The following is a 144,179-nucleotide window of genomic DNA, read 5'->3' as shown; positions in this document are numbered from 1 at the left end:
AGAATTGTGATTGAGCCACCAGAATTCACTCTCCCTTTCCTTTGTTACTCTAGAATTCCAGTCGGGTACATGGGGTGTCTAGCTGACCTACTTTCCCAGCCTGCCATGCAGTTAGGTATGGGAACACTGGGTGATAGTGGAATGGGAGTGGAAGAATGAGGGCCAATTCTTGGCCAGCACCTTATGACAGTGGCTATGTCTTCTGCATGTCCTTTCTGTTCACATTCAACTGTCACCTGGTCATAGCAGTGACCCTGTTTCAGCTCTGCAGTAGATGATAATACCCTGGTGGATGATGAAGCAATGATGATGGAAGGAACCTGGTTCCCTGAATGACCACATGGAACAGAGCCACTTACCATCTTAGAACACTCACCTGGGACTGTTACATAGGAGAGAAGCAAGCTTCTTTGTTCTTTAAGCCACTGAGTCAATAGATCTCATTGTATCAACAGCCTAGATTGTATGCTAATTAAAACAGGTCCTCTTCAAGTGTTCCCGAGAAATGAGTGCAATAATCAGGTGGTGGTGTGGTTTCACTAGAGCAGAACACATCTCTATTGCCAGATACTATTGTGTTTTATAAATAGAATTCAAGACTAACTATTCTTATGTCATCACATCATATTGACTGTAAAATAAGCTAAAACCTTAAAACTTTTTTTCCTGTGTTGTTGCTAAACCACATAGCCTCCAACATATACTTGTGGAAGCAGTTTTCAAATGCAAATGAAATTCCTCTTACTTATCATCCTTATTAAACCTCAATTTGATAGATAGAATCCATAAGTCCAGTTTGCCAACATCCTTTTGTTTTCTGTTTGTCATCCACTCTCTTGGTTACTCCTCTCAACTTCTGGTGCTCCATATTTTGGGGTGTCATGCCAGCTATAGCTTTCATTTAGTTTAATTTCATCTTTTGAATCTTGTGTTAAAGAATAAAATACCTTATATATTGTTTTCCCTGCTAAGATGAACCTAAAGTTCTCAGTGTGCATGCTTAACAGTATGCTTATGATCCCCTACAGTGCAAGTAATATTTATAGGTTTACCCCCGATACTGGTGCAATGCAACAAACAGTGCAGAAATGGCAGTGAGCATCCCTATGCTGGGAACTGTACTTAGGCCAGCGCTTCTCTTCCCTATCCTGCAGCAGGTGTCAGAACCTTCTCTACCCTCAGGAGTGTGTACTGCTTGTCTCTAAATGGAAAAAGTGTCCAGCTCTTCTGCTTCTTGGCAGATGAGTTCCCTTTGTTCCTTTTCATTTGTAGACATACATCTGCAGACACAAACATATTAAAAAGTGTGTTACTGTTTTAATTATCTGTCTTCTGTAAATAGACACAGCACTGTAGCAGACTAATTAAAAATTAACAACATGGCATCACTCTGAAGCTAAAAGCCAAATTTTAGCTTCTAGTAACTGTTTAAGATTACAGTTACAGAATAGAAATAGTTTGATTCTGATTAATTTAGTAGAATTGAGGGGGCTTATCATACTTGCTAGATATAGCTGGAATCAGAGCTTCAAATTGCCTTACATTTCTGTATGTTTCTGTTGCCAAACATAACACCAGTACTGAATGAACCCGGGTGGGAGGCGAGTCTTGGACTGGGACCTGTTCAGAGGCCCCTGCTGTGTTCTGTGCTGCTGCAGTATCCCTGCTTCCCACACCTTGGCCCCCACCATCCCCTCTTGAATCCCCAGGATTATTAGAAAATTTCCAGCCAGATGTGCCCAGTACTCCAATTCTATGCCAACGTAAGCCAGTGGGCTTTAGAAGGAAGGTGAGATACATACTTACAGGATCAGAAACACACCAAGACATCAAGGACATGATGGCCTGTAATTTGAGTGCTGTTTGGAGTGAGTTCAGCATCCCCGACTTTGAGAAGTAGAACGAACTCCAGAAATCCTGGAGGAATTTGGTATGTGCCCACAAAACAAGAACCTCATCAACCATGCCTGGAGCAGTGCTGATGTTCTGGAGAGCCGACCTCTGAACACCTCTGAAGCTGTTATCCGTTAGAGTCTTCTGGTTTCTCTGCCTGCTTAGCCTCCGAGACATTTTTAAATTGATCAATAATTAATACTTTGGGAAGTTCATGCCATCTTAGTTCATGCCACCTCTCCCACATTTCTCTGCATAGCTTCTTCATGTGCTTTATTCTGTAGTCTGAATAAAATTGCATGGAAAATAGTAACTACCTGTGGCTTCCACTGAAGCTGCGTCTTTTCTCATTAGCCCAGCTTTTCTCCATCTTGTTTTTGCTCCCAGGTCCTGCACATTCCTCTTTCGACAGGGCAGACCCTCCATGGTTCCTTCTCAGCATGAAGAAAAATGTTTCATCTTTAACAAGTTTTTCCTTTGCTTGCTGTATGTATCCAGGATCTAATCTGGTCCTCCTCCTATGTTCTCTGTCTTAATCAATGGCACTATTATGAGTTTTTAGCTCAGAGATGATTTTTTTCAGCCATGTCCAGGCTACCAGTAAGCCCATCAAAAGCACTCTTCATTTCTGTTACAGTGTTTTTTATCTCTAGCTTTCCTTTTTGCATCTTTTGTAGGATTTCCATCTCTCTGCTTACATTGCCCATCTGTTCTTGCATGCTGTCTCCTTTCTCCGTCAGAGCCTTAGCATATTAATCAGAGTTGTTTTAAATTTCCTGTCTGATAATTCCAACATCCCTGCCATGTCTACTGCTGATGCTTGCTCTGTCTGTTCAAACTGTGTTTTTGGCTTATAATTTTCCCTTGATGGGTGGACATGGTGTACCGGGTAAAAGAAGCTGTTGTAAATAAGCTCTAGTCATGTGGTGATGATGTGTGTGCGGCGGGGCCAGGGGGGATGTTCTGCAGCCCTGGGATTAGGTCTCTGTCTTTCAGAGCCTGTACTTCTGGACTGTGAACTTCACAAGTGTTTTCTCAGTTTTTTTTCTTCCCCCTTGGGTGGGACAGGAAGGCGAGAGTGGACTGGAGCTGGGTATTTCTCTTCCCCCAGGTCAGTTAGGCTCTGATAAAACCCCAGCAGGGTAGGTGGTTAACTAGTCACCCCCGAGGGTAGGCTTTGTTAAGAATAGGGTGCGCTGGCGTATTTCCCAACAGTCCTTTTCCTCCTCCTCCTGCTGGAAGCATGAGGGGATTTTTCTCTCTGATATTTACTGTGGGAATCTGGTCGAGCTCCTAGAGGTAAATCTCACAATATAAGGGGCCCCCCTGTGACTGGACTGGCCTGGGGTTTTGAACTCTCAGCGTTGTTTACACCACACCTCCAGCAACTCAGCCCTCACACTTCAGGCTTTCCTGCCCTGCCGCTGGCTTCCACTTAGTTTCTGCTCAGGAGTCTCTGGTCCCATAAGCCAAACTCCCTGTCTTTGTCTGTCTCTCCAGTCTTGGAGCAGGACTTTGTCCCCTGTCTTTCCTCTCTTCTGGATCCAAGAAGAGTTGTTGATTTTTTGGTCTTTTCAGCTTGTTCCTTGTTTTTAGGATGGAGTAGCAGATTCCAAGCTCCTTACAGGCAGAGCTGGAAACACAAAGTCCTCCTGTTACGAGTTTTTAATGAGTTTGGGAATCTATCTAGCTGTGTGTTTCAGACTGGAATCTCACCCCGACGTCACTCGCTGAGTCTGTTGACCACTCATCTCTTAAGTATCTCTTGACTCTGTTCGCTTCACTTCCTTTGTCGTCTCCATGCTGGTCCAAGCCACCTTCACCTCCTAACTGCTCTCACCACCCCCTGCAGGACCTCCTGTAACTGTTCCACACACTGGAGCCAGAGTGATATTTCCAGAACAAAAATCCCTATATTACTCACCCTCTTTCGAAACCCTGGTGGCTAAACAACAGCGAGGCCTTCCTTGCCAATGGAAAGCCCCTAAGTGGACACAGAATTCCCAGGTTCCGCAACGAAGACACAGAGAAGTCTTAAATTTAATCCAGCAAGAGTTTCATCACTCAGGACCGGGACTTCAGGCCTGGGTAATGGGGACTCCAGAGTGGGCAGAAGTGTTGCCTTACGTGAGCAGGCAAATAAACACTGGAAACCCTGTAGTTCAGGGCCTTTCACACTTAAAAGCTGGCCTGTCTGATAGGCTGCGGGCCACAGCTGACACCCTGAGATGCATGGGAAGCAGAGGTGGACCCGGGAGGTGTCTTTTGTCCATGTTCTTCTTCTGTCCCCCGGGATGCTTCAAAGAGCTTGTGAGAGGACTGATTGATACCCAGACATTTCACATTCCCCATTTGCAAGCCCAGCCCTAGTCTGCTCATTCCAGGGCCTAAGAGACCTTTCAGTGACTTTTTGTGTTTCTTGTAAGTGTGGCCCTTGGCTGGGTTTTCAGGCTCCTGCCCTGCTTCCCCTCACACTCTCTGTCCAGACACAGCCACTTTCCGGTTCTTGTATTTGCCACCAACACTCCCTCCCACCCCAGAGCACTTCTCTTAGCCTGGGGTGCTCTTTTCTTCTCTTCTTAGCTGTGTCTTCATAATCTCCGCTCAGGTACCATTTCTTCAGAGAAGACGTTCCTGACCTGTCTAGCTGACCAAATCCCATGAATGTAGGTTTTTATAGCATTTTATATCTCTTCCTAACATTGATCACCATTGCAGTTTGCATATCTGTGTAATTATCTGATCAGTATCTCTTGCTCCAGGAAAGCAGGGACAATGCCTTATTTTACTTAACTCTTGTCTGCCCTGTGCCTAGCCTGGTGCTTGGCTGTGGTAGGCACTCAATAAACATTATGAGGGAATGAATGTATGCTCTGGTATTGGTTATAAGGAGGAATCATTGCATAACTGACACTTTCTTTTCTTTTTGGATGGGGTTTGGTAGTTCGTCAGCAATTATTTATTAAGCTTGTATGAGGCAGAGAGTATTGCTGTTTGTTTTTACGTTTTTAAATAGCCCATCCCATGGTATGTGAAATACAAATACTGTGCTGTGAGTCTAAGATAAATACGGTATGAAAAAGAGACTGATTGTCTTCATCTTCCTTATAAAATATGCCAGAGTAAGATCGGTAACCAGAGACCAACAAGCAAGGAATGAAATCACTTTCAAAAATCACACAGAAGACAAGTTAGTGATGGAGCTCAGAAAGATGGAAGGAAAGTTGTCAACTGCTTCCTCTTCCTTCAGCCGCTTTGTGCATTTTTGTTAAGAATTTCTCTGTTCTAGACAAGTGCAGTCTGACCTGGTGACTCACCACAGGTAGGATGGAGTAAGTGTTACATAATACATCCCAGGAAGCTGGTGTAAGCCAGTGTAAGTTTCTGTCTCCAGGAGAGGAGAGAAGCCATTCTGCATGAAGGCTCTGGAGAGGGTCGACGTCTGCAGGCCTGTGGCCCAGGATGAAGGAAGCAAGAGTCTTATCCCCCTTCCGCTGACGGATGCTGGTTTAGAGACATGCCCTGTTTTCACCACTCATCTGTGTGGACTGCATTTCCTTAACCAAGAGGTTGTGTAACAGGAAAAGTGATTCAGGGGGAATTTAAAGTAGCAGGCTTGTTTACCAAATGTTAACTTTGGTCTGGGCACCAAGTCACTGATGTGTGCCATGTGCAACAACAGGATTTCATTGGGCATGGCAGCCACTGTGCAGATTACCCTCCGGGAGGACTCTGGGAAGAGAGGTCTGGCTGCTGCAGAAGAGCCAGGAATGAAATGCTGAGACTGAAGCCCTCCCCGACGGGCAGTGGAGCAACAGTGAAGTAAGGACTCCTTTTGTAAATAACTGATGCCTTTTGAATGGTATGTGTGTCTTACTGGAGGAATACCATGCATCTTAACAGCATTTTGGTGGAGAACATGCTGTTTTGTTGACTGTTAAACCAGAAGCTTAAGAAAACACACACACACACTCCTATTTTTCCCAGATGTCTACTGGAAACTCAGTGTACTAACTGGGGAGCCTATTTAATGCCTAGAAAGGTAATGTCTCATTTGGACTTGATTTATAAGGATGGTAAAGAGACTCTATATCTTCACACTTTATGTTCATTAAATATTTTGCAGATTATGAAATTAATTTTTAAAATAGTTTAAAAAACCCAATTCATTGATAATTCAGACCAAGATTAACACTCTTTTGAAATATGTGGATTAAGAGGTGAACCAAGGTAAGAGGGAGTTTGTGAAGTACAACAGAAATATGGAGTTGTGAGAATTTTAATATCAAACGGATTGTCATGGGTTTAAAAATTTTTTTAATAGACTTTATTTTGTAGACTAGTTTTAGGTTCACAGAAAACTGAGCATAAGGTACAGATTTTCCCTGTCTACCTCACACATGCACAGCCACCCTCACTGTCGATCAGTCATGGATTTTGAAACACAAGATAATGGGTAGAAATTGGTCATTTATTGCTTTTGGCTGTCCAACATCAACACCCTTTCAGAGCATCCTGATTTCATTGGAGGGAGCTGCCCTTCCCTAATGTGCATTGTCCCGATGGTGTAGAGAACACATGCCTTCCTCTAAGGGAACCTGAAAGGAAGCCATCCTCCCTCTCCCTGGGGGATGGCACATGATCTGGGCTCACCCAGTCAGACTCACTGTCTCAGGAATTGGAATCTAGAGCAAATGCTGGAAGGAAACTGGCCAGCATAGCAGGAACCAGGGGTGGCGGCTGATCAACCCACCATGTTGCATGGCTCTGGCTTTTTTTGCACCTGGTCCTCTGGGTTCCCTTGGTTTTTGCCAGTTTTAATGATTTAATGCTTCCAGCCTCCTGTTGATTCCCTGAGCCCTTATGTCCTTCCAGCAACTTCCTTTGGCTTAAGATTGTCAGAATTAGTGACTCATATGCAAATGGTAAATTAGTATAAAGAATGCTGCTGAGATGGTATGATGTTAAAAAAACTATTCAAGGGCATATGTTCAGGAAAAGGCAGGGCTGGGGAAATTCAAGGCCAGAGTTGGAGGGTGTTTCTGAGTCAGGATTCCATGAGGCTGAGAGAAATGAGAGGTGTGAAATTTATCAGGTTCCAAGATAGGCTTCTGAATCAGAAAAGAGCTACCTTACCTCCCCAACTGAATAATCAAGAGAAAAACAGCATTACTGTGGCAGCAAGACAGAAGGGGCTCAAGTTTGTTTTATAATGGGTTAAATATGGAAAATAAGATACATTGTGTTAAGAATAATTCAAAAAGTGAACAGGGGAAGTTGAGGCAACACAGAGATAAGCAAACATAGGAAGCAGCAACCTCCCGCTGCTGACTAGTGGGGCAGAGGAAGAAAGTGGTAGAACTATGGTGGCAGCTGGGTGGGAGCTGTGTGTGTGGTGGGGGTTCTCGCTCTGTGGAGGCCAAGACTTTGGCGGGAGCAGGAGTTGTGGAGGAGATGCATTGACTCCTGGAGGTACCATTTCCACAGCACAGAGAGAGGGTAGAAAGTGCACAGGCTCCCCCCTCCATCCTGCTCTGCAGTCTTCTAATGCCTCCCATTGGCTGGACCCTCCTGGAAACCGGGTGATCAGAGTTTGGAAAGTGCAGCTTGCAGGGGAATGCATACGAGAGCAAATAAGCAATGACCCCACTAAGTGGAGACAGGGACAGTCTAGCCAGGACGGGCAATGTGATGTTCAATGGCAAAATCTGGAGAGGGGTCCAACAGCATGACTGAAACCATAGCTGTCCGGAAGAGACTGGTCCTGTTAATTTCCTAATACTGCTTTCACAAATTATCCTGAATGTATTGGCTGGAAACAACGCAAATTTATTCTCTTATATTTTTGGGAGTTGGAAGTCTAAAATTGGCTTCTCTGGACTGAAGTCAGAGTGTCATCAGGGCTGGTTTGTTCTGGAGGCTTCAGAGGAGAATCTATTTCTTTGCCCTTTTCAGATTCTAGTGGCTGCCTGCATCCCTTGGCTTGTGACCCCTTCCTCTAATCACTCCAATCTCTTGCTGCCATCATCATATCTCCTTCTCTGACCTTCCTCTTCTGCCTGCCTCTTATGAGGACTCTCTGCAATTCTTTGAGCATATCTGGATAATTCAGGATCATCCCTCCATCTCGAGATCCTCAGTGTAATCACGTCTGCAAAGTCCTTGTTGCCGCATCAAGTAACGCATGCACCGCTTCCAAGATTAGGAAATGAACATCTTTAGGGGCCATTATTCAGCCTCCCACATGTGAATACTTGCAACCGAGTCAAACTACCTGGCCTTGCTTAGGACCGGGAATAGGCAACTATTTTACAGCTTGAGTCCTGAGACCGTGCTCATCATAGTAAAATAGGGCACCTGTGCTCTCCTGCTGTGGAATCGGCAACGCAGAAGAGAAGGATGTTTGAATGGGACTCTCAGGGGGAGGTTTTATGGATTAAACATTCCCTTTGGTCTGTCTAGGCTAAGTCACCCCAGTCCAGCATCAGGGAAAGAATCCACACCCAAGCCCACCCCCTTTGCTACATTTCCTCATGTCTCAAGATCAGCTTTAGAGTTGTAAACATACAGCTTGAAGAAGGTGTGAGAGGAATGCAGACTCCAATGGGATCTCATTAAAAAGCCAGAAAGTGTGGTCCACAGACACGAATAGTAAGAAAAGAATCTAAAATTCAATGAGGTACAAAAGAAAATAGCTTAGCCTGGGTAAGGGTTTGAAAACTTGAGATTGTCACATGAAAGAATTATGTCAATATAACTTTAAACCAGGAGCAACTACTTCATCTGAAGGATATAGACTTTGACACCTATTATTGTCACAGAGGCTATCCCCCAAAGGCTCAGTTTGTATTTCAATGACTCAGAAAGAATCCTTTTGGATTTATTCATCCCTCAGGCCTGCCTACTAGCCTCAGATCTCTGATCAATAAGCAATCTCAGGCTGCCTGAGGTGATGGTCTTGTTGTGGTCATTGTCAAGGCAAAACCCTCAATTCACTGTATGAAACTATAAGACAAGAAGAACTGAATACAGAGGTGACAAACCCATGTATTTTTTTTTGAAAGTTTTGGCATTTTATTTGTTCATTTTTAAACATTTTTTATTGATTTATAATAATTTTGCAATGTTGTGTCAAATCCATGTATTAATACATATGTATTAAGTAGAGGACTGTTTCATCAACACTTGATAGTAAAAGTATCTTAGAGGCTTTAGTATATTACAGAAACTGACAGATTAGTCTTATGCATTTGATTTAAAGTGGGTAATTGGTTTAAGACTTTTCATTTAAGCAAAAAGGCATAAGAAAGATGGACTTAGCCTGTAAACAGGCCAAGTAAACTGAAAATTTTAATTCATTAGATTGACAAAAGTTTCTAAGTACTTGAAGGAAGTGTTACTTCTTCTGGTTGTAAGCCCTCCCATTTAGGCATCTGAAGGGCTTAAAAAGAAATCGGATACAGTATTTTTATTAATGAGGTTTTAAGGTTAAAAAGGATCTGATTAAGTTTATAAATGAGATTCATCGTTACAGATGCTTAGAATGTTCAACATGAGTGGATTGGGTACCAAGCAAAGGCTTTCTTGTTTTTATTTTACAAAATTTACCGAATTTATAAATAGCCTAATAAGATTTTTAAGTTAAATCTCAAGGCTTAAAGTAAACAACATTTTAAATGTGTCATTTAACCAACTAGTTTAAGTTTAAACCCAAGGACGATAAATAATATTTTCTGGGCACAACTGCCCCTCTGATATCAGGACACTGACAACTCACAAACCTGTATATGAAAGCTCAGGGCTGGTTTAGCCTGGAGTCCCCAGCAGAAAGAAGTTACATAGGTGGAGGTTTAGAGAAGGCTGCCTAATGCGTAACTTTTCACACTGGAGATTTTTGACATGCTGCAAATCCTGTATCTGCTCCTTAGTGTGGCCTTTATCCTTACCATTATCACCTCTGCATCAAGTCACTCCATAGCTATCTCTTCTGAATTGATTTGTTTGCTTGGTTTTCCGGCCACTCCCAAAACTTGGTTCTAAAATTCTCCTCCTTCCCATTGATGAACCTCATCATTCTGCCCCTTTGTGGGTTTGGCATGACTGTTGTTTTGCTTTTCAGTTTTCCTCTGAACTCTGTAGTACAGAGATTGATTCAGTTTCACATCTGCTTTCCAATTTTCAGCTTGCTTATGGCTTCCTTCTTTGCATCTGTTAGATTGTTGTCTTTTCCCCTCATCCTACTGTCCAATTCTTGACATTTTGCTTTGTTTTGGAATCAATCTCTCAGGAAGTACTTTGTGAGATTATGTGTTGATGACATTAGGTAAACGTGAACTGCATTTTGTGTTGCAGAGCAAAGGGGTTTGCATGTGTGTATTTTGGAGTAGTGCAGGGGCAGCGAGCTTCTGTATGATTGCAGGGCGAAAGTGACAGGATCTGTTCTAATTTTTAAGGCAGGAGGGAAAACAAATCTGGACTGAAATCAGCAGAATGGAGCTGAAAGGCATCCTATTACCTGAGCATTAGGGCAGAGAACTAATCAATCTCAGACAGCCCCGCCAGATCACATTTTCCAGGTCATCTGTCTTAACACTCCATTGTGTAACTCAGGACAATTTATAGCCTGCCTGTGATTGCTTTGTGTTTATATTTTTCAGAGGGTGTGCTGAAAAGCTCGCATTCAGCCCACTTAGCTGAGTTCCTCCTGTGTGCATTTGTCTTTTCTCTTTTTTTGCCTTGGTTATTTTGCAATAGGGAATTTACTCTGACTTTAGAGTCCTGGAATAGGCAGGTTATAGTCTGCAACCTCACTTGAAATTGATACAAGATATGCAGATATCGAATGAATGATGAAGTCTTCGGTGTGTTTGCTTCTTCCTACTTCTCCATCTGGGAAAATTGATGCATATTATTTCCACTCTAAAATAGTCTCACATATATTATAGGACAGCCCAAAATGAACTGCTCGTGTTTACATGTGGGGCGTAAATAGTTCAGGAGCCATGCTAACAAAATGATCACTCCAGGTACCTAGGAGAATGTATTTTGGGGGAAATACATGGGAAATTTGGGAGGGAAATATATGAGAAAACCACATATTTTTGGTTAAAAAATTTAAAATTATAACCTGTAAATAATTTACTGTCTTAAAAATAATTTGCAGACAGTAAAGGAAATCTGTATTTTAAAAAATTCTTCTCAAATCTAAAAATTTCCTCCAACCTCTTGTTGTTAGCTGTGACAAAAACTGGTTAACTTTTCACTAAAATTCACATTCTTTTCTCCCTTGGCTATATTTCCTAGCTTCTTGGTATCTAGGTGGGGCTGTATGACTAGTGGCATTTGAGGGAAGTGATAGTGTCACCTCCAGACCACGAAGTTAAGAGTTGGGGTGCCTTTGCTGTACAGTCTTCTCTTCAACAGCAGGCTAACTGCAGGGGATCCAGTGGTGGACATCAAAGCTCTCCTAGATGACAGAACCACTAATTCAAAGGAGCCTGGGTCCCTGAATGGCTGTGTGGAACAGAGCTCCCTGCTGCACTCACTGGAGTGGGACGTGAACTATAAAAACACCTATTGTGTAAAGCCACTAAGTTTTGGGGGTCATTACTGCAGTTAGTCTGCCCTGCTTAAAACATTGGATAAGTATTAGCACCTGCTCAGAAGAATGATTGTGAATGCTGATTAACTGGCTGACACTTCCAGGCATCCTTAAAGGTTTCAGTATTTTTTTCTTCTTTCTTCTGTTTTGTCCTATAACAAAGACTACAAGTCAGTGCATCAGTGTTTAAGACTTCATGGAAGAAGCTATCCAGAGATATAGGTACAATGAGTTTCTTAATTTATTGTGTAATTAAAAATGTTCTCTTTGTGACCAATAAGCACAAGAAAAGATGCTCAACCTCACTAATCATTAGAGGAATGCAAATCAAAACCACAATGAGATACCACTTCATACCCATTAGGATGGTTATTATAAAAATCAAAACAAAACAGAAAATAAGAAGTGTTGGTGAAGATGTACAGAAAATTGGAACCCTTGTACATTGCTGGTGGGAATGTAAAATAGTATAGCCACTCTTGATAGCAGTATGTAGGGGCCTCAAAAAATTAAATATAGAATTACCATGTGACTCATCAATTCCACTTCTGGGTATACACTCAAAAGAATTGAAATCTGACACTTGAACTGATATTTGTACACCAATGTTCATAGCAGCATTATTCACAATAGCTAAAAGGTGGAAACAATGCAAGTGTCTATCAATGGGAGAATAGATAAACAAATTGTATAAACATGCAATGGAATATATTCAGCTTTTAAAAGGAGGGAAATTTTGATACAGGGTAAAACATGGACGAACCTTGAAGACACTATGCTAAGTAAAATAAGCCAGACACAGAAGGACAAATATTGTGTGATTCTACTCATATGAGGTATCTAACGTAGTGAAATTCACAGGGACAGGAAGCAGAATGGTGGTTGCCGGCGACTAGGGGGAGAAGAAATAAGAAGTTATTGTTGAACAGGTATGGAGTTTGTGAGGATGAAAAGAATTCTGGATGGTGATGATGGTTGCAGAATGTGAATGTACCTAACACCGCTGAACTGTACACTTAAAAATAGTTAAAATGGTAAATTTTATATTACATATATTTACCACATAAAAAAGGTCTCTTCTTCGATACAGGCCTTCCTCAAAAAATAAGAACAATCTCAAATAAACAATCTAACCCACCAGCTAAAAGAACTAGAAAAAGAAGAACAAAAAACCCCAAAAGTCAGCAGAAGGAAGGAAATAATAAAGATCAGGGAGGAAATAAATAAAACAGAGATTTAAAAAAAATAGAAAAAAATCAATCAAACCAAAAGCTGGTTTTTTGAAAGAGTAAATAAAATAGACAAACTTCTGGCCAGACTCACAAAGAAGAAAAAAGAGAGCACAAATAAGCAAAATAAGAAAGGAAATTGGAGAAATTACAACAAATAACATAAAAATACAGAATATCATATAAGAATATTATGAAAAACTATATGGAACCAAAATGGATAACCTAGAGGAGATGGACAAGTTTCTGGAAACATACAGTCCATCAAGACTGAATCAAGAAGAAACTGACCTCTTGAACAAACCGATCACTAGAAATGAAATCAAATTAGCAATAAAAAGCCTCTCTACAAATAAAAGTCCAGGACCGGACAGCTTCACAGGGGAATTCTACCAAACATACGAAGAAGAACTCATAGCAGTCCTTCTCAAACTCTTCCAGAAGACTGAAAAGGAGGGAATACTCCCAAACTCATTCTATGAAGCCACCATCACACTGATACCAAAACCAGACAAAGACACAACCAAAAAAGAGAATTACAGACCAATATCACTGATGAACATAGATGCAAAAATCCTTACCAAAATATTAGCAAATAGAATCCAACAGCCCATAAAAAAGATTATACATCATGATCAAGTGGGGTTCATCCCAGGGACACAAGGGTGGTTCAACATACGCAAATCAATTAGTGTAATACATCACATCAACAAGAGAAAGGACAAAAACCATGTGATCATCTCAATAGATGCAGAAAAAGCATTTGATAAAATTCAACACCCATTTATGATAAAAACTCTCACCAAAGTGGGTATAGAAGGAACATATCTCAACGTAATAAAAGCTATATATGACATACCTACAGCCAGCATAGTACTTAACGGTGAAAAACTCAAAAGCTTCCCACTAAAATCTGGGACAAGACAAGGCTGCCCACTATCACCACTCCTATTCAACATAGTCTTGGAAGTCCTAGCCACAGCAATCAGACAAGAGAGAGAAATAAAAGGAATCCAAGTTGGAAAAGAAGAGGTAAAAGTGTCACTATATGCAGATGACATGTTACTATATATAGAAAACCCTAAAAGGTCCACACAAAAACTACTAGAAATAATTGAAGAATTCAGCATGGTAGCAGGTTACAAGATTAATGTTCAAAAATCAGTGGTATTTCTTTACACTAATGATGAATCAACAGAAAAGAAAGTAAAGAAACAATCCCCTTTAAAATAGCACCCAAAGTAATAAAATACCTAGGAATAATTCTAACCAAGGAGGTGAAAGACTTATACATGGGAAACTATAAAACACTGGTTAAGGAAATTAAAGAAGACTTAAAATAATGGAAAGATTTCTCATGCTCCTGGATTGGAAGAATTAGTATTGTTAAAATGGTCATACTGCCCAAGGAATCTACAGATTTAATGCAATCCCTATCCAATTACCCAGGACATATTTCATAGAACTAGAACAAATCATGATAAAATTTGTATAGGAACCACAAAAGACCTAGAATTGCCAAAGCATTACTGAAGAAAAAGAAAGAGGCTGGAGGAATAACTCTCCCAGACTTCAGACAATACTATAGAGCTACAGTAATCAAAACAGCATGGTACTGGTACAAAAACAGACATATGGACCAATGGAACAGAATAGAGAACCCAGAAATGAACCCACAAATTTTGGTCAACTAATCTTCAACAAAGGAGGCAAGAATATACAATGGAATCAAGACAGTCTCTTCAGCAAATGATGTTGGGAAAACTGGACAGCAGCATGTAAAACAATGAAGCTAGAACACTCCCTTATACCGTACACAAAAATAAACTCAAAATGGGTCAAAGACTTAAACAAGACAAGATACAATAAACCTCCTAGAAGAAAATACAGGCAAAACATTATCTCACATACATCTCAAAAATGTTCTCCTCGGGCAGTCTACCCAAGCAATAGAAATAAAAGCAAGAATAAACAAATGGGACCTAATGAAACTTACAAGCTTCTGCACAGCAAAGGAAACCGTAAGTAAAACAAAACGACAACCTACAGAATGGTAGAAAATTTTTGCAAATGAAGCTGACAAAGCCTTGATCTCCAGAATGTGTAAGCAGCTCATACAACTTAATAAGAAAAAAACAAACAACCCAATCCAAAAATGGGCAGAAGACCTAAACAAGCAATTCTCCAAGGAAGACATACAAATGATCAATAGGCATATGAAAAAATGCTCAGTATCACTAATTATCAGAGAAATGCAAATCAAAACCACAATGAGGTTTCACCTCATGCCAGTCAGAATGGCCATCTTTCAAAAGTCCACAAATGACAAATGCTGGAGAGGCTGGTGGGAATGCAGTTTGGTGCAGCCACTGTGGAAGACAGTATGGAGATTCCTCAGAAGACTAGGAATAGACTTACCATATGACCCAGGAATCCCGCTCCTGGGCATATATCCAGAAGGGATCCCTACTTCAGGATGACACCTGCACCCCAATGTTCATAGCAGCACTATTTACAACAGCCAAGACATGAAAACAGCCTAAATGTCCATCAACAGATGACTGGATAAAGAAGAGGTGGTATATTTATACAATGGAATACTATTCAGCTATAAAAACCAACAACATAACGCCATTTGCAGCAATATGGATGTTCTTGGAGAATGTCATTCTAAGTGAAGTAAGCCAGAGAGAAAGAAAAATACCATATGAGATCACTCATATGTGGAATCTAAAAAAACAAACAAACAAAACATAAATACAAAACAGAAACAGACTCATAGACATAGAATACAAATTTGTGGTTCCCAAGGGGTGGGAGATGGAAAGGTATAGACTGGGAGTTCAAAATTTGTAGATGCTGACAGACATATGTAGAATAGATAAACAAGATTATACGGTATAGCACAGGGAAATGTATACAAGATCTTATTGTAGCTCACAGCAAAAAAAAAAATGTGGCAATGAATATATGTATGTTCATGTATGACTAAAAAATTGTGCTCTTCACTGGAATTTGACACAACGTTGTAAAATGACTATAACTCAATAAAAAATGTTTTAAAAAAAGGCCTCTTAATTTGCTCAAAGCAAGTTTTCTACTGAATATTGATAAATAGATAGCATGGGAAAAAAGAACATAAGATCAACTTAATTTTTCTTTTTGACATAAGATGAATATTGGGGGAAGTAGAATAGAAACCATCATTCAATTGATATAACTAAGACTCAGTTTAATATCAGTTGCCAAGAGTTGAGTTGATTGCGCTTTTCTGTTCATGATGCCCTGAAGCTGACATGTACCCCCAATATGATGTGATAAGAAGTGTACTTCCCTTCTGTGGTATTCTTTCCCAAAACCTATAACCACAGTTTTATCATTAGAAAAGCAACAGACTAACCCGGATTGGGCACATGCTACAAAATACCTGACTAGTACTCCTCAAAACTGACAAGGTCAAGGTGATGGAAAAAACATGGGAAAACTGAGAAACTCTCACTAGAAGACAAGAGACGATCTCAGATCTATGGCTCCATGATTTGAAAAATAGTTTTTAAGCTCAGGGTCATGTCTGCTTGTGAAAAATCAATGACCGTACAGGGCTTTCCCACTGAGCTTTTCATTTTCACATTCTTAGGTCAAGCTGGTGACTGTAACACTCAGAATAATGACAGACTGCCCTGCTCAGAAGCATGGGAAATTCTAGGAGCACTGTGGTGCATGTTCCCTCGCGTGGCTGCCTCTCTGGACTTGGGCCTGGCCTACGACACTTCTGCCAACCTGTAAGGGCCTCGCCATCCATTGATGTGAAACGGGTTCTGAATATGTTCTTTGGTGTCGTCACTCTTGGCCACATGCAGCCTGTTATAAAGAGCAGGAGCAGACTTTCAGGGAGGCAGAGAGGTCTCCTTATAAAACAGGCCCTCTGCTGAGTCTCACGAGCATCCTTTCCCTGGGGAAGGGACATCATTTCTAAATCACAGCCTCTGAGATTTTTTGCATCCATCGTATACAAGCAAGAATTTTTCTGGTAGCTTATTTCCCTGGTATATTTTCTGGGAAAGTGAAGAAACTCTCTTATCACCTCAGCTTATATAATATTTCTTTTATATACATGCTGCTCCTGGGAAAATGACATAGCTTTGGTTCCTGCAGATGCAGAAGCCCCTGGACAAGACTGGGGCGTTCCTGGTAGGGGCAGATGTGTTTTTATGTAGTAGCTGTGTCAGACTGACCGGGGCGTTGTGGCTGGAAGTGACACAAGCTGACTATTGTGTTACTGCACTGAGATCTCCTCTCCTGCCGAAACAGCATCCCCTGGGTATTACAGAAGTTAGAAAACCAGGATGAGCCTCGCTCAAGGCCCATGCCAGGGACTCAGCAGAGCTTGAACCTCGGCCAGGTCAGGGGGAGCTAAGCCCCACACTGGAGTACTGTTATCCGTTAAAAAAACAAAACAAAACAAAACAAAAACCAGCTGTTAGGATCTTCTAGATACGGATTATAAGTGAGGATAGTTCTGGGAGACACCAGCATATGGACAGGATGAGCAGATTCCAGTGTGTTGGAGTACTCTCAGTGCTGAACTCTGCATGGACATGTGTGACATTTGCAGCAGTGTCCAGGGAGGGCAGGGGGCTAAAGCTCTACCTTTAATAATATCCTGATGGTGGGGGGAGCATTTAGGAGGTGAAAATAGTAGGGTCAGCAAGCTGAGTTGCTTCAACATCCTCCAACTTGGAAGAGGAGTTTGGGTTCAGGCTCACCATGGCTTTTTTTTTTTTTTTAATGAAGGAACTGGGGATTGAACCCAGGAACTCGTGCATGCTAAGCATGTGCTCTACCACTGAGCTCTACCCACCCCACCCCATGGCTGTTAAAAAGCAAACAAAGTGGAAGCTAAAATCACCATCTACCTCCCATCACCGCATCTGTGATTCATAGAACCGTGCTCACAGAGTAGACGAGAGCAGTGATGTACATCAATCACTTAAATAGAGGATCGCATTTCGGTGTTTTGCTTCATCTCTGAATTTCTCTCCACCCTCCTCCCCACCCCTACTTCCAGATGATACTCTTGCCCTTGTCTCGCCTGTGACCTTCTCTGCAGTGTCTGAGATGATACTCAGTAAGTTGAGTAAGATTGCTCCTCCATGAGAAAAGACATGTTTTTAAGATACAACTGTAGAATTCACACTCTTGAAGTAAATGGAACAAAATATCAATACAAGATATTGACCACTGAATTCAGGGACCACTTAATTTGGCGAGATGGAAGCCATGGGTGGCCTTGCCAAGAATAGTCTCAGTGGTAGGGTGGGGAGAAGATCCCAGCTGAATTGATTGGAGGATTGCAAGTGTAGAGAGGAAGTGGAGACACTGCCCCTAGGCCTAAGTCTAGTAAGCAGTTTTTTGTTATGAAAGAGAATGAAGTCAAGGGAGGGTTTAAGATAGAAGCTGTGAAAGCATATCTAGATGCTGGTATTGACGCTGTTTGCTGATCCGGGAAGAAAGAGAGAATTGGTGAAACCCATTCGTCTCTTTTTCTTACTCTTAAGAGCAGAGTCCTCTGAGAGTGATTCAGTTTTGCTTTATGGCCTTTTTCTTTTCTACTAGTTTATTACTGTTTCAGGGTGGAAATCGTATCTGACCCATATTTGCATTACAGAAAAATGCTTTGATGTAAGGTCCACAGGCACGGGGATCAGGACGGCCTTCACCCTGGTTGCATCCAGAGTAGCCAGCATGGTTCTTGGAGCATAGTAGGTGCTCAATAAAACAGTTGTGGGATTGAGTCATTGCTTACACAGTGAGTGCACGAGCATAGGAATGAGTGAACCCAATTATCTCTTTTTTGGAGTTTCTGTTGGAAAATTTGAATCATGAGCTGTTTTCCCTCCTCTGCCCTTTCCAATTCTAAAAAAAAATCTGCTCTTAAAAAATGCAGAAGCACACTCAAGAAACATTAAATTTAATAAACACCTAGAAAAACAGATTTGTTGCAAAGGAACCTACCTGTGTGTTTCACGTTCCCAGTAGGAGTGACTTGGAGTGGGTGGTGGGGTGTTCCTCCATTTTGGAATATCTTTTAATTATAGTTTTCTTTAGAACTATAAAGTGCTTTCTTAACTGTCATGTCATCCTTTTAGCAGTCCTGAAGGGAAGTTAGAGTAGAATTATCATTCCCATTTTAGGGATGTGGAAACAGAGGCCCAGAGGAGTTCAGTTTACTCAAGGTCACACAGCCGATTGGTGCAGAGCAGGACCTTGACCTCAAATATTCTTGCTGTCAGTTCAATGAATTAGTATTTCAGTTCTCAATTTAGTAAGAGCTCTTCGCCCACATCCTGTGACTCAGAGGATCCACTCCTGTTTTTATTCCACTTGTTTCATTTCTGTGCAAAGCAATAACAAATCTGTATTTCTCCAGGGCAGGCCATGGTTCATTAAGCTTCTGCAAAGTTTTAACCTTTTCTAAGACTCAAGGCAGATGGAACAGGCTGTAATGAGGTTGCCTTTGCTAAGTGGGAATTGTTGGGCTGGACCTGGTACAGAGCATCCAGCCTGGAGGCTGAATCCTCAAGTGTCATTTAGGCTTTTGTGATATGCATATGGGCTTCTGCTTCAGCGGAGCAGGGGATGAAACCTTATTGTTTACCAAATCAAAGTAGATGTCCTACTCTTTGAAAGGTGAGGTGGAGGTCCCTCCCTCCTGAAAAAATATTGTTGAAACTGAGTCTGCTTTAAAATGTGTTGACCTGGGAAATGTTGGCTACAGACACAGAGACCTTGTGTCCTATGTTATGAGACAACCTTGACAAACAGAGGACATTGTTCCCAAATCAACAACAGACACAGGAGCCTATTATATCTCCTGGTAAAAGAAATAAACATAAGGATAAACTGAAGACTTAATGCATTATCACAGATGCTAAATTTAGACTCACTAATACATGTGTCTAGGACGTACTTCCGGTCAAGTGCTGGATGTTTGGCAGGGCTGCCATATGAGCATGGCAAATTCAGTTGCATAAACCATCCAGTGTTTACAGACCAGCAGATCAATGAAAAGACTCGAATGTGAACAATGGCTTATATTACCATACTACAGCAACTCCTAGAGGGATATGTAGTTCTGTTTCTTTTCTTTTTAATTTCAGTTTTACTGAAGTATAATTGACAAAACTGTAAGATGTGCATAGTGTACAGAGTGGTGATTTGATATTCATACACATTGCATTGCTGCTTAATCTTAAATCTACCATAAGACAGAGTAAGCTTGAATACTTGGCATTATCAGGAGTTGACTTTCAGTGAAATAATGGTATGTATAAAAATAAACATATATTTCTTTCTACATTTTGTCTTTTCATACTCATGAGGGAGTTTAATGGAAGAGCTGATTATTACTGAGTTTTGATCGACTTATTTCCTCCTTTCCACCTTTTACCCTCTCACTGAGCACATACTTGGTGTTAGACCCTTCTCTAGGTATCAGAGATATAGTAGTGAACACGGCAGACATGGTCCTTGGCCTTATGGAGCCTACAATTGAGATAGGGGAGACTGTGGGGGATGGGGTGATTGGGAAGAGCAAGCCACTAATTATGCAGATAATTAATTATAATGTTTACGAGTACTGCATAGAAATACAAGGTGCTTGAGCAGGGAAGACAGAGAGAAATGGTTATATTCAAGACATTTAGTAAGCTGAATCAACAGGCCTGGTGATTTGTTAGATTTGAGCAGGGGTGGTAGTGAGGGTGAGTGAGGAGTCAGGGACATGGCTGAATGATTAGCTTGATGGACAGTAACCTATCTGGTGGGGGAAGAGGGAGGAGGAACAGGTTAGTAAGAAAAAATTAAGGGACATCGGATTTCTTCTGGGTGAAGATATCATATACTGATCTCTCTCTCTCTCTCCCCCTTGTCTCTTCTTCCCCACCTCCCCTCAAAGAAAAGACAATTTCTGAAAGTCCTTCTTTGGTTCCCCAAAAGAAAATTATCCTCTTAATGAGCCATGCAGACAGGTCCAGAAAAAGCCTGTTGTGTAGGCTTTTCCACTCCTGGTTGTAAAGGGCATTCTAATCACACCTTTGGAACCATGATGGAGATCTACTTTGACATTTAATGGCCTGCAGTTTGTATGCTTGTCTTTCCCTTGTTATATATCATATTGTGTGCTTTCTGAGGGTAAAGGTAGCATTCATTTTTTTAGTCTCCCTCAGTCTCATTAGCTCATGGCATTTAGTAGGTAACAATAATTATTTGCGGAATCAAATTATCAGACAATTGTATGAATGCTGGCTATATAACTTGTGTTCTTTTATATTTTACATAATCTTTCCAAACAGTATGTATTTCTGTGTGTGGCTCCTTTTAGGGAAGGAGTGTGTTTATCTTGCCGACCACTGCATCTGCAGTCCTGATACATGGTTATGTTCAAAAACACTTGTTCAAGTGTGGTGGTTGCCAGAGGGGAGGGGAGTTGGTGAGTGGGTAAAACAAGTGAAGGGAGTACAGATTTCCAGTTATGAAATAAGTAAGTCATGGGGAGATAAATTACATCATGGTGACTACAGTCAGTAATATTATGGAGCATACCTGGAAGTTGCCAAGAGAGTAAACCCTAAAAGTTAACTTTGTATGGTGACAGGTGGTAACTAGACTTATTCTGGTGATCGTTTCACAATATAAACAAGTTTTTGTACCCCTGAAACCAATATAACATTAGGTGTCAATTATACCTCAATAAACTTGTTTTTTAAAGATTACTTGTTCAGTTTTTGAGAGGAGGAGGGCAAAAGTTATTCAAAATCTCTGAAAGCATTCTGTATATTCCACAGGTAAGGGAACAAAGGAAAATACACCCTGTGATAAACCTGAAGAGCCTTGGAAATGTTGCTTAGGTTGATTAACAGAGTAGAGCATTCTTACCCACAAGCTGATGACCTTTAGATTAGCCAAGTTTGATTCAGATATTAGGTCCTAAATTAATTTTCATAGTTGACAAAATTAGACAAGGTTGACCCTTTGATACTCCAACTTGAAAGATGACTTTTCTTCACTGGTTTTCAACAGTGTTCCAAGAACCCTTTGGGGTTTCATGGAAACCTTGAGCAAGCTGATTGGATGGGGTTCTGACCTGTACTTCTGCCTTCATCCAGTACAGCCTATCTCTATTTGTTTTATTTACATGCCTGTAAAATTTCCTTTGAAGAACAAGTTCCATGACTTAAAAGAAAAAAAAAAACTTCAAAAACTAGTGTCAGATAGCAACCTAAAACTTCTCAAATAATTATAATATTCTTACATGTAAAATTCCTACCTGAGAGTAGGTAGTGGCATCTGGTTATCTTTGGGAAACAACAACTTGATCTCCTAGAAAGTACATAAATCTTTACCAACTCAAATGTCAGAAAGCTACAGATGTGTTTGTAAAATACACAGCACATTTCTAGTCATTGCATTTATTCCTCTTTTTTATTAAACTGCCTGTTTTCTTTTGTATATTTCCCAATGAAGTTGTGCAGTTTTTTTTTTTTTCTATTGAGTTTAGCACAGTGCCTAGCCCAGTAAAGTTATATTGAATGAATAAACGGATGGATGGGTGGCTTTGACTGTTAGAAGAAGGACTGCTAATACCTGGGACTTGGTAATTGTTTTCTAATCCTGTCTTAGCAATTCTGTTTTTGTAAGACCCTGAATAAATTAATTTTGTATCTCACTATGCTAAATATAAAATTAAAAAATAGAGTGTGTTTTGCAAATTATGGATAATGAGTCACTGTTTCTTGGGAATAGAGGGTACATGAGCAAATTAATTACAAAGGCTTATGTTATTATAATTACAATATTAATTATAATACATAGCTACTGTTGATGAAACTAGCCTAGAAAAGGAATGTAATAGGAGTGGTCGGTTCAAATTTTGTAATAACATTCTGGTAGACAAAATTATTATTTATTATTTAGAGGACCTTACACCAAAGTTTGATAGAATATAGGCTGTGCAGGGTTTCTGCAGATTCAGTAGCAGCAGTGACCTAGAAGTCAAAGGTGACACTGAAAACGAAGACAAATTTGAGAGGAAGAAGAAACACAGTTGTAAAAGGTAAAGGTTTCTACCTCTTACTGACTGCCATATTGGATGAACATCTGCATGATTAAATTTAGTAGAATTTATTAAGTTGCTTTTCTGTGCAAGATCTGGTGATGAAGGAAATTAGAGATGAGTTAATCAAGGGAGATGAGACATAAACATCTCACAAAGAAAGTATTAAGGACCACAAGAGAAATCGTGTTCAATGGTATGAGAATTCATGAGGAGAAGAATAATCTTCCTCTAAATATTGCTTATTACTTGGATTACTTATGCCTTGGTTTTCAAATAAAATAAAACCTTTCATCTTCTCAACAGAGCCTTTAGCATAAATAAATATGTAGAGAGTGTTCCTGGCAAAGGTATGCATTCCCCAAAGAAGGAAGCCGTTTCCATAAACAGACTTCATTTCTTTGTTTGGGATCATCAGCTCCATTTTGTTTCCATCCTGTGGCATGAAGGCACTTGAAGTTGGGAAGCTGTCTCTGGTTCTGGGCCAAAGTTGAATCATCAGATTGACTGACCTCACCACACCATGTGTTTTGTATTAAAAAATTTGTGTGTGTGTGTGTGTGTGTGTGTGTGTGTGTGTGTGTTTTAGCAAATGAAAATGAGGACTCCCCAGGCCCTACATTCTTTGTTATTCCTACATTTACCAGTGTTTTCACGATTCTGTGAAAACAATGTATCTGTTATATTCAGAGTACATCATTTTTACAAGGCAGGATATTAATATAACCCAGAAAGACCAAGAATAAATTGGTATGCATACCTCCCCCTAAAAAACAACAACTTTTGACCTTCATGTAAATCTTTAAATTTGAATGGATTAGTTCAATTTTCCAAAAAAAATTAATAAATAAAAAGATGATAGTTCTAAAAGAAAGTCTGAGGAAAAAAGACATACATAATGTTGTCCTAACATAATACACAACTTTTTATTTTCATGTATTTCCTTCCAGTTATTCATGTCATTACCTTCCACTCATCCCTAATCCACCCTCCTCTGGACTTTACCCACACCATGCCACCAAACTTGCTCTTGTTCAAGTCACCAGTGACCTCAGTGGATTCCTTTCAGTCCTTTGTTTGCCTGGCCTACCAGTGACCTTCAACACAGCCAAGGCTCCAGCTCTCTCCTCCTTATTCTCCATGATCCAGACACTATGGGTTGACTGACTTGGGGTCCACACTACATTCTTTCCCTCCTTGGGACCTTTTGCACGTTCTGTACCTCTTCCTTGGAAGGCTTTTCCCAGTTCCTCTTGCCCCTTCACCCAGTTAACCTCTTCTTCCAAAGCTCAACATAAATGTCACAGAGTTAGATTAGATCACTGGAATTCTGCTTGAAAATAGTCATCAGACATGTAACTACACGTTTCCCCCACCCCCTCATCCTCTAAGTTCCTGGATGGCAGAAGCCATAATTGTCTTCACCATTGAAACTTCAGTGCCTAGATCATTGCCAGGCACATGGAGATGGTAAAAAATTTTGTTGTGGTTGAAGGGATTTATGGATAGTTGCAGTCATGGTATACAACCAATTTTATATCCTCTTTTTTCATACCAAATGCATATCTCCATGCATTCCATTCTGATTTTTTACTTTTATCAAAATTATACATGCATACATGTACAAGAATGCTCAAACTGGAAATAACCCAAAGGTCCATCAATGAGAATAGATAAATAAATTGTGGTATTCTCATTAAGTGGAATATTACACAGCAATATTGTAAGTCTTGCTACACATAAGAACATGGATGAATCTTACAAACATACTAGTACATGAAGCCATAAACAAAAGAGTACTTACACATGATTCCATTTACAGAAATTCCAAAAGCAGGGAATACTGATTAATGATGTCACAAGTCAGGATCCTGGTTAGCCTTGGTAGGATGTTGGTGACTGGGAGGAAGCACAAAGGGGGCCTTCTGGGTGCTGGAAAAGTTCCATTTCTTGATTTAGGTGCTGTTATAAACATGTTCACATGGTGAAAATGCATTGAATTTATGATTTGTATACTTTTCTCTATTTAGATAATACTTCAGAATGTTTACTTGAAAATAAAAAGTTAATGAATTTTATATGCACATCTTTTAAACAGTCAAATAGTTCTACAGAGTTTTAAAACAGCATTTCTCTGTTTCCTACTCCATCACCCTCACCCTGCAATGTCCAGCTCTCCACAGACAACCTCTTTCAACTTTTTAAAGTTGACTCTTGCTTTTGACCTCCATAGCTCTAAATAACATGCTTGATTGCACTTCTTAATTTTTCAGTTTTATGCATTACCTATTAACTTCTCATCTGAGATGTAGCTCTTTTTCTTTCACTCACTTCCTATACTTAGTACATCCTTCCCACCTCTACATGCTCCTAATGTGGATTATTTATCATTTTGGTTTGATTAATATTCAGTGTTTATGACATTTTCTATTGAAGTGCTATTGCAGCCAAGCCATGTAGTAAACTGTGATCACGTCTGTCTTGCTGCACTTCTTGTTATCTTGGCTTTGTTTGCTTGCTTCGTTTTCAGAGAATTTCAATCCCAAATACTCCACCACTTGTTTAAATCTTCCATCAAGACAATCAGACTTATTTGTTAAACTTTAATTTCATCTGGAAGAAATCTCTTCTAGACTCTTTGCTTTGCTCTGTTCTGGGCTGGTTGCCCTGTATATTTGGTTCACACCTCTTATCCTGAGATTTCCCTTCAAAATTATTCTGGGGATTTACTTTACCTTCTTCTGTGTTTGTTTTCTGTTTCCTGCTTTTGTGTAGTCTTCTTTTTCTTGGTTTATTTCCTTAGTTTTAAGGAGATCACCTTTCAGTAGTTTTCTGAGAAAAGGGTACATGTGACATAAAAATGTTAAGACTCTGCATGCATGGAAGTGTTCTATTCTACTCTCACACTTGATTGATGGCTTGACTTGGTATAGAATTCTATGCCCTAAATAATCCTTTCAGAATTTTGAAGACATTCTCCATTGTCTTAGAACTTTCCATGCTGATATTCAGAAGTCTGTGATCATTCTTCCTTCTTTTTTAAATTTGTGAGCTGTTTTTTCTCTCTTGTAGGAGCTTCCCTTTGTACCTAATGATCTGAAATTTCAAACTGTTGTGTCTTGCTATGTGTGAATCTAATTTCACCTAATATTCTTGTCACAAAGTGGGTCCTTTTTAATCTGAAAATTCAAGTCTTTCTACTCTGGAAAATGTTCTTAAATTTTTTAGTGATGATTTCTCTCCTCTGTATTCTCTGTTCTCTCTTACTTAGAACTCCTATTAGATATCTTGGATTAATTCTCTAATTTATTTATGTTTAATGTCCAATTTTCTGTTCCTTTTCATGGTTGTGATATTCTCATATCTCCCTGAGGATATCAATGATTTTTTTTTCCTTCTCCAAGCATAGTCATTGTTTTATCCAAGTTACCTTTTAACTGAGTATTTATTTTGGTCTCAGTCTTGCAAGCTAATGACTGCCCAGATGTGTGTTAATCTAGATATTTTAGTAAGTTTGTTTATAGCTGAGAAATTGGGAGCTCTGAGCATGTGGGTGGTACTTACTGATGACCAACCACCATGATTTGCCTGGAAGTAAGCCAGTTTTAACACTGAAAGTCCTATGGACCAAGAAAACCCCCAGTCCTAGCTAACATCACCCTAGTTGTGATCTCTCTAGGGTGAGCTGTCTGGAAACGTTCCTTGGGAACCCAATTTCAGTGTCTTCAGTTCTTTTCCCCTGAGCTGGCAGATTCCCCAAAAAGTGCTGCTCCAATTTCCTGCATGGAGGTCAAAGACCTGCCTTTGAACATTCTTGGGCCCTGGTTGGGGGATTGTCAGCTTCCAATATGAAAGTATCCTCTTAATCTCATTTCTGCTGTGTCTGGTTTTTCCTATTCACTATTTACTTAGTGCTTGACATGTGTCAGGCAGTGTTTTAAGCACTGGGGAGGCTGCAGGAAATAAAACATAAGAAAATTCTGCTTCTGTGATGCATGTAGGAAGGCAGGCAATCAATCAGTCAATTAATTTTTTTAAAATTTTGATTTGTCAAAGAGTGATAAGTGCCATGAATAAAAGTGAAGCAGGAGAGAAGGAAAGATAGAGCTATGGAAATAGGTTATTTTCAGACTCTTCTAAATAGGGTGATCAGAGAAGACCTTATGGAGAAGATGACATTGGATAAAGACCTGAAGGATATCAGGTTATCATTCAGGTAGATATTTGGAGGAAAAGCTTCCCAAACAAAGGGAACAAGCAAGATTCCTGAGGCCGAAGTGTGCCTGATACCTTTGGAGAGTGCAAGAAGGAAATGGCTGTAGCATAGTGAGCTAGTGTGTAAGGAGGAGACTAGTCATTCTAATTGCTATGTGGAAAACAGACCATAGGGCTCAAGGAAAGAAGCAGGAAGTCCAGTTAGGGAGCTATTGTATCAGTCCAGTCAAGTCATGGTGGTGCCTTGGACCAGGGTTGTAGCCAAAATGGTGCTGAGAAATTATGAGATTCTGGATATGTTTTCTGGATTCATTAATGGTTTGGTTATGAGATAGCAGAGAAAGGGACTCAAGGATGACTCCCAGGATTTTGGTCTGAGGATCTGGAAGAATAGAATTCCCATTTACTGAGACGGGGAGGATATGAAGAAGCAGGTTTTGGAAAGACATCATGAGTTAGATTTTACAGAGGTTACATTTGAGACACCTATGGAATGTTATGTGTAGAGTAATAGGTGGGCATATGAGTCTGGTGTTATTTGGGTTCCTCACCCAATTCCAATGTGTGGAGGGGGAGTTTTCCCCCCACCCCACCAAGGAATGCTGGGGGCATCAGCTGGGTTTCCTATAATTCAACTCAATTCTGACACTATTCACCCAGAGATGGCATCAGATTCCACAGGCAAAGGGCTCAATCCCACCTTCCACTTCAGATGCCAGTTGCAAGCCCAGGTTGTTACCTATGCTTCTGACCAACTGGTCATAAATGAGAGGTTCCCATGACCCCCCCCCCCCACTTCCTTGGGCTCAATTAATTTGCTAGAGAAGCTCACAGAACTCAGGAAACCTGTTTACTCACTAGGTTACCTGTTTATTACAAAGGATATTAAGGGATACGAGTCGATAGCCAGAAGAAGAGATACGTAGGCTGAGATCCTGAACAAAGGAGCTTCTGTTCTCATGGAGTTTGGGCCCAGCATATTGGGGTGTGCAAGCGTTGTTTCCCCAATCTGGAAGCTCTCAGAACCCCTTCCTTGTTTTTTTATGGAGGCTTCATTATATGGGCATGATTAATTAAATCACTGGCCTCTGGTGATTGATTCTACCTCCAGCCCCTCTCCCATCCCTGCAAATTAGTCCCAATCCTCTGTTCCGGGTTGGTTCCCTGGGCAACCAGCCTCCATTCTTAGGTGCTTTCCAGAAGTCATCCTCATTAACATAAACCCAGTTGTGACTGGAAAATCCTTGTCATATGAATAATAAGACACCCATTTCACCTTTATGGCTCTGCAGTGTTTTCAGGAACTGAGCACAAGAGACCAAATATAACAAAAGACGCTCTCATTGCTCTTATGGCTCAGGAAATTCCAAGAGTTTGGGGAGCTATGAGCCAGGAACTGTGGATAAACACCAAATATATATGAAAAACATATTTTGGTCATCTGAATAACCAAATATAAATTTCTTGTAAATCACAGTGTCACAGGTGTTCAAGGAAGAGGCTGGAGGCATAAATTCTGGAAATGGTATTTAAGGTCGTGTGGTTGGGTGGAATTGCCTAGGGAATAATGTAGATTGAGAAGTGGACCAAGATAAAATCCTGCAGAATGTCAACAGTTAGAGGTTGAGGCGATGAGAAGGAACTCGTAAAGGAGACTGAGAAGGAGGGTCCAGACAAGAAGATAGAGAATCAAGACAGAGACTTATCTGGAAGTCAATGGAAGAAATGTTTCAATAAAGAGAGAATGATGAACTGAATCAGGTGCTGCTGAAAAGTCTAGTTCAGAAACACCTTGATCCATCTAGTCCGGAAAGCTTCTGTGGTATCCTCTCCAGGAGCATATCTCCAACCATTTGCCAGGGTTGGAGGAGGGATAGTTTCCTGGTTGTGCAGAATAGGAGAGGAGAAAATGGGAAATGGGATGTCAATGTGCTTCTTAGACTGTCAACCCTTCCTCCTTATTTCAGTGGCCCCCTCCCTTCATTCCACTTTTAAGTGGATGCCACCAATTTCTGAGCCTCTAAAGAATTCTCTGATGTAAATTACATTGATTGATACTTTGCCCTCATTCCCTGTTTAGGAGTCCACTTTCTCTAATGTGCTAAGTCATTTACTTCTTGATAATCTACTACTTTCAGGCTTTGTAAGTAAAATTGCTATTATCTTTTTAATGGTGTAAAGTTGTCAACCATCTGGATGTACATCATTTACTTAAGTGTTCCCCATGTTTGGACATTTGGGTTGCTTCCAATGACATATGATATTATGCAATGAATCTTTCTTGCATATAACATTGTTCATGATAAGGAATTTTTTTTTTTTTTGCTCTGGATTGATTCCCAGAAATGTAATAACTAGGTTGAGAGATACTAGAATTTGATACAGTAAAAGGCACTATAATTAATAGCTCAGAGCATAGTCTCTGGAGTATAAGTCAGAGTGCTTTTGTTTAGATTCTTGATCTGCCATTTGCTAGCTGTGTGATCTTGGGCAAGTTTCTTAAACATCCTGTGTATCAGTTTCCTCATATGTCAAATAGGGATAACAAGAGTAGTATTACTGAGGGGAGAGGGGTAAGTTAATATATGTAATTTACTTGCACGGTGACTAATGCACAATAAATTAACAGTCAATAAATAGACTCATTACCGTCATTGTGATCACCATCATGATTCTTGATAAATCTTGCCAAGCTGCTCTTCAAAAGGGGATCCACTTCATTGCCGTCAGCAATGTATAAGGGTGCCCATGCAAACACTTCTTTGCCAGCCAGACTCAGTCATTATTTTAAAAGGCTCTTAAACAAAGCTCTATTAAATTCCTCTGTAGTTTTGTTAATGTTCCAGCCTATAAAAGGAAAATTTATGCAAATCATTAGCAAATTCTAATATAAGGGCTTCAAATGAAGGAAGTCACATCATACTTGATTTCAACTTAAGCAAAATCAATTATACCCCTGGAAGAGGGGAGGAGAGAGAAAGAGAAAAAAAAAATTTTTTTTTAAACCTATAGTGATTTTTTTCTGTCCATTCCTCTCAATGAATGTATGTGAGTTTGAGACAGAAAGTCCTTTTCCTCAGTTGGTCTGAGTTTTAATGTCCCTCTTCTGGTGTGAACATCTCATTCATGCAGAGTGTGATTCTAGAGTTTTAGAGAGATTTTCATACCACGTGCCTCCCAGAGCCAAGTCAACACTGTTGGCCATTTTGGGAGTTGTACTATTATTCTTAAGTGATGTTTGAGAAGGACTTTGAACCTGTGTGAGACTGCTTCCATATCCAAAAGTTTGTGCACAAAAATGACCACCTTATGTTGGTCTTGAATAAATAGTATCATCCAGTATTTTTTTTTGTTTGAGGCTTTTGATTTTGCTACTAGCTAGGTGACTTTTACTGATGCTATACACGCTGCTCCTTCTGATCAGGACACCCTTCCCTTGTTTCTTTGTCTGGCAAATTTAGACCTATCCTTCAAGGCTCCACTCAAGCCTGAAGCCTCCCCAGGTTCCTGTTGGCACATGAGGCCATTGTGTCCAGACCACTGCATATGAACCTCTAGTATAGCAGTTACCATGTGTTGAGTGAAATTGTCTGTATGTCTTTCTCCCCACAGTCTGTGAGCTTCTCAAGGATAGGAACTGTGTATTAGTCATTTTTGTAACCCCAGTGTCTATGTGTCTACTGACACATAGTAGACATTTAATAAATATTGTTGAGTGAGTGAATGAGAAATGGAAACTGAAAATTTTTTGAACGCTTTCCTTGGATATTGACATCTCTCTACCATGGTTCTAGATGGTAAAGAGGTGTCATAATATCCAAGGAAAGTGTTTAAAAGTGAAAACTCATCAATAAGGAGTAATAGCTACGAGTTATCAAAGACTCTCTGTATTCCAACAGCTCTGTATGCATTATAATCTGTCTTGGAAATCACCATACTTAAACATTAGCCTCAGAAATTGAGTAACTTGTCCAGAGTCCCATGACTAGGAACATGGAAGTAAGTATTTGAATCCAGTTTGTGTATTTCCATTACTCTCTCCTGCTTCCCCGCTTCAACCCTGTCAGAGTTAGAAGAGAAACCAAGTGGGATGCTTAGAAAGCATCCGCTGAATTTGGCAATTAGGAGGTTACTGGGACCCTTACTGATTTCACAGGGTATACCACTTTGTGTCCAACTTTACTTCTGACCCTGGTAATGAACTTCTGTATCACAAAGTATGGTGTCAGAACACATCTCTTCATTAAGAGAAGTGCCACTGAGTATCCTTCGAAAGACCATCATGTCCCCAAAAGGAAACACATGTTTGCTATGGAGATATGGGTCATGATGCTATTCAGGGGGCCCGGGCCCAGGACTTATTGTTGGAGACATTTAGGACACATGTGAACCAGGTTCCTGAACAGAACATTCTGGAGAGGAGCAAGGATGGAAGAGGAATATGTGTGTGTGTGTGTGTGTGTGTGTGTGTGTGTGTGTGTGTGTTGGTGCATGTGTGTGTTGGTGCAGTGGGGGGCAGGGATGTGTGTCATCCTTGAGATGCACTTCCAAGAATTGATGACAGCAGGAAAAGCTGATCTCTGAGCTAGTGATTACGCATCTATTTACGTAGCATTGGGACAATGACTATAGTCCACTTGCTTGTTGGATTAAAATATTATGCTGATGCAGTGCTAAATGGAGGCTCGCTAAGCGTGAGTCATGATGACAAACCACTGTACCAAGATACATCGAAATCCTCACCCTCCCATACTCAAAGTCATTGTTGGCTGTGGCGGTTCCAAAATTTAAAATCTCTCCAATTTACTTATTTGTAACTTTCCTAAATCAAATGTAGCAGGGTGGTCTTGGCCAAACCTCTGTGGCAGTTGACCTGTGGAAACAGAGAATGCCTTCCCTTGGACCCCTAACTAGCCACAAGTGATGGGGATGAAGACTTCCTTTTTGGCTGAAGGGAAAAAGGAGAGGTTGGGGACATGGGGAGAAAGATGGAGGAAAGTGAATCGGTGGTCAGTCCCCAGCCCAGCCCACACCAGGTGCCACATTTGACCCTCTGAAAGATGGTCTGCAGGCAGAAACCAAGGAAACTTGGGCAAAGAAATTTTGTGAGTTGTGAGAATTCTGCTTTGGAGTCTAGATGACAAAGCACAATGCAGAGCTGGGGAGACGGGCACCCATGCCATGAGGCAGTTGGCATGCAGGCAGCTCAAAGGTCACATGAAGCTGCGTGCATGTGTGTGTGCATGTGCCTGTGCTAGTGCATGTGTGCACGTTGGCTGCTGTGGACCCCTCCCCACCACTCTGGTATCTGAGGGGATTCCTGGGTTCACACTGGAGATACTGATTATCACTTTTCCAGCTTCCCTTGCACCTAGGGACTGGGTGTGTGACCCAGGCTTCACCAGTCAGATGCACCCATCTTGGAGTCATGGGAATCAAAAGGAATTCTCTTTGGTAGCAGAGGAGCAGCAGCATTTGCAGGAGAATCAAGCTCCTAGGGTGGTGGTGGCAGTGGTGATACTGGCAGCATCTAGTGGAGGGGCCAGAGTGCTGAGGACACAAACACCAGGATTTTGTGCGCAGCAGCACTGCCAGTGTGAACTTGCAGGACCTCTTCCGGGCATGATTTGGAGTATTCTTGACTGGGTAGTCCTGAATCTGATTTTCCGACCCTCAATGCAAGTTAGAGAGTTGAGGAATAAAGTTTTAAGAAATCATTTTCTGCTTAAATTAGCTAGAATTTTGTTGGCAATCAAGACTCTGAATGAGCCAAAGATCTTACTGGGAATGGAATACTTACTTCCCATGGTCCGAACATCTTAAAACTAGAAAACAACAAGCTCTAATCCTGATCTTCAGTTCATGCCTTGAGCCAAGGATTCAGTCAACTAAAAAAACCCCAGAAAACCAACTGGATACACAACAGACAAAAATCCCTCAAAGTTTGACATGGAAGGGCTTTTTAATTAGAATGCCACTGAAAGTCACACTTTCACCAGGCCCCATATAAGAATCCACGCATCATTTAGGAAAGAATGGAACCCTGAAAACTGGAATGAAGATATTGAGGAGCACATTGTGAATGAGGACATGCCCACACATTTAGAGTTCCTTCAAACCCAAGCCCCATGGAGCCTCCCTAGTCAACTGAAGCAGTGCCTCTTTACTCTCTTGTAAGGCTATTCCTATTTTGCTTGAAGACTTTAAAATGACCTAATCTAAGGTATTTACCTCAAAAGGGTCAGGCAAGTCTCCTCAAACCCCATCTTCCCTACTCCTCATTATCTGCAGACTTAAAACCTGGGTCAGGATCCAGCCTGCACCAGGGATCCAATTACAAAGTCAACGCCAGAGGGAAGAGTTTCGCACTGAACAATTGCAAAATTTTCCAGTTTATATCGGCAAATATTTTGAATATTTGTGGAAACGGATGCTGAAGTTACTAGACCAAGGAGTAAAGAATCTAACTTTAGATCAAGCTGAATTTATCCATAGGTATCACTTAGCACACTCTGGATTCAGTTGACTACTTTAAACAGCAGGGAGTATTTCTAAATGTTTGCTTCATTGGTTGACTAAAACATCATTTTGTATATATATATTTTTATTGAAGTATAGTCAGTTTACAATATTGTGTCAATTTCTGGTGTACAGTACAATGCTTCAGTCATACATGAACATACAAATACTCATTTTCATATTTTTTCACTGTAAGTTATAAGATATCAAATATAGTTTCCTGCACTATACAGCATGAATTTTTTGTTTATCTAGTCTGTATATATCAGTTAGTTAGTATCTGCAGATCTCTCCCAATTTATCCCCCCGCTGGTAACCACAAGTTTTTCTGTACGTCTGAGAGTCTGTTTGTTTTGCAAATAAGTTCGTTTGTCTTTTTTTTTTTAATTCCACATATAAGTGATATCATATGGTATTTTTCTTTCTCTTTCTGGCTTATTTCTCTTAGAATGACAATCTCCAGGTCCATCCATGATGTTGCAAATGGTATTATTTTATTCTTTTTAATGGCTTAGTAGTATTCCATTGTATAAATATCCAGTCATCTGTCAATGGACATTTAGGTTGCTAAAACATCATTTTAATGGTGATCTGCATTTACTGCACTTGAGAGGCTAGCAATTCTTTGATATAATATAAAGTGAGGAAGGCAAAGGCTTTGGAATGAGGCATGTTGGTGGGGATTTACAGCCTGTGACCTGCTTACCCACACTCAGCATCCCTCCAAGAGGTCCCAGAAAGTATCTCCATGAAGGCTTTGGGAAATATATTGCTTGGTGAGAAGAATGTCATCACATTTGAAAAGTACTGTAGGGGCTATTACTGTAGACCAGGGAGTCTAATGACAAATATTGCAATTAAAATGAAATCCTGTTTTACAAGAGGCCACCAGGAAACTAGGATGGCAGAGGCCAAGTAACACTACTTAACTATCAGAGGCAAGGCAAGAATGGCTACCATTATAGGTATCAAAATCAGTATGTAAATCAGGATAAACAACAAGCATCAATCTTTATATGTGACTACTTCATTGGTCACTTATAAAGATTGCTACTTTTGTGTATACCAGAATTCCCTGGAAGGCTCGTTAAACCACAGATAGATGGCCGGGCCCAATCCCCAAAGTTTCTGATTCAGTAAGTAGGGATGGGGGTCCAAGAATTTGCATTTCTAACTAATAACTTCCCAGGTTATATCAATGTTGTTGATCCAGGGACACTTTGAGAACCGTTGATCTAATTGCTCTTGAGTCCTGAGAACCAATATAGATAAGCAACTAAATTTGTAAACAAAACAAAACAAAAACAAAAAGCAAACTTCAAGAGGTGAATAAAGGTTTTACTTGAGCTACCACAGAAGAGTCACTCTCTCCCACCCTATTCGCAGGTTGAGTGAATTTACAGACTAGAGTTCCTTGAATCTTGGTAGTCTAGGACCATTTACGGAAGGACCATCCAATCATCCAACATGTACTTTATTGGATATCTTCCTGCAGCTTCTCCAAAGGGTCCTGTGGTCACTTACTAGGAAAAGAAGAAGTACCTAGTCTATTCAGGATATTAGTATCTCGAAGCAACACTAATTTCCAAGGACCCAGAATTCCATTCTTATCTACAGAGTAGAGGCTTATCACAGTGTTGTGATAAATGGAGACTCAACCTGAGTTCACCTCTCCATAGGCTCAGTGAGACCCTGTAGTTGTTGCCCTAGTTTCTTATAGTATTGTTGGCATAGATTTACCCAGCAGTCCTCAAAATACCCTCATTGAGTCCTTGACCCATGGAATAGAACTATTCTAGTTGAAAGGGTCAGTTAGAAACCCCCGGGTTCAGTAAAGCAAAAGCAACGCCTCATCCTTGGTAAAATCGAAGACATAAATGCCATTATTATAGACCTAAAAAGATAAAGGAGTGGGATTATTTTTACATCCTAATTTGATTGCCCTTTGGGAAGTATTTTTTAAAAATGATAGATTTTGGGTAATGACAGCAATTTGTTGTAAGCTTAATCAGGGAATAATGATAATTGTAACTACTCTTCTAGATGTGATCCCTGTACTAAAGCAAATATATCCATCCTGTGGAATCAGAATGCAGCTGTTGGTCTCTATCCCCCAAAACAGAAAATACCCAAAGTAGTCTGCTTTCACCTCTTGAGGAGGGCATTATACCTTCAGTATACTGCCTCAGGGACACATCAACTTCCTGTCCTCATGTCACACAAGTCAGTCTTCATGGACCTGGATTATCTCATCATCTCACAGAAGATCATGCTTTTCCACTGTATCAGTGAGATAGATTCCTGGGAGCAAAAAGTTGCTGGAGCTTGATATGCATTGCAGTGGACTGAGGATGCCAGAGGTTGAGGATAAACATTAAAGCCAAAAACTTGATTCTGCATCTTGTCACCCCTACCACAAAGGAAAAAGAAAATGCTTAGTGGGAATATTTGGATCTCATAGAAAACATTTACCACATTTCTGTATTCTGCGTCTACCCATGACCTGTTGAAAAACAAGCGGCTTTGAGTAGAACTGGGAGCAAGAGAATTCTCTCTAGCTGGTCAAGGTTGTAGTGGCAGAGCAACAATGCTGCAAGTGTTTGTTGCAGATTATGATGTTGAATGAAGCCTGTAGAAAGTCTCAGTGAATCCCGCTGAGATTCACAGAGGAGCTCCCTAAGGCTTTAGGGCAAGTAAAGGAATTATTCACTTTTGAAAAATATCCCCTGGTTGCTGGTTGATCCTGTTAGAGACTGATGGTGGGACAGCAGGTAACCTCAGCTCTTCAGAGTTATATTTTCTTTCCATGTTTTCTTCCTTGTAGTGTCATGTGTCTATGTTAACTGTTTTTCCTCTTTTCGCTCTCTTTCCCCCATTATTTGGTACAGAATGAGTTGGTGGTAGATCCCTTGACTACTATCATGTCTTTACTCCTTTAATATCTAGTTCATAGGGCATTACAGATATTATAGAATATCAATACAGATACTCCTCTTCTAGAAATAGAAAAGGCCCACTCAGAGATCCAGGACATGAGCTGTATGCAGTACCTGATGAGATCTGGTGTTGTTATCTTTTTGAGAAAGGAATGAGAAATTGTATGATTGTATGAGGGATGGTTACATTTTGTTAAGCAAGAGCATTTGGGATGAAGAAGAGAGTCTGTTAATGTTGGACAGCCAAAGAGGTGGACAGTGGTAGGCATTTGTTACTCCTACTACTGCATCTCAGGCTCCTTAGTGCTTCTCAGTGCAAAGTGCAGTACCTGATGTTCACTGGCGAAGGCAGAATGTCTTCTCCATACCAGGTCTGAGGCATGATTTGGAGCCTTGCCCTTGGCTGAGTACCTGAACTTGATTCTACAATCATGATTCCAAATATTATCCAATATAATTTTAATAAATTCCTTTTGTACTTAAATCCATTTACACAGTCATTTTATACTGCATCTAACTGAGAACCATAACCAATCTTTTCATTAAAACAACCTTCTGGCCACCATAATAAAGGAAAGGGATTCCTCGGGTAGTAGATACAAACATTCCTGTCACTGTAAAGGTGACATTCCAGTTCAAATGTTGATCTCTTGTAAGTTTGGTTAGCATTAGTCCATCCCTCTGAGCCTAGTCTCCTCTGGGTACACTAATAAAATCTAGTAACTTTGTGAAAGCCAACTATGAGGTTCTGGCTTAGTGGCTACCACTGATCCCTATGATCTCTATCTCTTTCACTCTTGATTCAAAAATCCTGCCATCATCCACCTCCTAGAGCTCACATCTCTAGGGTATGTTCACATGCATTTCCTCATTTATTCCCCTACAACAAGGCAGGCAGGCATTTTTATCTACAACCTAGAGCTAAATAATTAAAGTTAAAAGATGCATTCAACCAGCTAGAGATAAAAGAATTAAAGTGAGAAGATATATTCAACCAACTAATAAGATGCAGATCAGAACCCAGAACTTGGGTCTTTGGGCTCCTAGACCAGCCTACTGCACAGAATGCTCTGCTTCATTTATCTAATCCGAAGTGGGCACAATGATGGAGGGATGCCCATGTATGGTGCCAGCACCATCCATGCCCAACCTGTGGAGATCGCGAGAGAGACCTGAGTGAATGCAATTTATTTCTAGGTGGCTTGAGGGTTTCCATACCTTGCATCTTCCGCCGGTTTTGTTTTGTTTGTATTTGCATTGTTTTGAGTTCCTAAGTTGTCTTTGCCCTGGTGTCTGGTATCTTCAGTTCTCTTTCTCATGTAATTTTAAAGTTGCCCTTGCCTTAGCCAGATTCATGCAAAAGTGAATGTCGTGTTCACCAGGGCCCTGGGATTGACGCACTAAGCCCACAGGTGATGTGGGAGATTTGACTCTTTCCAGAACAGTAGAACGGTGAAGCACAGAGGCAAACAGGTTCAGAGAGGTTCTGCGTCATCTGGTGAGAGACTTTCATCTCTTCACAGATGGTTTAGTGCCAAGTAGATATTAGCAAGTTATGCAGATCACCACAGGAACAGAATTCTCATGAAAATAAATCTTTCCTTGAAAGTCTCCTTTTCTGAGAGTCCACAGAAAGGGAGCCTAAACCTTCGAGGCTGTTCAGTTGCATGCTGTGCATATGTACGGTTTCATCCCTTTTAAGTTTGCTTTTAACTCCCGCTATATGACTTTATTCTAGGACCCACCTCAGTCCTTTAAACTGAAATTGTCACTTAATTTACACTGCCACCACATCTGAAATTTACCAACAGACCTTACTTCCTACCCTTTCAGAAATTTAGAAGCCTCAAATATTTCATTTCTTATTTTGCTCTTTGCATAGCAGATCATTTCCAAGGTTGTTTATATTGTTGATACTTCAAAACCAACAAAAGTAGGCTTCTATGGTGCATAAACCATATTGTTCATCCTCTGAAAAGGACCAATCAAGGTATTCTAACAGCTCTTTACCCTTGCTGCGCCCTTTCAGTGACAATGTTATTCATTCGTTCACTCATTCACTCAATTGGTATATATTAATCTTCTGTTAAGAATTCAGCCCTTTATAGATGCCATTAATTGTGTCTCAAAAGTAGACAACATGACCCCTTCTAATCAGGAGTGTACCACCTAGTTGGGTTGTGAGATGCAGGTAGAGATTACGTAGACTATAACATAATCATGTAAACCTGTCTCTCTGCGTGCAGAGGAACACAAGTTGCCTTTGCATGCTGCTACATAATATATGGGGCTCATCCTTTTAATCTGGGGGAAGAGGAATTTCCTCACTTGGAAGAATTCTTGAAGATCTTGAACAGGCTTAATTTTTTGAGCTGCATACTGATCACTGATAACACGTTATCCTGTGTTAGCCCTGAGCACTCTGTCAACAGCCTGAGGGGCTCAGGACTTCCTAACTCCACTGGTGGTCTCCCCACATTCCTGATAAATGCTCTGACTCACTTCCTTCCAACTAGCACTAGGAAGCTTCCCAATCATGTGGCAGAAGATGGCAGCAGGAAAGCCAACAATGGGACCTCATCTCCATGAAATGGAGCAAGACCATATGGGCGTCTTTTTTCCAATCAGAGGGGAGTAACTTTCTTTTTTCTAAAGAGGAAAGGAGTCATCTTTGTGGGGGAATCTATTAAGAATCTTTTTTTCTGGTATCTTCTGGATGAATTTCTTTTCCAGTTCTACATGAAATGCTAGCATTTCTCTTAGCAAAAGTCACAGCCTGCAGTTTAGACAAACTGGCTTCTGGTGCACACTAAGAATTTGAGGTCTCTGAAATTGACATGGGTGGCAGTGGAAAAGGCTACATATTCACATTTGAGGATTTTAACCTCAAGCTTTAGACACAGAATTTATTCATTTAAATAGGGTTTGGAAGGGCCCTCGTACACTTTCCTCCAATAGTATGGGATATCTGTTTCTTTTATTTCTGACCTCACCAATGCATCTTCTTTCCCCGCCCCAAAGTTCAAGTCAAACCAAGGGGCATATAAATGGGTTACGGTTGACCACGTGGGCCTGTGTTTCTTTCCTCGGGTTGACTCATCTAGCAAGACTAAGTCAGTTCAGATCTGGAATCTACTTTTCTCATCCTAGAAAGTCTGTTTATTTTTATAGTCTTCCTGAAAATGCTGACCAAATTCAGAGAGGGCCCTCTGCTGTTAGATTTTCCTTGCAAATGACCTCAACTGTTGGAGACTGGTGTAGTCCACCTCAGACAACCCACAGCACATGCTACAATTCCAATAAAGCTCAAGTCAGTCTGTCTGCCTAGCTGTCTGTCCATCCATTTTTCCATCCTTCATTCAAACATGTATTAATCACTTACCAAACCATGCCAAGCATATGCTGGACACAAAAACACACCGATGAACAACATGAAAACAGAGGTAGTAGTGTACTAGTGGAGATAGACAGGAAAACAGACTAATTATAATACAGTGTCGGCCTCTGTTTTTAACTGTGTTTTCACCCTTATATTTTGGTGCCTAGAACAGAGTAGGCATTCAAATCCTGATTGACCAAATTGGAGGATGAGTCACAGGGACCAGTATAGTTGGAGCAAGTGAGTGAGAGGAAGAGCTGTGGGTGAGGGTGGAGAGCATTCAGGGTGAGGTTGAGTGGGTGGGGTGTGGATGGTGAGAGGTCCTGTAAGAACTAATAGCTTTTACTCTGAGAAAGATAGGAAGCCACAGAAGAGTTTGGGTGGAGGAGTGTCATGATCTGAATTAAATTAAATTTGCCGTTGGGGGGAATGGACTGTGGGGACCATAGGCAGAAGCAGCACAAACAGGAGGCCACTGTGATAATCCAGATGAGAGATGATGAGGCTGGAACCAGAGGGGTGGGCTGTGAGCAGTGGTCATATCTGGATGTATTTTGAAGGTCTAGCTGATGGATTTGATGTGGACTGTGAAAGGGAGAGTGGAAAGAGTCAGGATGATACTAAGCCTGAGAACCCAGAAGGATGATGTCCCCCACCCCCAGTATCTCCCAGCTGGCTCCTTACTTTCTTGTAAAGTTTTCTGCTGAAATGTCCCTTTATCGTCAGAGAGTCCTTCCCTGACTATGTGTAACAATCATAAGGGCTGTTCACATATGCTCAGTTCTCTCTTCTTACGAAGATGGTAGGGTTGATTGCTTTTCCATGTCCTGTTGAACTCAGGTGTGACCATGTGACTCATTTGGGCCAATGAAATGTGAGCAGATGGGACTTGTGCCATTTTCAGGTGAACCCCTTAGCAGCTGGCGTGTGCTTCCTCTCCTTTTCTTCAGCGTCTGCCAAAGCAATTAGAAACATTTGCTTGGGCCTATCTTCAGAGTGAGGAATATGGAGTTAAGCCCCAGCTGACCTTCAGTAATCATGCAGCATAAGTTAGAAGCAAATCTTTGTCATAAAACTAAGATTTTAGGGTGGCTGTTTTTTTATTACAACGTAACAGCCTATCCTGACTGATACATTGCCCTAAATAAAACAGAATTCTCAACCCCTTCCACCATCCCCTCACTTTTACCACCTCCTAATATAGTATACATTGATTTTTCTTTCTTTTGGTTTTAATTCTCTGCCCTCTTATTTGAATGAATGCTCCTGAGGACAGAGACCTGGTCTGATGTGTTCATGGCTTTTGTCCAGCTCTTAGAACAGTGTCTGGTTCATAGTGGGTTGTTAGGCTGCATCCCGCAGGCCTCAAGACCGAAGAAAGAGCATGGTGTCAGTGACAGAGACATCAGTGGTTTAATGGATAAGGGGCTCTTACATGTATGAAGCAAGGTACTGGAGGGACACCCCACCATGTGCAGCACATGGTAGGCAGGACAAGGCAGCAATCTTCACTACCAGGGCAAGAGGGAGATTACCAGTGATAGGGGAAACTGATGTCAGGTTGGCTCATCGGTTGCCAAGGAAACCAGCACTGCCCCTTTAATAAAGTATCATAGTAGGGAGAGCTCTGATCTAAAGATTAAAACAACCACTAGTTGGGGCCAGGGGCAAGTACGTAGTAATTTAGTGACTAGGCTCCATGCTTAAGAGGGAATGTTGTTTAGGTGAGTAAGGCACAGGCAAGACAGGGACAGGTTGAGCAGGGGATGTACAGAGAGCAAGAGAACAGCCATCCTGGGTGGCCTGACCTTACACAGGTGCTAAGGAAACACTTGTTCTGTGAATGAATAAATGCCTGGGACATCAGAGATCACTTTCCAAAACTGAAAGCATTGAAGTTGTATCTCCACGGATGCATAGGAGTGTGCCAAAGGGAGAAAATAGCCTATGGAAAGATCAGGATATCCAGGGGACTCTAAGGAGTTCAGCATTATTAGAAATAGGGTGAGTAAAGACAGCTGTGGAAGGACTTAGAGTTTGGGGAGACGGAAGATGAGACTAGAGAGATTTGTTGGATCCGGCTTCTGAAAGACTTTCTGTGCCCTACTAATACACTTGGACTTTATTTTTTGAGCAGTAAAGAGCCAATAGAGTTTTTAAATCAGGAAGTGACAAGATCGGTTTTGATTCTGCCCAAACAAATTACATTCAGGGAGCAACCTCTGCTCAGCTAAGATTCTCATTTCTCTTTGCCTACTGCAGCTATATCACCCTTCATCAAATCATTCTTTCATTTTTTCCCCAACAAATGTTTATCACTTGTTATGAGCAGTGTACTAGGTAAGGGGCATGGAGAACAACCAGGAGCAAAACCCATACCTTGCCTTAAATGAGCTTCTGTAATCTGGGGTTCATAAAGGGTGACTGTAAAAGCCACATGAGCAAAATCTTGCACTGGGGTCTCTGGCTTCTGTGAACCTTTCTTTCCAGCAACACAGCCACTCCTCTTCCATATATGAAATTCTCTAAAGTTCCCGGCACGACTTCACGCCTCCCTTGTCCAAGAGAAACGATCATCACCATCACCATCACCATCACTGTCACATCATCATCTTCATCATCATCACATCTTCATCCCAAAACAGAAGAAGTTAACATTTATCAAACACTTCACAGTTTACAGATCACTTTGACATACATAACCTCATTTAATCCCTCCAAGAACCCTATGAAGTATTATTACTATCTCTACCTTACAAATGGAAAACCAAAACAAAACACTAGGTTCTGAAAAGTTGTAACTTGTCCAAAGTCATGTACTCAGAAAGGTCTGGAATCCAGGTCATGTCAAACAGAGAAATGGTCCATGCCCTGCCTGCAGATTTTCTAGCCTCTACTTTCCACATTGTCTGTTTCTCCCCCTGGACAACAAATATTTTCTGAGCATCTATGATGTTGCAGACACACCCTTGGGACTGCAGACAGAATGGTGAAGAAAACACAGTCTCTGCTTTCTTGGAATTTAGCAGAGCTTACAGTCTAGCTTGGTGGTGGTGGTGGATGGTGTTGGTGGGGTCTTTCCCTTTTTCTGCCACTCCAGATAAATTAGTGAGGGATGCCTTCCTCTCAGTTGGTCCAAGGACAGAATGGGCACCCCACCACATTTCTCTACCTCTGCAGAGACACCCCTCCTTAGCTGGTCTGTTTGTTTCCTCCTGATTGAGCACAAATGTGTTGGGTCCTGCTGTTCCTGCCCTGGTCCTGCTTCACTAGCTACTAGATAGTTGCGCTCTCTCACTGGCGTCGTGAAGCTGCCTGACCCTCAGATGTCCTGACTGTTCTAGGCAACAGGCAGAAGCTCTCAGAAAGTCTGTGTCACTTATCCCTTTCCTTACCACACCTGCCTCTCTGTGACCTGAGCTACTGGAGTCTTGGCCACCTCCCAGGGCTATGACATAGCCAAGGGGCGGAGCCCAGTCACCAATGCGTGGATCTCAGACTGGAAATAGTACAGTCAACAGGCTTATCATTCTGCACTGGGACCGCATCCCCCTCCCCTCAAAGCATTTTGCAATTTTCCCCTTACAAATGCCTCCTGGTCAGCAAGCTCTCTGACCCTGCTATCTCTTGCCCTTTAGTGTGCCTGTCCTCCTGCTCTTCCTCCAGGGCTGGGCTGCCCAGGGGGCGCTACATTCTGTAGGTTCCCAGTAAATAATTCCTTATCACTGACATTCCCTGGTCTCCCTGGAGATGTCTGCAGGTGACAACATAGCCTTCTGACTCCAGCCTTCCAGAGGCTAACTCTCCTGCTATGAAGATACCATCTAAAATAGGAATAAAGTATTTCTAACCACAGACTAGACCTTTGATCTGAAAGGTCACATTAACTGATGGCCAACCAGACCTGAATTACCAGACTCTGATAGGTCTGGCCTGGTGACCTGAAACCACAATAGCTGAAGGGGGTCTGTGCGTAATAGGGGATCTGTGGGTGTCCTTCGTTGGGGGGCATTCTCATAGTCAGTCACGGCTCATACTCTCTCCCTTCCTGTTTGATCAATTCACTGACTGTCCTCACTAACTGGCTTCTTTTTGGAGGGAGTGGGTGAGGAGGTAATTAAGTTTATCTATTCATTTTTAGAGTAGGTACTGAACCCAGGACCTCATGCATGCTAAGCATGTGCTCTACCATTGAGCTATACCCCCCCCCCCCCCCCCCGCCACTGGCTTCTGAAGCTGGGAACTGGGACCTCAACTGGATGGCCCTGGACAGCTCCTGACAGGGATGTGGGGGTTCCAATTGTGTTTCTGACTAGTTCTGCTCCAAGTTCTCCCTCCCTCCGCCTATCCATGGCCTTTGCCCATGGGGTTAATCTTGAGAACCTGAAAATTCTCCATCCATAAATCCTAAAAGTCTGCTCTTCCCCTGGTGCAGGGGTGAGGAGTGGGAATGGGGCTGCTGCCAACAGAAATAAAATGATTTCAGGTATGGAAAGCGAGATGAACAGGCAGAGCAATGTGTCCCTGTCTGGAAAAGGCACATGGGAAAGAGATGAAACTCCATGCCACAGACAACAAGAATGATGGAAGACTGGGCGATGAGCAAGGACATTCAAATGTGTTCCTTTTTTAAAAATGCAGATTACTGTATTTCTGATTTTTACTATAAGCTCACTGTGAAAAATCTGGAAAATGCAAGAGGAAAGCACAAAGAAAATACCCATAGTATTTGTATGTAACATTTTGAAATGTTGCTTTTGACTTTTTTCTCAGTCCATAAATACATAAATAAAACTCCTCTCCTGTTCTTGACCATGTAAAATATTTTCAATTTTACGATTATGAGTAACTTGGTGATGAACATGACCAAACAGCTCTCTAAATTATTTCATCGTGGTGCCTTTCTTTGTGACAGAGGGTGAAGACATCTCAAGAGGAGGTGAGAGTGGGCCTTTCAGGAAGTTGGATGGAGGAGGGACACCCTGGGAGGAGGACAGAAATGTCAGAGGTCAGAGATGGTCAAGAACTTATGTGCACTTTTTTCTCTTTTGTGCTTATATGATTGCAGTTTCAGAGTAGAGTTGACCTCTTGGGGTAAGAAATCGTATGAGAATCCATGTGATTCACACTTCCATTCTTTTCACTTGAGCTTGATTTTATTTGGCCATTGGCCAAGGCCTCCATTGCCCGGAATATGATTATGTGTATTGACAAGCCCACATGCTGCCCAGCCCTTTTCTATCACATCAGGGGGAGGCAGGAAGCTAAAACTGACATTTCCCACACTTGCTGATACTTACGCTTCAGGATGTGGTTTGCAGGCTGCCAGTCAGGCACGCTCGTGGCAGACTGGGGTTTGGAACTGAACCAGGAGGCAGAGGGTGAGAAAAGGAGGAAGCGGGCATCCACTGGCATTACAAATAAGGCTCAGGTTCCATCCCACCCCACCCTGGGGGGAACCAGTCTTATCAGACTGCTGTGCTCCCTCCCTCCAAATATACCTATAGACATATACTCTATTGTTGTTTTGATTCTCCAATTTTTTTGTAATTGTGGTAAAATACACATATCATAAAATTGGCTACCTGAACCATTTTAAGTGTACTGTTCAATGGTATTAAATACATTCATAATGTTGTGCATCCATCTCAAGAACTCTTTCACAAGCTGAAACTCCATACCTGTTAAACATTAACTCCTCCGTTCCCCACTCGCCGCAGCTCCTGGCAACCACCATTCTACTCTCCATCTCTGTTGATTTGGACTATCCCGAATACGTCATCTAAGTGGACTCAAAGAGTGTTTGTCTTTTTTGTGGCTGGCTTATTTCACTTAGCATAATGTGCTGAAGGTTCATCCACACTGTAGCTTGTGTCAATTTCCTTCTTTTTTAAAGAGGGGTAATGTTCCATTGTATGTATTTACCACATTTTGCTTAGCTGTTCATCCATCGGTGGACACTGGGAGCACTTCCGTGTTTCAGCTGTTGTGAATATTGCTGCTATGAACACGGGTGTATAAAAGTCTTCAAGACCCTGCTCGCAGGATATCAGTGAGCTGAGGCCTGCAACACTTAGCATGTCTCTGGCACATCGTAAGTGATGACGTGGCGTGGCTCTTACTACCCCACCCCTCTAAGCTTATCTACAGGTGGGGTAATTCCACTACTGTCCTTGGGGGGCTGAGACCATTTTGTTATTATTACTGCAGGATGTGTCTTCTTTTGAGAGATGTCAACACACTCTGTGCTGGGTTTCTAAACTGGTCTTTTGAAAGAAGCCCACTGTAACGTGGGCTCCTAGTTCAGAAGACCACTCGATGCTTTTAATTTAACATGCTGAATATGTATGTATATGAGTCGGGATAAGTTTTTTCCTGAAAGAACCACTTTTTCTGTGTACTTGAGGACACCTACACTTTTCAAAGGTTTTACATATAAGAGGCTAAAATTAAGTTAATATCTTCCAAACGGCAATTTTCAAGTGAAGTGAATTGCTCTCATTAGCACATTCTATTTAAGGAAAAAGAATATATAGTTCCATTTTAAAAGAGGCTTTTAGAGTAACTCAGGCTGTCGTGGAGTAGAGAGAGAATATGACTGGCACATTATTAGCAGTGAAAGACCCTTAATATTTCTGAGCCTCACTGTTCTTGTATTTATATCTACCTCATAGGGTTGTTAAGAAGATTTAATAAGATCATGTATAGAAATGCTGCACACACAAGACATCCTTAAATCATGTTCATTCTTGTCTCCCTTCTAGCATCATTCTGAATTCACCGTTTCTTGAGCACCAGCACTGTGCCAGCAGGCACGCTGATAGGCTGCAGAGCAAAAGGGCACATCAGAGGGGCAGTCCCACTTTCGGAGGGTTTTTAAACTAGTGAGAAAGGCAGGTCACGGCTAAATGAACTCAAGAGAATACAGCCAATACTAACATTACAACCAGGACTCGTGTGTCCCAGCTGAGGAAATAAGACGGACCTTCACAGAGCTGTCGCTTGAGCTGGGTCTTGAAGGATGAGAGTGAGTTCACTAGGCAGGTAAGCAGCGCAGGGGTGAAAGTGTGGAAGTGTGGTGTGTTCCAAAACTGATGAACATTTCTCTTTCTTCTAGAGAATACCTGGCCCAGAATTCTCACAGTCTCTCCTTTGGCTGGTGTCTGTTCAAACCTCTGGGCACTGCATTCAACAGAGAAGCCAGGGATTATTCCTGTCCACCGCAGGCTGGCCCCTGGGGCTCTATAAACCAGCCCCAGCCTCCAAGTCTTCCTGGAAAAGGCTTAGCTGGTACTTTTCTCTCTGTTACTTTTTCTTGGGGAGAACTAAGTCCATCTCAGTGGTGGTGCCTGGCAGTCCTGCCTGTCACAGTTGATCTGGAGAGAGTTTTCTCTCTGGAATCAAATCATTTAATCTCATTTCTAGAAGTAGTGGTCAGGTTTTGGGTGTGTGGATACTGCTAATAATAACACATGATCAATGATTCTTCCAGCAAAAATAGGAGGAAGTCACCTAGTGGACAGAAAAGTATGTTTCTCCAGGTTTACTTAATAAAGAAAACTACAGAGCATGAATCAATTTGTCATAAAAAATAGCCATTCCCAAATACAGTTCTTATGTCCCTTTGCTCTTTGATAAACCACTGGCATCTGCCAGCTGCTGCTGCCGAGTCGGGGATGTTTATATCCAGGGAGGAGGACAAAAACATGGTAGAAAATGAGCAGGCTGAAACCAGTGAGAAATACTGGAAGAAAAAAAAAATGCACAATCAACTTTTGCTGCGTATTTTAAAAGAAATTCCAGTTCAGTTGTAGCTGACAGATGACTCATCCTGTCTACAGAAGCACAAAGAGGAATGAGGGAGGAGGGATGGACAAAAACAAGATTCTGTTTTACATAATTCTCATTTTCATGCAAAGAGCTCTTCGAACAGCTCATGAAATTAGCCAGCAATTTAACTACCTCATTATTTAGAGTGTCAGGCAAAGTGCACGAGATTTTTCTAGATAAGGATTATGACAGCTGGTCAGTAAGAAGACTGTCATAGACCATATCCTACTATCTAGAGCATCCGGGAAGTGGCAAATCTTCTTACAAAGATAGGGACAAGTGATGCATACAGATCTTTTGGTTCCAGCAGAGACCCACTCAAATGACCTCAGAAAAGGGAGCGCAGGAAGGTAACAGTGATTCTCAAACTTGGCTACACATTCATCTCACCTGAGGAGCTTTTAAAAAGACTGAAATCTGGGTCTCACCGCAGAGATTCTCGTTTATTCAGCGTGGCATGTGACTTGGGGATCAGGACTCTTCGGGTAATTCTAATATACAGCAGAATTTGAGAACCACTGATAGAGATACACAACAACTGAAACGGAACAGAGAGATGCCAGGAAGCAAAACAATCACCACTACCGCGTTGCACAGCTTTGGGGAGCATCAGTCAACAGGCGTTCTGTGTGAATGGCGACCCCTAGAGCGTAACTCCAGGTGTGTAAGCCTGTGGTCTGTCGACGATCCCTCCACTCCTTTACCTGGGGGGGCCAACAGATTGTTCCTAGTTACTTGAACGCTGCCTCATGCTCTCTACTCGTCCTTCCTAATAGCTATGTTCCTAATCACTCAAGTCTCTCCATTTCCCACTTTCAAATTCCTAAGAAAGGAATTTAATATACCCAGCTCATCTTTCTGAGACAGATGACAAAAATCGCCTGCTTCTGACTAGCCTATGAATGGGGTACACCTGAGCCATGTGGCCACCCCGGTCCATCATGAGCAGGGAAACACGTGATGCTAGCCATTAAGGGACCAGAGCTCTGGGCACAGCATCTTCCCTCAGGGAGTGTGAGTAGGAAGGTGATGACTGGTGTCTTAAACACAGTGAGCTGGGCAGAGGCTGATAGATTTTATCAACTAGGGTTGAACCTTGGGTGACGGTAGAATCAACTGGCCAAATTAGGAAACTTTGAGAGTGAAAGGGTGCTATTGATAATAACATTGAGACAGTAGGTAGAAAGTGCAACAGTTCCAGGCACAGTGGCACATATGGCCACCCTAGTTTAGTTTAAATTTTGATAGAAGGGGAGAAAAAAAAAAGAGCTAGGTAAAATTTCAGGATATGGAAATGGAAAGTAATCATGTGTAATAGATACAGATGGAAGACCCATAGTGAAGAAGGGGCTGTGAAGAAATATACTGGGGCCACCTCTCCTACATTGGATAGAAATTCATGGAGTTGAGGGTTCCCTCATTCTGATGGTTCTGGTATGCAAATTGCCCAGCTAAGGTGTATTCACTTCCTAGGGCTATCATTAACAAAATACCACAAACTTGATGGCCTCAAACAATAGGCATTTATTCTGTCACAGTTCTGGAGGCTAGAAGTCTGAAATTAAAGTGTCCCTGGGCACAAGTGTTGAAGACTCTAGGGGAGACTCCCTCCCTGCCTCTTGCAGCTTCTGGTGGCTCCAGACATTCATCGGCTTAGGGATGCACTGGCTTCTGCCTTCACATGGCCTTCCCCTCTTTTCTGTCCATGTTGTATCCTCTTCTGTCTCTTATAAAGACACTTGTCATTGGATTTAGGGTCCACCCAGTTAATTCAGTATATCTCATTTTGACATTCTTAATTTAAATACATCAGCAAAGACCCTTTTTCCAAATTAGGTCACATTCACAAGTTCCAGGTGGACATATCTGTTGGGGGCACAACGTTCAACCTACATGACAGGTATGGCCCTTAGAGTCAGCATCACTTAGAACAGTATGGTCTGAAGAAGAGGAAGTGCTCAAGAATCCATTTGCGGACACTATGTGTAAGATTCTAGGTCGCCAAGTAGCAGGAAACCCATCTAAAACTGATCTAGACAATAAAGTGACTTTATGGGCTCATGAAAAATCAAGATATAGGGTTAGCTTCAGGTGAGGCTTGAACCAGCAGCTCAATCATGTTTCATTCCACACCTCCAGTTTGCCCTCCATAAAGTTACTGCCTCATAAAGGCAGCTTCACTTGTGATCCGACAATGGCAGCCTGTAGCTCCTAGGGTTGCAAATATTCTTGTCCAGGATCTCCAGGAAAGGAGAATCCACTTTTCAATAACGCAGACTGAACTGCTGGAATGAAACCTTGTTGGCTTTCATTGGTCTGACTTGGCTTAAGGTGATGGGATACTCTGATTTGCTTAGGTCAATTGGGTGTCACCTCAAGAGTCGGGATGGGTTCAAGCCAACCCAAATCACATGGCTGAGACTTAAGATATTATTTAAAAGAAGAAAGTAATGAGGATGCTGGAGATAAAACCATCATCACAGACCCACTACAGGTATCATCAAATAACAAAAAAAGACACCAAACTAATAACTAGATGTAACAGTTTCTGAGTGCTCATCATGCACAATGCACTACATGTGAATTATACCATATGTTTGCAACAGCTATAAGAGGTACTCTATCTCCAGTTTACAGATCAGGAAGAAAAGATGTGAGATGTTAAGTAGATTACTGGTAGTCACACAGCTAGTAAGTGAATTATTCTGAAGGCACCAAGGACTGTCATGATCAGATTTATTTTAGAAATATTCTGCCTGGGACCATGGAGAAAGAATTGGAAGGACAAGAGGAGCTGCTGGGAACCCAGTCATCCAGATAAGCAGCAGTGATGACCTGAACCAGGGCATGGCAGCAGGGAAGGGGAGAAGTAACCCGTGTGAGAAATATCAAAGCAGTAGAATCAGTGGACTTGGTAACTGTGTGTGAAGGGACAATATAGGAATCACTGATGAGCCCCAGGTCTCCAACTTGAATGACTCAGCTTATTCATTGCCATTAACTGAAGTGGGATAATAGCTTACATTTATAGACTGCTTACTTTGTACCCAGCACTTCGCAGGGACGTGCTCATTTCATCTTCACAATAGTCTTCTAATGCTACATGACAACCAGCCACAACATCTCAGTAGCACTCATCAGTAAGCATTTAGTTAGCCAGTGTGCATCTGTGAGTGGGAGATGGATCAGCTAAGGCCCAGCTGAGGAAGTCTGGCTCTGCCTTACCTGTCTCTCTCCCCCCTCTTGGGACCAGCAGGTGAAAGATTCCTCCCTTACCAGATAACAACACTTACTGCAAAGACGTTATCCAGTCCAAGATAGTGTGATGCTAGCTTAGGGATAGGTCAATAAGCCAAGGGAAATTTTCCCAAAAAAAGAGTTGGTGAGGGCATGAAGACGTAGAAATTTTGTCATTGTTATTGGCAATATAAATCAATACAACCATTTTAAGAACAATTTGGCAATATCTAGTAAAGTTAAAGATGCCTACAACCTATGACCCACCACTTCCACTCTTGAGTGGAAAGAGCAGAATGCTAGTACATGGAAACCTGAGATATGACAGAGGTGACATTAAGAATCGGTGGGGAAAGGATGGACTTTTTGGTAAATGGCATGTGATACATAAAAAGCTGAAATTAGATCCCTATCATACACAAACACAAAAATAGTTTTCAGGTGGATAGACGATCTAAAATTATCTTTATCTTTATGAGACTGTCTTACGAACTTGAGATGGAAAAAGACTTCTTACATAGTCACAAATCGTTAAGGGAAGGATTGATGTATTTGAATATTGAAATTAAAAACCTCTTTTCAACAACCTAGCCAAGCACCACAGCTAACATTGCCTTTAACTGACAATCACTTAGTTTCCAGGATGTATCTAGAACTTTTATAAATCCGTGAAAAATGGTAAACTACATAGTACTGAAACAGGCAAAAGATATTAAGGAGAAAATCTTTTTGGTATTTGAATTGCCAGTATGCGTATGAAAATTTTCTCAACTGCACTTGGAATTAAGGAAAAACAAATTAAAATCACAATGGGATATTTCACCCCTATCAGTTTGACAAAGATTGAGAAATCTGACATTATCAAGAGTTGGCAAGGAGAAAACAATGTCAATGTTGTGGAATATTTTTTTTTTTAACCTGGTGACTTTTTCTAGATTAAAAGGGGTTAAAAAAGACTAAAGATACATGACAATTAAATACAATATTAATCCCTGGTTAGATTCTGGGCTTTTATGAACTAGAGGAAAATTATAAATCATTATCATTATTAGTTCAGTGGAGAAATTTGAATCTGGACCATATGATAGGTAATAGAATTTTATCAATGTGTATTTTCCTGAGTATAATATTGCATTATGTTATGTAGGAGAATGTCCTTGTTCTAGGATATATACCTATATATTTTAAAATCTTATTTATATTTATTATATGTATGTATGTATATATGCATATATTGAAATATATGTATACATGCAGAAATACAGAATAAAAAGGGCCAAGAAATTTTGAAGCAAGAGAAAAGGAAAGCAAATGTAGCAAAATGTTAATAACTGTTAAAATGAAGTATATACAAGTGTTCATTGTACCGTTTTGGCAACTTTTCATGTTAATTTGAAATTTTTCTCATAAAGAGAAGTCTTGGACATGAAAAAAGGAAACTTTGTAATTATTATTGGCCATATAAATTGACACAACCACTTTAGAGAACCATTTGGCAGTATCTAGCAAAGTCAACGCCATCGTATCCTATACACATCAACTCTACTCTTGAGACGTTTTCTCAAATTGCACAAGTAGATGTGTATAAGACAGTTCATTGCAGTATTGTTTTTCAGGAAGAAAATGGAGAATAACTAAATGTTCACAAACAACAAAAAAAATTAAACATCTATTCCTACAATTCAGTAGTCAGAGTGAATGAGCTAGTCCTGCGTGTATCAATATTTTAAAATCTCAAAAATAATATTTTTGAGTGAAAAAGCAATTTACAGAAGGACCAGTACAATAGTATATCATTTTTATACTGCAAAAATAGTTCAAAACAGCACTAAATCTTATTTATGGATTCATACATATGCAGTCAGTGTTTAAAAATATTGGAAATGATAAACATTAAAATTCAAGATAGTGAAGAGAGATGAATGTGATGGTGGAGTCCTCCTCCCCCAAGGAATCTTCAACCATATCTGTAATTTATTTCTTAAAATAATTTGGGAACAATACAGCAAACTGTTAACATGTGACAAAGCTGGGTGATAAAGGACAGATGTTTGTTATATTAGTCTCTCTACTTTACCATAAACATAAAATATTCACTCTGTATTTTTGAGATCTTTGGCAAAACAGGACCAGGAAATATGCAATTTTATTTTGCCTTTACAGAATGTGCGCTAGAAATTTGCTCTAAGCTGAGGAGATGGCCCTCTCAGGAGAAGCAGATTTCAGAAGGTATTTCTTGTGAGACAGCAAGCTTGCTGCAGTGGTTTGTGCCCATGGAAAGCATTAAATTGACACTGTGAGCACCTCATTGGCATCGGGTCTCTGCAGTTTAAAAATGCGCACATCTGTGTCTGCAAGGGATCGAGGACAGTGGGTGCCAACTACAGCCAGGTAGCTCCACACGGCTAAAGCAAGACAAACGGCCTGAAAGTTGATTGTGGATAAAACCAACCTGCTGACAGCTGGGTTCCTTGCAGGAAGCACCCCCAGCTGTTACTGAGAACCAGAGGGAACATCAAGATGGGGGCCAGAGACACTGCTGCTGACTCCTTGCTACAAATGGTGATCTCCAGTCACGCACCCACAGGCTTGTAAAGGAGCCATATAAATTGAGAGAACCACTTTAGAGAACCATTTGGCAGTATCTAGTAAAGTAAAAGCCATCGTATCCTATATCCCATCAACTCCAGATGTCCCTTTGACAGCCCCAGCGATCTCCAGTGCATCTCAGACTCTCGCCCAGTCCTGGAACATAACTGAAACCAGGAGCCAAGAACTGGGATTGTGCAGAGCCCTCTCCTGCTCTTAAATACCAACCAGTTGTGTGGCCTAAAGTGTCCCACTCCTGGACCTGAGAACAAGCAGGATAATTAAGGTTTCATTCACTTGGTAAACATTCAGAATGATGAGTGCCTCTTTTGTGCCAGGTCCAGGACTGGACTCCACAGTCAAGGATGAACCAGAGCAAGCTGGGCCCTCAGGGAGCCCATCATCTAGCATGGGAGGCAGACAGACGGGTAAAACGCAGTAAGAGAAATGTTCCCGGGACAGCTGTGACAGCCCCCACTGGGAGCAGAGAGGAGAGTGCACAGAACACTGATGGTGGTCGTTGCGGTTCCGCAGAGGAAGCAACGTCTGAGCTTATGACAAGGGGCCAGAGGGCAGGTGCAACCTCAAGGGACATCTCAGCTCCTGGAATGTCCAGCCAGTCAGGTTGTTCACCCAGAGGTCTGGGTGTACCTGGGAGAAGAGCAGGCCGGAAAGAACCTTCCAGAGCATTCAGGAGTCCTGCCAGCCGTCTCAGACTTCCTGTGAGCTATGGAGTCAGAACGCTGAGACTTGATGCTGCCTCTGGATTCTAGCTGTGTGCCTGGAGACATTATTTAACCTCTCTGAGCCTTCGTTTTCTTATTTGTCAAGTGGAAATATTAATAATGCCCACCACATGGGTGTTGTAAGGACAAAACTGGATAAAACATGTGAGGCGGATGGCACTGTGAATATTAAGTACTTAATAAAAGTTAATTATCATTATTGTTAATATTGTGTACATGTTTCTGATATCTTTTTAAAAAATCTGTGCCCTTTCAGTGCTTTTTCATGCCATCTTTTGCATTATAGCCTCTAGACAGACCCCATCAAGCTTTGCTTCCCTAGTTTGTATTATGAAAAGAGTAGGCATGTTGGATGTTCTTTCTCAAACCAGGGCTGCTCCCCTGGAGATCCTGAGGCCAGTGTCCCGCCTCCACCCCCACCATGGTTGAGAAACCCCTATGAGGTCACTGTAGGCTTTCAAACTTTGAAGACACACAACTAGATGAGGCTGCCTGCATTATCACTTAATTATCTTGGGATCAAATTTATAACATGTCTAAAATAGTTTATAAGCTCTTGTGTCTTCATTTGTCAACTGCCTGAATTTTTTATTTTCTGGGGAGATTACACTCAGGCTTCCCGTGTCTGTTGTACTACTTAGGGGCCAAGGATGTTATAACTTACACACTGTTGAAATAAGCCCTTGTCATTTTCTGGGCTAACACTCTCTGCATGAGTCAGATGTTCGCCTCTAAGCGCTGCCGCCCCTGTGAGCCCTTTAAGGGTCAGGCCACTCTGCTCTCCGAGGGTCCCCAGCTCGCCTGCCACCTAACGGCCAGTTCTGTGAGTGAAAAATGGCTCTTGAGAAACACTTCAAATGCGCCCTTGGAAATGAGACCCTCTGTTGCTGTGAGTCATCCCAGATGACAGCGTGATAGATTTTTACTCATCTTTGTACAGGATGATGAATTGGCTTCTGGCTGATTGGAGGCTGTCTTAGAAAAACAAGCCAGTTTTGTTTTCTTCAGATATGAATTTAAGGATTTTTTCTAAATGAAGGATTTTTCTTTCCCCACCCTAGTAGAGGAAAGACTGGGCAGTACTAGGGGAGGGGAGAATGTATTGCTGTTTATCAAGAATGTGCCGAGTTCAGTTGAAAATGCTCAGTTAATCCTTATTTCAATCCTGAGGTAGGGAGGGTAATAAAAACAGAGGTAGTAATTGCTATTTATGGTCATGGTTTGGTTGTTATTCTATAATTGAGGGAATTAAGGTTTAGGGGGCTCTAAGATCACTTAGTAAGTGGCAGGTCAGGAATTCTAACCCAGTCCATCTGATGTTGGTAGCTGCACTCCTGACCATCCCACTCCTGAATGATGCCTTCACTTTGGCACACCTGCTAGCTTCCAACATCTGCTCATCTTGCAAATATTTGTCAAGGCCTAAAATGTGCACTCTGTTGAATATCAGTTATCAGCTCTGATCCAGACACAGAACTCTTCTCTCATGAGCTTAGAGTCTAATGGGAGAAAAGAGAAGATGCACTATAGCCCAATAAATGCTATAGTGAGGTGAGCACAGGATGATGCTACAGGGCCATATCTGCGAGTGGCTTATGCTATAACCTGGAGGCAGTCAGGATAGACTTCCTAGAGGAGGTGACCAAGGTAATTCCTATGAGATGAAGGGGAATCAGGCAGGCCCAAGGAAGGAGAATGTTGGAGAAGAATATTTCAGGCAAAATAAGCCGCAGCATGAGTGACCAGAGGTCCTAGGTGCGTACTGAGTATTGGGAAGATACTCTCATGATCGGCGAGTTTCAGGGAAGGACCAAGGAGTTGGCTTATTTGGGTGCTGACTTTTGTTTTCTGTGTCTGGCAGGATGCTGGCAGTCTTGTTCTGAAAAGAACACTGCTTTGCAAAGGCAAAGCTCTGAGAGACAGGTAAGAAGAAAGCCTTTTCTTCCCCCTTGTGGCCTGAAAATTATGTATGAGTGTTGCCCTGGACCTCCCTGGAAGCTCTGAGAAGCCTGATAAGGATGCCCGGTTATAAAGCTCCAGGGTCAGCCGTGGTGGACCTGGTGGACCGGCAGGTGTTGTGTGGTCCATGCAGCACAGCGCCGCATGTTACAGCCAGTGCAATCCCAAAGCCAAAGCTTGGGAGGATGAATCTTGTTTCCTATTAAACATAACTGCAGAGAAGAAGGAAACCACCATGATAGAATAAACCAAAGAGGAGGCTCTCTGTTGTATGCTGCTAGAACCTTCCACGGATGGTGAGAAAGAACTCCAGGCTCTTCTCTAGAGGGTAGGGCTGTGGGGAGACCACTTTCCTACTGTTTCTCCATGGTACTGCCCCACATGGTCTTCAGCATAACTCTTAGATGCTTAATGGGCAAAGCCGTTTTACCAAATTATGAATAAACCATCAAGAAGATAATTTACAGGTGTGCAGTGTATTTAGTCAACCACATTTGGCTTCACACAATGATTGGGTTGTTGCCTGATCAATTTGTCTGTTCTGTTTACCACCTGCCTAGTTGGGTCACTTCATCTGAATCCTTGGTGACACTTTGGACCATCTTGTGAGACTTTCCAGTTGTAACTCATTGGTTCAGGGTTTTGGGGTTTTTTTTTTTTTTTTTTTTTTGGTAATTCTTTGGTTCAGGTTTAAATGGTTCTTCCATATCCCCCTGAATCCCAGCTTTTTGTTTCTTTCACATTGTGCTGTGTCTTTTAACCAAATCTCCCCTCCCAGGCCCTTTCTCTCCTCATGGAGCTATTCTCTCTTGGTGATTGCATTCCTTTACTTAAGTCTCTGTAGCAGTGATAGGAATCTCCCAGTGTCAGTGGCAGTGACAGGGGCCATGTTGCAAGTTCAAAGCCAGGAAATTTGCTCTGGTGCCTTAATATGGAATAGGGAGGACTGGGCACCGATTTTTCTATTTCTGACTCATATTTAGCATTCTGTAAAACTGCTTTCATAGTGTGGGTGGTTAAGAACATTGACTTAAGTTCTGCCTTGAATAGTCTTGGACAGTTTATTTCACTTCTTGTGCCTTACTTTCTTCATCTGTAAACTGGCATCACAATGGTACTTCATTTGTGGGGTTGTCCCAAGGATGAACAAGCCACGAGTGCACAGCACTGAGGACAGTGCCTGGTCCAGAGTAAGCGCCACTGAGTCTTTGCTTTCTTCTGATCGGCTGCTCTTCTCTTTTCTGACTACTTCCTGTGGTCCCTCCAACCATGATCAAATCATCATTTAATTCCCCCATATCTTATTTAGATAACATCTGTAGCTAAGGAGTTCACAATGTCCAAGTACAGGGTTCGTAGGTTGAAAACTGCAAAACATTGATGAAAGAAATCAAGGAATATCTAAATAAATGGAAAGACAAACCATGTTCATAGATGGAAGACTCAGTTTAATAAAGATGTCAGTTCTCCCCAAACTGATGTATAGGTTTAATATAATTCCTATCAAAATCCCAACAAGACTTTTTAATAGATGTATAGACAAGTTTATCTTAAAATTTATATGGAAAGACAAAAGAATTGGAATAGCTAAAACAATTTGAAAAAGAATCAAGTGAAGGAGTCACTCTACCCAATTTTAAGACTTATTATGTACTATAGTACTCAAGAAAATGTGGTATTGGCAAAAGGCTATAAACATAGGTCAGTGGAACAGAATAAATAATTAAGAAAGAGAACCACACAAATATGCTCAAGTGACTTTTTTTTAACAAAGATGCAAAAGCAATTCAATGGAGAAAGGATAGTCTTTTCAACAAGTGGTACTGGAGCAATTAGATATCCATGGACAAGAGAAAGAAACAAACAAATAAACAACAAAAAAACCCCACCCCCAAAACAAAAAACCTTGAACTAGACCTCACACTTTAAATAAAAAATTAAACTCAGGATAGATTATAGATTAAAATATAAGACAGATATAGGATCCTTCAGGGGTCAGAATGAGAAATTCCTACACGTGACACCAAAAGAATGATTCATTAAAAAAATCAGTAACATGGACTTCATCAAAATGCAAATTTTTCACACTGCAAAAGACTATAAAAATGATAAAAAGACAAGATCCAGACTGGAAGAAAATATTTGCAAACCTGTTTCATCCTTTCTTAACCTTGAGTCCGAAGTCAGACTATGATGAAACCACAGAAAACTGGATATGAAGTGATTAACACCGGTGCCAATGAGCTGCCGCTTCCTGGGAATTATTTAAACACTGTGTCTCAGGACGTGTCATGGTTCGGCCAGAAGGGGCCCATATCCGTCCAGACTGAGAAGCGACATCCAGTTCACAGAGCACTGGCAAGGGAATCAAAGGCTTTTGCAGATATCAATTCAATAAAGATGCAGGACTTAAAAACAACACCTTCAGCAATTGTGTAAACAAAGCTAAGGAGTCAGCATCATCAGCTCTGAAGCAGGAAGTGAGTATTTCTGCAAAGGCAATGAGGGAAAATCCGACTTAAGTCACAAGAGGATCCCTGGAATTTGCCTGTGCCACACAGCGGCAGTGTCCCGGTCCCAAGTGAGGACAAACAGGAGTTTGACGCCAGAATCCAGTAGGGGTCACCACAAAGCAGCCTCTGAATACTGTTCTCATTAACACATGTAGGCTCAGCCATCTTTATCAACTCCTCTCTTCATCTTCATAAATTCTCGAGTTAAAGAACACATCTGGGTGGACTCTCTGAACAGGGTGGACCTGAGTGACTCTTAAGAGTGGGCAGAGCCCTTCTTCACCCCATGCACTTTTGCCTTTGTGTCTGTTACCGAAAAATGCCCGACTCCAAACGCAGGCACGAGGAAGCAAGGCAGAAGGGGAAACGGGAGAACTGACATTTACCCAACTCTTGCTCTGTACCAGGTTCTTAGCCGTTTCATTAACGTTATCTGCAATTCTGACAGGTGGAAATTAACTTCATTATACAAATAAGGACACTGACGCTTGCAGAGAAGGGGCCAGCAGAGAAGGGGCCGACTTGGCCAGAGTCACAGCTGGGAGGCTCTGCAGCTGGACCCCACCCATCTCGGAGCTGGCGCTGCGCCACCGCCTGTAATTCAGTTTCTGACATTTGCAGCCGCGCAGGCTCCCCGCTCCACGCTGTCGGAGCCTGCAGAACCGGAGCTGTTCCTCCGATGGGCAAAGTCGCTTCTCAACACAAACAACAGCCCTTTCGTGGAAGGTAGCTTCACGGGGAAGAGGTTTGGAAACTCCTGCAGGAAATGACACATGTATCAACGGAGCACAAGCCCTTCGGAAGGCAGCACGGGGAAGTGTGTGGCCCTGGCAGTCCCTGGTTATGGTCCAGAGCGTCCCTCAGAGAAGGGGCAAGGGAATCTCGAGTCCCTGGAAGAGTGCATGTAACAATAGCTTCCTTGTTCTGTCTTGCGACCCCTCCCTATCCCCGACCCCCATTATCTAATTTAATCCTTGTTTTCCAAAAAAGGAAGCAGAGTCTCCGAGAGTGTAAGGAAATTGCCCAGGCCACACCGCTCCTAAAGAGCAGAGCCTCTCAGACTCAAGTTTTGTCTCTAGGACTCACGATTTCTCTGCTCTGCTCAGACCCAGCTCTTCCCAGAAGAGCCTGTTTGTCCTCCCAGAGTTGAGGTTGTGCCACCAGCAGCCTAGGGGCTGGCCACCTCTGAAGTGTGACTTTCAGAGACACTAAGGGGGCTGCCTACTGACCCCTAGACTCTCCCTTACACTTAGTTCCTGAGGCTTGCATTTTTTTTTAACAGGGAGCAGATCCTTTCATTCCATAACCAGAGAAGTTGCAAAATGTGAATGCTGATACAAAAGGTAGTGGCATTGATTTAAAGTTGCACTCAAGGGAAAATAGGGAGCAGAGCCAAAAGTGAAGAGCCTGGGCTTTGGAGTCAGAACTGAATTCAAACCTGGATCTACCAGATGTGAGCTGTGTGTCCTTGGGCTTGTTGATTCACCTCTCTGAGCCTCAGATTCCTCATCTATAAAGTGAAACTTATGCTACTTACCTCTAAGGGTGAGCATCAAGATTACATGAGAAGTGCATGGAAGTGCCCAGTTCAGGGCCTGGCATACAGTATATGCTGAATCAATGAAAATCATTCTTTCTATGACCATCACAACTTCTCAGTACTTTTGAGTTCCTCTCAAGGTGTGATCATACAGAAGAAAGAGCAAATGTGATTAGCTGACTTCAGCACCACCGTTCAGGAGCTCTGTAATCTTGGGCACATCACTTACCCTCTTAGCCTTAGACCCCTTGCTATAAAACCAGACTATTGTGAGGATGAAGTGAAATAACGTATTTGAAAGTGCTTTGTAACACAGGCAAGTCTGGCAGTACACAGGTGGGGTGTGTATTTGAACGTGCAGGGTGAGTACAGAGTGGCTTTAGTTTAAGATTATCACATTATTAATCAGAGTACTAATCACAGGTCATAGAATGTTGATAGCAGATTCTTGCTGGAGCTGTGAAGAAGTTTCTTCTTAATGCTATGTACCTCTATTAGAGTGTGTGTGTGTGTGTGTGTGTGTGTGTGTGTGTTGTGTGTGTGTGAAGACACACATACATTTCCCAGACGTGTGTAATAATATGTTGTATGATTATATCAGTCTGATTACGCATCAGAGAAATCCAGCGGTAGGTTTTGAAGCACTTTCTAGCACTCCCCTCAGGCCAGTCTGGGGACAAGTGCTGCTGTACATGCTGACTCACAGAAATAAAACATGACACTGCAGGCTGGGCCACCAGACACCCAGGTGGAGCTCTGAGGACATAGGTGGCTCTGAAGGCAGCGTGTCCCTGAACGGGAGATCTAAAGCAGCCAGGTTGGGTATGAAAACATTCACAGACACGGGCTGTCAGAAACCAAATCTGAAAAAGCCGTTGGAAAACTTCCCCAGACAAAGAAGTTCAGGAATAGGCTTCACAGAGTGGGATGCGCCTTTGAAGTTGTCTGCAGGCAGAGCTGGGGCTGCGCTTCTGCTCTGGGGTCCTGCAGCCCAGCCTTCAGGATCCTCCCAGAGGCTGAAGGAAAAGCAGTGTCTCCCTTCTACTCTCTTCCACTGGCTAAAGCAATGCTCTCAGTGTTCATCTGTTGGCCTCAAGTCCTTGAGCTGTGTTTTACTAGCGGATGCTCTTCCTTCCAGAGAATTTGCCGGTACGGCCTGGCATAGCGAGCAGTTTTACTCTGGAGGAGTAAATACAACTTTGTAGGATGCAAAGAAATGCAAGAAGGGAAAAACGCAGATTGTTTTCTGGAGTTATTGGCCAAGGGGATTTAGTTAGCAGCTATCAAGCTCTTAAAAATATGAAAATTAATTAAATTCAATTTGATGAATGAGAATAATCATTTCAACAGGCTACCATGAGAAGGAGCCCCCTACAGAAGGAAAACAAGCATTTCAACGCTACAGGTGCCTTATTTAGAGGAGTGCTGAAACGTAAAAAACATTCAGGTTTTGAAGTGAATGGTACTGATGGTAGTGAAGTGAGCCCTGAAGTTCCTGTAACAGAGCAGGATCCTGTGAGGCCTTCCTAGGAAAGAACCCACCACCACTGCCGCCATGTCCTTCGCCTGCCTCTTTACATTAAAAAAAAAAAATTAGCAAAGAATAAATTTAATCAGAGAAGTAAGAAAATGCAGAAGCAAAGGAAAATAGTGAAACACAACAAAATAATAGTTTAGCCAGTAAACAAAATCAAGGACCTTTAGTTCCTCCTCAAGGACCATAAATAATATTCTGAGCCATGTTCTTTGAGCTCTTTTACAGACACTGAAACCCCCACCAAGTGGAACAAGGTAACCGCATGATGACCAGACTGTAGCCATGACAAAAGCTGCTCCATCTTGCACAATTCTGAGAACTAACCTCAAGGAAGTGGGAACAAACGGACCCTGAAGTTGAAGGTTAACTTACTTAAAACAATCAAGATGATGCTGATCAGACCACCGTATGACCGACTTCAAGATGACCGTCGGAGCTGGCTGTTCTGTTCTGCACGCAGCCCCCTCCCTCTGCCTTCCCCCCCTTGAAACTCCCCTTTAAAAGCTCTTGCCCCCAGTCAACAACAGTGAGTTGGTTCTTTGGGACATGAGCCCCCACTTCTCCCCAGGATTGCCAGTTTATTCAGTAAAGCCCTCTTTCCTTCTACCCAACACTTGTCTCTCAGTATTGGATTCTTGAGGGATGAGCAGCTGAACCTGAGTTTGGGAACAGTCCTCCCTGCAGCAGGGCCTCCTGCTCCACACCATTGGGTCGGTTCTTACATTCCACCAACTGGGAGAGCTCTGATCCCCAGAGGTTTATCCTTCTCCAGGTTCTCACTTCCTCTTACTGCTGTAACAAATCACCGTGACCCTGGTAGCTTCAAACAACACGAGTTTGTTCTCTTTCAGGTCTGTAGGAGCAGAAGTCTTGATGTGGGTCTCATTGGACTAAAATCGAGGAGTCAGCAGGGCTGTGTTCCTTTTGGAGACTCTAGGAGAGAATCTATTTTGTAGCTTTTTCCAGCTTCTAGAAGCCACGCCCATTTCTGGCGAACAGCCCCCTCCCCCATCTTCAAGGCCAGCAGTGGAGCAGCTTCAGAGCCCTCTTTCACGCTGACCCCTACTTTCAGGTCAGCACACGTGCATTTAGCGTACATAAATTCGTCCAAACCCGTGGAATGTACAGCACCAAGAGCGCACCCTCAGGTAAACTATGGACTTGCGATAATAATGATGTGTCCATGTAGGTTCTGCCATTGTCACAAATGTACCATCTGGTGGGGGAGGCTATGGATATCTGGGGAAAGGGGGCATATGGGATATTTCTGCACTTTCTGCTCGGTATTGCTGTGAAGCTAAAACTGCTTTAAAAAAATAAAATCTTTAAAAAAAATTCTCTTAAGGGACAAATAATCTGTGTAACATTTGTGAAAATGTTAGAAACTACTGCACTCAACTCACCCCATTTCAACTTTATATCCTGAGAGCTGCATAAAGTCCTGCCCCTGGAGGGAGCTGAATCCACAGCTGAAGACAGGAAGGAGATCAGGGTGAGGTTTCCTGCACTTCATGGTCACCCTCTGTGACAGCTCAGAGCAGAAGTGGGGAACCGGAAACCAGCACCATTCAGCCCTGTGCCAAGTACGTCTGTACTGTCCCACTTCAGACTCACAGTGACTCTACGAGGGAAATACTAACATTTCTGTTTTTAAAATGAGAAGAGTAGGGCTCAGAAAGATTGAGTAACTTGCCAAGCTACAGATCGAAGGGTCTGGATTCAAGCCGAGGTTTGTGTGGGTCCAAAGCTCATGCCAGACTTCTTTGCCAAGTCACAAGTGTGGAGAAGGTGGTTCTTTGTGGGTGTTCTGAACTCTGGGTGTGCAAAACAGGCAGAGAAATGGACCTCTGCAAAGCAAGAGCAGTCTCAAGGGAAGTTCACTGGTGAGAGAGGCCTCTCACACTTATAAAGGATTGGTTGCCACTAGAGGAATTCCCGACTCTTGTAAGATCCCAGTGGTCCCTGTAGGCTCTGCGGGGAAAGGCCACCAGACCCAACCAAGCAATGCTGGAGCTGGGATGGGCCAGCAGAGGGCGCTGTGCAGACGTGGTTGGCCCCGATCTCACCGTAGGACCCTTCCCCCTGGAGACCCAGCAAGTGCCCAGGGCTAAGCCAGGGATGGAGAAAGGTCACTTTTGAAATAAGTTTGTTTCTTATTTTTCTGAATATTTTTCAGACAACTTTGGAGAGTGAAGTTTGCCTCTTGCAAAATCACTAATTGCTGTGGTTTTCTTTCTCTTAACATAGAACTTCCTTTCACCACAAATGGTGTCAGGAGACACTGCCGAAAAGTGGAAGGAATAGAGAAAGTGGGCGTGTGCAACCCCAGATCTGACTCTTGTTAGAGGTAGGAGTTCTCTCTGAACTTCTTTGTGTCTTCTGTAGCCTGGAGATCAAAGGCTTTATCTCACAGGTCTGTTCTGAAGACTAAAGAGACAGTATAGAAAAGGTAAGTATATGATCTCACTCAGTTTGCAGTCATTTGGTCTTATGACCCCTTTAAAAATTATTGAGTCTTAAACATTGTTGAAAACTCAAAGAGTTTTTGTTTACATAGGTTGTATCAATCTTTACTACATTAAAAAGTAGAATTTACTTTTCAATTAAATTGCTCATTCAAATATTTATTTCATTAGAAAAAGTACTAATTAGCAAGAAAAGATTGTAAAGCAACTATACTTCAATAAGAAAAAAGAATAACCAAAAAATATATATATATATCAATTACACACTAACCTTAAAATATTTTTTGTGAAAAGTTACTATTTTCAAAATAAAAAAATTTTGATTAGAAGAGTGACCATGTTTTACATTTTTGCAAATCTCTGTAATGTCTAACATTCCCCTGGATATTCGACATTCACACATGAGTAGCCTCTATTGTGATATCACACATGAGTAGCCTCTAGAAAACACTGTTGTACACTCATGAAAGGATGGGAGTGAAAAATGCAGATAACATCCTAGTGTTCTATGAAGATAGGGTTTTGATCCATTCATTCAATAAGTGATAGTGATTACATTGTTCCCCAAGAGAGTTCATCCCCATTTCTGGGTGGCTACTCTGGCCTGTGACATAGGACACTGTGTGCGCAGGAGGTGAGCTGGTCCTTGGAGAAAGTGTCTGACAGGGGGGTTATGAGAAGTTTTACTCAGCAGGCAGAGAACCTGATGAGAAGTCAAGTCATCAGTGAGATGACTCAGACCTTGCACAGTTGGAACCAGCCTGAGCTCACAGCCCTTCCAGTGAATGCCAAGGTGATGTCTATCTTGAACATAGGAAGTCCAGAAGTCATAAAAAAGAACAAAAGTCTGCCATTTGCAGCAATGTGGATGGACCTAGAGAATATTACACTTAGTGAAATAGGTCAGACAGAAAAAAGATATATACTAAAAGTAGAATTACCACTTGATAGGGCAATTCCACTCCTGCTATATATCTGGAAAAAATGAAATCACTAATTTCAAAAGGTACATGTACCTCAATGTTCATAGCAGCACTATTTACAATAGCCAAGACATGGAAGCAACTCAAGTGCCCATCAAAGGACAAATGGATCAAGAAGATGTGGTATATATACCACAATGGAATATTACTCAGTCATAAAAAAGAATGAAATACAACCATTTGCAGCAATGTAGATGGATCTAGAGAATATTATGCTTAGTGAAATAAATCACACAGTGTTTACTGTGTGATATCACTGTATGTGCAATCTAAAGAATAATAGAAATGAAAAGACATGCAAAACAGAAATAGACTCACAGATACAGAAAATAAACTAGTGGTTAGAAAAGGGGAAAGGAAAAGAAGGAGGGGGAAATTAGGGATAGGGGTTTAAGAGATACAAACTACTATGTATAAAATAGATTACAAACAAGAATATATTGTACAGCACAGGGAATTATAGCCATTATCTTGCAATAACTTCATGGAGCATAATTTGTAAAAATACTGAATCCTTCTGTATACCTGAAATTAATATATACTGTAAATCAACTATGCTTCAATTAAAAAAGGGGGCAGTGGGTGGGAAGGGACATACTGGGATTTCAAAATGTAGCATAGATAAACAAGATTATACTGTATAGCACAGGGAAATATATACAAGATCTTGTGGTAGCTCACAGCGAAAAAAAAAGTGACAATGAATATATGTATGTTCAAATATAACTGAAAAATTGTGCTCTACACTGGAATTTGACACAACATTGTAAAATGACTATAACTCAATAAAAAATGTTTAAAATTTTTTTTAAAAATCACTGAAATCACTCAGAGAGCAATTGGTTAACCAAATGTTTTATTTCAAATTAACGTAAAATCTGCCTTTGAGTGACTTCCAAAATGTTTCATTTTCTTCCTGCTTGGGCATTTACTATGTTTCCATCTCCTCCCCAGCAGGCTCTGAGCCAGGTGAGTCATGTGTTAACAAAATTCTGCCTCCTGCTGAGACCGGCACCACTTCTGAGGACCCAAGTTGCCCTGCGTCTGCCCAGGTGGGCACAAAGGCTTCCCTGGGTGGCATTCCACAGAGGAAGAACCTACCAGCACCTCAGTTGGGGCGCTGGTGGCTGTATCCCTGGGTCTCGGTCAAGGTCTTTATTACCTCGGTTCATCGCCAGATTCCCCCCCCAACTCCTGCTCACTCCCAGTCATCCCGTTACAAAGCCCCCTCTCCTTGACCTTTGTCCCCTCGGTTCCTCTGTCCGCCCAGCCTGGATCCTCTCTGCCGACACGGCTCTGTCTCTGTCCCGTCCCGTCTTTCCCTTTAGGCCCTTCTTCCTACCTCCTCCCTCCTCTTTGCCTTGCAGTAGAACACCCTGCATGTTCCAGGCTCTTGCCTATAATTAAGATGCAATCGACCCAGTCAGTCACATTTGTACCAATTTTCCAGACGAGAAAAATAAGGCACAAAGGAATTGAGTATCTTGCCCAGGTTCCCATGGCCAGTTACCGCTGGGACCAGGCTGTGACCCTTCGTCTCCAGACTCTCCATCTCATCACTGATGCCTCTTTTAAGTGGCATCTTCATTTGGAGGCTGTCTGTCTTCCGTGTCCTTCCCATGTTCTACCTGTGATAGGTCTCACCCCATGCACTCCTACCATGTGCTCTCTAAATGCATCTTCTGATAGGTTACAAATTGACCAAGGTTCTGTGCTGGATCCGGGCAGGCCTCATCTCACGGAGCTTCCAGTCTCTTCCTTTGCGCTCTGACAATTGGGTTCATTCAAGCCCTTTTACCTCATCAGCTGTCTCCTGCCTTTAGCCCAGAAACACTTTTATCTTGGGCAGATATGGACTGGACAAGGTTTTGCTTTGTGCTGTATATGTCTTTAGCAAAGTCCTCCCAGCCTCTCCTCTTTCAAGGCTGCTCTGCCTGCTGTTTCTGAATTTAGTTCCCAGCCTTTAAGCTGGCCCTGAGCCAGCTACGGTCTCCCTGAGATGCCAGAGCTCGGTGAGGCCAAGGGCAGGCCAGGGCCCCGGAGGGCTGGACCTGAGTGAGGAAGAGCCAAGTCAGGGAAAAGGAAACTGAGGTTAAGTGCTTCCTTCCTTCATTCAAAATATGGATTCAGTGCCTTCTTGGTTTCAGGGACTATTCTAGGCCTGGGCTGCCTCGATGAGCAGAACCAACAAATCCACTTTTGTGAAGTTTGCAACATATTGGGAAAGACAAACTGTAAACAAATACATATATACAATTGTGTCAGCCAAACCATGGGTAGCCAAGACTAGCTTTCCGGTCATCAACAGCAATCAAAATTCTTTGTAAACAACTTATGCAAGAATTTCCTTTTGTCTTTAAAATCCCCTGATGATACCTCCCTACTGGGATACTATTTCTGTTGCTACTCAAATCTGTGTACCCGGAGTTGCAATTCTTTGATCCCAGATAAACACTTTGATTGATCATTGCCTCCTGAGAATTTAAAGTTGACACCAGCAGCCGACCCTGATGGCGCCTTGATCTTGGAGTGTTAGGCTCCAAAACTGTGAGAAAATAAATGTCTGGTGGAAGCTACCCAGTTTGTGGAATTCTGTTAGGGTAGCCTGGGCTGACTAACACACATTCCAACGAGTTCCTTCTGTATTTCGGGGTTTTTGTTTTGTTTTTTTCAGGGGGAGGTAATTAAGTTTATTTATTTCTTTACCTTTAGAGGAGGAACTGGGGATTGAACCCAGGACCCTGTGCATTCTAAATGGCTCTCTACCACTTGAGCTATGCACGCACTGTTTGAGCTATGCCCTCCCCACCTTGTATTCTGTTCATTATGCATCACTGGACCTCTGGCAGGGCTGGCAACAGCCTCCCTCCCAATTGGAGGGAAGGGCTCCCTCTGACTTCTAGAAAGGGCAGTTTTGCTTGCAGGAGGATTGAACAACGGGTAGTTTGGAATCCAGGATGCCTTAACTTGTTTGTGTCTCTGTTTCTTCATCTATAAAATGGGGAAGATAATACTAGTGCCTTGAGGAAAGTTCTAAATATAAAATTCAACTGAATAAATAGCTGTTGACATCATTTATGCATAAGGTGTTATGCTGGGGAGAATGTAGAGGCAAATATGTAGAAGTAAATTTCCCTTGAGGGAAATTTTTCTCAAAAATAATGTATGTGTGTATAATAACTATGAAAGCATTTTGGGAGTGTGACATTTTTAAATGAGGAGTTTTTTAAAATAATATTAACAATCTTGTTACTTGTTTAATGTAAAAGTGCTGGTTTTGTAACCATTATAATAGTCTAAATGTGGTCTCTTAAAGTGTTAAAGTATTTACAAGAGTGATGTATTTGTGAATTTAATTGAACATTTAGAACTATTGGATTAGGTTTGCAGTGTTTAACTATTTTGGAAAATTTACTTTATTAAATTTATATATTTCAATTTATTAGTTATATAAGTAGTTTGAGAATATTGAGAGGATTGTTGATTAATGTTCAAGGAAATGCTAATCATTTAATAAATGTATGTGTAAGATTACTACGTATCACCCCAAGGTAACCAAAAATTGGGGAGAAGTAGAGGCTGTTAAGAATGCAGAGTTGGGGTGATGCAGAGAGACTCTGGAGCAGCTACCTGATGTTTTAGAGGTAATGATAGAAGGATGGGGAAAAATGCTACATGCGAAGAAAACAAATCCACTTGGGCATTTTCTGGAAGGGATGTAACAAAGACCCTAAGTGCTTAATTATGCTTTCGTTGCCAGGCTGTGTTTCTTTGAAGGTGACCCCATGCTATGACTGGGCCATAAAAATCCCTGACTTTTAGAAGTCAATTTAGAGGTACAGGAGTAAATGTGCAAATTTAATGCACAGAATTATTAAAATGAAGCAGCTGTCTCTGCAGTATCATCCAAGTCAACCCCAAGACTTTCCTTCTGGAAAGTACAAATGGATTAAACTTAAAATTCCTGCAAAATGACTGTGTCCAAGTTGGTTTATAGGTAGAGGATGATGGTATTTAGGTCAGAGCATCTCAGGAAAACTGCCAAGACTGGAAATTTCACCCAATGCTCAAAATGTTTCCATTTTGACCTACCAATGATGTCACACACAGACAGACACAGAAACACATGCTAAGCTGGGATGTTTTTTGGTTCCCTCTCTCATTACTAATTTGTATTATTATAATATTTCAAGTTTTCAGACTCTATAGTTTGACAGAGTTCAGGACACACTATCTCAAAATATTGTTATCAAGCAGGACCCTGTGGGAGTCTTCCAGGGTCAGATGTCTCCCCCATAAACTCTACTGCAGCTCCTCTCTTAAGTACTCAGATAATAGTGTCTCATGTATAGTTCCTGAGTTTTTCAGGTGCTAAAAATCACTATCAAAGGGAAGAAATTAACTACTTGATTGAAAGCACATGGTCCCCCAGACCTTCTGGCGCCTAGGGGTTGAGCATGTGGACCGCCCTGTTACTGCAACATCAAGTCCATCAGAGAACTGTGCATCAGCTGATCACATGCCTTGTGACCTGTGGCCCCGCCCCCCATAGCTTGGCCTTTATGCTTTGCTGAAACTATTTGGGGAGTTTGGGTTTTTCTTGGGCATGAACCGCCCTGGCCTCCTTACTCGGCCCTGCAGTAAAACTTTCTCTGCTCCAAACTCTGACATTTCAGTTTGTTTGGCCTCAGTGTGCGGCAGGTACATGAACTTGCCTTCGTTAACAATTTTGGCCAGCCTAGGAGCCTGTGCCCACGGAGGGCTGACCCCAACCCTTGGCAGCCCCTTCCCTGGGTCCCAGCAGCTGCCAGAGCTCACTTTGCTCCAGGGAACCAGGAAGGACTCTCTCTGACAGGCACTGGCCGACCCTCAGCACCAGGCTGTTTGGACCCAAGAAATGTCCAGAGCTACAGTCCACATTTGGTGTCTCCTGGGGGTGAGTGGCTCCTGCTCACGCAGGCTGGGAAGTTCTTTCCATTCCATCTGGGCTCATTCCCACTGGGAAGGGAGCCGCTGTGGGCTCATTGCAAGCCACTCAGGGTGTGTCTCTTTCAAGAGCTGGGCCCATCTGTTTGGAAGCCTTTGTCTGGGAGTGGAAGTAGAATTTTTGGACTACACTTCCTCTAATTGTCTGCGCAACCATAGCTTATTTGTTGTGTTTTTGTGTGTATGGTTTTGGGGTGAGCCACTCAGGCTTGTGCAGGATGGGAAAATTCTACCCGCTCCATCTGAGCTCCTTCCCTTGAAGGGAGTGAGCCACTCTGGGCTCACTGGGAACAACTCTAAGTCCATTCTCTTTAGAGAGCTGGGCCAGTCTGTTTGGAGGCCTCCGTCTGGGACCGGAAGTAGACTTTTGGGGCCACACCTCTTGTTTGTGGGACCATGTGTATTGTTTATATGTGTGTGCATCGGTACTTGCATTGGTCGGTTGAGACGTCTGAGTATTGGGGCTCATGTCTGATGACACCAGGGCCCCCTTCCCTATTGCCGTGGCCTCACCTGTGGGGAGCGTGGTTGCGGTTTTCCCTTTCTAGCCTTGGTCTTTCATTCAGTTTTATCTCTGGGGCACTAGCTGGGGTCCCCCCTTTTGGATTGATGGGGCACTGGTTAGGAATCTCCCTTTTGTGGCTAGGGAGCTGTGACCCTGAGACATGGTTTTGAATTGTTGTTTGCTTGATATTTGATAACATTGGCCATGAATAATTAAGCATGGATGATCAGAGTTCTGCTCCGTCTTATACATAGAGTATATTTTGCAAAACTGGGAGCTCTTCAGCTATGTTCCCATAAATGAAAGAAAATGATATTTTTACTGTAACTCTGTGACCTCAGTGCTCCCTGAGATCTGGAGGACAATGGCCCTACTGTCTCTGCTGTTACAGTAAAGTGGCTCTTTTGCAATCTGGCTTTTATCTTGGGTGTGTGTGTGTACGTGTCTTGGTACCTGAGTCCAAATCCTATTCTCTCTTCCTAGTTTTGTTGAAAGTGAGGCACCTGAGTGTCAGTGAGTGATACATATATATTATTGTCTATTACTGTTATTTCTTTAAATTGAAGTGGATATTTGGGAACTGGGAAAAAAAAAAAACCCTGAAAATAACCAAGATGATTGGGTTTTGTATAAACCAGTATAGGGGGAATTCACATTTCTCTTCCCGTGCCTTTGAGATGTAAATGAACTACCTGGCTCTCAAGGAAAAAGATTTTTTTAAACTCAGGCAGAAAAACTGTGAGGTCTCTGGTTCTGTATTTAGGTAAAAATTAATGCAAAAGAGCTCTATTTAATTGACTTAAAAGTAAGCACTTGCAGATTAAATACTTCTAAGTATAAAAGAAGCTAGACAACAAATTTTAGGTTCATGTGATCTAGGAAATATTCAGTATTAAATTAATATCTGATATTAAAGCTAGCTTAAGCTTGTTGGTATAATAAACACAGACATGTCTTTTATTGTACCTGGGTTTACTGAAAGTCAACAGGGTCATGTTGCTTCTGCTGCAGTTAGTCAGAAAGAAAAAAAAAATTCATTTAACTTGATATGACAAAATTCTTATAAGTAAATTAAACGCAAGTGACATAAGAGCTTTTGGGTGAACTCTTTAGAAATAATTCTGTTTCAGGAATTCTACCTAACATTGACCTCTCCAGATACTTGGTAACTTGAAATTTTAGAGTTGTTTTAACCTAAGATAAATTATGGAAATTTGTTGAATAGCTGGGTCATTCCCAAGCAAGGTTAAGATACTGGAACATTATTTACTGAACATTGGCTTCTCTTTGCAGAGAAACTAAAGTTGTTTAGGACTATTAAATATGTTTGGTGCCACACTGAGATATTTTCTATTAAAAGCGCATTTTTTAGAAATCATTATTGGCATTTGTGTTTGCTAATCTACAGAATGCTAATGTAAAAGACAGTTCATATTTGCTTACTTAGTTTTCACTAGAAATGAACATTTTTATGAGTTGAGGATCCTAATTTATATGTCACCAAAGCTACTAAAAATAATAAAGGAACCATTTCAGTATACAGTAGGAAAGTAGGTTATATGCTTTAAGTTTAAGGAAACATGTTTTTGTCCTAAAGCTGGTTGTTTCTAGATGAAAAAAATAAGGGACAAACTAATATGGATACAGAAAGTTGCTGAAAGTTTGTAGAAAGGGAGTTTTGTGCATGGTTGGTCTGAGATCAGATTACACTTAAGTAGGTAAATGGATTTTGTTATTAAAAGAAGATTGGGGCAAGACTAGATTTTGCTTCCCCTGTATTAAGAGAAGAAGTTTACTTGCTTGTGATAATAGTGCTTCTGATAACAGATTGTGTGAAACTTTTTGATGTTGTTGACAAACTTCGTATCCAATTTTCATAATTTTTTTTTAACTTTAGCTAACTTTGGGATGCTTCAGAGGACCCCTGAGACATCTCAGAGAAAAATGTTAAACTAACTCAGATTGGTTGGTATGTTACATTGCGTGGCTTTGTCAAATGAGTGATAAGTTTCCTCAGACTATACACTGTGGATAAATGTTGTTATAGACATTTGGGAAATTATTTAAGTTTTCCGAAATTTAGATATGTCCTGATATAATGCTGTCCATCATAATTCTAGTTGTTCTAGTCATAATTCTAGTTCTAGTCTAGTTATCTTAAAATGTCGTATGCCACAGCAACTTGATTAAGCTTCTTTGTAAAAACTTTATAACCAGATCTTTAACTTTGCCTTTCTAAGGCTTTTGTCATTCATAGACAGTTAAGCTAGTGCTTTGCAAACTGCTTCATCTTCAATAAGATTCATAAAAAGGACTTTTTGACAAGTATAGATTTCTTTTAAATCATACAAAGTGGGTAAGGTATTTCAAAGGTCTAATGAAAACTCTGATTTCTTAAAATTGTTAGTAAAAAGGATTAATTACATAAGGATTGAGTAAACTGGCGTATATGTTCGTAATTTTTTGGTTTTCGCCTGAAATATTACTGGCTTTTAATTTACATTTTCTAATTGAATTGTTTATCAGGTGTTTGTCTCCCTATCAATACTAAAAGTTATTGTTTAACTTCCAACCACACTATTGCACCCAGTGTTTAGGATAGAAAGAGAATTCTCTGATGTTGTTGTCACAGAGTATAACTACTCAGGATGTATGACAATGCTTGCTCTAAGTCTGTTGCAAAAAGCACATGTACAATGCTCGTGTGACAAGTAGCCTTGAGTCTTGTGTGCGACCTGTAGCCTAGTCCTCACTTTCCTGTGGCTCTCTCTCTTTCTTGCAGCCTGGGGGCAAAATGAAAACAAACCAACACAAAATAAACCCCGTCACCTCTGGTTTAAGGTTATGGATTTCAACCTTCCCTAAAGAACAGATCAGTCAGGACTGAGTTCAGCCAGGTTTGGATGACTCTTGCCTTCCAGCACACAGCTTTGAGAGTCTAACCTTTGTTGTTTAGATTACTGCTTTCTTCTCAGATTTCTGGAAGTAACTAAATATCATTATGAAGGAAGCTGTTTATAGGTGTCTGCATTTGAGAGGAGGTTAAGGAGACCCAGAGTGGCTTTGCTTCATAATAAATTAGACTTCTGTGACATCACTTCTTGTGCAAAGAGTATTGGAGTCATTTGTTATACATTAGTGGAGTTTAGGCTTCCCACAGTCCTCCTCTTAGTCCCACCCACCCTCCAACCAGCCAAGGAGACTCCTCTTCCTGGTGTTGGTCCCCAAGGCAGGGGTGCCCAATATGAGGCTCCAACTGCTCACTCCCCAGGGAGGATTTCCACCATGTAATCTCCCTTTTCTTCTGAGTCCCCTCTCAGGGGCACAGGTCCTGACCCAATTATTTCTCTTCCTTTCCTACCTGATTCCACGTGGATCTTACTTACAGCTGTGGTTGTACTGGAGTCTTTCTGCTAGTCTGCAGTTAGTCTTCAGTGAGAATTATTCCACATGTAGATGTATTTTTGATGTGTTTGTGGGGGTGAAGTGAGTTCTGCATCCTCCTACTCTGCTATTTTGATCTCCTCCCCACAACCCCCACTTTGGTGTAGATTCTGGTCATCCTCACTCAGTCAAGGTAATCCCTTCCTCCTTGGTTTAGTTCAGGAGTTGGTACATAATCTGAGTAGGTCTGATGAAAAGGAAGCCTGTAACTTTTGTTAGATGACTTGGGCAGGAGACACCGTGTTTCTTCTCCTGGGTACAAGTAAGGAAGCATGTAGCTTCAGGCTGCTTATAATCAGCTTGTTTCCATGAGGGGATTCAGCCATGGGACCAAGCCAATACCTGGAGAGGGAGGCTCACAGAATTCTTGGTTGAATAGGGCCTGAAGGCCAAGTTCCCTTTGTATGGTTGTTATGTGATATAGTGATTGTTTAAGTCCCTTGGAGTTGGGTTTTCCGTTACTTGCAACTAAAAACTATCCTGACAGTCTAAATCACACCTGACCCCAGAGAGTGACTCCTCTCACCCCCAAAGGGGGCTCCCTTTCCATGGCAGGGCTGGGTGGGCTTCACTCAGGGTCCCAAATCCAAATGTAGTCCTTTCCTGCTCTCCTTTCTTCTCTCTATGTTCAATTTTCATTTCTGGTGGCCTTATCTTCCTCATCTTTTTTTTTTTTTTTAAACCAGAATTAATTTGAGTTTTAAAATTTTATTTCAGCTTAGTATTAATTTTATTCAGCAATACATAGTCACATGTTAGATAGTTAAATAGTTATTAAAAAGAAAAGAGAAATCCCCACCCCATCCTCCCACACCACATCCAGTGGCCATCCCTGTCAGTCCTTTTCACTATGTCTTCTGGGCTTTAGCTTCTATTGCTAAATAACATTTTTATACAGATACTTGCCATTCTTTCTTTTTCAAAAAAGCAAAGTGAGGATTTATTAAGCTATAGACAGTAGGCTCTCAAGGGGAGAGCCTATCATTCTTTAACTTTAGTTATTATGTATTTTCCAGTGATAAAATATACACCCCTCCCCCCAAATACGTATCTACTCACCTCATTTTCTGAAAAAAGTTACATGACAGTGTTTTGCTATTTACATCATTCTCTAGGTAAATACTGTCCACAGCTAAGCCATGTAGTGTACTATGGTCATATTTCCTTTGTTTAAACAACAGTTGCTTTTCCCCTAGCATTTAATAATTGTGTTTAATCTTTTCACATGCTTATTTTCCTGTGTATTTTTACTAGTTCATCCTAAACTACCCGAGAAAAATATAAATCCCTCCGAGGTGTGCAAATCAATTTAGTTTCCTGTTTTTCTGCTGTGTACCAGTGTCCTGGGAATTCTCTTCATCTTCCTCCTGTGTTGGATTCCTTATTTACTAGATGTCATGTTTTCCTCTATCTTGGTTTACCCTCTTATTTTGGAGAAGCAAATTCTGTGCAAGGGTGATGAAAATGTTGAGACCTTTCGTACTGAAAATGTCTCTGTCCACCCTCTCATTTGTTGTTGGTTTTTCGTGTTTGGGCCCTTTCCTCCAGTGTGTAGGAGTCAATGACTGCTCATAACAAGAGTGAGGCTCTGACAGGTTGAGTAGATGCTCTCTGTGGGTAGAAGGGATTAGGTACGGTGTGGGCTTCCCTGCTGTGCAATTAATAGGGCCGGCACCAGGAATCCCCAACAGTCTGCATCTGTTGGTCTTTTTCCTTGAGTTGGGCAGCTTCCCCCATGGCAGGGTCCTCCAGGCCAGGCTCCTGTCCCGACAAGGTACGAGTCTGCCAGCATTGTGGCAGCTAAGTGAGGGAAGGGCTCTGGGGCTCTTGTTTAGTATAAAGACTTTGACTTAGTCCCTTCCTAGCTTCAGAACACCACCTCCCTCCTACCCTTCACTCTATCTTGGAGTCAACAACTACAAAGAGAAAACCTCAGCCTTCAGTCTTCTCATGAGAGTGAGGAGACATAGGTGCCTGGTAGGGGACAAAACTCTTACTCAGACTTTCAACCAATCTTTCTGGAGGTTTGCAGGGGGAACAGTGGGGGAAACACCCAGCCAACCCCTCTGCACAGAGGTTTTTAAAACTCTTACAGAGCTGTGTGAACTTGAACAAGTTTCTTAATTTCTCTGGGTTTTGGTTTCTTAATCTGTAAAATAAAAACACAGGGCTTTGGGGTGAAGGTTAAGTGGGATTAATAAATGGGAAGTGCCTTGCAGAGTCTTCTCAGGATGGAGAGAGTCTGCCCAGCGTGGAGAGGGCACTCAGTTGCTGGCAGTACAGTGGTCGTGGCAGCCGTAGTTGGCAGTCTCCTTAACCTTGTTTCAGTGGACAGAAAGGACTCCACTCCCACAATCCAGGGTTTTCTACACTCTCTCAAAAGAAAGCCACCCTACTTGTGTTCTGCCAAAATGTTACTAGAATTTTCGGGGTACCACAATCTTTGCAACTTGCCTTCCACCCCACCCTCTCTGTCAGTGCCCAACCACCCCCTTAGAGTCACCCCCTCTTTTCTGGCTCCCAACCAAATGGACTCACCTGCAGGACTAAGAACTGCAGCGAAGTTAGCCTGAACCCAGATCTCAAAAGGAAAATTGACCCCTCCTTCTCCCCTGTTCTACACATAATCCCTCCACCCACTGAGACAGTGCCCCAGGTCCTCCTCCTACTCTTCCTGTCTTTCCTAACTCCTGGCAAGAGAGAAGCAAAGAGAACCATTTTGCCTTCAGTGTGCTACAGACCCTCTCCCAGGGTAGAACGAAATTCCCTTCCCCCTACTTCTCACCAGCTCTCTCTTGCCCCAGTCCTTCTTCCTACCTTTCTCCCACTGTTCTTGTTTGGGACCTTGACTCTGCTTTGTTAGAGGGCAGCCTTCCTTTTCACAGTCTATGTGTTTCTACTAAGTTCTAAGGATACTTTTTCCAGCTGCTCTGGGGTCTCCAGTAGCTTTGTTAATTGGCTACATCTCAGGGGATTGAAGAGTGAAGAAGAGCTGGAGAAGCTGGAAACGTTGGGGTCATCTTAAAATTAAGACTGTAGAATGCCTAGTGGGCCAGAGACCTGGTACAGAATCTGATGAGAAGCAGCATCCACTGGGCTCAGCATTGTTTCCCGGTCTGATATTTCAGGTTGCAAGACCCCATTAGGGATTTTTCCTGCTGTACTCCTTTGGACTCAATCACTGAAGATACAACTGATGAAAATTTTGAAATATATCTTATTAACAAAAGTCACGGTCAATTCAATCTTGGGATGCCCCCTGGGTTGGGGATGGTGTAAATAGATGGTCATTTGGAGACGACACGTGAATGAAGGTGGACACAAGGACACAGGAACAGCCTCACCTGATAATCCCTTACACTCTTGTTTCCTTTCTCAACTGCGTACATACAGAAAAGCTGCACTTTGTTTTCTGTAGATGAACTTTCCTGAGTGCAGACTTTAGTCTGTCCTTAAAATTCTCCCCAGCAAAGTAATACAGCAAAGGGTTGAAGCAGCTGTTGGCCGCTGCCAAAGCTAATGAGATGACCACGGCTTTATGTAGCTTGTCTTTGCATTTACCCGCTTTCCACATGATCAAGTGGAGGGTTCTCAGTATGTGATAGGGCAAGAAACACAGGAGGAAGATGATCAAGGCAATGATGATGGTGGTCAGTGCCTTCCTGTGAGAAAGCCGCAGCCCCGATTCTGGGACCTCCACCTTTAACAAAGTTCGAATGATCAGCAGGTAACAGATGCTGAGGATGCAGAGCGGCAGCAGAAAGCCCACCACCAAGGCAATGTAGTTCATGGTCTTCAGTTTCGTAACTTTGTTAGAATTCAGATCTAAGCACGACGTGACATTGCCTTTCGGCTCAGAGCCATTGTTCAGGAGCATAGGTGGAGACAGCCATGATAAAGAGCCAAATGCCCCCACACAGAATCCAGGCGCTCCTGATGCTGGTGGCATGAAGGAGCCGGAAGGGGTGAACAGTTGCCAGGAAACGCACAACACTCAACACAGTCAGGAAATAAATGCTGCTGTACATGTTGACGTAAATAGAATAAGACATAATCCTGCAGGTCAGGTCCCCAAATATCCAGTTGGAGCCTCGGAGGTAATAGTCAACCCTGAAGGGCAGAGTGCTTGTGAACAAGAGATCTGAAATGGCCAGATTAAGCATGAAAACATTCACAGATGTGGACTTCTTATAAGGCTGCAGGAAAACATATATGGAAAAGCCATTTCCCAAGGCTCCCCAGATAAATATTATCAAGTATACAATGGGGTAAAATTCTCTCTTGAAGTTTTCAATTGTGCAGTTCCTGTTGCTATGGTGATTGCTGGAGGTGCCATTGGGTTCCACGTCTGACAGGGAGATGGGTGGCGATAAGGACACAAGCTTTTTCTCCATGCTGAATTGAAAAGAAACAGACACAAAAAATTACCTCCTGCTCACTACTTACATTCTTCCACGTTTTAATGAAACAGAGAGAAATATTAGCTTTTCTTTAAAACTTGAGTCAAAAAATATTGCCTACATTTTACTATATGTTTATACACTTAGTATATGCCTGTACTTTTACTGTATGTCTTTACTATATGCTCCATTACATTTCATGATAAATCTCTAGAATGCAGAATAAACATTAATTTATTTGGTTGAAGCTGAAGTCTCAAAATGAGGGAACTTTTGCCTAGTGCCCATGTTGGCATGAGTGCCCTGTGACACTGCAGTCTGAATCTACCAGACAGCAGATTTCTCATCAGAATCTGTAGAAGACAGAAGGAAGTGGCACAGGTTTTAAATGCTCAAAGAAAAGACCTACCAAAAGTATCCTTCAGGTATCAAGACAGTCTCAGATGATGGAAAACTAAGAAAATTTGTTGCCAGCAGACCTACCCTAAAAGAATCACTGAAAGAATTTCTCTACAGAAAGGAATCAATAAAAGAAGGAACTTTGGATCAGAAAGAAAGAACATGATAAGCAAACATATGGGTAACTACAATAGGTTTTTCTTCTCTTTTGAGTCTGAGTTTTATATGATGTTTAAAACAAAAACTATAACACTGATGTAATTCTAAATGGATGTAAAGAAATTTTAAGATAATTATATTATAAGTGGGGAAGGGTGAAGAACATAAAGAGGTAAAGTTTCCACACACTTCATCTGAAGTGGTAAAATGATGATGGTCTATTGGCATCATGGCCAATAGACCATGGTAAGTGAGGCATGTGTAATGTAACACCTAGAGCAGCCACTAAAAAGCTATGTAAAGACATACACTCAAACACACTAGAAGTAAATCAAAATGGAATTCTAAGAAGTATTCAGATAACCAACAGGTGGCAGGAAAAAGATAACAGAAAATGCAAGCAAACAAACAAAATGGCAGACATCCCTAACAAACCAATGATTACATTAAATGTAAACAGCCTAAATACACCAATTAAAAGACAGATTGGCAGACTGGAAAATAAAAAACATATGACCCAATTATATGCTGTCTATAAGAAATTTACTATTATCAGAAAGACAACAAATAATAAGTACTAGCAAGTGGATGTGGAGAAAAGGTTGGAATCCTCATACACTGTTGGTGGGAGTGTAAATTGGTGCAGCCACTATGGAAAAGAGGATGGCGGTTCCTCAAAAAATCAAGAATAAAACCACCATATGACCCAGGAATTCCGCTCCTGGGTATTTATCTGAAGAAAATGAAAACACTAATTAGAAAAGATACGTACACCCTGATGTTCACTGCAGCATTATTTACAATAGCCAAGATATGGAAGCAACCTAAATGCACATCAGAAGATGACTGGATAAAGAAGATGTATTGTGTACATATCTATATATCTTTATCTATGTACACTGATGCTCTTGTCGGTCCACCCAACCTAAAACCACACGTCCTCCAGGTGCAACACCTGTTTCCTTCAGCTTTTCTTATTGTAAGGTGAACTTGCGTGCTTATCTCTATGACTGGCACAATTTCACCAGGGACAGTTTGTAATTGCAGTCATGATTGTTTACTTGAGAAGCACTTTAGAACAAAAAGTGAGGAAACCTTCCAGAACAGATTGTTTGGCTAAAAGAGAGACTCTTTTGTTTAATGTTTGGAGATAGCCCCCTTCTTTGCTTCCATACTCTGAGGATTAATAAATGCTGGCTTTTTAATCAGCGTTATTGGTAAAACTGCCAAAGACTTAAACCAATTTTCACGTCACTCTTTTTTGTGTGTATATTTCAAAGTCCCTTTTACTATATATATAATCTCAAAGGGAACATAATTATCTTTTTCAGTTAATGTCGTATTCATCTGATACAGGCTCCCTTTTTGTTTTTTCAATTCCTCTTTCTCTTTTTTCCTCTCATAGGAAGTTAATAATTACCTGATCAAAAGAGTTGTTCACCTTTTATGTGCACACTCTCAAAACATCTGGTTCAGGCAGAGAGTCAAAATGTCTGAAATAAAGAAAGAAAATGTTATTAAGATGTGTTTTGTTTTGTGGACACTAAAAGTATATTTACATAATAGCTTTTATAATTACAGTTATGAGAAAAGAAAAAAGGGCATTATCTTCAAGTTAAAAAAAGATAATGTTTTTGGCATGATTCAGAGTCTTTAAGTAAGTGGTTTAACGTACAAACTAGCGTCAGCACAATGTTTTGGTTTATACAAGTCCAGGATTCAATTTTTTTTTTGATTAAACTGAATTTCCTATATTGGTTTTACGAGTTAAGCAAGAGTCCATTATTTCTGTAACTTGTTTAAAATTTATAATTATACACATAAAATTATTTTCAACTAAAACGAGTGATAATAATGAATGCCTTTTTAAAGATTAATTTTATGAAATTCTTACATTGCTACAAATCATAGGATTTAATGAGTTGCCTAAAATCATAATTTTCTGATCCATAACTAACTTTAAGATTTTATTCAAGTGGTTAAGTTAATTAATACATAAACTTTAAATGCTGTAACAATTGCTGAATAAGAAATAGGTATAAAACACTAATCACTGAATATAATTTTTACCTTATTTCATAGAATAGCAATAGATGAACAAAATATGCAAATGCCTTTGAATTAAATTATGTCTGTATGTCAAAATTGTTTAAATTGTGTGAAATAAAGGCTAGCAGACAGAAAAATAATAAATAATTTTTTATTTTCTCTTCTCTACATATTTATGCTTGAAGAAATCCAAGGTTACTTTGGTTAAAGATGGTAATTAGTATAAATTGTTAATACAGAGAAATACAAATATGTAATATGATTTTCTGTTTATTAGGAAAACTGAAACAGTTTATTCAGAGGGTAAATTTAATATGATACACATATTTTATTTAATAGATTTAATTTTAAAGCTATAAACACTTTAAATTTATTTATTTGTATATTTACATATTTGTGAATGCCTAATTGCATACCTATAAGGGCATATTAATAAATACTGCAAAGTGTTATTTGAAAATGTACAAAAAGAGTAAGATTAGAATTTGGGTCTTTTTAATATAAAATAACTAGGTTATTTTGTGCTCATACTAGTAAAGATTTCTTTTTGTCAATAAAATATTCTGTTAACTTTCAGTGCTTCTGACATACTGTTAAATCAATTTTTAAAAGATTTCTTGCCTTAAAAAGTTAATTTCTCAATAACTATTGTTAGTTGCTGAGTGTTTTTACACTGTTGCCTATAATTATTTCTTGACTCTAGATATTTATGACTTATATCTTGGCTCCTCAAAAAACTATTCTTGATTCTTCCTTTCCCAAATTCAAGCCCTCAATTCAGAATGAAACTGTTAATACGTCTTTTGGGACTAAATTGGCTTTGGGTTTACTACAATAGCCAGTAGGTAATACAAGATTTGTTCCTTCATCCTATGAAAGAACACTGGAAATAATTAGATTTCTAAAAATCCTTTGAATTTTAATTAATTTAAAACTATTATGCAAGCACTTCTGCTTAACAAACTTAGTAACAGTAAATTGATCAATTACAAAGAAAGTTGATTTTCCTAAGTTAGTTATACTTAAGTAAATTGTGCTAACAAGTATCTTTCAAGGATTATATACTTTTTAAGTCAACAGAAGCAAGCTCACGTTAAAGTGCAAAGATTACCACCTGGGTATCAAAAGATTATTTTACAGGATTCTAGGTTCACAAACCCTTTTTCCTGTTTTGTGATGTAAAGTCCGAACAGCACGAGGGGTTCTGACCCAATTACATGGGAATCATCAGCGATCAGTTGTTCATTTCAGTCTTTCATTGGACCCAGTAGCCACGACGTAGCCTTCCTGTTTAAGAGCTACAGCAGCTGCAGCAAGTCCTGCAGAAGCCTTACATCAATTTAGTCAACTTTGCTGTTGGTTCTTAGTCCACTAAACTGAATAGTTTCGCTGCTATCTACTCTCTTTATGGACAGAAATAACTCGGGACTTTTCAGCTGATCACCTAACCTCCTGTGCAGTTTTGCTGGTTTCCCTCTCAAACATCATCCATGGCTGTAACATTCTAAACCCAGCTGTCCTCCTCCCCTCATCTGTGGAAAAAGAAGCCCGTGATCGGTTACCTTGGTTAGAGAGAGGTAACCAGATTCTCCCTTGGCTATCCCTGTTTTAATTTTGTTTTTCGGCTTGCTCGTACTTAAAGAGAAAAACTATAAACAACAAGGACCTACTTACAGCATAGGGAACTATATTCAGTATCTTGTAATAACCTGTAATGGGAAAGAATCTGAAAAAGAATACATATACACATATATATGTATATATGTATGTATGTATGTATATAACTGAATCACAACTGAAACTAACACAACATTGTAAATCAACTAATCAACTATACTTCAATAAAAATAAATAATTATAAAGAAAACTACAAACTGCCAAGCAGGTTATGCTTTCACTGACTTGAATTTACTCTTGAAATATAAGCTTCATCCCTAAATGAAACAAGTCCAGATGGCTAAATTAATTGTCTTTACCCAGATATGCCAGCTGATAAAATATAAGAGAATTTCAAATACTTATATTGACGTAAGGTATATGATCTTAAATTCATTCATGAATTCAAAATGCTTTAGAAATGGAGAGACTTCCTGACACTATAAAAACCACTTTAAAATAGACAGTGAATTAAAGAAACATGAGATGTTTTGTTATTACCTACAGAGAGAGCCATAATAAAAAGTTAAAAAAAAAAAAAGAAGACAAATGAACTTACATATAAAACAGAAACAGACTCACAGACATAGAATACAGACTTGTGGTTGCCGGGGGGGAGTGGGGTGGGAAGGGACAGACTGGGAGTTCAAGATTTGTAGATACTGTCAGGTATATATAAAATAGATCAACAAGTTTATACTGTATAGCACAGGGAAATATATTCAATATCTTGTAGTAGCTCACGGTGAAAAAGAATATGAAAATGAATATATATATATTCGTGTATGACTGAAGAATTGTGCTGTACACAAGAAATTGACACAACATTGTAAACTGACCATAACTGAATTTAAAAAAAAGTATTAAAATTAACTATTAAATAGTTTAGCAAAACGGCTTCATGATATTACCTACAATAGCAGAGAAAAAATGGCAATGATATTAAACAAGAGTGGGGTAAGTTTAAGGCCGTTGTTAAGGATATTCCAATGCATGCCCTCTCCACCATCAACACAATCCTAGTGAGACGGCAAAGGTAGAATACGGACAACCAAACCCTCCAGGCTTCTTTGAACATCTCCAAAGGGTCTATGGGTGTGTTCTGGTTATTATTTATTCTCAGAGTGTATTAGGGCTTTTCCTAGCTCTGGTTGTAATGCTTAAAATTTTTTTTAAACCTGTTTATTTTTGTAATCCCAACTTGTCTCCAGTAAAAGAGCACGTTTCCCTGAAACAATGATTTTAAAACTGTAAAACTTTACCTTTTACTTAGAAACATAATGTTTACTTAGAAATATACTTATCCACAAACATCAGAGAAAGTAACAAGAACTAGTGGAATTCTAAAACCCTCAAACTTCTAATAGCCAAAATATTTCCATTGGCTTTGAAGGTAGGCAGGAAGATCAGGCTCCTCTAAGATCCACTCATTATTTCCTTCTGAGAAGTAACAGGATACCGCATGCATTTGGGAATTACTTCCAATCCTTGATCTTATCCTATTGCAATCTAACGTGATGACTGTGGGAAAGTTGCATTTCAAAATATCTTCCAGAGCAGCTTCTAACACCGGAAACTTAGATATTTGGTCTTCTGGAAAAGACATCAAGGAAAAACTTCTCTTGAACTTCCATGGAAAGGACCTTGTTGCCACTACTAAGAACTGTCCCAGCATTGAGATGCCAATATTTTAATCTTTGGATTCATGTTTTCCAACTAAAAAGACGTACATAACTCCACTGAGTGTTCATTCCTTGGGGAGACGTCAAACTGAAGATTTTGAGAAATTCTCCAGAAGCTGTCTCTTGAAGAAGCGGATGGCTTCTGCCCAAAACGGCAGAAGAAAGTACTGACCACAGAAGGAGGCGTTTCCACACAAGATGGAACACAATTAATTCTGATTTTTAGCACTTTTTTTTCTTTCCTTTTACTATTAACCTTGTCTATCATTGGACTTTTGCCCCCTCTAGTAACTAATATACCCTTCCTGATCTTCATCCCGTAAGGTCTCTGCCACTTAAGGAAAAACAAAATTCTCTGGTCTGTTTTTCTCAGATCATAGCTACTGTTCTGAATTTAACTGATTTCTGACAACATTTAATGACTTAAAAAAAAAAAAAAAACCTTTTACACATCCCTTCTATATTTACATTGCCCTTGCATAATTAACCCCAAACTTCAGTCTTATAAAAATTGTACGCTGGCCGCCCCCACATCAACATGCTTCTGCTGAAGTCCTGACAACCGTATCAGCCAACCCCACACCTTCAGGAGTGGGAGCAGAGATGACGCCCACCCTGGATAAAGACCATTTATTTTCTTCAGGGACACTGCAGCCTGCTTTACAGGACATGTCTGACTCGGCGGAAGGAATCCATCCGCCACAAGTGACTCTCCACCAACAGGCGCTTGAATAGAGAAAGAGGCTCATTTTGGTTGTGATAAGTGATTCTTAAATTTCCAATACTACTAATACCGTGTTTGCCCCGCTAGACCACTTCCTCTTACAGGGACATCGGGCTTACACCCAGCTGCCAAGCCTTAACCTTCCCTGCGTGTTCAGGATAATCGTTAGGGAATTTCAGATGTTTGAAGCTACCACCCCTCCGGTGAATCACGTTTCCCTAGAAAGAATACACGGAAAACTCCACTTGCGAGAACTCCCAGAGAGAGATGACTGACTCCCTCGCGTGCGTGCTGTACTGGCAGCAGCCACCAGAGCTGGGATAACACAACTGGGAAGGATCGTCCAGAGCTTGTCTCGACCCTGGGGCCTTAGTTCTGATTTTGTGGATAACAGCTCTCTCCTTTTGATCTGTCTCACCAGTAAGTCTGAGGTTTCTAGCCTGGGATACAGGGAGAATGATGAGACCATTAGCAGGGCTTAGAGCTCAGGAGACAGGTCAAGGCTGCAAATACAGTTCAGAGGAACAGTCACATGGAGGCTGGAAGTCTGTAAGCCTGACTTGGGAAAGGGAATATAGCAAAAAGAGAAGCTTGGAGATTTTGTCTTAGCTCAGCTTTTAAGAGAAATAGTCTATTGGTTGGCAGGGCCAGGACAGAAGGATCAAACCCCAAATCAGGTAGTACAGAGCTGAAATGCTAGAGGCAATACAGGCAGAACGCACAGACCAAATCCATGATGCAAACCTGGAGCTGGATTAGACGTTACAATTATGTGTCAGCGCTGGATGGGCAGAGCACTAGAACCAGGGTTAACCCCCAGAGCCCAGAGGACAAGGGGACAGGGAAAGGGAGCTAAGACTGATATGTGACCAGCCAGAATTCTCACAGATGCATTCCATTACAAATGACCTTTTTTGAAAAGGACAGAGTCCTATCCATATGTCCCTAACTTTGGAGCCAGGATTCTGAAAGAATCTTAGAAAAACTTATATAAGGAAAGGGTCCAAAAAGGTAGAAGTAGATTTGAAGGCAATCAAGTCCTTAAATGTTTGACCAGGAAGACCTTTAAATCACTTCTCCCATCTCAAGACCAATGGGGCTTGTGAATTGCAATGGGAAGGGCAGCCTGGGACCCCATCCTGCTTTCCTCCCTCACTTCCCTCACAAGGGGTGGGTGGTGGGGAAGAAGGTGGCAAGATTGCAACGACCTCATCAGCTGCAGATGCTGGGCAAAGTCCCTTATCATAGACAGAGCATGGTATCCAGCAGGTATGACCACAGACAGGAAAAGACAGTAACAGTTTCTCCATGAGGGAATTGAAGGGTGTGGAGGGACCAACAACAGACCCTAGCAATGGGGACTTCTTGAGCAATGGAGGAGGAAGGCACAACTCATAGGGAAGGTCAGTCTGCAGGCAGCAAGGTCCTTGCACTGCCAGGCCATGAGGGGAAGAGGACTTCGGATCTGAGAGGCGGCCTGGCCGTTGCAGGCAGGCCTTGAGTCCCGGAGAACCTGAGTGCTGGCCAGAGCCTTGGGCACAGAGACTCAGGGCAGGGATGCCAAGATAGGGAAGGTGGGGACCAAATCTCAGAAACAAGGGAGATGCCCAATTTTAGAATCGAGGTACCAGATCAGGATCAGATCAACCCCAGGGGGAGCACTGAGTCCCAGAGTTGCTTCAGTTCCTCTGCCTCTGACTGGGACTGGTTCTGGGCCCTGTAGGGGCTGGAGGCAGGGCGGGAGTGGGAGCGGTTGATGGCTGTCAAGCAGCCCCAGTTGCAGGGAGGGGACATCTACAGAAGCTGGGGCTCTGATTCCAAGAGCATCTTCATCCTTGGAAAGCTAAAGAAAGAAAATACACAAACACCCTGCCGAGAGGCCTCATTTAGCTAACAGGCCCAGGTTAAAAGCAGGGCCAGCGCAGATCCAAAATTCCGTTTAGTGCTTCATTTTCTTTTGAGAAACCTTTAAAACACTTTGTTCTTTTCTGTCCGTAAACAATACGTTTCACTACACTACACTGAAATACTTCACTAGACTGATGGGAAAAAAATAGGAAAAAGGAATCAGCTGCTAGATGTGGTTGTAAAAATCAGCCAGATCGATTAACTATGTGATGGGAAGCTGAGACATATGCGAAGAGGTAAATTCAAGGGAAATTAGGAAATAAACTGACAGCACAATTTGCACAGACTTAGAGGGACAGCAGAGGGTGAGCGTGTGCACAGCTTCCTGGACTGAAAGGGGCCCCTGGAACAAAGAAAGAGTTGAGGCTTTGTCTCCTGAAGCTTTACTGGTAATAAAATCACACAGAATAATCAAGGAGAAGCAGACGGAGATTCCATATTGCAGTTATGAAGAAAAGCAAACATGCTGCGTGACCAGTTAAAATCTGATGAAGGTGAACAGCTTACACTGATGCTTAGACTGTTTTCACGGTCATTGCAAAGCTGCAATGGTCCAAAACCTCACAGATTTTATTTTTACTTATACCTAGAAAAAAAATTTTTGACGCATTCCCAGTAGGGGACCTTGTGGCAAGTCCCACCCCCACCGTTGGTACAGACTGGGAGCCCACAGGTGCACTCACCTTCAATTCCTGGGTACAAGCCTGTGACCTGCCTGCAGAACCCGAAGACTGAGGCCCTAAGACACACTGACACAAACACATCTGGAACAGCAGCAGGCTGTGAGCAGTTAGACCACCGGCTGCCGTGACACTGTGGTACGCTGCTCCAGACCAGAGAAGCTGGAGAATAAAGGTTGGAGGACTTGGCATCATCTTTACAGGAATTAATGATGGGATTTTGTGCAGAACAGCCCTGAGGGAGCCGGCAGTGGCCCCTAACCCATCAGCACATGGTCGGAAGGGAAACTGATGGTCCTGCAGGGCCAGCAGACTCTCCGAGTGCTGTAAGCCAATGTCCAGAGTCCTGCTTGGCCACCATTTCCAAGAATTTTAACTCCCAAGTTGAAAATCCTTCTGGTAAATTGACATCAGAGCCCTTGGCTGTCTGAGTTCATCAGCCACCCTCACCACCCTTCACTTCGAGCCACACAGCCTTGGCCAAACCTGCTCTGGGAAAGCCCGTTTCTTCGATCAGTCCCCGTCCCCCTCAAGCCACAGATCCTCATGCGTCCAGCCAGAAGCGACAGCCAACATGGATGCGCCTACTCTGTGGGAGGCACTCTGCAAAGTCCCTGTGTGGATTAACTCAGTCAATCCTCAGATAGCCCTGGAGACTCTGAATGCTCACTTTGTAGGTGAGAAAATGCGAAGGGCAGAGACACTGAATAGCCTCTGTGCCCAAGGTCACCGGTCAGTTTAGTGGTGGGATGGGGCTTGAACCCCATCGGGTCTCAGTCACAACGCCATCCTGCTCTCTCTGAGCCATGCTGATTAGACCCTGTGGACATGACAATGAAGGAAACCTCCAGGATGGTGAATAAATCAGACAAGTCAGTAGACAGAGTTCTTTTAGAGGCGAGAAGTTGAAAGGCAAAGTGAGGTGAGAAGGGCTATCAGAAGGAAATGTGAAGAGTTGGGTAGAAACCTGGGGGAGGGACCCCAGACAGCCTCAGCGAGCAAGGGAGAGGTTTTTAAAGTACTGAGGGGAAAGGTTGGCTGAGGAGAGTGGGTCAGGAGTTCCAGACAGGGGAACAGGATGTATGAAGTCATGTTGCCGAGAGCACAGGGCACGTTTAGGGAATTGCAAGTAAGATGGTCTCGGTGAAGCATGAAAGGGAAGACAAAGCGCGGGTAGAGGGTGGTCTGAGATTGGCCTACATCCATACTAAGGAGTTTGGGCTTTATCCTGGGAGCAATGAGAGCCCTCTGATTGTGGGAAGCAGATTTGTATTTTAAGCCGATGGAGGACAGTTTGGAAGGAGGCAAGCCTAGGTCTGGAGACAGAGAGAACGGGAGCCTAGAATGGTGACTGAGAAAGACTGGCCAGATGATAGGAGATGAATCAAGGACGCAGGGTCAAGGAGGCCAAGAGAAAGACTGTTTTAAGGAGGAGGGAGTGGTCAGAGGGGATAAAAAGTATCCAGAGACTTAGCAATAAGGTGCTAAGAGGCAGCCCATGGCCGGGAAGTTGAGAAAGGAGCAGCGGTTGATGAAGTGACCACTGTGAGGGGAGAGGACATACCAGCTCGGCTTCTGTGAAGGGTTTGCTGCTAGAGGATGTCGGGGAGGGAAGATGCATGTCTTTTCTCTGGAGACACCTTGATTCTTACTCTCAGCCCATCTCACTCCAACAACTTCAGTCTCTTCTTCTGTTCATTTCTCTTCCTCTGTCGATCGTAAACTTGAACCAGGCTGGTGTAGAATTTGCACTAAACTTGACTCCCCCAACCCTCCTACTTCCTAGCTGTTCATTCCTTACTCTCTGAGGTGTAGCTGCCTCACCTTTAAAAGGAGGCTAATAAAGTTAGTCCCTTAGGATTGTTTTGAGTCATAAATGGAAGAATATGTCCACTGTGCAGAGCAGTTGATCAACCAAACACCAGATTCCTCTTCTCTTACCAAAGTCTGTGACCTGTCAAGCATCTACTTTTCCCTGTCCTTTCACACCTAAACTCCCTGAATCACTGGGCTCGGTGCTGTCATTTCTTTCTCGTCTTCCTCTTCCTCATCTACAGCAGTAGCTGCCGTGGTCCAGCCTCACCTCCTCTCTGAGTCATACAAAACCAGGATAAGGTTGTTTGTTCCTGCCTAGCGGTTGGTGCTACTGCTCTTTTCTCAAACTTCCTTCTCAGTCATCCTAGAGGAGGATCCTCATGTCTTGTCTTTGTAACTCTCACTCCTCTGATTTCTGTGGCCCTGACGACTTACGGTTTTTCATTTTCTGACTGCTCAGCTCTTCTGAGTCCACTATCAGCTCTTCTTTGGTGGCGAGTGGACACCCACTGGAGCCCCACCGAGGTCCTAGCTCACCTTCTCTGCCTCCGACTCTCAGACAGGCCTTTTATATGTTGAAAATATCATATTTTCACCTTAAAATTTGCAAAGAATTTTCTTTTTTTAATATTTTTTTTTATTATTCTTTAAAATTTATTTTTATAAGAATTTTCTTCTGTTATCTCATTTGTTCCACCTGGCTATCTTTTGGGTAGGATGAGTTGCATTATTATCTCCATTTTAAATATAAAGAAAAAAAAACAAAACCCTGAGACCAGGAGAATTTAAGCCTGAGCTCCAGGTCCCGCATTTCTAGGTGCCTGCAGGATAGCCTTTCTTGGAGATCCTGTTTCTACCTCAACCCCTGCCTCGCTGACATAAACTTAAATTACAAGCTTTACGAACAGTCAGACATAAACAAACTTTTGTGCCTTTGCTTCCTTTCATCTTTCTTCAACTATACATATTTTTAAGCAAAAATGAGTGCATATTTTAATGCTGTTTTGTACCTTGCTTTTTTCTTATCACTAAATCATGTGCCAGTTTCTGTGTCAATTAATCATGGCACTAATTTCTGTGCCAATTAATAAACATCAATGTCATGTTAATGGTTAAAAGAGTACTCAGTTATGTAGACATACCGATGAATAAAATTGAACAGCAGTGGTCAGCTGTTAAATGCCCACCTTGTGTTTTGTCCTTGAAGAGTCTGCAAATGAAAGGAAGTCTGGCTAGTTTGGCAGAACATGAACAGATGCTGGGCTTAATTTGGATACTTTTAGAACATTCTGGAATCTCCACCTCTCTAACATCTAACCACCAGTGCATGGAAACAAATTCATCTCTTTAAAGCATTAGTAAACTGAAACTCTTAAGTGGATTCTCATCTCAAGAGTTTATGAGGCTGAGGTAGATGATAGAAATTTCTAGACGTCTTATGTTTCCCACAAATTACCCTTGTATTATTTATACAGTATTAAAAGGGAGATTTGGGTGGCTTTCCTGATAGTGTATCTCCCTTTCCCTTAAAATGTATCACTCTCAGGTATGTGTCAGAGACAGGAGAATATTTCAGATAACCTAGGTCAGCTGCTTTTATGCTTGACACCCGTTAGAACCACCTGGGAAATTTTTGAAAGTTAAAAAAGAAAACCAAAACCTATAGATGACTGTCTCATCACCAAAAGTGAAGTTTCAGGTATTCTAAAGGTAACTTTCTAATCGCCTCAGAAGCAGCTGATTCTGCCAGAATGTACAGCCAGAGCTGAGAATCACTGATTGAGGACCCAAAGGGGTAGTAAGCAGAATACAAGCCCATGTTCTTACACACTCCTTCCCTCTCACTGTGCCTCTGACAAAAACCACAGAAATCTACATTCTCAAATTTCACCTCCTCTCCTCGAAGAACAAGACCCTGAATGAAGAAAGCTTATCTTACATAATCAAATGACTCAGTCTATGAAAAATAAGAAAGATGCCATATGACCCAAACTAGGGGAATGCGTGGCTCAAGTATATTGAATCTCTTCAATGCAATATTATGCAGTAATTTAAAATTATGATTATGAAGCATTTACAGCAATGTGGAAAAATATATGCTCTAATAGAAAAAAAGAAATATAAACATATTCATTGTATATGAGCACAACTATGAAAATCAACTAAAATCACATGCAGACACACAAAAAAGAATGAAAAGAAATACCCCCAGAATATCAATAGAAACTATCTCAGTGGTGGTTTTTGCTTCCTTCTACTTTTTTGTAGTTTCCCAGTATTTTTTAAACTACCATGTATATGGTAGAAAAAAGTTTATAAGACAACTTACTTTTATGAAGTTTACAAAATAAACCTACTTTTCAAAAAGTATTCTTCTGACTGTGAAGTGATAAGCAAAGCATAACTCTTCACAATGAGCTAACAAAGCGAAGATAAAAGTGCTCACCTGAGTTTGCTTTCTTTCAGCTGCCTTGGCTTCTGTCTCCTCTCTGCTGTCTTCCTCCTCCAAGTAATTCAGCTTGCTTGTTTCAAAGAGAAGTGAAACAGCAAATTATATTTTATGAACAGCGTTAGCCAATAGCAAGAGAATAAGGAACTTTGGTCAGTGAGTCATCTGTGCTTTATAGGATCTGGTGTGAGTGTGGGTGCTGGCTTTCCTCTTAAGATGAAGGGGGTCAAATTTCCACTCAGGGACTACATCCAAGGGAAGAAACCTGAATTAGCCCTGCCCCTCTAATGACTGTTTTTATCAGCATCTTTCACAACAGATCAAGGGATGTGATGGGCTAGAGTCAGGGGTTTTAAGTGGCTTTTAGTTCCCCTGAATGATTTTTGCTTCCATGACAACACTGAAATCAACACCACCTTATAAGTACAGCACTTCAGAGCTGTTTAGAGCAATTTCCATCATCCACGTGCTTTTTCAACCTACTTGCACATGGGCGGAGGCCGTACCCATTCTGCTGAAAATGTTGTCCAAAGTTATCAGTGGCCTAATCTTTGTTCATGTAAAAGGTCCTTTCTCAGTCCTCGTCTTCTTTCCTCAATTTGTTTTGCACAGTTAGCCACTGCCAGTTTCTTGAAACTTTACCCTCCTTGTTCCTCTGACTCCCCTGGTTCTTTTTCTACCCCGTAGATTGTTTCCTATTTGCTACCCTTTCTGATTACTCTTCTTCTGTCCTTTTTCTAAGTGTGAGCTTGCCCCAAAATTCTGTCTTCTGACCTCTTCTCATCATCTTCTCTTGTATTTATCTATGCTATCCACACCCATGGCCAAATTTAATATGCTGAAACTTCCCCTCCCCAGTGCACACTCCCCCATATACTCCATCTAATCAAATGGCACCACAGTGATTCAGCCAGTCAATCCAATCATAAACCTAGAGATCGTCCTTAGCTTCTCTTTCTCCCAGAGCCAACATCCAAGCCAACAACTCTATTTGTTCTACTTGCAAAATATCTCCCAAGTCTAACCATTTCTCACATTCCCCTTCCCCATTAGGATCCTCAGCATGTCTTGAATGCTGCGGTGACATTAAGCAAGAAATAAAAGGCATCCAAATTGGAAAGAAAGAAGTAAAACTGTGTCTGTTCACAGATGATATAATCCTATATGTAGAAAACTAAAGATTACACACACACACACACACACACACACACCTGTTAGAACTAATAAAAGAATTCAGCAAAATGACAGGACGCACAAAAGTCAATTGCGTTTCTATACACCAACAGTGAACAATCCAAAAAGGAAATTTCATTTATAATAACATCAAAAAGAATAAAATATTTAGAAATTAAGTTAACCAAGAAGGTGAAAGACTTGTATGCTGAAACTAAAACACAGCTGAAAGAAATTAAAGACATAAATAAACAGAAAGATATCCCATGTACATAGATTGGAAAGCTTAATGTTAAGATGTTAGTACTTCCCAAACTGATCTACAGATTCAGCACAATACCTATCAAAATCTCAATGCTGTTTTTTCAGAAATAGAAAAATCTATCCTAAAATTCATGTTGTTAAAATAAAAAACAAACAGGGATTAGCCTTGAAAATTCCAAGGGCAAAATATATACCAGTTTAGTCACGCAACTTAAACTTAGTTTATTTTTCAAGAACAACTTGACCTGTGTCAAATGGTTTTAAGATTTTTGACACATTTCCCAAAATCAAATTCTAAATTGGGAGTCTTTTTGACCCAGAAGCAAGTTGGGGTATTCCAGAAGGCCCCTGGAACATCTCAAAATATTTGTTTTCTCTCCTTTTAAAGGAAATGTTACACTGATTAGGACTTATTTGATATGTTAAATTATATGAGAACTATTGTCAATTAAGTGATACCAGGCTTTCTTTATGTTGTATTTGTATAGTTATATAAGTGTTCTAGAAATTATATGAAATTCCTAAAGTCCTCATATGTTTATCAGTCATCATTTTAAAACGTGTTTCACAGAAATAACCAAATTTATTTGTCAGTTATTTGTGTATATGTCTGTATGTGAACTTACATTAGATCTTTAACCATGGCTACTTTTAAGTTTCTGTCATTTGCCGATGGTTATTATTTTACCCTGATGCTTTTGCAAAAGGGTTCTTGCAAAATGCTTTATCTTCAAAGAAATTCATGGAGAAAACCCTGACAAGTACTTTAGAATGCAGGTTTCTGATAGTTTTACGATCATAACACTGAACTGAGTAAGAATTTCTAAAACTCTGATGGAAAACTGATGAATTCATAAAACTGCTAACAAAAGATCAAAACCAACAAGAATTAATTACAAGATACTAAATGAACTGATGAGGAAGATTATACTTTTTATGACTTCATTTAAAACATCACTGCTTCTTTAATATTTTGTTTTATTAGAGATTCAAAGGCCCCCTTTTTCTCCTCTCTCTAAAGTTACCTATCTATAACTTAAAACAATTTGGTAAAGTATATCTTTGCAACAAAGGTTAAAACATTAAATTTTTTTTCCTTACCTGATTCCTCCAGAATTCAGGAACTCTCATTAAGTATTCTTAATTTTCATGACAATGTATGCATTTGCCTATGTTCACTAAGAATCTAATCTCCTTGTAATAGTACACAGTTGGATGAGTCCTTGTTTTGTTTCCTGGCCGTGAGAAGCTTTTGAAAGTTTAATCTGAGATTTCTTATGAAAGGTTCCAGTGTAGCAGATTCAAAATAGCCAATGTAGTCAGTCACTATTCTTGCTGCACTTATATAAATAATCAGGCCAAGTTTATTGAAATGAGACTTACTTTGCAAACAAATTAGTCTTACTGTGATTATCTTTGATAAAAATGGGGACAATTATAGAGGAAAAAAATTGGATCTCAGTAACACATCTTTGTGAAGAGTAGATTCTAGTGCTGTTAATTCTTTGAGGTTTTGTTTTCTACCTATCAACCAGAAAGGAAACTGAATTCTTCTAGTTTCCTCAAATATTTGGCTGGAACTCTCCAAACAAACATTTTGGATTTTTTCCTACTATTTTGACTTGGAAACTAAAATTGTCCTTTTCCAAAGCCATGCAAGCTAAAAATGGACAACTTAAAATAAATGTCAAAGAAATAATCACAACAGCTCATGCGTGATCAATTTTGTACCTGTTGCTACGTGACTACTCAGAAAAATCACCCAAGACATTCACACTGTAAACCAGGAAACCTATCTGATTGCCACTTCTTGCCCTCACGCTATCGGAAGATGCTCAAATTCGACATCTGGAAATTTTCCCAGCTGGCTGCTCTCCAAACTCAGAAACTAAATTTATAATTTGCTCAAACTATTAACCTCTTATTTTTCTTTTGTTTCCATAGAAATGCCTCTCATTAAATTACCTGATTGCTCACACCAGGTAGAGGCCTAATTTAGGTGGACATTTATATGCAGTACCATCCCCTGAATTAAAACATCCTTCTGTTCATCTTGTCCTAAGTAACATGAAGATATAAGGATATATGTTTGATAATACATCATGTTGTGTCTGTGTAAATAATTTTTTAAAAATTGAAACCCAGTTATACATTATCCAGAAAAATTGCAGATTGACTTAGAGGTAAAACCTGTTTGATTATAACAAATGTGAGTTATTTAATTTTTAAATCTTGTCTCCTGGGAATCTCTAGGGAATTTTTCAATCTTTGGTTATTGTTTTCTTATAGTCATCATATTAACCTCTCTAGGGCATTGTATAATCTCGCGGGTTTTAAATGCCTCTCAGCAGCCCCTCACATGCCAAGTGGTGTCCATCATGATCAGACAACTGGGTGAAATCAACAATAACCACATAAATAATGAAGATGGTGACTATATGGCCCTTTGGCCCGATGACTCAACTAGTGAAAACAGCGAATATGCCATTCTTTGGCCTGACTATCCATCAATGCAGGTAAATGAGAATAATGCTATTCTGGTTAGTGATACTCTCAGACCACTGAAAAAATGACCAAAAGGAGGAACTGTTAAAGTCAAAAACAAATAGAGACCAGCCATGAAAATTACCTGGGCAGACAAAACCACTTTAGTTATGCAAATAAAGCTTAATTTAGTTTATTTTGCAAGACTAACACTACCTGGGTCATTTCTTGCTTATGCCTCTGGAAATTATTGAAGCAAAACTTGAACTGTTTCCCAAGGTTGATATGAGGTAATCACTGAAAATTCTATTATAACCAATCACTGTGAAGAATAAACAGTCACTGCTTTCTCCCTGTGTAAGCTGCTTTATAACAATATACTTCTAAGCCTCTTCCTATGTTTTGGTTTGAATGCTCCCAGTTTGCAAATTGTCTTTTTGGTATGTGCACAATGAACTTTTAGTAATTACTACTTCAATGATTCATTGTTTTAACGTCAGCTATTTCTGAACTTTTGACAGTGTGGAATCTAAAGGGGCCCCTAAATAGCCGAAACAATCACTACAGTAATAATAATTTTAAAAAAAGTGTAGGCTTAGCATAGACAGATACATAGCTTAATGGTGTAGAATAGAGATCTCAGAAATAAATCCTCACATATATAATCCAATAATATTTGACAAGAGTGCCAAGATCATTATGGGAAAAGACAATCTTTTCAACAAATGGTGCTGGGAAGACTTGGATATCCACATATAAAAAATTAAGTCGAACCCTTCTCTAACATCATAATACAAAAATTATCTCAAAATGGATCAAAGACCTAAATGTAAGAGCTAAAGCTATAAAACTTTTAGAAGAAAACAAGGGAAAGTCTTCGTGGATTTGGCAATGGTTTCCTGGACATGACACCAAAGGCACAGGCTTTGGACTTCATTAAAAATGAAAACTTTTGTGAATCAAAGGACACTATCAACAGATTAAAAAACAATCCACAGAATAGGAGGAAATATTTGCCAATCACACATCTGATAAAGTATCTAGACTATATACAGAACTCCTTCAACTCATCAGCAACAAAAACAAACAAAAAATTCAATAAAAAATGGGCATAGGACTTGAATAGACATTTCTCCAACAAAGATATAAAAATGGTCAATATGCACTTGAAAAAATACTCAACTTCACTAATAATTAGGGGAATGCAAATCAAAACCAAAAGGAAATGCCACTTCATACCCACTAGGATGGCTATTTATTTATTTTATAAAACAAAAACAAAAACCAAAACAAAAACAAAAACAAAACAAAAACAAAAAACAAGTGTTGGCAAGGATGTGGCTGACCAGAATGCAAAATGGTGCAGCCACTATGAAAAACAGTATGGCAGTTTCTCAAAAATTAAAGATAGGATTATCTTATGATCTAGCAATTCTACATCTAAGTATATACCCCAGTGAATTGAAAACAGGATCTTGAAGACGTATTTTTGTAGTCATGTTCATAGTACTATATTACTCACAATAGCCAAATGGTGGAAGCAACTCAAGTGCCCATTGATGGATGAATGAATAAACAAAATGTAATATATACCTAAGGTGTAATATTATTCTGCCTTTAAAAGGAAAGAAATTCTGACACATGATACAGCACAGGTGAACTTTCCAAGTTCATCAAGAGTTTCAGTCTTGTTAGATAAGAGAAGTTCTGGAGAAAAACAGTGGTGATGGGTGCACAGCAATATGAATGTGCTTAATGCCACTAAACTGACAGCCTTGGGGAAGAGCAGGTCCATGTCCCACAGTGTGACTTGTACAGCTGGGTTTAGGCAGAGCTTTCTCCATGGAGGGCGTGTAAACGTGGAGAAGCCTTCCCACACTTCTTGCCATTATCAGGGTCCTTTCCCTCCCTTTCAGCGCCCCCTCTCCGAGAGCCTTAAAATCTCTTACTGCCCACCCTAGGCCTTTTAGAGGAAAACAGTCAAGTCATTTAGGATAAAATTAGTACGTAAGAATGTAAAATTTTGGAAAAGGTCCACAGAATTAAAATCTGAACAAAATACACAGGACAGAAAAGAATCTCAACTCATTAGTTTAGTGTCAAATTTCTAATTGCTCATCATTCCCTTCTGGTCGCTTCCAAATCCCAACAGTGGTGTCTCGAGCCCGGCTTGACCAGCTCTCAAGAGCACTTTCCCTGCCCTCTGTGGCTTCGGTCCCCACAGCGGGTGTCCTCTTCACTCCCACCTTTGCCTGAGGAGGCAGGTGGCCAAGTAAGAACCCCAAACAGAGAGTCAAGAGATGGTATGGTCTGATGTCTGCAGGCTGGTTGTGTGGTGTTGGGAACACGCCAGGACCCTCCATGGGGGAAGGGAAAGGAAGGAAGGAGGTTACAAAGATAAGTAAGACCAGTTTCTGAACATAAGGAACTTCTAAGCTAAACTTAGTTTCTTTGCATAAAAGTCAATCATACTACCAACCCTCAAAAGACAGCATTTTAGTGCATTTTCTTCTACACATTTTTCTATGCTGTTGTTTGCTCATTTGTCACTTCCTGTTTGATATAAATTTGTATTCTGCTTTTTCCCACGTACACTTCCACATATTTTCCCATGTCAGCATGAATATTTTAGGGATTGAATTTTAATCTATCAACAGAATGCACTGTCGTTGGGAGAAGAAACTGCCTTCAGTTATTATTTTTACCCCCCGCTGCGTGAAGCTTTTTTTTTTTTTTTTTTTTTTTTCCTCCCCAAACTTGGGCTGACAGACTGTGATGGATGGCTCTGGTTTAGTTTCAATGATAGAATATATGGCGGGAGTTTGTAAACATGAGGTTCGATACAGCAGATGATGGAATGGCTCCTGAGATAAAAGACAAATGAGCCACCGGAAAATCCTAAAGAACGTTCTGTTCTCCACCTTCCCTAGGTCGAATCTGAGTTTGAGACCAGAGCTTTCAGAACTAATCGGATCTTTAAGAACTAAGCGGACCTCTCCTGACTCCACACCTCGTGTCCAGGGTCAGGACCAGAGCGCCCGGAGAGCCGACCTCTGGGCGGTTCTGGGCAGAGCGCATGCGCGGCAGGTTTCCCGACTTCCCCCTGCAGGCACGGCCACACACACACGTCTCACGTAGTCATTGCAACGATGCTCTGAGTTAGATATTGTCCCTTCTGATAATATCTAAATGATGAGGAGCCTACATTTCAGAGATGCTGAGTAATTATGCATTCTCCTACCATTAGCAAATGCCAGCCTTAGTTCCTTTCCATATTATAAACCCATCCTGCCCATATTAGGGATTTCTACTTACTAACAGAACCAAAAGCACCTCTTAGCTTTGCTGGGCATTTACATGACACTCACATTCATTTGGCACAATTGTTTCCTCAGTTTATCAGGCTTCTGTCCATCTTAACAGCCCAAAAGTGGAGGCAGCAAATGCCTCTTGGGCATGCCAAACTAAAACTACACTGGGTATGCTCAATAGAACGGGCACAAGCTGATGGCCCAAGAAAACAGAAACACAGAACACATCATGCATTTAAGTACTTAAAGAGTACTTTGCAGTTGCTTTAATAGCTGGAGACTTCAGGATTCTGCAGATCCCAGGAAATTGTATTATTTCGTCTAAGTAATCAGGGAAGTCCAAGTACAGAGCCCTTAGGAACTGCCCAGATGAGCCAATTCACTTTACTTCTTGTAGATGAGCCCTGAGGCTCCTGTTGACAGCCCAGGGCACAATTAGTATTACCCTCTGTTCTGATGGGGGTGAGGGCGGTGCTGCGGAAGGAAAGGAGCCTGGGCTCCATCCTGGTGGGGTGGAGAGAGGTGGGTTTGGTAAAGGAGAGGGTGCTGCAGAAAACAGTTGGGAAATGTGCAATGGAGAAGGCATTCTAAACTCTGAATGTCTCACGCTTTAGGGGCATCAATGTTTATAAATTGGTTCACATAAAAAGACTTCAGTTTTGAGCATTTTGAGTAATTAGGAGCCTGGAAGGAAGAAGCCCCAGGAAACCTAGAAGGGTGCACTGAGGAACCAGCTTGATGTAAGGCAGTTGTTTTTCCTCTCTGTGTAAAGTGGTAGAAAAGAATAAACGAGTTTCTCTTTCTGGGCCAGAATCAGAACATCCTAGTTATCTTTGTAGCCCCATTGTCTACACAGCAACTGAGGCACAGTAGGTACTCAATACATATATGTGTAGACAGGAAGAAAGGAATGAAAAGAATCTTGCCAACTTCATGAAATCCATCTGCATTCCTCCCTTCATTCTTCCTTCTGCCCATTTGCTCAAGAAACATTAAGCAGAGGTACGCCAGTCCCCATGCTGGACAAGGAGTATATAATAACACCTAAGACATGGGTCCTGCCCCCAAGAGGGTCACTACCTAGTAGAGAAGGGCAGGAGGTGAACATTCCTGAGTCCTTGTGCAAGGAGGTCCTGAAGGAAGGAATTGTCAGTCCTAGGGCCCAACAAACACACATAGGTGACTCTGTGTGAAGAATACCTGTTCTGTGTATTAGAATTATAACAAGGTGTCCCTTCCTCAGTTAGGAGCTTGCCAGTTGCCAGAGACCAAGAGCTGGATCTCTATCCTGCTCCACCTTGGTCCAGAGCGCAACCTTACTGGCCCTGATCAGCTCTTCTCCCCAAGGGAGAGCACATCAGGAAAGGCTTCTTAGAGGCAGCGGGGCAGAAACTGACCCTGGGAGAGAAGCAGGTGCCCCAGGTGAAGGGTGGGCCTTCATGGCAGTGAACCTGGGTAGAAACACTGGGCAGTATGCAGGGAGCCACAGGCCAGCCTGGGCTTCCATCCCACATGGCCATTTCCAGCTCTGGGTGTGTGTGCATGACTTACCCTCTCAGAGCCTCTTAGCCCCTGTGAAATGGTAATAACAGCACAGTGAGCTTGTTCTGAAGGTTGAATAAGCTGGTGCACATGAGGTGCTCAGCGTGGGACTTGGTAAAACACAGTGTTGTGCTAAGTTTTGGAAGAGGATAAAAAGATGAATAAAAATAAAGCTAAAGATCTAATCTTTTCTTAGAAACAATAATTAGTACATATGCAAAAACTAAAAAAATGTGCAGTATACTGTTTATATGTATTTACATACAATATAATGTGTGTGTGCAGTCGAACTGTAATAATTCTACATAATAAAACTGGGGGGGAAAAGATGAATAAAAATAGAGCCTACTTGCAAGGAACTTAAAATCTAGTAGTTCAGATAAGGCACAAAAATTATACTCCAGGTAGCATGTGAAATTTCCACAAAGGAAATGAATGAATTTAAACTCCTTTAATGTTGAATGGTTGAATTTATGTGTCAGCTTGGCTAAGCTATGGTGCTCAGTTGTTTAGTCAAACACTAGTCTAGATGTCACTGTGAAGGTGTTTTTTGGATGAGATGAGCCTTTAAATCAGGAGACCTTGAGGAAAGCAGATTATCCTCTCTTGTGTGGGTGGGCCTTGTCCAATCAGTTGAAGGCCTTAAGAGCAAAGACTAAGGTTCCCCAAAGTAAAAGAAATTCTCAAGATAGCAACACAGTAACCCTGTCCAAATTTCCAGCCTACTGCCCTGAGGAATTTAGACTCAAGACTACCACATCAACTCCTGCCAGAATTTCCAGCCTACCAGTCTGTCCTGTGGTTTTTGAATTTGCCAGCTCCCATGTTCATGTGAGCCAACACATTAAAAAAAAAGTGTGTGTTTGTGTACGTGCATGCATGCCTGTGTCCTATTGGTTCTGTTTCTCTGGAAAAGCCTGATTAATACAGGCAGGACTTGGGGAAGTTGAAATGCACCATGTAAGGAATGAGTAGGATTCGTACACAAGGGGAAATACTAGATTAATAACTGTTCTCTCTGGGGAATGCAGATTCACAGCATTTTTGAAGGGGGAGTGTTTGGACAATTACCAGACAATCCAACTCTCTCAGTTTGCAAGTTTCTGATTTGTGGCCCCTTCCATCTCAATTCCATATTGCATTAATCAGGCCTTCCAGAGACTAATTTCAAACAAATCTCTCAAGAAGTAAATGACAACAGTAGGCAAGGCTATTTATTTACAGTTTGGCACTTAGCAGAAGCTGCCAGACATTTTAATGCATGGCTTATGCCCTCTCTCCGACTAGAGTATAAACTTTCCTAGGTATTCTCAGTATGCAGCCTGCCATTCTAAACACAATAGGTGCTCAATAAAGCTGGTCAAATTGAATCAAGTCAAGTATGTCTTCCCATGGACCTGAGATTGTTCCATTAGAGTATATTAAACCCTCACAAATGGCAAGCGTTCTAGGCAGACCCGGGGCGGGGGGTGGGGGGGACAGGAAATGATTTAGAAACTGCTCTCACCCTCTTACTTCCCCTCCCTCCATCCTCCACACACTCTCCTAAAGCCATTCCTCCCCCTGTTCCCCTCTGTACCTGGCCTCAGGCTCAACGTTTAGTCAACAGTGACCAAGGACGAATGGGCTGTAGAGCCCTCTGCTTGATGCCTGGTGGAAGAAGGAAGGAACAGAACTCCAGCCTCTTGTTTTCTTGGCCTCGGATGCCAGTGGTCACTTTCTCCACCCCATCTCAGCTGCCCCCAGGGCACAGCCTCAACTCTGTCTATATTTAACCACACACTCTCCAAATCCTCCATTCCAACATCCTGCTCCTTCTTGGCCACCACCTCCTCATCTCTGACTCACTCGAGTTCTGCCACTCCAGCTACACTTCAAAATCACAGGGCGCTCTAATGCCCAGTCCACCTGTGCACACACGCGTGCACACACACACACACCCCATATAAAGAGCTGCTCTCTCCAGTCCCTCCTTCCCCAGCCCAGAGCCCAGCATTCCAGCCCCTCTCCTGCAAGCGCCCTCCGTCTCCTCTCTCTCCTGCCCCTGAAGTCACCAGCCCTAATTAAATCCAACGTTCTGCCTACTCCCTGCCTGCACTCCAGCTGCCAAAACCCGATGAAGAAAAGCAAACATCCTACTGCTTGTTTTTTACTTGGAATTTCTGACAGCTCTTAAACGGACATGACATTTCCCTGGTAAACCCAGTACCCTCCCTGCGAGCAGACTCTTTGGCAATTTCGCCAGTGCTGTCCACCCAGCCGTGTCTCCCTACTCACGCTCTTGCTCCTATAGCATCAGTTTCTTCCTTGCTGCATCATTCCATAAAGTATATTGATAGGCCTTAATATGACCTCTTAGATAAATTCCTTGCCCCACACACCTTTTAGGCTATTCCTCCATTTCCCTGTTCTCCTTCAGAGTAGAGACGTTGCCTTTTCATTCTACTCCCTCATCCTCCATTCTCTTAAACAAACCCCCTTCGAGGGAGGATTTATTACTTGCAGCAAGTAAGGAGAACACTGGAATCTTTCCCAAAGCAGTGTCTCTCCGAACAGCAAAATTGGGGAGATTTTAAACTAAGGGTACGTGCATATTCATGAAGGGGCTTGGGCACTGACAGAATCAAACTTCAGTTGAAGTCACGAGGGTCAGAAAAGGTCAATGTCATCATCTCTTGGGTTCCAGTTGATCTGACGGTTGAGCACTTCAGGCTGATCTTTACCATTAAAACAGAATTGGGAGTCTTTACTACCATTATATTATCTTTGCTATTATTACTTTGCTTGCCTGGTAGCAGTCATTTGTTTCTGCATTCTTTTGTTCTCTTAAGACCATTGGTTACTGAGATCTGTTCAAAGGCAAGCGTTGTGGCCACACAAATCACAGAACGACTTGGCCAAAAATGGCTTCCGTTATGTCAAGAAAGCCATGCCTGGTTCTCTTTCTCTGGGGACTCCTTGCCTTATCTCCCTACTTACCCTTTAAGTGAGACGATTTGCTTGCTGCAGATGAGAGGGGCGGGTCCTCATGCCTCAGCAGCTTGGCCTGAATCCAGATGCAGGAAAGGCACAGAGGGCCTCCTGCCTTAGAACCTGGCCACTGTCCGAACAGGCTCAGAAAGCTCTCCTTCAGGGCCACCATGACAAGGGTGGTGGTGGTGGGATCCTCTCAAGTCTATTTCCTAGTTTGGGAGGGTAAACTTTCTAATATTTTAATATTTATTTTAAAATTGTGTCGTGGTCCCTGAGCAACTCTCTGGGTTTTCTCTGCTTGCTTGGGCAAGTTTCGGAAGCTCCTCCTGGCTGTTTTCTCATCTAAAAATAGGCATAATAGTATCTACCCCCTGAGGCTGCTCTGGAGAACTCTGACTAGCTCACCTCCCTCAACACATCCTTATTTCCTCTTCAGGCCTCGTGCATGTCCTTCAGAGGCCCATGCCAACATGCAGCCATTTTCTCATTGATTCATCTGTTTCCTTAGTGTCTCTACTGAATGGAAGTGCCATCAGGGCTGGGCAGGGCTGAGCAGGTGTGCCCTGATCCCCCCTGCCTTGTGTTCTCAGATGTGCTGGGCACACGGCAGACGGAGTCAGTCTTGTTTGAATGAGTGAATGGTTAAGGCTCTCCGATAGACTGTAGGTTAGGGGAACCCCCATATGCAAACCACACTTCCAATGTGTGTGAGAATGTTGTTTTAAAAATGCTCACAACATTAAATTAAGATTTGGGGTTAGCAGATACAAACTACTATATATAAAATAGATAAAGAGCAAGGTTCTACTGTACAGCACAGGGAACTATTCAATATTCCATAATAAACCATAGTGGAAAAGAATATGAAAAAGAATATATATATATATGTATGACTGAATCACTTTTCTGTATACCAGAAACTAACACAACATTGTAAATCAGTTAGATTTTAATTTTTAAAAAATGCTCACAACCACAATGAGATACCACTTCATACCCACCAAGATGACTAGACTCTTACACACACACACACACACACACACACACACACACACAGTGATAATATGCATTGGTCAGGATGTGGAAAGATCAGAACTCTCATATGTTGCTGGTAGGAATGCAAAACAGCATAGCTACTGTGAAAAACAATTTGGCAGTTCCTTAGAAAATTAAAATGGCCCAGCAATTCTACTTCTAAACTATACCCAAGAGAAATGAAACTATATCCCCACCAAAACTTGTGTGCAAATGTTAACAGCAGCATTCATCACAATGGCCAAAAAGCTGGAAACAACTTAGATGTCTATCAACGGCTCAGTGGGTAAAGAAAATGTGGTCTATCCAGATTTGGATGTATCTGCGATGGTTGTACAGCCTTGTAAACTTACTAAATGCCACTAAATTGTATACTTTTAAGTGATGAGTTTTATGGTGTGTGAATTGTGTCCCAATCTTTAAAAATAATAAAATGCAAAAAAAAAAAAAATGCTGTCAAGAGATGAGCTCTCATAGGCTCAATGTGCAGAATGTAGCCTCAAGCTAAGGTGGAGCATCTGGCATCCCAGCCACTGCCTTAAGACCCTCCACCCTGTAAGCAAGGGCATCTCTAAATGAGGGGTATACTCACCATCATAAGGATAGTAATATTATTCCTAGTGTCCATTCTTTTTTTGGCCTATAAATCTGCTTGTAGGTGATTCTCATTTTTAACACTCAGCCGCTATTTAAGAACCTATAGCTGTAGCCCCTTTGAGAACCGTGTGCCAAGACCCAGTATTGAACAGAACAGTATCAAGTAGGAAGCGACACTTTGGACTGCCACAGAAAGTAAAATGAAACTCCCCACATGTCAGCTTCCCGGGCCAGCACTGAGTCCAATCTCAGCCACAAATGCCGGATTCCCTTCTTGTCCCCACCCTCTGAGCTGCCTGCTCTGGCTATTTCTGGTTCACTTCCTGCCACTCACATCTGCTCCATGGGAGCTTGTCCCTGAGGGTAGCCCAGGACGCGCAGAAGGGGAGGCATGCCCCGGGGCGCCATAGCAATCCGCGCACGAACCCCAGGGTCACCCCTCTACTCTTGGGAAGACCCTGGTGCAGAGAAAGAGGGAATGCTCTGTGGAGGATGTGCTAGACCACAGCTCACACCTACACAGGAGGTGTGAAGCCGCTTGGGGTGCCTGCACCTTTCATTGAGAATTTCAGAAGAAAGGAACAGAAACACAATGACTGGCTCTCATCTCCCAGAACGCGGTGTGAGTTCATTAGAGCCAGTCGGAGCCCCTCCCTCACCTGGGAAACCCAAGTGCACAGACTCTGGTATTAGGAAAATTCCTTCTGAGAAGGAGCAAGGGTTAGTCTGGGAAGGCTGCAGCTGATGTCGCAGCACGTGGACAGAGTCCATTTTTACCAGATCCAGACAAAGGTATCTGATCAGAAGGACAGCATGTGCGTTAGAAATGAAAGATCAACCCATCCCCTCTGACTGCAGCTTTTCCCTTCCTAAAGACTAAAGGTGGGCACTAAAACCCCACGTTGAATGTTATTTGGGCGCAATCCCTGGAAGCCTCATGTTTAGCAGGCGAACTACCCTTGGGCCGACTTCTGAACTCTGAGCAGGGCTGTAGGGGACCAGGAATAGTGAATGGGAGAACTGAGCGTATTTGCAGAAAGTTCTCTCCAGAATTAAATGTGTAGAACTAGATCTGGTTTTACTAGACGAATCTTGAGCATCAGACCTCCATCAGCGCCGATGACCAGCTTGCTGTGTTAGCGGGTGGGGAGAGAAGGGAACTTCAGAGTAGTCAGCACAAAAGCACCACTATAGGGAATCCTGAGTGTGGTCCCAAAGTGGCAGAGCCAAAGGGCTGGCACGTTAGGAAAGCGCTTGTCAGAGATTGAATTCTCTGCCAGGAATGGGCCTCATCTTCAGGTGTGTCCTGTTGGGAAGTACTGAGTGCTGTGAATCTGATCACAAGGGAACAAAAGCCAAACTCAGACTGAGGGACTATCTGCAAACTCACTGACTTGGACGCTTACAAAACGTCCCTGTCATGAAATCCAAAGACAGACTCAGGAACCGTTGTGATTAAAGGAGACTGAGGAGGTGGGGCAAGTGAATACAGCGAGAGACCATGGATTTTCTTTTGCTATAAAGTATAGGGCCAATGGACAAATTGTATAAGGTTTGTAGATGAGAGAATAATAGTTTATCAATGTTCATTCCCTGATTTTGGTGATTATACTACAGTTATGTAAGAAAATCCCTGTGTTTAGAAAATACACAATGAAATATTTAGGAGTAAAGGGACACCGGGTCTGTGTCTTGCTCTTAAATGATCCAGAAGAATAATGGGAGGAGGGGAGGAATTAAAAAAAAGAGGAAGACTCCTTCATGAATAAAATCCTGATTCTGCTGGCAAGGAGGAAGGGAAGAGTGGATGTTGGATTTCACAACGAGCACACAGATCTTAATAATAAGGTGGTCCTTTATTGCTGAAAAGTATCTTGGGTAAATTACACCATAAACCACTTAAATGTGCAGTTACACATAATAGGACATCAGGTGATACTTCTCCTGTGGTCCTGGAATTAGCCAGAAACTTAAAAGACACCCCGTTCAGAGAGTGGCCATCAGTTGGGGTTAGTTCTTTACCAAACGCCTGCGAGAGACACCAGTTCAGAGCCAATCCTACGTTCTCTCCCTGACCCCACACTCAGGGGCTCTAAGAAGAAGGCTGAGAGGTAAGGGAGTTCTGGGCTTTTTGATTAGTATGGTGTTCATGAGAAAAGCTATTTCCTCCCATTCTCCAAGGGAAGGTAGAAGACCCCAAAGATTTGGGGGCAGGGGCTACAAAGAGGGAATAGCTGCATTTTATTTCCTGGTTGAACATCAGCTTATCTAGTAGAGGTGCTGGTCTATCCCTGTTACCTGAGCAAAGGGAAGAGAAACTCAGAAAGATGGCAAAGTGCAGAGAAGGCTCCGCAGTGGAGCAGCTAACCCAGCCACCATTTGACAAGGCAAAAGTGTACATTTCCGGTAGGTCAAAGAGACTCCAGTGAAAATAACCAGGTTTAGGTCACGTCACTGATATCAGGTCAAAGATAGTTAACCTTCAAGAAAGAAGAACCCCGAGCAAGAGGCTATGGGATGGCCCATCTCCAGTGTGGATGGGGACAGTGAGGAAGGGTAAGAGGGAGCCAGGACAACTATTAAAGTCACCTGGCCTGAATGTTGTCTAATAACTAAAATCCGATCTTGCTGGGGGACTCAAACCACAGATTTGTGTATTCCATTTTCTACTCAACAGCTTCAGCTGGATGTCTGAAAGATGTCTTAAACATGTTCAAAATCAAACACCTAACCTTCATTTCCCAAACCTGCTCTTCCCACAGCCTCCGCATTTCAATTAATGACAATGCTAACCTTCCAGGTGCTCAGGTCAAACGCTTTGAGACATCTTTGATGCCTCTTTTTGACCTCCTATATGTCAGGAAATACTTTTGATTCAGATTTCAAAATTTGTCCAAAGTCGGACCACTTCTCCTTACTCTTCTATTACAACTCAGATTCAAGCCACTAACATCTCTCCCCTAAATTGCTGCCACAGCTTCTTAGCTGGACTCATTGCTTCCACCCTCGACCCTTGTTGAGGGTTGGAGTTGTGTCCCCCAAAATGTATGTTGAAGTCCTAACATCCAGTACCTCTGAACGTGACCTTATTTGAAAATAGGGTTTTGCAGATATAATTAGGTTAAAATGAGGTTGGATTGGATTAGGGCAGCTCTAATCCAATGACTGGTGTCCACAATGAGGAGAGGGAGATTTGGAGACACAGAGATACAGGGAAGAAGAGCACATGGAGACAGAGGCAGAGATTGGAATTACACTACCACAAGCCAACGAACTTCAAGGAACGCCAGCAACCACCAGAAACTGGAAGAGGCCAGGAAGGATTCTTCCCTAGGTCCTTGAGAGGGAGCGTGGCCCTGCTGACACCTTGATTTCAGGCTTCTAGCCTCCCAAACTGTCAGAGAATAGATTTCTCTTGTCTTAAGCTATCCTGTTTGTGGCACTTTGTTATAGCAGCCCAAGGAAATTGATACACCCCTCTACAGTCTATATCAACATAGACCCAGGGCCATTCCGATCCTATCACCCCTCCCGCCAAAACTGTCCAATATCCTCCATGTCCAAGTCCGGACAGTGGCTGATAAGGTCCTCTCAGGTCTCCTCTCCCCGCCTTCCCCTCTCTCACCTCCCTCCTGTCGCCCTCCCCTAACCCACACTAGCTGCGCGGCCTCCCTGCTGTTTCTTGTCCAAGCCAAGATTGCTCCCACCCCGGGGCCTCTGCCTCTGCCTGGAAGGCTCTTCTCCACATGGCTCCTCCCTCACCTGCCTCAAGTCTTTGCTAAGGTGTCATTTGCTCAGGCAGGTGTACTTTGACTACCCAGCTTAAATTTGTAATCTGTTGACCCCTACACTCCCCAAACTCGTTATTCTTCTTGATTTTTCCCATCTTGCACAGCACCTTTTCACACATCATATAATTTACCAGTCTATTATGTCTTCTCCCAAAGCTCCTCAGAAGGGGGATTTCTGGCTGTTTTGTCCATGAAAGCTGACACACAGAAAGAACTTAGTCAAAATTTGTTGAATGAATGAAAAATGAAGGAATGGTTCTGTTGGGACAAAAGGCATTTTAAGGCAGATAATCCTCCTCCCAATGGCTTATGAGGACTGAATTCTTTGTCAATGTATCTTTAGACCATAGCCCCCAGATCCAATTTAAGCCAGGATGTTAATCAAATGAGGATTAAATGAGAAAATGTATGTAAATGCAGCTAACATTGTTCCTGGCACAGAACAGGTTTCTAATAAATTAAGTTTCTACCTCTCTACCCCGTTTCCTATAAGCACAGGATCTGATTATCCTGAAGGAGCATGGAGGGCTTCTTTAATATGATACCTCTAATGATCTGTGGCCACGGCATCTGATGGCTCCCGGCACCTGCACCAGAGACTGCTCTTTCAGACTTGTGGGTGAGCAGTGGCACGCCAGCATGAGGGCCTGGCAGAGCCATGGTGGTAAGTTGTGGAAGTTCTGGGCTCCTGCAGCAACAGGCCTTCTTGCTCCTTCAGGGAATAATTTTTACTGTTAGGGACCTCATCTTTGCCCTTCAGAGCCTTCTGGCATCTTGTGTCAAAGCATGTCATCAACACAAAGGACCCAGAGGAAAGAAACAGTAGTTGTGTTCACCACCCTGCACTAGTACAGTGAGTGCAACTTGATACAACCTCTCCACTGGGACCTCCAGCCCCTGGACTTACCCTTCCAGGAGACAATGAAGTCGCTTAGCCATGGCCATCTTAGGAGGAGACATGTATCTCTTAAAGGAGAGCCTAGGTAGCTCACTTGTTCTAATTCACATTTCTCTTTCCTTACTCTTTTTTTTTAATTGAGTTATAGTCAGTTTATAATGTTGTGTCATTTCCAGTGTACAGCACAATTCTTCAGTCATCCGTGAATATACGTATATTCATTTTCATATTCTTTTTCACCGTGAGCTACTACATGATACTGAATATATTTCCCTGTGTATATAGTATAAACTTGTTTATCTATCCTTACTCTTTTGCACTAAAATCATGTGAGATTTCTTAACTCTTTCTCTGAAGTTCATCCTCCACGGTCACCACGTTGACAAAATATAAAACCATGACCTGGATCCCCTGAAAGCAGTATCTTGATGAAGCATTTACAATTTTCTAGGAAAAGAGAAATTTCAAATTACACTTCTTCTTCTTATTGATACGCTACCTCATTTAGTCCTCTCAGAAGGTGGGTATTACCATTTTGTAGATGAAAACAAAGGACTAGATAAATTCAGAAAGTGCCACAAGTTTGCTGTATAAGTTTCCTGGTGCCACTCTGTAAAAAATTACCATGAACTTGGTGGTTAAAACAACAGAAATGCATCCTCTCCTAGTTTTTGAAGCCAGAAGTCCAAAAAAATCAAGGTTTCAGCAGGGTTGGCTGTGTCTGGAGCATCTAGGAATGCCCTGCTCCTAGCTTCCATCAGTGGCAGCAGCCATCCTTGGCATTGCTTGGTTTGTTGATGCATCAAATCTCTACCTCCCTTTCACAAAGCCTCCCCTCCGTGTATCTCTGTGTATGTTACATTGCCCTATCTTTTTTCTTATAAGGACACAAACCATTGGATTTGCATCCCACCTTAAGTCCAGGCTGATCTCATCTCTAGATCCTTAACTACATCTGCAAAGATCATATTTCCAAATAAGTTCACATTGACAGGTGTCAGGGGTAACAACTTGGACCTACTTTTTGGAGAATGACACAAGTCAGCCCCCTGTAGTCACTAAGAGGTGGCAAAGCCAGGATTCAAACTTAATTCTAGCTGAGTTTAGCATTCCAAGTCCATACTGCCTTCCCCAGTGATCCCAGAGGAACTAGCATAAACTACTCTACATCTGTAGCTGGCTTGAGGACAAGTGCCTCTTGAGTTGTCTTCCTTTACTAAGAGAAAAGTTTTATTTTAGCCTTTCCTACTGTATTTGGATTCAAATGGAATTAAATCTCTGTACCGTATTCTTCTGAGACTTTCTTGGGAAGTGTGTGGGAGGTTATTCTAGTGTTCAGTATATTTGCAGCATCCCCCTTCCTGCAAGGTACTGAAGTTGTTCTGAGAAAGAATCCAAGTGCACCTGACAACGGAGCTTCTAGCCACAGTGCCCCGGCACACACTGAATTTGTAAAGATGGTCCTGACATAGGAAGGAGTGCTTTAGAAGTATTCGTTATGTCTGGACTTTTTTTAACAATAAAAATTCATCTGGGCACTGTGCAGTAAAGGATTATTTCAGCAAGTCTAGGTTCACCAAACCCTGCCCATTTCACAGAAAGCTTTCATTCTTGCTCAGCTCCTAGGAGATAACCTCTAAGTCATCGGAATATCCTGCCTGATAAAATTGTCGTTGTTTACCTAAGGGTCTTCGGCCACAACAGATAGTTTATGAGAACAACATGACTTATGATGGGGCTTTTGGGCCACATGATATCAGCGTGATATCTGGAGTTAGGTCAACCATGCCTACGTGATAGAACACAAATAAAAACCCTGGACACCAAGGCTCAGGTGTGCTTCCCTTGTTGGCAATACTTCATGTGAATTGCCACCACGTTGCTGCCTAGAGAATAAAGCATTGTCCACACGATCCCCCCGGAAGAGGACAACTGGAAGCTTGTGCTGGTCTCTCCTAGACTCCATCCTACAACCCCTTTTCTGTTGTTAACTTTAATCTGTATCCTTTCACTGTAACAAATCATAACCATGATTATAACAGCTTTGCTGATTTCTTTGAGTCCTTCCAGTGAATCACTAAATCTGAGGGTGGACCCTGGAGGACCCTGTGGGAGTCTGAAGTGGACCCTCAAACACAGGAACTACTGTCTAATAAAAGTCCACAATTTTTTAAAACAATGCATAGTCCCTTTAACTTTCAGTTCTGGCAAAGTCCCGCTGAACCGTAAACTCCATTACAATGAAAAGTGCGCCTTTCTAGGCTGATTTCTACACCCCGTCCTCCCCACAATACATATAGAGCTTCACGTGTACTAGGTGTTCAGTGAGGGGCAAATGGAAAAGACGTTGAATTCTGGGACCAGACTGAAGGAGAATCTCCTGTAACTGGAGCTGAGTCACAGGCTGTCTGTGAGCCTTGGTGTCAATCCTCTTCTGAGTGGGATTCAACTCACACAGTGAAGATCACCTGATGTTGAGAGATGTGTGTCTCCATCGGATAAATTTTGAATAATAAACTCTCCTCAGGTGGCTCTTTTCCTCGAAGTGTCTGTCCCCTGCCTCTGTGGCCTGGCAGACAGCACTTAAACCACGGGCAAGGCTGGCATGTCTGAACTGGTCCTGAGTTCTCCGGGAACACACATTCCCTTTTCTCTTCTCCATCAACAAGAGATCTCTGATTGTAAAGAACAGTATTTGAGTTACAGTTTCTGCCACTTCTGGCACATGTAGTGATGCTTCACCATTATTATAAGTGAGCAGTCTCCCTGAATTGAGAGGTTTAGTGGGAAGGCAACCCTGAGATCAGCAACTCCTTGAATTGCAGCCTTGAAACAGATGACCCTACAAGAAAAGCAGCAATGCCCTCAACAGATTTTCATTTTACAACTAGAAGTTTAGTGGACCCTTTAAGGTTGGTCAAAAGTCTTAGTGTTAGAAGAAATACAGCTGGTTGACTGTGGCAAATGTTAAGGTCTCTCTAATCATCTAGAACCAGCATACTTCTCCGGGGTCTCTGTTTTGTTTGCTCTGAGATGGAATAAATATTTTTTCAGCACATAATGCCCAGCAGCAAGCTGAGGAACAAATTGGCCAGTGTGCACTACAACAAACAGTAGAAGCACTTAACGTGGGGGGAGGCCGTACTCTGATGCCATCCAGGAAGACTTAAATACTCAGCACTGCTTCCTGTGTTCAATGTGTCTGTTCATTTGCTTGTTTTTTCTAATATCAGTACCTTTACCAGCAAAACTTTTGTGGGTAAAAAAATTAAAGCAAAACAAAATGGGTAGATCAACTGATTTTTGACAAGGGTGCTAAGACAATTCAATAAGGGGAAAGAATAGTCTTTTCAATAAATGGTGCGGAGACAAATGGACATCCACATGCAAAAGAGTGGAGTTGGACCCTCGCTTCACACCATCACTAACAGAAACTAACTCAAAGGATCAAAGGCCTAACATAAGACTTAAGAGTATAAAATTCTTAGAGGAAAACTTCAATCTTTGTGATTAGAGGTTAATCTTTGTGACCTTGGACTGGGCAATGTTTTGTTAAATGTGACACCAAAAGCACAAGTGACATTATAAAAAACAGATTTTTAAAAAAAAAGGCAGCACCAAAATTAAAATTTTTGTGCATCAAAGAACACCATAAAGTAAAAAGACAATTACTATAGAATGGGAGAAAATATTTACAAATTATATATCTGATAGGGGACTTGTATATATAATATATACAGAACTCTAACAACTCAATCCTAAAAAGGCAAATAAGCCAGATTAGGAAAAAGACCTGAATAGATATTTCTCCAAAGAAGATATACAAATGGCCAAAAACACACATGAAAAATTGCTCAACACAATTAGCCTTCAGGGAAATGCAAAATCAAAACCACAATGAGATACCACTTCACATCTACTAGGATGGTTAGAATAAAAACATCAGGTAATAACGAGTGCTGGCAAGTATGTGGAGAAATTGGAATCCTCATATACTATTGGTGGGAATGCAAAATGGTGCAGCTGCTTTGGAAAATAGTCTGGCAGTTCCTCAAATGTTTACACAGAGTTACCTACCATGTGATTCAGCAACTTCATTTCTAGATATATAACCAAGACAAATATAAAACCTATGTCTTAGTCCATTGGGGCTGCTATATCAAAAGGACCATAATCTCGGTGACCTAAAGAGCACACACTGACTTCTCACAGTTCCGCAGGCTGGAAGCCTGCGATCAGGGTACCAGCGTGTTCGGCTTCTGGTGAAAGTTCTTTTCCTGGTTTAGGGATAGTACCTGATTGCTGTGTCCTCACATGGTAAAGAGAGAGGGAGAGAGTGCAAGAGAGCCATGGCCTCTTCTTTAAAGGGCACTAATGCCATCAATGACGGCCCCGCCTTTATGACCCCATTACCTCCCAAAGGCCCCACATCTTAATACTGTCACATTGGGAGTCGGGGCTTCTACCAATGAATCCGATTCTGACAGAATCCCCACATGAGTGGGAGTCTGCACGGAACTCTAAGTCCGTTTGACTCCTGAACTTGTGTTCCCTCCACTGTGCCAAATGTCATGAGGGCAGAAGATCAAATTACTAACAAGAGGCTCCAGCAGCCCTGGGATTTATTCTTGCTTTCTGCACAATGAAGTTATGGCTGGTGATCTGGTTCTTCAGTACAGAGTGGACTGAAGCAGCAAACTGGAAGGGATACAAATCATACAGAGACTTACTGACGACAGCTGTGAGGAATAAACACTGGCAGCCCTTAATGAGACAAAACCTACAGAAAGGTGGCAGGAACTCCTCCTGCAAAGAACACAGCAGTCAGTGGGCATGGGGCAAGAGTGCAGCCCACCGCCACGGCCCCCAAGAGCGTTCCCACACCAGCCCTCCTCAGACTCGAGAGGGCTTCAGAATCACCTGAGGGGACGGTTTAAAAAAAAAAAAAGGTTCCTGGACCCAACCTGAAAGTCCCAGCTTCACCAGCTGTTCTTAATACTTGAATCCTCTTCAGAAAAGATAACGATTATGCCAGGTTTCTGAGTTATAAGGCAGAGGCGCAAAATGCATTTAAAGTTATTTTGGTCACAACTAGTTAGAACAAACCCTCTTTGGCATTTAAAGAGGTGATGTTTGAAAATTGGGAAGATTCATTCATAAGGAGCCCTGCGCACAGATCGCCTGAGGTGGAAGCCCCGCCCTGCTCACTTAAGCAGCCTCCCCTCCGCAGCATCTAGTCCCTAAGACAGAACCTTGCTTTATTGCGTTTCACAGCATTTCCTACAACCGGATGGTAAAGTGTATATTTATTTGTATGTTCATGGTCTTTCTCCCACAAAAAGTAAGCTGCATGAAGGAACCTTGTTTTCTTTTGTTCACCGTGGATGGATCCCCAGAATCTAGAACAGGCGGGCACTTAGCTGGATCTTAATAGTTACTGACTGAGCAAACGAACGAGGAAAACGTACCATTTTGCTATAATATTGGTTAAAGGCTGAGAGTGTGTGTGTGTAGTGTGTGTGTTGGTGGTGCATTGTGTGTGCCGTGTGTGTGTTTAGTGTGAAGTGTGTATAGGGTGTGTGTCTAGTGTGTAGTGTGTATAGTGTGTGCATAGTGTGTATTGTGTGTGCCGGTGGTGCATTTTGTGTGTAGTGTGTATGTCTAGTGTGTAGTGTATATAGTGTGTGTCCAGTGTATGTAGTGTATATGCGGTGTGTGTGTGTAGTGTGTAGTGTTGTGTTTGTGTGTTTTGAGAGGATCAGGGCACAGGAAGAGGGCTAACTGTTGGGTGGCTACAGGTCAAGGGGAAAGACCCTCCTCTCTGCACCTTCTTTAAGAAAATGGAATTTGAGGAGTAAAGGGGAGGAGGAAACTGCGATTTGTGAAGAAGCAGTTTTCCTCCTCCACCCGGACGCTGAGAGCCTGGGGTCCAGCCTGGGGTCCAGCCTGGGGAAGGGGCAGGAGTCCAGCGCCAGCCTCTGCCCAAGGCCCCTGGCTGAGCTCACGGCCGTCCTTGGACGGCGTGCTGGCGGGGCCGGGAAGCCCTGCTCAGTTTACCCATCCCCGAGTCCAGGGTCTGCCGGCAGAGAGGAGGCGCTCTGCGGCAAACTGCCCCGCACAGTGACTCCCTGGGGCGGCTGAGAAAAGAGGACAGTTTCTGAATGTGGAAAATACACAAAGAGCGAAACCATGCACCCTTGCTCCTCCACCCTTGTCTTCCAAACAACACCGTTTGTCCTCGCAGTTGCTCTCCAAAGTGTCCCACCGCATACCTTCCTGACCCAGAAATATGAAACGAGAAAGTCAGGTCGTCAGCTAGTCCAGCCCCTCCATCGCAGATGAGATCATGAAGGCCCGGGAAGCAGAGGTCACTCACCCAAGTTGGCAGCAGATCCAAGACTAGAATTCAACTCTGTCCATCTAGAGAGCTTTCTACGCCCTGCCCTGTCATCCGCCGACTTTGAGTTCCTGTAGTGAGAAACCTCCGTGTTCATCTGATGGGCACAGTGTCTGGTATACAACAGGGCTCAAGAAATATTCAAGGAACAAATATTTGAAACCTCATTTTTATTTGTTCCATGCTCTGCAAGAGGCAGTGTGATTACCGATGACATAACAAACATCTCTGTGGAGGTTAAAGAGAGAAAGGGACATGATAGAGAAATTATAGAAGGACACCAAGGCCTGGAGTAGCTAAGGAAAATGAACTCTATGGGGTCAGCCCTTTTCAGGGTCTTTGTGTCTGGAAACCCAATCTTGGGACTACCTCAAGCTAACCAAAATCGCAACAGACCAGAATACAATTAATTAAATTGTAGTGTGCCAAAGAGACTGGCTATCTGAACTAGCTCATCGACCATCCTCTCCCCATGGGAAAATCTAATTGTGCAACCATATTCATCAACTTTGAGTCCCTATGGGACCAGTATGAACCCTTATTACTCTCACTCCAACCCCTCACACAGTGAATAATCACTCAAAAAGTCGTTTCTTCATAGAAACTAAGCTCCCTGAGGCAGACACCTTTCCCCTGTCTTGTTCACCAGTGTATCCCAAGCACCTAAAAGAATGTACGACACATAGCATGTGCTCAGTGAATATTTGTTGAATGAAGACTTCTTTAACCAACATAAAATTAGGAAAAGGAAAATTTATTTAATTGTCCTATTGGCATCGATAAGCTTTTTGGACTGACATGGTCATCTCTGCTAAGACAATAGAGCTGCCAAGGAGATGTGATGGGCATGTGCCCCACTGGCATCTTCCCTGGGTGGTCCTAAAGACACTGATAACATTTAGCTCCCTGACCTCTCTTTACTCTGCACATCTGCCCTTGGGTTTGTCACATTCTTTCTTGGGTCAAGGTACGAGACTGTTCTAACTTTCTTGATTACTCCCACCTTCTTGGCATCCCTCCTGGTGACAACACTACACTTCGTGCCTGGTCACCTTGCTTGACAGCAGGTTAGTCTTGCTAGAGTTTCCTCAACTGTATCTTTTCAAAGTAGAGTTTCCTCCAGATATATGCACAGGAATGGGATTTCTGGATTATATGGTAAATCTATTTTAAGCTTTTTAAGGAATCTTCATACTGTTTTCCATAATGGCTGCACAAAACTACATTCCTATCGGCAGTGTAGGAAGGTTCCCTTTTCTCCACACCCTTGCCAGCATTTATCGTTTGTGGACTTTTTAATGATGGACATTCTGACTGGTGTGAGGTGATACCTCACTGTAGTTTTGATTTGCTTTTCTCTAATAGTTAGCAGTATTGAGCATTTTTTCATGGGCCTGTTGGCCATTTGTATGTCTTCATTGGAGAAATGTTTGTTTAGACTCCTGCCATTTTCTGATTGGGTTATTGTTGTTGTTGTTATTGAGTTGTATGAGTTATTTATATATTCTGGAAATTAAGCCTGTGTCAGTCATATCATTTGCAAATATTTTATCTCATTCAGTACGTTGTCTCTTTGTTTTGTTTATAGTTTCCTTTGCTGTGCAAAAGTTTATAAGCTTGATTGGGTCCCCTTAGATTATTTTTGCTTTTATTTCTATTGCCTTAGTAGACTGCCCTAGGAGAACAGTGCTAAGATTTATGTTGGAAAATGTTTTCCCTATGTTTTCTTCTAGGAGGTTTATAGTATCTTATGTTTAAGTCTTTAAGCCTTTTTATGTTTTTTTGTGAATGGTGTGAGGGTGTGTTCTAACTTCATTGATTTACATGCGGCTGTCCAGCTTTCCCAACACCACTTGCAACTGCCAGTTTGTATCTCTTCAGGGGAGTCCTCTTCCACACATGTTGTTTCATCCCTGTTTCCTCCACAAAGGCAACTGAGTTTTCAAGTTCAAGGCTCCCAGTATTCCAGCCATTGTCTGGAGCAAGTATTCAGAGGGAGTCACGGAACATGCAGGCAGCCAGGATGTTAAAACACCCCATGCTCTGCCTCCAAACATGGGCTCCTCCTGAGCAACTAGCTGTCAGCTCTATGGTTCACGATCAGGTCCAATTAACATGTTCATAACATCTTACAGTTCAACCACACTCTTACACATGACATCACTCTCTTTACATTGAAGTATATCTGACTTACATTATATTAGTTTCAGGTGTACAACATATTTTTATAGAATATACCCCATACAAAATTATCATAAAATATTGACTATATTTCCTACGCTGTACAGTATATCCTTGTAACTTATTTATTTTATACTTAGTCTTTTGTGCTCCTTTATCCCCTTCCCCAATTTTGCCCCTCCCTTCACCGCTTTCCCCTCTGATAACCACTTGTTTGTTCTCTGTATACACATGATATCTCTTCAGTTGAAGCTTGTAATAACCACCTGTCATGGATGCAGTAGGGATGAGAGAGCTGTTTTATAGAGGAGGACATGGGGACACTGAGGTTCTGTGCCTGGGGTAAGCAGACACCACTGATGAAGCACAGAGCTGGAGTTTAAGCCAACTCTGTAGGACCCCAGTCCAGGAATCTTCCATTATACTTTCTACCTCTACAGGCTGAGGACGTCATAGGGTCAGTTTGAAGGGGAGGGTAGTGACTGAACGCAGTGGTCTGTCCAGGTCCTTTGCGGTAAGCAGATCAGCAACACGATAGGAGCAGAAGCACCAGGGAGCCACCAGGAAACCTCCACTCTGTCTCTACCCCCCCAGCACCACTCCCCAAAATCCTTCCGAAAGCCACACCAAAGTGACAAGGAATCACTTTAAAATCAAGGAATTTTAAAAGTATAAGTCTACAAGAGGAAACAATGATGGACAAGAAGTACCCACATGGTTTTAGAAGATACTAAAAGACTGTGCAGATTCAGAGACTTTTATTTGTACTGAAGTTAGAAACTTAATATGATGACACAGAAAGTAGCACAATAGGACAAAGAGATCAGCACTCGGAAAGGGTAAGAAAATTAGAGGATCCAAATCAAGTGGTGTCATATCTAACTAACAGGGGTTCCAGAAAGGGAGAACTGAGAAAGTAGAGGGAAGGAAGTTTTAAGGAAAGAGTACAAGGACATTTAACGAGGCAGAGGGAAAAAGTCTCTGGGTTGAAAGGAGCCCACTCAATGTCCAACACCACGAATGAAAAAGATCCCCCAGAACACAGCATCATGAAACTCCAGGATTCCTGGTATAAAGGGAAAACCCCCAAAGTTTCCAATCAAACGTAAAGGACTAAGAACCGGAATGACTTTGGACTTCTTAACAACACTGGGAGCTAGACTATGCTAGAGAGATGTTTCAAAATTCTAGGAACTCAATCAATTCAATACACAGAAGTGAGACATTTTCAGAGGCACAATGGCTCAAAACGATTTATGACTCATGTCTGCTTTCTCAAGAAGCTACCAATCAAAAGAGTAAGTGTGAGAGGAAAGGGAAAGAATACGGAAGAAAGGGCAAGGTTGTGGGTCCAGAACACCAGGATCCCACACAGGAGAGCAGTAAGGAGGCATGCCCAGAGGCCGGCAGGGGAGCCGCCCTGAGGGGCGAGACACCCCCTGTTTCTCAGCAGGGCTCTGGAGGAATAAAAGGAGCAGATAAATTGCCTGATGCCTTTGATCATGTTCTGCTGATTACTTGGCCTCTTTAGAAAGAATTAAAGGGTGGGGCAAAAAGATAACTAAACAAATATTAAAAGTGAGACAAATATTAACTCCGGACAATCTAAATATTGTCTAAGAAAGGGAAGGTAATGGTTGGCTCCACAGTGGACATTTCCACAGCACTAATAATGAACATTCTAAACACAGACTTAATAAAAAATTATGCTATAACAGCTGGAGGAGAGAGGAGAAATAAGATGGGGTGTCAGGCAGTGAAGACTTCATCTACTGGAACAGGACAACAGTAGCTGCTATCTGAACCTGGCATGTCAGAAAATGGCTGTATGTGTGTTTTCCTTAGAAATAGGCAGCTGAATACCAGAAAAATAGAAGGGGCTTAGAAAGGGTGAAGGTGATTGCCTTCCAGGAACATCAATGAGGAACCCGGAAACACAGAAATGTGAAGCAGGGAACCACTGTTATTTGTCTTCATCTTTTAGTACTATTGGACGTGTGTACGTGTGTGTGTGTGTGTGTGTGTGTGTGTGTGTGTGTGTGTACGTACCATTAATGAAAGTTAAAAATACTCAGAGAAGGCTAGGGAATGTGATGCATTATAAAGATATTTCCTTCAAAAATGACTGGTGTTCAACAAGCACCCATATAAGGTGTAAGATTCAAGCTTCTGGTGTTTGAGAAATCCAGCACGTGGCACCTTCGTCGCCCACACTGAATCCAGCGCTGTTACCGCACCCCCAAGCTCTCACCGCAAGGTCTCCCCTCAGACTCCACCTGTTCAGTTACCTGTTTGCTCTGCATATCTGGGCACGGACGCTTTTCTCTAGGAAAAGGTCTGTGCTTTTCCGAAGCTGATAAAGGATGTCTCCTACATCCCCCGCAAGGGACTTTGTTGGCTCAGCCCCTCCAGCCTTTGCCAAAAGGCAGCCCAAACTGCCAACCCACATGAATTCTAGAACCTGTGGGGCTGAATTATGACTTTTGTAGGCTCAAGGCACCTCACCTTCGTGGCCCCTTCCTCCCTTAAAAAAATACTTAAAATTATGTTTGATGAGCATGTTGGCATAAAGATTAGTATAATAAAGGATGGATTCATTGTTACGTATTCATTAACATGTGTTTTTCCTTCTGATTTAAAGAGCAACTAAGCCATCTTTATGGCCCTGAGAAAAGGCAGAATGAAGGGCCAGCTGACCACAGTGCTCTGCCACCCTCTGCAGGCTCTGGGAGAGAAGTGTCAAAGCAAATAAGCGATAAACACCAGATGGTACAAAGTAACAGTCACTATAAGCTGGTGTTTGCTAAGCAGTTACTGTGTGCCTTGTGCTAAGCGATTTGCAGACACACTTCGTTAAGGTCCCTCACCCGACCTGGGGAGGCGAGCCTCATGTCCCTGACCTCCAGTGGCCACAGAGGTTGGGTTTTGTGTCCAAGGTCACCCAAGCAGTCAGTGGCAGCCCAGGGAGCTGTGACAGCCAAACCTGGCTCCTCCCGGCTTGCCCTCAACCTTTCCCGGGTGGGGGTCGGCTGCATCTGCTCCTGTCACCCTCTAAGTCCTCTCTTCCCCGCCGTACACTTTGCCCTGCATGGAAAATAAACATGTGTCCAGTAAGAGTAAAGTCAGAATCCGATATACTATAAAACTCCGTAAGTGCGTGTTCTTTTGTATCAACAAAGATTAGGATGTTGGTAACATTTTTTTCCTTTCAGTTCTAGATGGTTCCTTATGGGCGGCACCCTGAGTTCCTATTTCAACTACTATTATGAGCTGGCCTTGGTGACAAAGGCTGAACTTCCACCTCAGGTGGTCACGTTTTGTGAATGCTGGACTGTGGCTTTCGCACTAGCAGAGTTCCTCTCCCAGAGCCTCCTGAGCCTCCCCCCCCCCCAGCTTCTCCTTCCCCTTCCCCTCCCCCACCCCGCCCCTCCCCCACCTCTACCCGCACGTTTTCCCCGCCTAGAGACAATTTCAGATGACGTCACAGCCAGCCAGTAACTGCAACACCACCTCTTTTTCCTCAGCTGCTACCCATTTCGTGCTTGAGCGGTACTGCGTGGGGGAAGGAAGGCGTGACAATTTGCATTTATATAAAATCGCAGCTGTAAATTAATTAATCAGAACACTTAGCTCCCCTGACAAGTCCTTCCCTGAAAGCCAGAGAGCTTGCTCGCCATCGGGATGTGAGCTGCGGCAGGACCTCAGCACAGGCCCCCTGGGCCTCACGACCCTCCACCCGCCGACGCCACTCTCGGAGGGAGGACGCACCCTCCGTCCCCGCCAGGAGATTTTCCTTTCGGCTTTTCCTACCCTCCCGTCCACCTCTGCACCCACCCCCGGCCCCAAGCACAAACACTGTGATTAAAAAGGAAAAAAAAAAAAACAACTCCCTAGGAACCGAGAGACACTTTCTGAAGTAAATGCGAAACCACAAGAGGCCTGGCCGAGTCCCCTCGCGGGCTGAGACGCCCGAGGCGACGCACGGGGACCAGGCTGGCGTGACACCCGCGGCCACAGCCCTCGGGCGCCTCACGACACCCGGCGGAGAGCTGTGAGGACTCGATCACGTGAAGGAAAGGCAGGCCTGAGGCAGAAACTTGGTAAGAGACAGAAGCCTCCAGAAATGAAAAACCGCAATGAACACTGGGGGTTGGGCCCCAAACCTCAGAGGAATGGTTGGTGGAGGGAGGCCGACGGGCACGCAGATCTCCACTTCACGTTCTGGAGATTTGAAATGTTTGCTAAATGAAGAGCATGTATTTGTTTTACCACGTGCACATAGAAGGATTATGGAAGATGCATTATGTCTGTCAGCTACTGCATAAAAGAAATTACGTTATAGCCCGAAGAAATTATAAAAAAAAAAAAAGAGCAGAGAAGCCAGAACCAAAGGACTTGAATGCCCCTCTCAACTTTCTGCTTCTCAGATTCGTCACGTGAAAAATGGAGAAATTACAATACTTATCAGCTGTGGTCACCCCAGGAAGATTACACGAGATGGTATGGTAAGTGAAGAAAGTACAGGGTTGGGTTTTTTTTCGCATTCACTCCCTTATCTCTAAACCCCCTAACTTTATGTGGAGGTGGAAGTTTAAATGCTATGTTTCTTTGCCAAGAGACTTCCCGTCAGGCCATGTCCAGACAGCATGAGGGCCACCGGCTCTGAGGAGCCGCCCAGCAGACTCTAGAACCAGCTTCTTGCCTGGCGACCTCTCAGCCAGGAGCCAGGACAAACCTCACAGTCCCACAGACATGTCACATAACCAGGTATGTACACACACTCAGCAGCTACCTGTGGCAAATGTGGAGACATGCTGACACCCTCGATGGGGCCTGGAAGGAGGTGACAGAGAGGCCAAAACAGATGTACACTGAGGGGCCGGGAAAAGGGCATTGCCCCAAAGCAAAATTCAGCCCCAGAAACATCCTTCTGAGAGAGGGCCCGCTCTGAATTCCAGGGGTCCAGCAAAGTTTCCACTAAGCCCTAGTTTGCCTCTTCTTTCTTTATTCACCCCTCACCCCCACCCACACAAACTAACAACCATCACAGCCTTGGCTACCTTCCGGAGTTGGAAGGAGAGGGGGAGAAAGTCAGTGTGTGGTGGGGTGCGGTGGGGTGGGGACCCTTCCCAGGGTCAGACCTAGAACTCTGTTCCACAAAAGAAACTGTACAGAAGGGATTGACACCATCCCTAGTCACACCAGTGACCAGCATCGCAGGCATGACTGGGTTTTATAATACTTTTTGCTGCTCTGGAAAAATGTGTTCACCGAACCTTGGTGTATTGGTTCTTGGTGTTAAAGCAAGTTTATTACTTAATCCTCCCCTTCGTCGAAGAACAGGCTGAGCGGCCCATCCAGGCCGTCAGGACACATTCTTCTGTGCTACGAAAGGGAAACTTCTCATAAATGGGAGTCTGCCTTCCGGGATGAACAGGAACAGGCTGGGCTGTGTGCTCAGTGTGTTCAGTCCAGCAGAAATCATAGACGCTGGGCAAAAATTCACAGGCTGTGTTTTGAGGTATTGCTGGCATAGAGGCTAGAAAGTGCTTGACAGGTATTTCTAGCATCAGCAGGGATGCTGGAAAACATCAAGCTCCGTGGACTGTCACTCAGTAAAGCGTCATGAGGCTGCTTCCCCCGTTCCACATCTTACTCCAGAAGCTCTGTGATGGGCAACCTCCTCATTGTCGGCTTGTCTTGGGAGGAGATGTGGGAAGAATAAATGCTGAGAAGCAGCTGATAAAGACTTCAAGAGACCGTCCAGACCAACTTCCTACCTTCAGACAGACAGGTGTTCCTGTCACCAATTTACAAGTGAATAGTAACTCGAGCTGGTGGGGCTCAGTGAGTCACCTAAGGTTACACGGCCAGTGATGAAGAAGCTAGAGTGAATCCCTCATTTCTGCCTTCTGATGCATGCTCTTTCCACTGCTCTGTGGCTCCCCTAGCCCAGGGAGAACGTAGAGGTCATTTCCTGGTCAGTGTGGATTTCTGCCACTCAGCCATTATTCATAGATCTATCCATCCATCCATCCACACACCAACCCACCTACCCATTCATCCATCCATCCATCCATCCGTTCACCTACCTAGTTCAATAAACATTTACTAGGGAACTACTCTTCCAGGTTCCATAAGAGTCCAGGAAATAGAGGTAGAAAAATAAAGACACAGCTTTTGCCCTTAGGTGTTCAAAGCTTAGTGGGGAAGGCCCACATATACTCATGTACCTGCTAGACTCGGACTCACACTAACAAGAATAGAGGCTTGGGCGGGGCAGATAAAATGGGGTGGGTGAAGGAGGGGCTATGCAGAGGGAGCTGGAAAGGAGAGGGCTTTCCCACTAGAGGCCTGGGAGGAAAATGCACCAGGAGTGATCTGGAATTACAAGGAAGCCATGCTGCCTGGCCTGGATGGGGTATACAGTAGGTGGTCTGGGTTAACAGAAGGAGTACTGACAAAGACAAATTCAGTGCCCTATGACCTCCTGGCTGACTCCATCCCTCAGCAAGTAAGAGAGATCTGAGGGGAAGGACATAAGGCCAGGGCTGGACTGAGGGGACCTTGAATGTTAGAGTTGGTAGTTGAGACTTGGTCCTGTGAGAGGTGTCCTCTCTCGTGTCTGAGTTGTGAGTCAATTTGGGGAGATTTGTATAATTGATGTCTGTTCCTAAGCATTTATAAAATGTTCTTTCTGCCTAGCTTACTTCCAGTCCCCACTGCACCCCCACCCCCACCCCCACCCCATGGTTCTGCCTCCTCCATCCTTCATGCCTAGTGCCCCAATATCTGCACATGTTCACTTCCTGGTTATTGTTTTTTGTGGTTGTTTTTGAACTTTGTGTGTGGCCAGGTTATAAGTAACTTATTTCATTTAAGAAGTCAAAATATGCTTACTTGCCTCACCAGATACATGCTTATCTCTGCTGGTACGAACACTCCCCTGTGATTACACCTTCCTGTTGTGTCTCTACACGCAGTTAATCAGAAATACATCCACCCATGACAATTACCCGTTCTGCCGGCTCTCTTTCCTCTGTGTAATTAGCTCCCTGTTGCCTCCCAGAGCATGGCACCAGCTCGAGTTAGGCCAGTTAGCCCAGAGTCCATCAGCACATTCCAACACAGACTCTGCTGTAGACAGCGCTGGCCATTGGCCAAGCTCTGGGGAGGAAGGGCAGCCTTCCTGTGGGCGGGAGCACTTGACCATTACAACAGTCAAGGTAGAAGCCAGTGATGAAGACTTTGTTGCTCATCCCCAAACCATCCCAGATTATTATGTTAACTCAAAAAGGAAAATAAATTGTTTTCTCCAAACATTTAAAATGTGAGGGCCATCTTTAAGTGCTACTTAGCAACAGAAAGAGTAGGTACAGGGTGGCTATTCTATTATTGGATTCAGAGCTCGTGGGATTCCATAATCTGTACAGATTAAGGACCTGAGAACTACTGTCCTTCACATTCCATGGTGGAAATAAAAGATTTTTCTTTTTTTCTTTAAGAAAGTGAGACAAGTGGTGACAGATGGAAAAGAAGAGGTAAAGACCAAAAGGCAGTTGTTATAGTAATTATTAGAGTACAGAAACCTCAGGACAGTCATTAACGACAAGTGTGTTATGTGTTATTGATAACTTTTGAGGGAAGGAGAGTGCATGTTCTTTTTGGGTAAGTAAAGTAGTTCTGGGTTATGCAGCATTATTTCCTGCTATGAGAGATAAACAGAAGAAACAAATAAACAGATATGAAAACTAGGACATTTGAATCCCTGTATAGAGTCATCTGTGGGATGTTGCATTACACTTAACCTCAGATAAACAGTGAGTAATTTTTTAGTGTGTCCTAAATATTGTGTATTTAAAAATTCTTTACTGTTTATCTGAAATTCAAATTTAACTAAAAACATCCTGTATTTTTATTTGTTAAATCTGACAACTCCACGATTGCAGAAAGAATAAAAACTCTCAAAAAGCTTAGCATGAGGATGGCATTTAGAACGGGAGAGAAAGGTCAGTGAGGGGTCATCCAGCCAACACCACAAAGGGTTTTTATGGAGAATATTGGATAAACACACAGCGAAGTGCGAGCTTCTTGCTCCTATGAAAGGCTGGCTTTGTTTCTTAGCAGGATGGAGGCTGCCCTCAGTAACCCCAATTTATAGCCAGATTGGAAAACTCCCCTGGAGTAGAACTGGTTTCCATGAGAACACTCTAGCTGCCAAATCCTCATGTGCCAGGCATGCAGAGCTGTAGTTGGTGCCCAGGGAAGAAGGGCAGCTTTGGTGAGAGTTGGTAGATGAATTCCCCAACTTCAGCATCTATAAAGTGTGTCTCAGACAAAGAAATGCTAGGTCATGCTGCATTAACACGTTAAATTGAAAACGCAGTGGTTTGACACAACAAAGATTTTATATTAGTTTCCTATGATTGCTGTAACAAATTATCACACCCTGGGCTTAGAACAACATGCATTTATTTTCTGACAATTCTAAAGACCAGATGTTAGAAATAAGTTTTGCTGGGAGAAAACCATGGTCATCAGTCTCCAGAGGCTCTTGGGAAGCCCCTGCCTTGGTATGTTTCATCATCACGGGGCTCCCAGCATTCCTTTGTTTTACTTGCGTCTCCTTTTGCAGTTACATTATTTTCTCATCTTATTGTTTGTCTAATTTCCCTCTGCCTCTCCCTTTTTAATTTATATGAAATGTACATAACAAAATTTACGATTTTAAGGTGTACACTTTAGAAGTATTTAGTACATTCACAATGTTGTCCAATAATCACATCTACCTAATTCTAGAAGATTTTTTTCACTCACAGTGAAGAACCTCTACCCATTAAGGCCCCCTCCTCTGGAAACCAATAATCTGCCTTCAATCTCTATGATTCACCTATTCTGGATATAACTGTAAATAAAATCATATAATATTTGAAAAAATAAAATTTAAAAAAAAGTATGTGTCTTTAATAAGACTAATTAGCAATCCAATGTGTTCCTCTCTGTACTCATTGGACAATGTTTAATTTTTTAGGTATGAAAATGGGTAGATCTTTGGGCAAAGTCACCCAGCAGGTTAGCAGCAGAGCCGGGACAAGAAGCTCCCAGGTAAGAAACCATCATGCTGCGCCGTATGCCTTGGCACATGTTTCCATTCAAAACTCTGCTTCATTACTTGATAGCTAAGATTTTCATTCCCACCAGGTAAAATTGAACCAGATGTTTCCAGAGGCATAATTCTTTATGCATTGCGTATAAGACAATTTACACAGCCCCCACTTTCTCAATTTTTTGGTTTGCCTGAGTCAGTTTATTTTGGAAAACTAGCACACTGCAGAACCATTCCAGCTACTTGCCTCTTTATTTGCAGATTTGTGAATATCTAAATGAGCTTGGTCCCTGCTAATTTAGATGTAGTTTTAGGTGGACATTTTTCGCCTCTTCTATTTGTCATTTATCCTGTCTCCATTAAGTGATTTAAATCTAAACCACACATTTAGTTGGGGGTTAGAATCTTCTTAGGGAATTACCACAATTTCTGTTTATTTTATTATGTTTCTATGTCTTTGATAAAATTTGGAAACATTCCCAAAGGCCTTCGGGTACATGGCATATTTTGAAAAACTACCTAAATCAACAAATTAATCTGAATCTGGAGCAGAATACCTTCTACAGGAGAGGGGCAAAAAAAAAAAATAAAAAAAGCATGAACCCAGACTGAGCTTCCTGGTTTTCCTTTGGTGCACCGCCCCTATCACTCACCTCAGGTCCGCTGACCTAGGAGCACCAGACAATGGTTTAGAAATGCCACCCAAAGTGTGTCGTCATCCATGTCAGAATCCCTGCTGGCACTCATAGTTCCCTTGCCCTCACAGATGCCTTTTGCAGGATTTCCAGAAAAAACTAGCCAGTTTCAGAACTCATCCTGTCATCCTTTAGATGTGTGATGAGAAGCAGTGCTTGCTTTGATCTGAGGAAACAGAATCTGCATTTACTTGGAAAGGGTACTTTGTAAACTCACATGGCAGTGATGTGGGGTGGACCTGGGACCTGAAGTACTTCCTGAGCCCCTACTCCATACCAGATACTGAGCTAGACAGCTGGGAAATATAAAGATGAATTTCCCCCCCTCTCCCCTCAAAGGGCCATGAGATACATAGTTAAATAATTATAACACAAGGCAAAATACAACGCATGCCTTTAAAAAGCACAGAATGTGGTAGATTAAGAGGAAGGAGAGAGAGGCTTATCCTGGGAAATAATCAGGAAACTGTATTTTAGTCTTGAAAGCAGCTTTTGACCGACCGAGACAAGGGTCAAGGCGAGCCAGACAGAAGGGAAGCATAGGGTGTGTGAGGAAGTTTGTCTGGTCCCATCAGCAGGACACAGGGAACAGCAGGAGCTGAGCCTGGAAAGGTAGGCTGGGTCAGGTGGTGCAGGACCTAGAATGTCTTAGTCTGAATTTCAAGGTGCACCATGGCAGTGAATGATTATCCTCACATCTCCTCTCACCTGGACTCTCTGGCTTAGTTGTCTACGTCCATACTCGGCTCTTTGTCCGGATGGGACACCTCTTGATCTGTCACTGTGTGCAGAGAGCTGCTGTAAAGTGACATTTATCTTCTGCTAAGTAGCTCCAGGGGACCAAAAGTTAATCTTCAAAACCTCAAGAGAGACAAAGAAGAAAGAGTTATTTTCCAGGAAGCCTGGCTTTTGAACAATGGTAGAGGCCCATCACAGTCCTGCCCTCAAAGTGACCCTGCAGGAAAGCCATTGTCTGTAAAGGCCAGAGCAAGAGTGGAGAGGTAAGAGGAGCCACCTGGACATCAGTGACCTCCTGGACCCCGGCTGTGGCCAGAGCATGGCTCCCAGGTGGCCGTGCTCCCCAGGAAAATTAGGTCAGCCGTCAGCGCACTGGAGTACGTCACCCCTTAGGGCAGGCTACGGAAATCATTTCCCACAACCTCAACATCTGTGTTCTCCTTCCAAAAACTGCCCAGAGAAGTGTCTGTGCTAGCTCAGTGGGCAGGCTGCCCTCCCCTCTTGTTTACACCTCCCCTTTTACCATCACCCTTCTCCCACTCCAGACCACATCTTCGCACATACGTGGTCTCAGTGTGTGAAAACGCGCACCAAAGAAACAGTGCAAAAGGCAGCTTCAGTTCTAAGAGAGAAGAGCCCCACGAGAGCAAACCAAAGGGAGCTTTCCCCGAGGAAATCCTAATGCGGTGGTGCTACCGTCAGCTGTGCTGCCCTAGCCACTCACCTGCCTCGGGATCACAAACAAGAGTGCCACTGTTGCCACCAAAAAAATTTCTTGAATGGACAACAATCGAGGAAATTGTAATTTTTTCCTGTCAGAAAGCAATTCTGATGTGTCAACTGGCTTTGCCCACAAGGAGATAACAGAGGTACTTTTTCGTTAACTGGATGTGTTCAATCTGCAATTGTTGAAAGCACAGAAGATATGTAGGGAAGTTCATCATTTACAACTATTAAAGTGGTGATGCAAATCTAGATGTCCACTCTAAAACATGCAGGGTAGGGCACAGGCTTATCTGCAGTTATTTTATGGGGAAGGTCCCTGGACCTTCCAGGTCTCTCCAAACTAACCAGTGTTGGAAGTTTGTACAAACCACTGATCTGAAATTCTAGTTTTGCCCTGCAGAGGGCAACATTGGTAAAATGTTACGGGGCTGGAAAAAGGATTTTTTTTCTTTTTCCCTAGTGGTTCTTTTTAGGCTAACTTTCCTTTTTGGCCTTCAGACAATTTTAATTAGAATAAGAATGAGATTTAGCATTTGTGGGCTTGAGGAGAGAGTAACTGATCAGAGCAGAAAGGCCTCTGGGTCAGACACATTTTTCCAGGGCTGAAACAGTGGTATTATTTTTTGCATTTTTAAAAAAATCAATTTCTTAATTTCTAGAGTCTAACAGTGCCTGATACTAAGTGGGTGCTCAAAAAAGCGTTTGATGATTGGACAGTCATGCTACTTCCAGCTCCAGAGAAGCGTTCGGTTAAACACATAGTACAATTGTGTGTCTGCAAGACTCACGGGTGTGGTTCACCCCATCCCAGAAAGCCCAGCTCATTCAGATTGCTTGAGTCTAGCAGCGCCCAGAAGAGGCAGGCGCCACCTGTAATTAAAAAGGACTTCGACACTGGCTGACACGAAATGACCTGACTGTGACTATAGCTGTTTACAGTTCTTGTTGACTTCAGAGAATTATTTTCTGATGCCATTTCACTAAGAAAATCATGTGATTTCCTTATAGTAAGTTAATTATTGCCAGGTCTTGAAGAAGTGGTCAAAAATTTACATTTAAGCCTATGGTATTAGATAAAGCATGTAGGCAAATAATCCACAGTTCCCGTTGAACACTGCTGTGTCAGGAGTTGAAAGCTTCTTCAAAGATGAGACAGGGAAGGAAGATGAGGTTGAGAGAAAAATCATGAAGTAGTGAGTTTTGAATCTGAGACGCCCAATTCCTCTTTCCAACAATGTGTCTGTCTACTCCCTGTGATGTCCCCCTACCGCCCCCTGCTAAGTGGCTACACACTTCTCTTTCTTGTAAAAACTGCCTTCAGGCAAATTTTAACTTGAGGGTTGGTTGCCTCCACTAAGGCATTTGAGTATTTGTTTAGTTGGAGTTGAAATAGAAAATTTTGCTCCCCGTAGAAGGAATTCCAGTGCCAGGAACTGGTGTGGGAGGCAGCTTTTCCAGGCCGTGGGTTGTGCTGCTGGGACGTTTGGGCAGGTGTAACAGCAGCACCACAGACTCCACTCAGCCCTTCTGCCCACTTGCCTGTGCCACGGAGCTGCTGAAACAGAATATCAATGTCAGGGGACCTGCTACTCTCAAGGAACTGAAAGTTACAGATGTAATCTACAGCAATAAAAACAACAAGATAGCTTTCCACTACCAGTCCTCTTGTGTTTTCTAAAATTGTGAGCATCTCAAAGTACTTACATGCATACCTGTGTGTGTTTGTGTGTGTATATACACATAAATATTGGACTATATATAGTATGTTAGATATACATATATTCACACACAATTGCAAAAATATAGGACTTACTATATCAGGAGCTGTATACCTTGCCAGGAAAGAATCTGTCATCACCAAGGCAAAGAGTTATTGATTAAACGCCCATGTTCACATGACCTTTCCCTGCGCATACAAAACAGCCAGCAGCTCTTGCTGAGTTTACCATGTGTGTTAAACACCAGTGTGGGCCCTTCCATAAAGGCAAAGGCAAAGGCAGGCTGAGAGATGAACAGTGAGGGTTAGGCCATTCACCAGATTAATGAAGACACGCTCGCTCTGTGGTTGATGGAGACAAGCGTCCACACTGCCTGACATCACGGCCTGGCTGTGCTCTATTTCTTCACTGGATGTAGGCTAGTTATGATCCTGCCCCATTGGTAAACTGGCTTATTCATGGCACTGGCTTATTCTAGACTAAACCACTGACTTCCTGTTTCCAGACGGTAACATCAAGTGCAATGGACAATACTTATGTCCTCCAAAAATTCCTATGTTGAAATTGTAACCCTCAATGTGATGGTATTAGGAAGTGGGGCCTTTGGGAGACGGCATTTTTCTTGCATGATCATAATAGTGGATGGAGTCCGGATGCATGAAATTTGTGCCCTTAAAAAAGAGACCACGAAGAGCTCCCTCACCCCTTCTACCACATGAGGTCACAGCAAGAAGACAGTCATCTGTGAACTAGGAAGCAGGCCCTCATCAGACACTGAATCTGCCAGTACCTTGCTCTCGGACTTCCCAGCCTCCAGACCTGTGGAAGACACCTTTCTGTTGTTTAGCCACCTGGTTCTGGGTTTGCCAAGTTCCCGCAGCGGATAAAATCAGTCAGGGTCAAATCTTGATCTGACGAAAAAGAAGCCCATGTTCTTAACTGACTCTGTTATACCAGCTCCCTGGACACACTCAGTAAATGTTTGTTGAGTGAAAAAATAAAAAAAGATCACATGAAGATCTTCAAAAAGAAGAGAAAGCTATTGCATCCTGTTGGTATCAGCCTTTATAAACAAGCACCACTGGTAAATACAATATCCATGGTTACAGTTAAGGTATTGTTTCCATCTGTGTCTTGAAGGAAGGAAGGGAAGGGAGACGGGAAGGGGAGAGGAGCGGACAGGAGTTAAAGTGGCTTTGAGTTTGTTGACATGTGTCCACTCTCTGTCCCACTAGGGAAATGGAGAGCCTGCTTTCTGGGAGAAAAGTCAGGCCATTCCCTGTGGCACATTTTCCCCCAAGAACAATTGGTTACTTCCTTTGGAAGGATACGTGTTATCCCTGCTGGTGGGTTTAAGCACCTGGTTTCAGGAAGGACTAGAAATTGGGAGATGTAATCTACCTCATTCTGAAGACTGTGGCAGGGCAGCTATAGGAAGTAGTTCCTTGCTCCACAAACCGGGAGGATTTCAACACTGGCCAGAATGACCTAAGGACCTTTCCTCTTTCCTGACCATGTGGCTGAATGCCCTCACTCTGGGGATTTGGGCAGGCTGGCTTCCTGGCCAGATGTTTCTCATCCACACCTGTGGACCTTAGGAAACCAAGGGTGACCTCAGTAGGCGCAGCCTTGGTTTCCTTCCCATCACTGCCCTTGAGACGTGGAAATTGAATGAACTTCTATGCTGGGGCCATCCCCTCAAACAGGTCAGGGAGGGGAACTTCCTCACTTTATGGTCAGCGAGTCACCACCTGGCACCACCTCCTGGCATCACCTCCTGGCACATCTGATCAAAGGACAAGATCATCCAGGCACTGGGTCAGGCTGTTTCCTTACAGGACCCTGTGGTCGGGCTTATACTGCACGGTGCATCCAGAAGCAGATGATTTTGGTTCTCTAGTGATACTCCCAGAGCCAATGCTAGGTAAGGAAGCCACCCCGCCGGGGTCTTTGGCCATCAGATTAAGCCAGGGACCATCAGAGAGCTTCCTTCATGCACTACATTTTCTTAGCCTCTCCTGAAAGTGCCATTTCTGAACTAGCTATTCATATACTGCCGCTTTTTGCTGCACAAACTACAAGAACCCTTGTGTGATTGCTGCTGTACTGGTGCTACTGAGGTTGTGGCCCAGCTCAGCTGACAGCATCTGCCCCTCTTCCAGGCCTCTTAGGAGAAACGTCTCTCAATTTGAACAACCAGAAAAATGTGTATTTCTCTTGAGTGTTGGCATGTTTTCTCTTCTGGACATTATGATTCCTCTAACTCAGAATTTCCCTCTTTGCTTTGGACACTGGGCAACTCAAAGCCAAATATGTTGCCCATTTCCAACAACTCGTACAGTACTGTAGAGCATGTATTTTCTGTACCTACTTTGCACTTGTGTTCATCTATTTTCCCACCCTTGCTTTCTTTTTGCCTTAATTGCTTCGTCTCTCAGTTGTGGTTTATCACATTGGATAAGTCAGAGTAGGCCTGCTACAGTCACAGATGACTTCAAAATCTCAATACAATAAGAGAGATTAAGCTCTCACTTGTCTTGAGTCTAATTTAGATATTACTTGGCGATTCCCCTCCACGTGGGGGACACAGGAACCCAGGTCCTTCAGCTCTGCCATTTTCAACATGTAGCCCTGCAGTGGCTACAAGAGATAGTAAGATAGAATGCACATGGGGTAATTAACTCCTTCAACCTGGACATGACACACACCATTTCGCCAGAACCAGTCATCCAGACGCAAAGCTGCGGGAAAATACTGTTCCCAACTAGGCAGCCACTTCCCAAGAGCAACTCTACGAGGGAGTGAATGTGAATCCCAGGTAGTCAGCTATGGTCTCTGCCACACTCCCTAAATTCCTTCTTGGAACAGGGAAATTTAACTCAGTAGACTTTAGATAAAAAGGAACTGTCTCCTCGTTGCCAAAGAACAGGACTGTCAATCAAGAAATAACCAAAGACCTATGTGTGGATACTATGCTGGGTGTTGTGGGTGGTACAGAGGTCTGAATGATACAATTCTTGCCTCCAGGTTGATTACAGTGTTTCATGTACACCTTCCACACTTCTGCTTCCAAGTAGAGACGTAGCAGCCCTCAAAATCATTCCATGGTAGAGACATCATTCTACCAGGCTCTTTCCTGCCATCGTCAAACTCTGTAAAGGGAAGGGTCAGATGCAGCCAGGAGCTGGCTCTGCCTGTGGAATAAAAGAAAGTTCTTCTGTAGCTACCTTAAGGTGGCCAGTGGAAAGAAAGGAGGCAGGGACTCTTCATTTCTGGTCTTGGGTAGAGTTTAATTTCCTCCCACCTGGATTCCTAACCTGTAAATTGGAGATAATGAGGTTTGCCTACCTTGCCTTCAGAATTAATTAGTGGTTATGGTTGCACTTTTCGCCTGCAGATGAAAGGCTTTTATGTGTGCCTCGTACATCATCTTCATTGCAATCATCATCACCACGATCATTACCTTGTGTCCCAAAGATAAAGTGATGGAATTCCCACACAAAGCTTCCAAGAGACTCGATCTTTCTAAACTTTTCAACCTTCTCCTCTATGCTTTTTTTAAAGAACTACCCCACTTTCCCCTTCTTCGTGACCTTGCTGTCAAGGACTGAGAAAGTACGAGCTAGCCATAATTTCTTAGAGACCGATGTTTCACACACCTGAACTTGATGGTGACGTTCTCCCAGCAATCAAGCCTAGACGTTTCAACTAGACCCTAAACCCAGATGTAAGAGATATAACAGAAGCAGAGGGAAGGGGAAACTTTTCAAGAAACATTTTAAAAACATCTCAGAACTCTTCAAAAAATTATTTCCTTTTTAAAAATTTCCTCCCAGAATGTCTCACTATATAAATTGACCTTTTCTGTTTGCCTGATGACATTAGAAAGATGAATATTATTTCCTCCCACATCCTTGAGGGCTTGTCAGTCTCTGAATTCAGTTAAAGCTCAAATTCTGATGTAAAAACTGGAGTCTTCCTGGGGAGGTGGACAGGGCTTTGGGTGACGTCCTGCTATTGAAAGTGGGAGCTAGGACCAGAGGTGCTGTGGGCTGTGAAGTGATGGGAGCAGAGCCAAGAAAATGAGGTCAGGTTATCACAGAAGAACCTAAAGTTGCCCTGGTACATAGATTTAGTGTTCCTGATCCGGTACCGAGTTGGCAATCCAATGGTGGTACCTCGTTCCTGGGACCAGCTCAACCAGGGTCTTGATACTGCTGGGAAACCATTAAAATGGAGTCGTTTGCTAAAGCAGTGTAAACTTTTTCATGTAGCATTAATACAGGTACTTCTTCATTCTGAATTATCATTGAACTGTGAACGGTGGTCAGGATTGGAAGAGCTGGAGTGACTCAGCTACCCCTGTGATTCCAGCCCCAGCTTGTCTTGTCTCCAAGTGAGCAATGATAAGTTGCAAATTGAAGTTTTGGTTCTAAGTTCTTGGTGACTCACATGCTTAGTCAGGCAGTAACCATAATAGCAAACATGTTTATAGCTCTTCCTGTGTGCTAGGCAATGTTCCACTCCCTTTGTATGAAATAAGGCCTTTAATCCACAGTCAACCCTAGCAAGCAATTTCAATGATGACCTCTACTTTAGAGATAAGGCAACTGAGGCAGGAAGGGTTTAAATGTCTTATCCAAGCTTTCATGGCCAGGCAGAGGCAGAGTCAGGATTTGAACCCAGGCTGTCTGTACCTGGAACCACTAAACTACTGTGCCCTTTTCTGTGTTGTGTAGCAATTCTCTGTGTCAGGAAGTTGGTCCTTATTCCTGAACTATATTTAAATAATCTATTTTCTCCACAAGTTGGAATTTTCATACCTAGAGAAGATCTGCAAATACAATCAACCACACAAAGTAGGAAATATGGTGGAGGCCAGTAGGATGGATGCCACCTAGGGACCATGAGGTGCAGACAGAAATACATGCTGACGTTGGGAGTTAAAGGAGGGTGCTGAGGGCATGGGTCCAGTCCCTCTATGGCCAAGACAGTTTTTTTTTTTTTAAACTACTCTAAACCAAGATGGAGATTTCTGTTGCTGATGAGAAAATCGCTCAGAAAATAGAACAAACAGAAAAGAGGTCTTTTCAACAAATGATGCTGGAACAACTTGATATCCACATGCAAAAAATAATAATAATAATCATCTAGGCATGGAAGCTAGAACACTCCCTTACACCATACACAAAAATAAACTCAAAATGGATCAAAGACTTAAACATAAGACAAGATACAATAAACCTCCTAGAAGAAAATACAGGCAAAACATTATCTCACATACATCTCAAAAATGTTCTCCTAGAATAGTCTACTCAAGCAATAGAAATAAAAGCAAGAATAAACAAATGGGACCCAATGAAACTTACAAGCTTCTGCACAGCAAAGGAAACCATAAGTAAAACAAAAAGACAACCTACAGAATGGGAGAAAATTTTTGCAAATGAAACTGACAAAGGCTTGATCTCCAGAATATATAAGCAGCTCATATGACTTAATAAGAAAAAAACCAACAACCTAATCCAAAAATGGGCAGAAGACCTAAACAAGCAATTCTCCAAGGAAGAAATACAAATGATCAATAGGCACATGAAAAAATGCTCAATATCACTAATTATCAGAGAAATGCAAATCAAAACCACAATGAGGTTTCACCTCATGCTAGTCAGAATGGCCATCATTCAAAAGTCCACAAGTGACAAATGCTGGAGAGGCTGTGGAGAAAATGGAACCCTCCTCCACTGCTGGTGGGAATGCAGTTTGGTGCAGCCACTGTGGAAAACAGTATGGAGATTCCTCAAAAGACTAGGAATAGACTTACCATATGACCCAGGAATCCCGCTCCTGGGCATATATCCAGAAGGGACCCTACTTCAAGATGACACCTGCACCCCAATGTTCATAGCAGCACTATTTACAATAGCCAAGACATGGAAATGTCCATCAACAGATGACTGGATAAAGAAGAAGTGGTATATTTATACAATGGAATACTATTCAACCATAAAAACCGACAACATAATGCCATTTGCAGCAACACGGATGCTCCTGGGGAACGTCATTCTAAGTGAAGTAAGCCAGAAAGAGAAAGAAAAATACCATATGAGATCACTCTTATGTGGAATCTAAAACAAACAAACAAACAAACAAACAAAACAAACAACCTAAATACAAAACAGAAACAGACTCATAGACATAGAATACAAACATGGTTGCCAAGGGGGCGGGGGGTGGGAAGGGACAGGTTGGGATTTCAAAATGTAGAATAGATAAGCAAGATTGTACTGTGTAGCACAGGGAAATGTATACAAGATCTAATGGTAGCTCACAGAGAAAACAATGTGACAATGAATATATATATATGTTCATGTATGACTGAAAATTGGGCTTTACACTGGAATTTGACACAACATTGTAAAATGATTATAAATCAATAAAAAATGTTTAAAAAAATCATCTGGGCATGGATTTTACACTTTTCACAAAAATTAACTCAGAATGAGTCAGAGACAAATGGAAATGCAAAACTATAAAACTTATAGAAGATAACATAGGAGAAGATCTAGGTGACCTTGGGTGTGGCATAACTTTTTAAATAGAACACCAAAGGCACAATCCACATTGATGTCAGACTTCATTAAAATCAAAATCTTCTACTCCGTAAAAGACACTGTAAGGCACATGAGAAGGCAAGTCACAGACTGGGAGAAAATATTTGGAAAACACGGATCTGATGAAGGGACTTATATTCAAAAGATACAAAGAACTCATAAACTCAACAATAAGAAAAAAAACTCACCCAATTTAAAATAGGCGAAAGATCTGAATAGACACCTCACCAAAGAAGATATACAGGTGACAAATAAGCGTATGAAAAGATATTCCACACCATATGTCATTAGGGAATTGCAAATTAAAACTAGAATGATATACCGCTACACACCTTAGTAGAATATCTAAAATAAAATAAAAATAAAAAAAACTAACAACACCAAATTCTGGAAAGGATGCAGAACAGCAGAAACCCTCATTCACTGCTGGTAGGATGCAAAATGGTACAGCCACTTCGAAAGACTGTTTGGCAGTTTCTTAAAAAGCTAAACACAGATGTATGTCAATAAATCTGGAAAACAAAACAAAACACAGTCTTGCCGTAAGATTTAGCAGTCATGCTACTAGATGTTTACTCAAATGAGTTGAAAATGTGTGTCTACACAAAAACCTATACTTGAATTTTATAGCAGCTTTATTCATAATTGTCAAAACTTTGAAGCAACCAAGATGTCTAATAGATGAATAGATGAATAAACTGTGATACATCCAGATAATGGAATATTATTCAGTGTTAAAAAGAAATGAAGCTATCAAGCCATAAACAGTCATGGAAGAACCTTAAATGCATATTGCTAGGTGAAAGAAGCCAATCTAAAAAGGCTACATACTATATGATTCCAATTATGTGATATCCTGAAAAAGGGCAAAAACTATAGAGATAGTGGGGAGAAAAAATCAGCAGTTGCCAAGGGCTTGTTGGAAGGAGAGAGGGATGTAAGTGGAACACAGGTGATTTTTAGGGCAGTGAAACTATTGTGTGTACTACTGTCCTGGTGGGTACATGACATGTATTTGTCAAAACTCATAGACCTGTACTACACAAAGAGTGAACCCCAATGAAAACTGTGGACTCTAGTTGACAACAATGTGTTAATATTGGTTTATCGGTTACAACAAATGTACTACACTAATGGGGAAACTGAGGCAGGGAATGGCTAGGAAAAGGGAAACTTTTATACAATCTGCTTAATTTTTCTATAACTAAAATTGCTTTTAAAGGTAGAGTCTTAACTAGAATAAAAGATAAAGAGGGGAGATATGAAAGACAAGAAAGTTAGAGGATTAATTCAGAAAATTCAACGTCTGACTCATCATTGTAAAGATACAAATACCATAAGGACAGGGATTTTTGTTTCTTTAGTTCACTGTTATGTCCCAAGACCCTAGAACTGTTCTTGACATAAAATAGAGCTCTATAAAATATAAAGCAATACTAGTTTTTTTGGAGAAAAAGCAGAGAAAATGGAAAGGACACATTTATCAAGGAAATAATGCATTTCCCAGAACTGAAGTATTCTCAGATACAGAAAAATAAATGAAAAAGCCTTAACAAGGCGCAGCACTGGGGAGCCTCAGGACACCAGTGATAAGGAAAAGATCCTGCAGGTTTATAGAAAAGTCCAAGAAAGAGTGTCATTGGATTTCTTGACACCACCAAAAGCTAGAAGGGAATGGAGAAAGGTCTTCAAGATTTTGAGGGAAATTTTCTCCAACCTAGAGTTTGATGCCTTGCTAAACTATCAATTAAATATTAAGGTAAAAATAAAGCCTTTTTCAGATCAGTAACGGCTTTAAATTTTCCCATCCAGCAACTCCTTCTGAGAAGGTTCCAGAAAGATGTGCTCCACCAAAGTAAGGAAGTAAACCATGAAAGAGGAAGATGCAGATTCTAGGAAATGGGCTCTAACACAGAATGAGGGCAAAGGGAATTCCCAGGGTGCTGGAGAAGAGATGTCAGAGTCACAGCTGGGCAGCAGGCCCAGTGAGCAGCCAGTCCCAACTGGAGCAGGAGGACAGAGAGGTCTCTATTAAAAAAAAAAAGTGAATATATGTACATATTCGTAATCATGTAGATACCAAATACTAACCCCAATGTGAGAAATGTCTATATTGGGAGGCAGAGAGTAGAGAAGGGAAGGTGGAAATTAACTAAATCACTCCTTCTACAGTAAAAAGTGAACAAATAAAGCTTACCATTGAAAGATTAATAAATTGCAAAATAGCATTTTTGGTTAAAGTATGGAGATAAATACCTTGAAAAAAAATCAGCAGTTTCCTGTAGGGAGAAGGCCTCAGGATGGAGAGGGGAGCAGAAAGCTGTATCTCTCATTATAAATAAGCTTCATAGTCTTACTTCGTCTGCTGAAACCACGACATGTATTCTACTGCAAAAATATAAATTGGATTTAACAAAAAAAGAAATGGAAGAAGGAGAAGGAAGAGAAGTTGTAATGGCAACTCCAAAAGGGCTCGAGCAGGGTCCTTCTTGCTGCCTGCTGGTCGTATTGAGGCTAGAGAGGGAGGTACAGGTGGCCCATCCCAAAGTCCTCCTCTTTCCCAGAGACACAGGGCCCAGGCCGTGTCTGGGGTGGTGTAGTAGGTTCATTTCTGTACCTCAGCTGCATGATTTTTGGTCTTTGTTTCTGTGCTCTCTGCATCTCTGAGTCCATTGCCGGTTTGAAAATGCTTTAAATCCTACAGTGGCACGAGGAGCAGATTCAGCTTTTATGGGACCTAAAACTTAAATGACTTGGGGGATCCTCTCGAAGAAAAATAACACAAAAAATGTATCTATCATTATCATTTAGAATGAGAAAATATATCACAATAATTTACAAAGTTTTAAAAGCTGTTAAATACCAAAACCCTAAAAAATCCAGAAAAGTGACATCGCATTTTACTGATTAACTATCTGACACACTTCTAAAATAATTTTTTTCCCATATTGTTTTGTGTAATCATTGATCACCTTTCCATGTGACAATATTGTGTCATATTTTCTCTGGAGAGAATAGAAAGATAATTCAGTCTTCCCTCTAGCAATTGACTGAAGTCTTTTTTTTTTTTTTTTTTTTTTTTTTTTTACAATTGGTTGCTTAGAAAACTTTTTCTCTGGTTTCTGACTCACTGTTGGTAAGGTCATGTACATTTTAAAAATGGTTGTCCTGAATTTTGAAACTCCTCTATTTTTGTTCTTTTCATTTAGGAATTACTGCAGACACCTTGCTTTTGTAGTATCGCTTCTGACTTGTTGCCTGTAAACTCAGGATTCTGATAACTGCTGTTGCATGTGATGCCCATCAGTGCAGGCAAGAAAAAAATATATATAGTGTATATAATTGTCTTTGCTACATTTTCAAATGTATTCCTGACAGGAAAGAACTTGCATTTTGACTAAATTTCTTCGAGAACTAAACCTTGCATTTACTGATAACTGGAAGAGTATTCCACAGACTGTCTTTTGGCTCCAAACATTTCAAACCTTGTTTCACCTCCACTGTCCTCACGTTTCCAGTACCAGATGCCACAGGACATGTCCATGTCATGAAATGGCCTCTGTCCCCGGCACCTTCCTGTCATGACTCCCAGAAGGTGGGCAATAGGAGTATTACTAGAAATCACTTGACTACATGGAGGAAGCACAGCATACAAAAATATATCCCACTAAACCAAGCTAGATGTGTCTCCAGCTCAGCTCCCCTCCCACACAGGCCCATGGAAGCCCACAGTGCTACTGCCAGGTAGGAAGAATGATGGAAGGGAAATCCGAGTAGAATAAATGGGGTCTTCACCAATTGTGGTTAAAATATCTCTTGCAAATTTTATAAAAATCATATGGCCATGTGAACCTATGGCCTTAGAAGGGTCAGTGCAAAGGAGGTGCCCTGCTGTTTAAGCTTCATTCCCTCTGACTAGGTGGTTAGACAGGAAACCATTCAGTGCACTAGTCCCTCCACCCTAATGTGAAATGTTAGACCTTCTGCCCAGAGAATGGAGGGTTGGGGAGGGATGAGTTGGCACCTGGCTCACCTGAGCTGCCCTTAGCTTTGTGGCTTAAGGGATGTGAGCAGAGGACAAGAGAAGGAGACTTCCCATTCGTATCAGCCTGGAAGCTCTTTCTTTGTCAGCTAGCAAGGGAAGAGGCAGGATAGGGGGTGTTGAAGGGAGGCAGAAAAGAAAGGAAAACCAGGCTAAATCTCCTGGTCCCCAACAATTACTGCTAGGCACCAAAAAGGGTCTCTTCTGGCACTGACTCTTTGTTTTACATCAGCAGGATAATCAATTAATTGATTTACTACCATTTTTTCAAAAAATAGCCCTCTGTCCATTATTTGCCTGAATTTATGCATTCTGTGGATTGCAGCCACAATGGATTGCCCCAAATTGTGCTTTGGATCTGTCTCTCCCATCATCAGTTGTGTGTGCAAGAGAAATAAAAATTGATATTCCTGGTAGGCCAAGCAAAATACAGTGAGGAAGATGATTTAAGGCAGAAGGCAACATAATACATTTCTATAGCCAAACAAAAATTCTTCTTGAAAATCTATTTACTTCTGGCTCTTGGAGGAAGAAGCATTTTTAGGGGCTTACTTTGTGCCATTCATATTATCTCCTTTAATCTTCACAATAATCCTAAGAAGAGGTATTATTATTTGTATTTTGCAGATAAAGACACAAACCCATAGTGAAGTGAACTAAAAAGGTTAGGGGCTTGGACAAGATAACACGCTCACGAGGGTTGTCTGACTCCCATGCAGTGTTTTCTCACCTCCCCACACCGACAACTGAAAACCGCCCCTAACATCAAGTCCCCAGGCGGGCCCAAGTCCTCCCCACTAAAGGGCTTGGTGTCTAGACCTGTCCCGCTTTGAGCTCTGAGACCGTGGCAAAGTCAAAGAACATAGCAGGATACCTCCCTTCTACTTTACAGGTTGCTCAGTGCTTGCTGAGTGACCCAGACAACTAACCACCATATTTTTATTTTCCAAAAGAATTGCCATTACCTTCAGAAGCAAAGCTAAGAAAGTTCATAGAAAACTTATTTTAGAAATAAAGTTCTATTTTCAAACTGTAGGTTAGGGAGCACTGAAGGTTAATTGTGCTGTGTCAGATGAGTTTAAAAAAAAAAAAAAAACCTTTCATTTTGAGCCATTCTGAATATATAGAGGCATATTTTTCACTCCATACCTCTAGGAAACAGTCAGCCAAACACTTTCTTCCTCTCTGAGTTCGTGTATCTGAAACAAAAGCTGATATTTCTTGCTTGCATGTTTGGTGGTTGTTTCAAAATGAAACCAGAATATTCTGAGCCTTCAGGCAGCTCCAGGAGCCACAGACAGCGGGGAATTCTGCAGTCGCAGTGGGGAAGGTTAAGGGACTCTCCCAGCAGCTCCCACACACGTATAGGGGTGCGCATATATTTTTTTAATGAAGCACAAAATGAAGACTCAGAGAACCACGACCTCAGTTACAGAGTGAACTACCCTCCTTCCCTGAGTTTGCAGTCCACTGGGTGAGCCGTGCTGGGGCTGAGGAGACGAAGGGTCAGGGACATGAGCTCTTTGATTCTGTCGAGGCTTTAGAGACGTTTCTTGAAGAATAAGCTGACTGTCTTCTTTTTCTGAAAAAAAATTTTTTTGCTGAAAACATGTGTCAGGGAATGGAGATGTTACTTCTCCCTCTACACAATCACATAGAGCTATTTTAGTCTCCGTGGCAGAAATATGTCCTCGGCCTTCATGTGTTCTCCCATAAAAGAGGAGAAGCAATTGTGATGCCAGACCCATGCCAGCAA

The 144,179-nt window shown here is 42.0% G+C and overlaps 1 protein-coding gene and 2 long non-coding RNA genes across 3 annotated transcripts in view; 1 reads left to right on the top strand and 2 right to left on the bottom strand.

The window, feature by feature from the left end:
* The window catches only part of LOC116668533, an 8,020-nt gene extending 5,375 nt beyond the window's left edge, over window positions 1–2,645 (bottom strand). Inside the window, exons 1-2 of the long non-coding RNA XR_004325657.1 lie at window positions 1,807–2,645; window positions 377–1,280 (exon numbers count right to left, since the gene is read on the bottom strand). This is a non-coding gene — a long non-coding RNA (uncharacterized LOC116668533). The remainder of the gene's footprint in view (window positions 1–376; window positions 1,281–1,806) is intronic.
* A 43,992-nt stretch (window positions 2,646–46,637) lies between these two features.
* On the top strand, window positions 46,638–54,494 carry LOC116668532. Its single transcript, XR_004325656.1, has 3 exons — window positions 46,638–46,930; window positions 47,004–47,176; window positions 53,117–54,494. It is a non-coding gene; the product is annotated as an uncharacterized LOC116668532 (long non-coding RNA).
* A 21,260-nt stretch (window positions 54,495–75,754) lies between these two features.
* CYSLTR2 (cysteinyl leukotriene receptor 2) lies at window positions 75,755–93,260 on the bottom strand. Its single transcript, XM_032496154.1, is given in 5 exon segments — window positions 75,755–78,097; window positions 78,099–78,615; window positions 80,599–80,671; window positions 92,139–92,214; window positions 92,625–93,260. Coding segments are annotated over 2 exon segments (1,038 nt in total). The 5' UTR covers window position 78,615; window positions 80,599–80,671; window positions 92,139–92,214; window positions 92,625–93,260; the 3' UTR covers window positions 75,755–77,575.
* Window positions 93,261–144,179: the final 50,919 nt, after the last annotated feature.

The sequence above is a fragment of the Camelus ferus genome, chromosome 14 (assembly GCF_009834535.1).
Source record: "Camelus ferus isolate YT-003-E chromosome 14, BCGSAC_Cfer_1.0, whole genome shotgun sequence".
Classification (NCBI taxonomy): domain Eukaryota; kingdom Metazoa; phylum Chordata; class Mammalia; order Artiodactyla; family Camelidae; genus Camelus; species Camelus ferus.
Note: the sequence above shows the minus strand (reverse complement) of the source record. Positions and strands in the feature narration are given on the sequence as shown.